Source organism: Oryza sativa, chromosome 4, assembly GCF_034140825.1.
Source record: "Oryza sativa Japonica Group chromosome 4, ASM3414082v1".
Classification (NCBI taxonomy): domain Eukaryota; kingdom Viridiplantae; phylum Streptophyta; class Magnoliopsida; order Poales; family Poaceae; genus Oryza; species Oryza sativa.
In genome coordinates this window covers 10,044,287-10,188,465 of record NC_089038.1, presented here as the reverse complement: position 1 = coordinate 10,188,465, position 144,179 = coordinate 10,044,287, and the positions used below count along the sequence as shown (strand labels likewise).

General features: G+C 41.8%; 6 protein-coding genes and 2 long non-coding RNA genes across 18 annotated transcripts in view; 6 read left to right on the top strand and 2 right to left on the bottom strand.

The window, feature by feature from the left end:
* LOC4335314 (histone H1) overlaps window positions 1-214 on the bottom strand; it is a 998-nt gene extending 784 nt beyond the window's left edge. Inside the window, exon 1 of the mRNA XM_015781730.3 lies at window positions 17-214. Coding sequence (XP_015637216.1) covers window positions 17-133 — 117 coding nt within the window. The 5' untranslated portion in view covers window positions 134-214. The remainder of the gene's footprint in view (window positions 1-16) is intronic.
* A 4,235-nt stretch (window positions 215-4,449) lies between these two features.
* On the top strand, window positions 4,450-15,800 carry LOC136356328 (uncharacterized). 2 transcript variants are annotated; one of them, XR_010741050.1, is made up of 4 exons: window positions 4,516-4,968; window positions 5,046-5,156; window positions 13,875-13,930; window positions 15,371-15,800. It is a non-coding gene; the product is annotated as an uncharacterized lncRNA (long non-coding RNA). The 2 variants fall into 2 exon arrangements; XR_010741051.1 differs by lacking the exon at window positions 13,875-13,930 and having other exon boundaries at window positions 4,450-4,968; window positions 15,371-15,794.
* An 18,938-nt stretch (window positions 15,801-34,738) lies between these two features.
* Window positions 34,739-37,138, top strand: LOC136356164 (uncharacterized). Its single transcript, XM_066309745.1, has 2 exons — window positions 34,739-35,216; window positions 37,110-37,138. Exons 1-2 carry the CDS (start codon window positions 34,739-34,741, stop codon window positions 37,136-37,138), a joined length of 507 nt encoding a protein of 168 aa, XP_066165842.1.
* A 214-nt stretch (window positions 37,139-37,352) lies between these two features.
* Window positions 37,353-54,100, top strand: LOC4335313 (probable protein transport Sec1a). 6 transcript variants are annotated; one of them, NM_001419175.1, is made up of 21 exons: window positions 37,353-37,842; window positions 39,544-39,599; window positions 39,714-39,795; window positions 40,898-40,976; window positions 41,304-41,354; window positions 41,901-41,997; window positions 42,094-42,126; window positions 42,284-42,412; window positions 43,336-43,527; window positions 43,665-43,748; window positions 43,837-43,935; window positions 44,008-44,081; window positions 45,558-45,654; window positions 45,870-45,995; window positions 46,075-46,170; window positions 47,875-47,991; window positions 48,086-48,163; window positions 52,458-52,657; window positions 53,405-53,495; window positions 53,632-53,721; window positions 53,797-54,100. In NM_001419175.1, exons 1-21 carry the CDS (start codon window positions 37,770-37,772, stop codon window positions 53,848-53,850), a joined length of 1,998 nt encoding a protein of 665 aa, NP_001406104.1. In that variant the 5' UTR covers window positions 37,353-37,769; the 3' UTR covers window positions 53,851-54,100. The 6 variants fall into 6 exon arrangements, 2 of the variants coding, with proteins under 2 accessions (NP_001406104.1, XP_066165247.1); XR_010740481.1 differs by having other exon boundaries at window positions 37,442-37,842; window positions 47,875-47,986; window positions 53,797-54,085; XR_010740482.1 differs by having other exon boundaries at window positions 37,442-37,842; window positions 48,091-48,163; window positions 53,797-54,085.
* Window positions 54,101-65,856: 11,756 nt separating this feature from the next.
* On the bottom strand, window positions 65,857-66,522 carry LOC136356163 (uncharacterized). Its single transcript, XM_066309744.1, has one exon. The coding sequence runs from the start codon at window positions 66,520-66,522 to the stop codon at window positions 65,857-65,859; it is 666 nt and encodes a 221-aa protein (XP_066165841.1).
* Window positions 66,523-67,266: 744 nt separating this feature from the next.
* LOC136355961 (uncharacterized) lies at window positions 67,267-73,865 on the top strand. Its single transcript, XR_010740564.1, has 3 exons — window positions 67,267-67,497; window positions 72,257-72,313; window positions 73,642-73,865. It is a non-coding gene; the product is annotated as an uncharacterized lncRNA (long non-coding RNA).
* Window positions 73,866-77,429: 3,564 nt separating this feature from the next.
* LOC9266269 (probable cleavage and polyadenylation specificity factor subunit 1) lies at window positions 77,430-104,826 on the top strand. 5 transcript variants are annotated; one of them, XM_015780254.3, is made up of 26 exons: window positions 77,430-77,920; window positions 78,034-78,171; window positions 79,150-79,303; window positions 79,559-79,694; window positions 80,627-80,772; window positions 81,277-81,372; window positions 81,468-81,520; window positions 82,298-82,429; window positions 82,518-82,569; window positions 82,656-82,772; window positions 84,809-84,949; window positions 85,452-85,574; window positions 86,926-87,003; window positions 87,735-87,854; window positions 89,371-89,465; window positions 90,534-90,727; window positions 91,268-92,040; window positions 92,173-92,253; window positions 92,333-92,398; window positions 93,456-93,533; window positions 94,177-94,407; window positions 94,774-94,902; window positions 94,995-95,168; window positions 99,591-99,776; window positions 102,819-103,186; window positions 104,155-104,826. In XM_015780254.3, exons 1-26 carry the CDS (start codon window positions 77,574-77,576, stop codon window positions 104,267-104,269), a joined length of 4,323 nt encoding a protein of 1,440 aa, XP_015635740.1. In that variant the 5' UTR covers window positions 77,430-77,573; the 3' UTR covers window positions 104,270-104,826. The 5 variants fall into 5 exon arrangements, with proteins under 5 accessions (XP_015635740.1, XP_015635739.1, XP_066165674.1 ...); XM_015780253.3 differs by having other exon boundaries at window positions 85,449-85,574; XM_066309577.1 differs by lacking the exon at window positions 93,456-93,533 and having other exon boundaries at window positions 85,449-85,574.
* Window positions 104,827-136,800: 31,974 nt separating this feature from the next.
* Window positions 136,801-137,929, top strand: LOC136356162 (uncharacterized). Its single transcript, XM_066309743.1, has 3 exons — window positions 136,801-137,103; window positions 137,214-137,422; window positions 137,524-137,929. Exons 1-3 carry the CDS (start codon window positions 136,801-136,803, stop codon window positions 137,927-137,929), a joined length of 918 nt encoding a protein of 305 aa, XP_066165840.1.
* The last annotated feature ends 6,250 nt before the right edge of the window (window positions 137,930-144,179 follow it).

Here is a 144,179-nt window from a genome sequence, read left to right as displayed (position 1 = left end):
AAGATTGATTGTTCACCTCGAAATAAGGCGGGTGGGAGGAGCCACCGGCGGCGGCGGAGGGCTTTGCCTTCTGCTTCTTCGGCGCCGACGCGGGCTTGGCAGCGCGGGAGGCGGGCTTGGCCATGGCAGGCATCGCAACTTCGCAAGCAGACCGCTCTGGAACTACCACTACTCTCTCTTGGGTGTGCTTTTGATTTCGAGACGAGAGCTGGATGGGTCCGTGGGGACTGTGTCGAGGCTTATTTATAGCCTGGAGGAGGACCGATCCGGTGGGATGGAAATGGCGCGCTATGATTGGCCGAGACGGGAGCGTCGCGGATCGTGATCCGTGGGAGGAGGGGTGGGAGAATAATGGCCGTCGGATGGGGATGCGCGCGGATTCGCGAGGTCCCCCGGTGTGCGCCGCCCAGAGCGGGAAATGTGATTTCTATCTGTCAACAAAAACGCAGGGGCACGGGTCGGTGGAACGCGTGCACGGTGGGCCGGTTGCACGGGGGTCTCGGCCGAGGTTGCCAAGAGCGCACCGCTGTTCCGTGGAACTGGTGCAGGAGAGACGGTGTGAGGCTGTAGGTGTTCGCGTGGTTTCTGGCCTTCGGTTTTCGGATCAGGATATGGGTGCAGTAGAATTTTTGGGTTTTTCAAATTGGAAAAAAGCGCGCGGGGTTCCACGTGGCCAGCGCCCCATCTCCTTCCAAATTCCGAGTTTGAGCTGGTTTTAAACTACTCCTCGTACAGTATGTAAGTTTCTAGTCAAATATACTTTATACTACATGGTTTTATCGATAATCATGGTTACCTATCAATTATTATCGGAAACCGATGAAATTTGAATAGATTATGCTATCGTTTTGATATTTTGATTTGACTAGCAAAAGTGCCTTTGTGTTGCAATAGGAAGTGTAAACACTAGAAAATTGAGGAAAAGTTGAGAAAGATTTACACTATATAATTAATTGAAATAAAAATTTCTTGAAAATATTTGGGTATTTTTTAAGTAGGCAGGTGTATAATTAAATTAGTTTACAAGTAAAGTGTGAAAAATAAAATAATATGGTTGGATCTAATTTTATCAAATTCTCCATGATTAATTACGCTCTTTGGAATTTTATTGGAATTTTCATATCTTAATTGTTAATTTTGATAATACAAACATCATTTCAGCATTTGTTTAACTAAAAATTTAAATAAAAATAATCCTTTCTCTGTGGGCCAATTTCAGCCCATTTTATTCTTCAGCCTGCAACCGAGCCAGCCCGCTTTCCTTCCTTCTCCTCTCCTCTGCCTCAGCCCGCGAGAAAGAGTTCGGCCCAATAGGAAGTCCAATTAGGCTCCCCCTACTCCTCTCGCTACCGTATGGGCCCCAACCAAAAGTCTAACGAAGTGTTTTGTTGGACCGGCCGGCCCACGTGCGGCCCAGCAATTATGCGGCCCGACGAGGAGGATGGCTCGACGTAGGATTGATCTGAGCCATTCGTTTTGATGGACGGCTCAGATCGGTTCCGAATCGATCAAAATCATCGGAGCCAAAAAAAAAAAACCTAACCCTTGTTCATTTTTCAACTCCCCTCACCTCACCTCAGATCGCCTCTCTCTCCCTACCACTGGCGCCCCTCCTCTCTCCCCCACCGACGGTGCTTCTCCGAGCCCCTTCCCACCGGCGCAGCCTCTCCACGCCCTTCTCCACGGTGGCGCCCCTCCCCTCTCCTTCCTCCCCCACCATCGGCTCCTTTCCTCCTTGTCAGGGTGCCACCGCCACCTACTTGCCGCCTCGTTCCACGCTAGGTCCGGCAAGTCGGCGGCTCCCCGGCGGCGCAGCAGTTTGGGATTGGCTCCTCCCTCTCCCTTCAGGCATCTCCCCGACACAGTGGCGGGTCAGCGACTTCCCGGCGCAACAGCGCCACGGCTGCTCCCCGGCGCAGCAGCGGCTCGGCTGATCCCAGTGCAATGGCGGGTCGAGAAGGTCCGTTGAGGAGAAGTGGCAGCCTCCTGTTCGCCCCTCCATCTCCTCTTATCATTTCTTGATATTTTGGATGATTTTGTGATGATTCCGATTTGGATTTGGATTGTGATTTTGTTTTTGGGTTGAATTGTGATTGTGATGATGTGGGATTTGGAGAGGAGGTGCGTGGGATGTTATGATCGGATGAAAAATCGGTGTGACAATTGGAAAGTTAAATTTTTTTTAAGTAGTTAAGATAAGATATAGAAAAAATGTTTGTGCATTGCAACGGCAGAGAGGGAGATGGAAGGAGAGGACCCTGGTAAGACGTGGATGCACCGGTAGGTAGGGATGGGATCTGTGGTTTCGTTCGGTAGCATTAGTCTGTATTTTTTTTTGTCGCACTTTGAATATATGATGACGAGCATATGAATATATGATGAAAGTAGACAGACCATCAAGCCAATCGTGACCATTGGATTGGACATGGACAAAATAAAGTAAGGATAAGCGGGTAAAAACCTTGCATGTTTTTTTTAATAATGGAATATAGCATCCCAGCCTTTGCTCAAAACAAGCTACAGCCAATTATTATAAAGTAGCACTCAAAGAAAAAGTGTAGTTCAAATTAAAAAGAACACACCAAACAAAAGCAAAGAAAACGTAGCCAAAATAAGGAGAACATATTTATTCAAGTCTATTTGTGAACCTCCATCCATAATTGGCAAAAAGTTACATAACCATCGACTCCAACTTGCGACATGCAACCTTTAGAGTCTCCCTATCATCATCACACCTTTGTTGCTGTGCCCAAAACCGGAGCCAGCGTGTTGCCCTGGAAATTACCAGCATATAGGAAATAGATAATGATTTGTGAAAAACTATATCATTTCTCCTCAACCATAGAGCCCAGCAAATGGCAGAAGCTCCAACAAGTATCAGTTTACTCTTTTTCTTGTCAAACCCCAAAGCCACTCATCAAAAATATGAGATATACTAGTTGGAAAGTTAAAACCAAAAGAAAACTGAACTGCTCTCCATATGAACTTTGCGTAATGACAATCCATAAAGAGATGTTGAATAGACTCATTTTTCATACAAAAGCAGCACCTCAAACTGCCATTCCAATTCCGTCTCGCCAAATTATCCTTGGTTAATACAACCCCCTTAAGCAATTATCACATAAAGATGTTAATCTTAAGCGGCATCTTAAGCTTCCAAATTGTAACATACCCAAATTCTAGACCTTAAGAATTTATTGTTAAAAAAAATAGTTGGAAGCTAACTTTTCTATTTTTTGAGAGCCAAAAATTTCCATTTTTTTTAACTTAGGTGTGGTCAACCCAACTTGTACTGAAATAAAATTTGAGAACAAATTAAAACCTTTTCATCTTTAACCTATAACGTAGATGCAAGCACAAGTGTAAGCATGCATGCTTGCATAAGACATGTTTTGACTTGAGTCTTCTTTGTGCATTTGGATCTTTGGTTGGCATTGCATATTAGGACTCATGAGCATAAATAGAAGATAAAGTTTCACTAAGCAAACCTATAACCACACTTGAGCAATATTTGTAAAGATATGAGAATGAGGTTAAATAGTATCACCATAGGTCAAGAGTAGTCAAAATAAATTTCTTACAACTATTTAGATGCATCTAAGATTTGGAAATATTCATATAAAGAAAAGACCTTGCTAATTATCTAAAATAATTCGTGCAAGATAAAATTATGGGAAAATTCATGTAGGCTCTACTTAATACATGCAACTCACTGTAATTTTGGTATAATTTAATAACTAAATTTGACACCTAAAACAAATTAGTCAAACCAGTCAAACCAGTCAAACAGTAGGTTAATACATGTAACTCACTGTAATTTTGGTATAATTTAATAACTAAATTTGATACCTAAAACAAATCAGTCAAACCAGTCAAACAGTAGGTTAATTATAATCCTTAATCGGCTAAAAACCTACCCTCAATAAATGTGCATTAAACTGCATGGAAGTGTATAGGGAAAATAATTTATTCAAATATTAGGTTAATTATTATGAATAAATATAAGTTTTCCAGAATTTATCTTTCCTGTTTAGGTCTCCTGAAAATTCAAACTAGTTTCCAAAGAACCCATATTCCTCTAATTTCTGTGAACAATATATCTATAATTTTTTAGTGCAACCAAAGAAAATGGAATCTAGGTATCTTCATCTATCTTCAGAAAAATCCACACTAAATTATTCTACCTACAAATTAAATAATTGAATTACTAAAGTGGGAGAGAGAAATAATCCTGAAAATCATCCAAACCTTCTGTTCACCCACGTTTCTGCCCAACCCTCTCACCCTAGCCTAGTTTGCCACGACCTGGACCCACTTGGCCCAACCCTCTCATCCTAGCCTAGTTTGCCACGACCTGGACCCACTTGGCAGCCACTCTGGCTCGTCCTCACCCTGTGCAAATCCTCCAACTGACCAGAGACAGCCGAGAGAGAGATCGGCGCCGGCTGTGTACGACGCGTGGCCTAGACGTGGCAACGCCGAGCCGAGCCTCCTTCTCTTCCCAGCCACATCGCCCATCCTCACACCTCACTCCAGTGTCGACCAAACCGAGAGAACAAGCTCTAGCTGCTTTCCTCGCCTTCGATCTCACCGCCGGCCGTGATGAAGACGACGCTCGTCCTCGCCGACGAGTCTTCGCCAACCCTATCTCTTCCACGTTCCATACTCACCTCACCATACCGAAGATTTCTCCTTTAGATTTCATCCTCTCTCATGCAGCGGATCGACGGGAACGCCGACGTGCCCACAAGAGCTTCAGAGCGCGCTCCAAGCGTCGCTGTGGTGGCATCGTCGCCGTCGCCATCGATCTGGACCAAGCCGGGCCAGGCCATCGTGCCATCGTCTTCGCCTCGTACTCCTCTCCATTTCCCCTCAAGAAACACGAAGAATGGTGTTACGAGTGTGGAGATCGGCCACCGTCTTCTCCACCTCCGGTTGCCGTCGCCATTGTCGTTTCCGCCTCCTCCGGTGAGCCATTGTTCGATTACTCGCGCACACACCATCTCTCTGGCCTCACTAACCTCATGGACACATTTGCACGATAGTTCTTGGTGCCGATTGAGCCGTCGCCGTTCACCCGGGAGGTTCTTGCCGTCGCCAAGCCGTTCTGCAAGCCACCGCTGCCGCCAAGACCACGACAACCTTCTCTAGACTCTGTTGGAATTAATGAATGGGCCTTAGCCCACTCGAAGATTAATTCTTTGGAAAATCACAAAAGCCCACCTCATGGGATGGCATGCATGTGGAGTTTAGTACCACCTTGCTTATTCTAGGAGAGGGGGACCTCCTTAAAAGGGAGGATGCCCTCCTAGTCACTTGAAGCATGTGTGGTGGAGAGAAGAGGGGAAACACACGCGCGCGCTCGCTCGCCTCGCCGGGCCGGGCCGGGCCGGGCCGGGCCGGCGGCGCGCGTGCACGACGTACGCGTCGAATGGTCCGAAAAATTGGCTCCTCACCCTTGCGCAGATGTAGCCTCCTTTTGCAGTTTTGTTTTGCTGCAAATTCGGATTTGTTTTTGTTTTGGAAACGTTCCGAAAAATCCGGTGCGTGCAAACGGCATGGAGTCCGGATAAGTTACGCGCGACTTATCCGGTTCGGTTACGCGCAGTAGAGATCGTGCGGGCGCCCTGATCAAGCGACCCTTCTCTATATAAACCGACCCGCCGTCTTCACGCAGTACATGCGAAATCAATCTAGGGTTTGCCTCCTACTCTGTACTGCGCCGTCGCTCTTAGACTACTCCATCCCGCTCGCCGGCGTGCACCAGCGATCGGGAGAGCAGGTCTCCGGAACCTCTGCCTTTGACGTCCTGCACCGGGAGAAGGTGGCAATAAGGTTTTTGGGAAGCGCTTCGCGCGACTGCTCCCTGTTCGTTCGCGACGGCTCGCCTTCCTCTTCGCTCGCGTGTTTCGTGCCTTCGTAGACACCTGCGAAAAGTTTCGACCAAGCAGCCGGTCTTTTCGTCACCTCGGTACGTGTTCAATATGTTGCGCATATTTGATCTGTTCATGTTATACTGTGTAGTTTACATGTGTAGATCTAATGATGCGTTCATGCTAGTTTTCATCTGTAATGTCATGATTTATTTATGGAATAAATTAAATCATTATATGCCCATAATCTCAACAATCCAAAAACCTTATTATAGGCACTGTGATTTTACTATGGCTGGTTTTGCCGATGCACTGAGGCCGGATAAATTCACCGGTGTGCATTTTAAGAGATGGCAGATCAGGGTCACTCTGTGGCTGACAGCTATGAAATGCTTCTGGGTGAGTACTGGCAAACCTGAAGGAGTTCTTACTGCTGAACAGCAGAAGCAATTCGAGGAAGCCACTACTCTCTTTGTGGGATGCATTCTTAGCGTTCTTGGCGATCGTCTGGTCGAGGTGTATATGCATATGACCGACGCTAAGGAGTTGTGGGATGCACTGAATACTAAATTCGGTGCTACTGATGCTAGCAATGATCTGTATATCATGGAGCAGTTTCATGACTACAAGATGGCTGACAACCGTTCTGTAGTCGAACAGGCTCATGAGATACAAACCATGGCTAAGGAACTCGAACTCCTTAAGTGTGTCTTACCCGACAAATTTGTGGCTGGGTGCATTATTGCGAAACTACCTCCATCTTGGAGAAGTTTCGGTACTGCACTCAAACACAAGAGACAGGAATACTCCGTTGAGGGGTTGATAGCGTCTCTTGATGTTGAGGAGAAAGCTCGGGAAAAAGATGCCGCGTCTAAGGGCGATGGTGGGCAGTCCAGCGCCAATGTTGTGCACAAGGCCCAGAACAAGAGCAAGGGGAAATACAAAGCTCAGCAGACCACCAACTTCAAGAAGCAGAAGAAGAACAACAACAATCCTAATCAGGATGAGAGGACTTGCTTTGTGTGTGGCCAAATTGGTCATCTGGCTAGGAAGTGTCCACAGCGCAAGGGGATGAAGGCACCTGCAGGGCAGACTTCTAAGTCTGCTAATGTGACCATTGGCAACACTGGAGATGGAAGCGGGTATGGTAATTTACCTACTGTTTTTTCAGTTAATCAATCTACTAATTGGTGGGTTGATACTGGGGCCAATGTACATGTTTGTGCTGACATCTCATTGTTTTCTTCTTATCAGGTCGCACGGGGTTCCACCGTCCTAATGGGAAATGGGTCACATGCTTCTGTTCATGGTGTTGGCACGGTAGATCTGAAGTTTACTTCGGGAAAGATCGTGCAGCTGAAGAACGTGCAGCATGTCCCTTCTATCGACAGGAATCTTGTTAGTGGCTCCCGTCTGACTAGAGACGGATTTAAGTTGGTTTTTGAGTCTAATAAAGTAGTCGTGTCTAAACATGGATATTTTATTGGTAAAGGTTATGAGTGCGGAGGCCTGTTCCGCTTTTCCCTTTCTGATTTCTGCAATAAGTCTGTGAACCATATTTGTGGCAGTGTGGATGATGAGGCTAATGTTTGGCATTCACGTTTATGTCATATTAATTTTGGCTTGATGTCTCGGCTTTCCAGCATGTGTTTAATTCCTAAGTTTTCCATTGTCAAAGGTTCTAAGTGCCATAGTTGTGTGCAATCGAAGCAACCTCGCAAGCCTCACAAGGCTGCCGAGGAGAGAAACTTGGCACCACTAGAACTCCTACATTCAGATCTTTGTGAAATGAATGGGGTGTTGACGAAGGGTGGAAAACGATATTTCATGACATTCATTGATGATGCTACTAGATTTTGCTATGTGTACTTGTTGAAAACGAAAGACGAGGCTCTAGACTATTTTAAAATTTATAAGGCAGAAGTTGAAAATCAACTTGACAGAAAGATAAAAAGGCTTAGGTCTGATCGTGGTGGAGAGTTTTTCTCGAACGAGTTTGACTTATTCTGTGAGGAACATGGCATCATACATGAGAGGACGCCTCCCTATTCTCCCGAGTCTAATGGGATTGCTGAAAGGAAGAACCGCACACTGACTGACTTGGTGAATGCCATGTTGGACACCGCGGGACTGCCTAAGGCATGGTGGGGGGAGGCATTGTTGACCTCAAATCATGTGTTAAACAGAGTTCCTAACAGAAATAAGGACAAAACACCATATGAGATATGGATTGGTAGAAAACCATCACTTTCTTATTTGCGCATATGGGGGTGCTTGGCGAAAGTCAATGTACCAATAACGAAGAAACGCAAACTTGGACCTAAGACTGTGGACTGTGTCTTTCTGGGATATGCTCATCATAGCATTGCCTATAGATTTTTAATAGTTAAATCCGAGGTACTGGACATGCATGTTGGTACAATTATAGAGTCTCGTGATGCTACCTTCTTTGAGAGCTTTTTCCCAATGAAGGATACACATAGTGGTTCGAACCAACCCTCTGAAATAATTCCCAGTTCAATCACACCACCAGAACAAACTGAACATACACATGAACTTGTCTCTGAGGAGGATGTCAGTGAAGCTCCTCGAAGGAGTAAGAGACAAAGGACGGCTAAGTCTTTTGGTGATGATTTCACTGTGTACCTCGTGGATGACACTCCTAAGTCAATTTCAGAAGCATATGCATCTCCTGATGCAGACTACTGGAAGGAGGCTGTCCGTAGTGAAATGGATTCCATTATCGCTAACGGGACTTGGGAGGTGACAGAGCGACCCTATGGGTGTAAACCTGTGGGGTGCAAGTGGGTGTTCAAGAAGAAGCTTAGGCCTGACGGTACTATTGAAAAGTACAAGGCTCGGCTTGTTGCTAAGGGCTATACTCAGAAAGAAGGCGAAGATTTCTTTGACACTTACTCACCTGTTGCTAGATTGACCACAATTCGTGTGCTACTTTCCCTAGCAGCCTCACATGGTCTTCTCGTTCATCAAATGGACGTTAAGACAGCTTTTCTTAATGGAGAGCTGGATGAGGAGATCTATATGGATCAACCTGATGGGTTTGTAGTTGAAGGTCAAGAAGGCAAAGTGTGCAAATTGTTGAAGTCTTTGTATGGTCTGAAACAAGCTCCTAAGCAATGGCATGAGAAATTTGACAAAACATTGATATCTGCAGGCTTTGCAGTTAATGAGGCAGATAAATGTGTGTACTATCGCCATGGTGGGGGTGAGGGAGTTATTTTGTGCTTGTATGTTGACGACATACTGATATTTGGAACAAACCTTGAGGTGATAAATGAGGTTAAATCATTCTTGTCTAAAAATTTTGATATGAAGGATTTGGGAGTAGCTGATGTTATCTTAAACATTAAGCTAATTAGAGGTGAGAATGAGATTACACTCTTGCAGTCCCATTATGTGGAAAAGATCTTGAATCGCTTTGGCTACATTGATAGTAAGCCTTCTCCAACACCTTATGATCCTAGCTTGTTGCTTCGCAAGAACAAGAGAATTGCTAGGAATCAACTGGAATACTCCCAAATCATTGGCTCGTTGATGTACCTGGCTAGTGCAACTAGGCCTGATATCTCCTTTGCTGTGAGCAAGTTGAGCCGATTTACCTCTAATCCGGGAGATGATCACTGGCGTGCGCTTGAGCGAGTAATGCGCTATCTGAAAGGTACTGTGGAATTGGGGCTTCACTATACTGGGTATCCTGCGGTACTGGAGGGTTATAGTGATTCTAACTGGATCTCTGATGTGGATGAGATCAAAGCCACTAGTGGATATGTTTTCACACTGGGTGGTGGTGCTGTTTCATGGAGGTCTTGCAAACAGACCATTTTGACGAGGTCAACCATGGAAGCAGAGCTAACGGCACTGGATACTGCTACAGTTGAGGCAGAATGGCTGCGTGATCTATTAATGGATCTGCCTGTTGTTGAAAAACCGGTGCCGGCTATCCTTATGAACTGTGACAATCAAACGGTAATTGTCAAAGTGAATAGTTCTAAGGACAATATGAAATCGTCTAGACATGTGAAAAGACGATTGAAGTCTGTCAGGAAATTAAGAAACTCCGGAGTTATAACGTTGGATTACATCCAAACAGCGAGAAACCTGGCAGATCCCTTCACGAAGGGACTATCACGAAATGTGATAGACAATGCATCGAAGGAGATGGGTTTGAGACCCATGTGAGTTATACTATGGTGGTAACCCAGTCTATGTGATCGGAGATCCCGTGAATTAGATCCTGGGAAGAACAAACCATTAATAAACTAGAGGAGAGTACCAATATATATACCCTCTCCAAGTGAAGATGCATATACTCTCGTGAGCTGCAAGGCAGGTTGGCTATGCCTTAATGAGTTCTGTTGGCTTTAATTAGCAAAGATGTTGTCCTGCAGAGCATTCTTGAAAGAACTCACCTTTGTGAGCTTGACTGTTGGTCGCAGTCTATGAAGATTTTGGGTGAATCTTCTAGGAAGCTTACTAAAGACCTAGGAGTATGACTTATACGCTCCACCCGAGGGGTAGTCTACAGACGGTCTAGTACCAGATAAGACTTTGAGTGAAACTTGCTTGCACAAGACTTGCAATTCAAGGCGTAGTCCATTGTTCAAGTTGTGAGTAAGTGTAGCTTGGAGTTCTAGGTGGATGTTCAACCTTAATTGGTCTCCATCAAACTGCTGGTATATAAACAGTACATTGGAAAAGGCAAATCTCAGTGGGATTTTGAGATTTGGTGGGGGATTGTTGGAATTAATGAATGGGCCTTAGCCCACTCGAAGATTAATTCTTTGGAAAATCACAAAAGCCCACCTCATGGGATGGCATGCATGTGGAGTTTAGTACCACCTTGCTTATTCTAGGAGAGGGGGACCTCCTTAAAAGGGAGGATGCCCTCCTAGTCACTTGAAGCATGTGTGGTGGAGAGAAGAGGGGAAACACACGCGCGCGCTCGCTCGCCTCGCCTGGCCGGGCCGGGCCCGGGCCGGGCCGGGCAGGCGGCGCGCGTGCACGACGTACGCGTCGAATGGTCCGAAAAATTGGCTCCTCACCCTTGCGCAGATGCAGCCTCCTTTTGCAGTTTTGTTTTGCTGCAAATTCGGATTCGTTTTTGTTTTGGAAACGTTCTGAAAAATCCGGTGCGTGCAAACGGCATGGAGTCCGGATAAGTTACGCGCGACTTATCCGGTTCGGTTACGCGCAGTAGAGATCGTGCGGGCGCCCTGATCAAGCGACCCTTCTCTATATAAACCGACCCGCCGTCTTCACGCAGTACATGCAAAATCAATCAGGGTTTGCCTCCTACTCTGTACTGCGCCGTCGCTCGTAGACTACTCCATCCCGCTCGCCGGCGTGCACCAGCGATCGGGAGAGCAGGTCTCCGGAACCTCTGCCTTTGACGTCCTGCACCGGGAGAAGGCGGCAATAAGGTTTTTGGGAAGCGCTTCGCGCGACTGCTCCCTGTTCGTTCGCGACGGCTCGCCTTCCTCTTCGCTCGCGTGTTTCGTGCCTTCGTAGACACCTGCGAAAAGTTTCGACCAAGCAGCCGGTCTTTTCGTCACCTCGGTACGTGTTCAATATGTTGCGCATATTTGATCTGTTCATGTTATACTGTGTAGTTTACATGTGTAGATCTAATGATGCGTTCATGCTAGTTTTCATCTGTAATGTCATGATTTATTTATGGAATAAATTAAATCATTATATGCCCATAATCTCAACAGACTCATGGTGAGCATTCTTGAGGCTTTAGTGTCGCATGCATGCACTATGTTCATCTAGATCCGCCCCCTAAAGTCACATGCACCACCACCCGAAACCATCTTTCGCTCGGACCCGCCGCCGGCGCTACTCCGATGACCACTAATGGAATCATGAGATAGTTCTCTTCATTTTATCTTTTTACCTCAACCCCAAACGAGCCACCAATCGCCTCCGGTGAACCCGAGATTGAGCTCAGCCATGGCTGCTCTGCCTCTGTAGAAGACGAGGACCTTATTTCGAGAATTTAAACAACTATAAGGTTTATTGTGCAATATTTCCACTCAATGACATATGGGCCTAGGACTGCGGGTTGATTCTTAAAAACTGTAAGGGTCTTTCTGCATATTCGCAAATCACTGGCAGTGGACCCCCTGGAGATAAAATCTGAGACTATACAAGAGAGATACCTAGAATTTGTAAAATCCATATAAAATCAAATATAGCTTATTTTGAGATGATTCAAATTTCTGTGAACTCACTAGATTATGAACTTTAAAGTTATGAAATAAAAACTTGCACTCACAGTACAAATTTAGCCTCTAAAATTCATCTAAGATAAATCATACATAAAGCATATACAAAATTATAAAATGCATAAAAAATTCATTTCAACTCATTTTAGAGCAAACTTAGTTTCTACAGATCCATCAATATGTTCTCTAAAAACAAAGTGAAATAAAACATATACACACTTTACATCAAATACCTCTAAAACTATTACCTTTAAAATGACTAGTTTTAGATTAGCTGAACTTTAGAAGTTTATATAAAATTCATCTTAGATCCTTTTTGAGTAAACTCAGGTTCTATAGGATCATAGAGTTATGCACTTCAATGTTATAAAATAAAAAGACATACTTACAGTATAACAAAAACCCCTAAACATTTGTGTAAGGAATAAGCAACATAGAGCATACCTTAATTTGTAAAATTTGTAGAAAATTCATCTTTAGCCCAAATGGAGTGAACCTAGTTTCTATAGAACCAGAAAATAGTGGGCTTCAACATAGTAAAATAAAATGTGGCACCTTTTGTACAGATTATAGATCTAATCTTTAAATAGATAACCTAGAAGTTAATCACCTAGTAATGGTTAAGCAAAATATATGTGTAGAGGTATTTAAAATGCACTCTAGCTATGAATAAACCAACACAAAACTTGTTGGACCGGAGAAAACATAATGTCGAAACATGAATTCGGCAATAATAAAACGGGGTAGCGCACGAGACCTAAAAGTGGATGGATGTGGAGACAAAGGATTTAGACAGGTTCAGGCCCTCTCAATGAGAGGTAATACCCTACTCCTGTTTGGGGATTTGAATCCGCCGAGTATGTATTGATCTGACGATCAGGTTGTCTCATGCCCCTAGAGGGGGCTCCCTGCCCGCCTTATATAGGTTGGGGGGCAGGGTTACAAGATAGAAACCTTAACCAATACGGTATCGGTTTCCTAAATCTAGTTTACAATCTTATCAAACCAGGACTTTAGGCCGTTTCATAATATACAGGGAAACGTAATACCCAAGTCATGATCTGTTACATATTTTATATATATAAGTTATCCTCTATAACTAGTCGGATAACCATGCCATGTGGGTATGGGGTACCCATAATCTCCACACATAAGTTCCATCCCTAACCACTAAAAATTGGCACACTTAGCTCATATATCAATTTCTAGGTTGATATGTTAAGTCACTAACATAGAACACTCCCTAGTTTATAAAATATGTAGTAGAGTAATATAAACTCTAAAATTTTGAACTAAGATTAAATTGGTTAGCTAAATTATTCATTTTTTATGCATCTCTAGCAAATAGAACATGTTCTGGACATAGAACTTCTAAAGCCAATTATTCGTAGAGACTATATGCCTAGAACACGTTATAACTTGTAAAATACATAAAGAATTTATATTAACTCCAAAAATTGTGAAACCAAATGTGTTAGTCTTAGAAAACACTCCCCTACACCTCTGTGAAGTCGAACTTAATAAACATCACTTTATAAAAATATTTTATAACACTACTTAGGTGATACTACTTTATTCCGAGCAAACTTTTAAAATTCATAACTCCAAAATAAAAAGAGATAAAATAGAAATTCTTTCACCTAAATTCATATTAAACCAGTACCTATTCACTGTGCACAAATCATGCATTTTAGAGCATTTTGGATTTTTCGCAAATTTCGGTGTTTAATTGCATAACGTGTACTTTGTATAGATGATTGCTTAAACGGTGAAGAAGTGAATTAGGTGCTGACATTTTCCAGTTGCAAGGCAAGTCCCACCTCCCTCTCTTTGATCACTTTGAACCTATGTTTTGGAGGTTATTGAACATGTTTACAAATCTTGCATGTCGATTGTACACTAATAAATTAAAATTTTGTTAAACTTGTTAGACATACTCCTATTACTTGCATTATCACCCTAACCCCACATATATCCATATCCCACATTCCTAACCTTAGGAACAATATGACTATGCCACTTTATATATGAGTTTAGATGTCACTAGATTGCTATAATGCTTAGCCATGCTTAGAAATGGTCTTCCTTGTCATTATAGGCTCATTACAAACATGAAAATTGATTTTGAAATAATCTGGACAAAACTTTAATACTTGTGATTTTGATAAATAAAATGATGGAAAACATGGATTTTAGGTTTGGGCCTCAATTGGTGCACATATGGTGATTAGTTGTGTACCGATAGGGGGAGAGTGCGCCCAAATCGACCTAAGGACTTCACTCAATGTCTGTTCATTATGTCTACCGTACATCCACATGTGTCTTTATAGGGGGATCTTGGCCAATTAAGTTAAGCACTTGTCTAACTTTGCATTCAGGAGGCCGTTGTAGTATAGGTAGGGGCTACGAATGTACTGTAGGCTATCTAGAGGAACTACCCATGTGTGTGTTGAACCTTAGGACGATTGTACTATTCCTAAGTGTGTGATTTCCGTGAGGGGACGAGTGTATGTTCCGCCTCACGGCATGGGCGTCTAAGTGTGTCCAATACAACGATATTGTGCCACGTGGTGGGTTCCCGTTGTGTCCGCTACCACGGCGTTAAGTTTAAGGCGTGGGTCCGCCACTTAACGGTTCTAGGTCATATATCGAGTATGATCTAGGATGGAGAAACACGTATCGTGCTCATGCAAGGTTAGACAATACTTAATGTAAAAGCCTCGTTGTGACCTCTAGACCGTACTCAATGTGTAGAGTATGGTGGTATTGACGGGTACCGGACAAACTAGAGTGATTCACATCATGTGGGTAAAGCTGTACAAACTCTGCAGAGTTATAAAAACTAATCGATTAGCCGTGCTCGCGGTTATGAGCGGCATGTGGATATGTGTTGAGTATAGACTTGTGTTTATTCTTCTAAATGCTGAATTTACTTTTAAATTATATTGAGATTTGAGAATGATCTCCTTGCTGCCATGGAGGGCAATGAGGTGTATATTTATACATGATTAATGACTACTTTGATGTCCAATATGTCAAGTACTAGCTTGCTGAAATTTATTTGAAAACAAATCTGATTTGGAAATGTTTTATGCAAACAAAACTTGCTTTATGCTAAAAAGAACCATATTATGCCTTCCTTGATTATATGCCTTGCAAGTAGGGTGTTAGGCTTGTCTTGGTGCTTGCCAGTACATTATTTCTAATAATGTACAGACTCTTACTGTTGAATTAATCTTTTGCTTGCAGGTTTTAGATTCAGTCTTTGAGTGATGCGGGTAATCGTCTGCTTCTTCTAGGACTTGAACTTAATGGGGTAAACCCCTAGTCGGTGTGCTTGTGGATTGGGTAGACAAGCTTTCCGCTGTTCTATATAGTTATTTGGCCAGTGGGCCTATGTATCTCTAAAGTAGTTGTAAATTTTAATCGCTTTCATCTTATTTGTATTTGCTATGTATGTCCATGCTTAAGATGAAAGTGTGAATCTAGTGCACATCCTAGGAACTAGATTCACATGAGTATGAGTTAAGAATAGTTGAGATGTTGTAGATATTTAGCTATTTTTGTCAAGTCTCCTGAATGTGTAACACATCTGGTCGCCGCCTTCGAGTGGTTTGACGGGCACATCTCAGGCTGAAGTTGACTGGCAGGCTAAAGGCCCAGCAATATCTCCAATATTCTTCTCTCGAGGTGTCGGATATTTCATTATGTTTGTTTGATGACTTAAATTATTCACTTCATATCTCAAATATAATGGGAGGTCCGGAGAGCCTATGACACAAATACACTTATTCCTCTCAACATAACCATTGTTAATTAAAGCTAGATACATTAACCTTACTGAGAACCTATCATTCTGATAATAATTCCATCTAAAACAATCAGAAGAAATATTTAATTAAATATGTACAATAGAAGCACACAATTCATGCCAATATACAAGATTCTGACCAACTAAAGTTCTTCTAAAAGAAACATTAAGCGGAACAGATCCCATAACAGTGGCAATAGAGGCTCATTCCCTTCTGACTATAGCATATAAAGATAGATATTTATCTTTGAAAGCTAAGTTACCTAGCCATTTATCTTCCCAAAATCTTATTTGTTCCCCATCATTCACGATCGAAGACCCCATATCTAAGAAAGTACTTTTTACTTTCATGAGCCCTGACCAAAAATGGGAATCACCTTGTTTCTGGTTAACTTGGGTTATAGACTTATTATAAAGATACTTCCTCTTCAATAAGTCCTGCCAAACCCCTTCCTCATTTATTAGCTTATACAACCACTTACTCAAAAGACATTTATTTTGTACTTCCAGATTATGAATCCCAAGGCCCCCCTGATCCTTAGGTTGGCAAATAATATCCCATTTAGTGAGTCTGTACTTTTTCTTATGATCATCCCCTTGCCAAAAAACTGTGATCTATAATAATCAATTTTTTGAAGACCCCTTTCGGTATCTCAAAGAAAGATATCATAAACATAGCTAAACTTGAAAGTACAGAATTAATCAAGACCAACCTTCCCCCAACAGATAAATGTTTCCCTTTCCATTTACTAAGCTTTTTCTCAATTCTTTCTTCGATCAGTTTCCAATCTTTATTAGAAAGTTTCCTAAAATGCATTGGAATTCCTAAATATTTAACAGGAAAAGAACCTATCTTACAACCAAAGATATTAGAATATTGATCATAACACTCCTTTGCCTGACCGAAACAAAATAATCCACTTTTATGAAAATTTATTTTTAAGCCAGAAAGCTTTTCGAAAACTAATAAAATCAATTTCAGATTCTTTGCCTGTTGTAAATCATGTTCCAAAAAAATAATGGTATCATCTGCATATTGCAATATAGACAAACCATCATCCACAAGTGAGGAAAAACCTTGCATGTATAGTACATTTGGTAAAAACCTTGCATGGAGGGTTGCCTATTGACTCGTGTGCTATGTTGCGGTGACCACTATTTTTATTTCAATATATAGAAATATTGAAAGTGCATCTAGGACCCCTCATTTATTTTGGTGTTAATGACAACACAATTAGAGGGTCACTAATACTCTTTGTTGAGATGGATGCAAGGATAAAAAGGAGTGGAACTTGAGTTTAAAAGTTTTGCGGCATCTTTTGTGGTAATTGTCTTCTAATCCATGTATATCTTGTGCTCTTGAGTATTAGGATGCCGTACTATTAAGAGGGATACCACATGCATATAATTGGTAGAACACTAGTGCTCAAAATCCTGTATTTGAAGTGTTCCTGTTTTTCTCCAGTCGGACTATCCGATCTTGATCAGACTATCCGATGCTTAGACTATCCGAAATTTCACAGAACTTTGCTCTCTGTCCTTGGTCTGAGTGTTGGCAAAAATATCGGACTATCCGATATGAGGTCGGATTGTCCGATACATTGGACTGTCTGAAATTTCTCAGAACGTCACTCTGTCTTGAATTGCTTTTTATCTCTCTTAAGTGTTTTTCAGATCAGACTATCCGATGTGATCAGAGTATCCGATGATACAGAGACTCCGAAATTTAATGGAACTTGAGTCTATGTGAGGATGAAGTTCTTGCCTCAAAAATTATCGGACTGTCCGACATGACTTCGGACTTTCCGACATGTCAGACAGTCCGAAATTCTTCAGAAATTTGTCCTCTGTCTCTAGGTTGTTTGGGACTAAAAAAACATTGGACTATTCGATGTCATCTCGGACTTTCCGAGGTGGGATGAAAAGATTCCCTTCCCAACGGCCTCATTTTGGGGGCTTCAATAAATAACCCCCACCTAACCCTTTTATAGGGTCACCCAACTCATTCATTCTCATTCACTTTGAGTTGAGCTTGGTGTTAAGGTGCTTTGAATCTTTGAGTTCTTTCTTCCTCTCTCAAATCCCTCCTTGTTCTTTGTGTGGTGGATCTTGGTGGTTGTGGATTTGGTGTTTGAGGGCCTAGTGTGTGTTTCACTCGATCTTGAGCACTAGGGTTTGACCAAGAGTTGTGTGGTGTTTGTTATTCTTGGAGGTTGAGGATTCCTAGACGGCTAGGTGTTACTCCTGAGCCACTGATCTACGTGTGGTTGGCCGGGAGAAGTTTGTGAAGGCTGGATCTCGCCTCCACAAGAAAAGAGATACCCCTTAGTGGAAGGAGGAGTGCTTAGTGCAACCTCTTGAGGAAAGGGTTAGCAAAGACCCGGCTCCTAGTGAGCTCCTCAACGGAGAGTAGAATCCCCTCAAGGATTTGAACTCTGGGAACAACTCGGTAAACTTCATCGTTGGTGATATCTCTTCATCCTCTCTTTAGCTTTGCTTAATTGTGCCGCTATAGATCTAGTCGCTGTTTGCGCTATACTCTTGTTTGTGCACTAGATCTGCTTGTTGTGATTCTTTAGTGGATCAGACAGTCTGATCCAACATCAGACAGTCTGATATTTTCGGATAGTCTGACTGTGGATCAGACTTTCCGACCCTAACTCAGTTTTAGCTTCCGCGTAAAGTTTTAAATTAGCCTATTCACCCCCCTCTAAACCTAATTGACCCTTTCAAATACTAATAAATATATTGTTTTATTTGTCTCCATATTTTTAAGACAAATATTTTAGATGTTACTAGCAAAGTACCCATGCGTTGCAACAGGAAGAAAAGTGAGGGATCCGACTATCTGAGTGAAATTTAATAGAAAAAAGTGAGGACTGAGGAAGCTGAGTTAAAAAAAAAAAGAGTGTGGGTGATCTGACATAGCCGCTAAGATGAGAGGGTGGTCATAGGACAAATCATATTACCATTTATCCGAAAATGACAAAAACAAATATGATTTTTACAGGTGATCGAGGGAGAAGGTACCGGAACCCCACCTAAGAGGAGATGTCGGTGACGGTGAAGATGGTGGCCGCGGCAACGCCATTGGTCAGCATGGGCCACGCCTCGATTGGTCGATCGATGTTAGCCACTGCATGTTCATAATTTTTCGCTTTTATGACTTTAAAAACCAAAGTTCAGACTTTTAGAGTTACCTTTTGTCGATGAATCCAAAGTCCAGACTTTCAGGATCTTAGCCATGGTAACTTATAACTTGAACTGTCTTATTATGTGCTTCCATGTATGCCTATTTAAATTCTGAAATTTTAACTTAGCTACATACATATTCTGAAATATGTACCATGTGCTGAATCTGAAATAACATATGTTTTCTGGAAGTATTCATTAAAAAAATTATGCAGCAATATTGTATAGCGTACCAGACTACCTAAGCAAAATTAAATGATTTTCCTCGTCAATTTGACTATATCACAAATATACTCCATACATTCATTTTCAGAGCATAGATATGATCGCTTCAAAAAGTAAGCCATAGATAAACACTGTACAGAACCCAAAGCACAAATTAATTCCATCACACATCAAAAGAAAGAATTATATTTTCTCTAAATAGAAAATAGAGGGGAAGGAGGATGACACCTGTACCTTCCAGTGAATCAGGTCGAGGCAGGAGACATTGTGGAAGAGGTCGAGACCAGTGGGCGCGCGGAGGAAAAATAAAGCGAAGAACTTCCTAAACAATTTTTTTTAAAAAATGTAATCAACTGCCTTTCGTTCAATGGGAGGAAAAACCCAACCTCTTCAGATTCCCAGTTGCTGAAACTTAAATATTTCTTAACTTAAATATCTATATCAACACTGGCTACCCCAATCCCATGTAAACACATGAATAACAGGCAACAGGATAATGTAGTTGCAGCTTCAATCCTGTATAAATGTTTACTTGACAGCCTGATGTAAGATTTGCAGTTGCAGTTGGAAAATTCACCTTATCTTGTTGAGGAACAAGGCACAAAGCCCCCTTGAATTGGAGATTTACCTGCTGTTGGAATTAATGGATGGGCCTTAGCCCACTCGAAGATTAATTCTTTGGAAAATCACAAAAGCCCACCTCATGGGATGGCATGCATGTGGAGTTTAATACCACCTTAGTTTACAAGTGTAGATCTAATGATGCTTAGTTTACAAGTGTAGATCTAATGATGCGTTCATACTAGTTTACATCTGCAATGTCATGATTTATTTATGGAATAAATTAAATCATTATGTGCTTATAATTTCAACACTTGCCATGTCAGAAGAAATTCTCATTGATCTTCTTCTATAGAAACAAAAGCCTATATGGGTGTCATAACACATACTAAAGAAAATATAGGTAGTGCAGCTGTAAATTCAATCAAAACAAACAATTAAAATCGCACGGAATGGCCATCGTTTGCAGCTGCTTGTGTAATATTGTATAAAAGTAAATGATCTAACATTGAGGATGAATAAATCATACCCAAACGGAACAAATAGAAACAGAAACTTCACTGAACAGATCTTATAAAATATTCAGAAGCTTGAAAGGATACATGAGATGAATCATGAATATGCATGAGATCAAAAGAGTTGTCACAGTAGACGTGAGTCCTCTCATGCAACATTGTATAAAATGGTTCATTGGGACTTGTTCTCGAATGTTCAATGGAATCAAATACATGAACTGCGGTAAAGAAAGAATGAGCCAGAGTTTTTTTTTTTGGAAGTACAGTTTGCAACAAAACTCAATGGCCTCTGCATATGGCTTTTACCAATTGGTTATCTGTACGGGTTTGGTGTTTCCATTCAGAAGGAAGTAAACCACAAGATAAATTCTAACAAGTCTAGAAGAGAATCCAAAATAAAGGGAATAACAGCAAGTGAGCATATGAATTTGAAAAAAAAATGCATCTGAAAAACGTATCCCAGGTGTACATGTGTAAATGAACAATGTAAATATGGAAGCAAGCATGCATCTTTTGTTTGAGTCGTCTAGTAACTACAATGAACATAGAACCAGGCAAGGTGCAAAACTCCTGCCACAACAATTCTCAAAAGGGTCCAAATCTCATCAGCGGCGACCTGGCGACGGAAGGACCTCGTGTGGCGGGGATCGGTGGAGCAAAATGGCCGCGGCGACCTGGCGACGGGAGGACCTCGTGCGGCGGGGAGGCGGAGGACAAGCGATGGGGATCATGGAGGGCGAGCCGGCGGCGGGGATCGGTGGCAGATCGGCGATGCAGAGGGAGAGTTGCCGGGGGGAAGGGCGTCCGGTGGCGCGGTGATTTGCCGGAGGGAGGGCGCGGTGATCTGGTCCGGCGACACGATGCGAAGGAGGCGCGGCGAGACGGCGAGGTCGAGAGAGTCGCGCGTCGCCCGGATGCGGAGGAGGCGCAGTGCGGGAGAGGATGCGGAGGGAGGGGTGGGCACGCGCGCTAATCTGGGACGTTGGATACAAATTATTCAGATGACTTTTGACCGTTGGATGTGTCACATGATGAATGATGATGATGAATGAGTAAAACAACATGTTGAACTATTGGGTAGATGAGCTTCCTATGATAGATGGTTGTTCACAAGTGAGAAGTGTTAGCAAAGAACAAATAGTATAGATGATTAATCATAGGAAAATTTTATTTGTTGAGAGTTAATGTTTTTAAGTTTCATTTGGAGTCAAAATAAATTCTATTCGAATTTTCCATGCATGTTTGACTCACAAACATGGGAGGATAAGAGAGGAGACGCGCAAACCTGACCACACGGTGAAAGGGTGACAGAGCCGGGCCAGGCAAGGGTCGGGCGAACACTTGGTTCGGCCAACCCAGCCAGGACTTGTTTCTGGCTGCTGAATTTTGTGCACGGCCATGGGCTGGTGTTCATCATATTGATGTGTCAAGTTGATGCTGTTGCATGTCGGGAGTTCCGGAAAGACTCCCCCATACTTGTTTTGTACCTTGCCTTTATTCAACAAAAAACATAAAAATCAAATAGGCTTCCACCGGGGTGTAATACCGGTGAGCCAAATTGTATTCAAATAACTTTAGGCGCATGAAGTGCCTAAATTTATTTTATTTTATTTTTATCTAATTTTTTAAATAGCAACAAGGAGCATGGTGGGTATCTTAGCAGGGCGGATATATGAGGCGACGATACACGGGGTGCTTGGGTTTCTTACCAAATAGATCTTACCAAGCTTAGAACCGAATCGAATGTAACAAAGTGTTGCATTTGCTCTACTTGGTTCCCTGTGCATCTCTCTCATAAACCAAGGAGCGTGGTATGGGTGTTGCAGTTTTTGTACACTGCTCCTTAGTTGTCTTTTTATTTCCTGCAAAAGGTTAGTGGACAACAAATACTCGAGGAACTACAAATATTTGAGAAGATTTTATCGTAGCCTCAAGATTAGTTGTTCACATCCATGCTAAAAAGGAATTGGATTCAAAACTTAAGAAGCGTGGATCCCACAAGTTTGCCAATTATTATTATCATTTTTTCGAGAGACATTTCTTTTATTCTTGAAATCTTTCATTTTTCAAAAAATTTACTGTTCACCAAATTTTCATTAAGCAAAAACTTATACAGAGCTTAAGATAAAATTGCACGATCATAACAAAGAAGCAATTGACAGTATACTTACCGTGCACCTTGAAAGCTGATGTGTTATCCTTTGCATGTTTGCAATTGATTTGTTCCTGGCCCTGACCTACCTCCATTGTGAATTGAACTTGAGGACTTACCCGTCAATTTGAAAACTTTCCTATAGGGGTTAGTCCAAAGAAGATATATATATCCAATGTCCACGAACATATTAACTCTGAGAGTTCATTAATCAAACTCGACTCCATGTCTAATTTGATTAAAGAAGACTACCTTAACCTAAGTACCATGCTTAATTTCAAAAGCCTATAGATGTCTTGCACAAACACCCAAACTAGAGCATACGCAAATAGACACAAGAAACATAACCATGTATGCTCAAGTCTTATTCAAATAAAGATAAGTATGAGTAAAAGATGAGGTGAATCTTTTGTTGCCTTTTGTATACCTAAGTGTACTTACCACCAGCATGATGTATATGTTGAAATCTCTGGAGTGGTGGTATGGTCACATGTGATTATCAATCTTTCCTCTGTCTTGATGCGGATTGTAGCGGAGGAAGACACTTTACAATGCCAACTCATGTAAGTGGTTTGGTTATGCACACACCTCACGTGCAGGAACATTGTGCCTTGAAGGCGTGATCTGTTGGCACAATGCTGCAGAGACGTAGGATGCATATCTTTTTACGCAAATATACAAGTGCCAACTAGAGTGGAGTAGCAAACACCGAGAAAAGAAGAGGGCATCTCCTCTTGCTTGTATGCGTGTAGGTGCTGCGGGAGCGAGAGGTTGTGCACAACTAGGAGTGGATGAAGGCTAAACTAATGCGACACATGAGCTCAAGAGAGGGGTTGAGTGTATCCAGGCAGCATGATCGCTACTAGTTCTCTTCCTCTTCTCCCATCTTTTTCTTCTTTTCCTTCTGTCTCTCTTTTCCCTTTTTTTTTCTTTTTTTAGCAAGGTAGGACTAACACCAACTGCAAACCAGGATGGAATTGGTTGATGGAACTCGTCATGACAAGCTCGTTGACCTCCCCCACACTTGGACTTTTGTGTCGCAAGACATCAAAAACCAAATGTGTGATGTTGGAGTCTCTATAAAGTGTGTTCCAAGTCACACCCAGAAATTTCACTAGTAATTTCTGAACTAATTTGTGCATAAAATCCTTGTCCAGGAATCAGCCGAGGTACACAAACTGACAATTTAATATACAAATCCATCATCATAATAAAGCTACATATTTATAAAAGAAAAGAAAACAACAGCAACGGATTAACGGTCTAGCGATGGCTTCATCTCCACTCACATAGGCAGCTCAACTAGGGTATAAGCCGAACGTTTTCTCCTTCGCATCTTTTCTTCAACTAAGTTTTGATTGATTATTGCAAGGTGATTACATAGAATACTCCGCAAGCCACATAGCAAGTACGCAAGTGCACAAGGATGCCAAAGAATGGCACAATATAGGACTCATGTATAAAAGCAGCATTTAGCAAACATTTGAGAATTGTAAAACAGTAAAGTAATTAATCATCAATATTAATCAACACTGAACAGTACACCAATGCTGCATAGGCCTAACTAAACCTGAACAACCAACCCCGGTCGTACAGATCAAACCTCCAAACCAGGAATTTGCCCTTACAAACCAGGAGTTAAACTAGTATCATCATTAATCATGTTATTAATTGTTGGTATTTCTTACGACCACAGATAAATCCGCAAGCGCACGGAATACCGCTGTAGCACTTCACCTTCGGGTGACCCCTAAAGTATATCGAACTCAGGGAACGTGTGTAATCTACCTAAGGCTAAGACGATCCAAGGACAACAACTAATGATAGGCAGGCTAGGCTAGAGAGGACTTTCTATGTGTTTTTAATTATCTATGCTAAACAAAGGTAATTTCCTATTTGTTGCTTCGGGCATCGACCCCTGCTGGTCTGCCAGCGTGGTTCTGGCTATAGCTCTATGATGTATCTGAACATGGAGGATTACTAGGACGGGACTCAGGGCTAACACCATCTGCCACCTACCTCTAACTCCGTGGGATACACAACAAACAAAGGTAATCTCTAACCTAGACACCACGTCTAAGTTATTAATTACTACTCTAATACTTGCGCAGGAACTTCCTTCTCTATCTAGAGTCCTAGTACTAGAGCACTTAGTATAAATATGATGAACCCTGAGTTCCACTCGAGACACTCAAGGCTGTTGTTGGCCCGATCTTTCGATGAGTTGAAGATAACTACAATTAGGGAGCAACGTTGACGACCCGACTACAACCGTACTAGACGTTGTTGTGTTGTGCCTTAGCGATCGATACACCTCTCCATGGGTTATTGATCTTGCCGGTGCAGATCAACCTTATTCCTGCAAGCAAATCGAAGAAACAAGAAAGAACAAGATAAAAGCAATCTGAATTGCAGATAGGAATTGAATACAAATGATAGGTTTGGGGTTCCGTAACGAGCAAACCAGCGATCTAACCGATCACGGGATTACACGGAAAAGTAGCGAAGCTAAACTTTTATCTAAACAAAACCCAAAAAATCCTGAAGGAGTACCTAACTATTTATAGAGGTGGGAGGACCCTAGGGTCATGCTCCACCTGGTTGGGGCGCACCCCACATGGGCCCCACTTGGGCCGGGGTTCCAAACAAAGTTACAAGTCCAAAGGCCCAAGACAGGTGATGCAGCACCTTGTTTATGTGATTGCGGCCAAACGACACAGAATTTGGTGATGAGGCTGGATCCATTGGAAAGAGGGCTCCGAGAGCTTTCCATCAAGTACTCACGGGCTGAAAACGGAGGTCTCATGCAGATTCGGCGGCCGTTTGAAGTCAGCAATGTAGTAGGTGGCCGAATCGAATTCCAGCACTTGGAGGACTTGATCTTCATATCTGCTTGTTCATCCATGATGTGAGTAATGGTTGTATCCGTAGTAGCCATGGTCACATCATCCTCCCCATCTTTATGGAAAACCGTCCCCGGTTTTTCCATATGGTGCTTTTCACGTAGTCCATTTAAAACAACCTGTTTCTTCCAATCAAAACAAGCCAAACTCGAGATAATTTTGTTAGCAGTAACATTTCTCTCTAGTTTGCTTGTTTTATCCACATGTACAGAAGGTTCTAAATACGAACATATGTAAACTCTATGCCCCAAATATATTCCTCTATCATTATATTCGCCAAAGATATGAGAAATAGCATTAGTTGGACATGGCAAATCAGATTTAGCAAATAATTTCTCCTTCAAATTTTCGAGCTCACAAAAATCATCAAACCAAACATAGCCCAAAGTATTTAATGAAGATAGCAATTCATGTTCCTCTACTTCATTTGCAATGTGAACAACATGCTTAAAATCAGCACACAAATAAACACTAGAAATAGCATGTTCATTCACTAGTTGTGGCATGGATATAAGTGAAGCATTATCACACAACTCTTCTTTATCACAAGGAACAGCAAGTTAATCAACTTGTGACAAAGGCATCTCAGCAATTGGTTCCACTAATGGTTGCTCTACTATAGCATGAAAAGTGGACATGTGTAGCTCAGCTTGAGAATACTCACATTCATTTATCTCAGTACCATTTAATTTACCTTGCAAACTTTCTTCTGAAACCGCAGGTGCTTCATCCCCTTTCTTCTCAAGTACACCATTCTCCTCCTTTTGTTGAATGTTCTGAACTCCCTGCAAAACGTTAGTAACAGGAGAGACAAAATATTGCTCCTCCAATTTTTGCACATCATCATTGCATAAGGATATAGGAGATTCAGAAATGGGAGATAAATCACATTGTTCATGCTTCCTCGCATTTGATATGATCTGACTCTCAATGCTACGAGCAAGCATGAATAGGTACGCAATATGATTATATGTCACATTATCAAGCAAAACCTGAATTTCAGAATTAAGCCCATTGAAAAATCTACGCGTTGTATTTTCATTGCACTCTTTGAGACCCTAGATGATACAGACCTTAAATTCATGAATGTACTCTCTAACAGTTCTATCACCTTGTTTCAGATGTTCTAATTTCTCCCGAAGAGTACATTTGTAATAAGATGTCACAAAGCGTTTTCTCATCATGGTTTTGAATTCATCCCAAGTTTCAGGTTGATTACTAACATAACTCCACCAAAATAATGCAAAAGAGGTAAACTTATTACTAGCAGCCTTAATCATTTGAGCTTCAGAAAAATCATATTTGTCAAATTCATTATCTACTGCTAGTTCCCAATCAATATATGCAACAGAATCATACTTACCATCCTAAAATGGTAACTTAGGTTCAACTCGCGCAAAATTATAGTCATGTACCTCATATGCATCACATGGAGACGTTGTCATATCTTGTAGACGGTGAAGAAGCCAATGTTCTCGTATTCCCTTGCTCAATCCTGCCATGGTTAGTAGCAAACAAGAAACACACACAAGAATATGCACGCTCCTATCAACTACTAGGTAGTGGCAGCTCAAACATCACACACACTCAAGATTTTGACCAAGCTCTTACAAGTTCTTACCAAAGCAAGCGGAACAGTGACATACACTGACTCAACCAAGCACTCCAATGGAGGTTGGATGTATTGATGCCTTGGCAAACACTTGTCGTACGGCTGCAATCAAATCTGTGGAGCTCTGGATAGGCTCAAATATGTAGCAAAGGAATAGCAAATGCTCAAATCAGAGAATGCAAAGTTGAATAATTGTTCAAAGTCAAGTACCGTGTTGGTCCTTGGCTAGTACGTACTAGAGACGCGAGCCTAGACACAAACGATACCACAAGATAACACTAGAAATAACTTAGGCACACTCTGATATATGAAGCAAACTCAAAGATACAACTGATTTTTCTCTTTTCTTTCTTTTTTTCTATCTTTTTTTACTTTCTTTCCTTTTCTTTTGTTTTCTTTTTTTTAGGGTGCGGCTTTTCTTTTCTTTTTTTATGCACTTTTCTGCCTTTTTCTTTCTTTCTTTTTTTGATTTTTTTTTACAAAAACAGATTCAAGGACCTCAATGTAACGTTACAAGGACTTAAACTTAAATAAAAAAAATTACATGGACTCAACTGTAAAAGTCAAAACCCAAATTACAAATTATACAAAAATGGAATGCTGAATTTATACTGGTTCCATTTTTACGAACAGATCTCCAATTCGACACTCCAAAATTTTTTACCAAGGTGTCTAGCCACTCACGGTATGCATTGGAACCGAGACGAGAGGGAGTCGGAGTCAGGGAACAACGCCAACTTCTGTGCGGTGGAAAACTAACTATGCCAAGATGGTAAGTTCGGTCTTAGATGGAAACAAACCGACCCAATCTAATCTAATCCGCAAAACTTCCTCCAATAACCGATCCGTTATCCTTTCTTTCTCCTTCCTCGCGCAACAGATCTTCTTCCTCGCGCACAATAGAACAGCATGCACGGCACAACCTCGGGAGCGAGACAACCACACGGCAGAAACCCTAGATGCAACTCAACAACACCAAAACCGACCGACAGAAACTTCTGAAAACTAGAAAAATGGAACCGTAGCAGCGAGCCGATTCCGTTTTCATAGGTCCCGACGACAACAGAGACACGGTGGCGGCGACGACTGTGGTACAAAACGTGACCAGAACTCGAAACTCTAAACGAACTAGACGCTAAGACCAGCAACACGACGTGACAATGCAACAAAAATTCAACAAAGCAAAAACTGAATAGAACAATGCAATGGCACAAATGTGGCTAGGTAATGTATGAAATTTTTTTTGGCTATTTTCTGGTTATAGGTAAATGAAAACTCACCGAGCAACGAAAGCTCTGATACCACCTGATGAACCCTGAGTTCCACTTGAGACACTCAAGGCTGTTGTTGGCCCGATCTTTCGGTGAGTTGAAGATAACTACGATTTGGGAGAAACGTTGACGACCCGACTACAACCGTACTAGACGTTGTTGTGTTGCGCCTTAGCGATTGATACACCTCTTTGTGGGTTGTTGATCTTGTCGGTGCAGATCAACCTTGTTCCTGCAAGCAAATCGAAGAAACAAGCAAGAACAAGATAAAAGCAATCTGAATTGCAGATAGGAATTGAATACAAATGATAGGTTTGGGGTTCCGTAACGAGTAAACCGGCGATCTAACCGATCACGGGATTACACGGAAAAGTAGCGAAGCTAAACTTTTATCTAAACAAAACCCAAAAAATCCTGAAGGGGTACCTAACTATTTATAGAGGTGGGAGGACCCTAGGGTCGTGCTCCACCTGGTTGGGGCGCACCCCACATGGGCTCCAATTGGTCCGGGGTCCCAAACAAAGTTACAAGCTCAGAGGCCCAAGACAGGTGATGCAGCACCTTGTTTATGTGATTGCTTCCAAACGACATGGAATTTGGTGATGAGGCTAGCTCCGTAAGAAAGAGGGCTCTGAGAGCTTTCCATCAAGTACTCACGGGCCAAAAACGGAGGTCGTATGCAGATTCGGCGGCCGTTTGAAGTCAGCAATGCAGCAGGTGGCCGAATCAGATTCCAGCACTTGGAGGACTTGATCTTCATATCTGCTTGTTCATCCATGATGTGAGTAATGGTTGTATCGGTAGTAGTCATGGTCACATCAAAATACTAAACAATGAACCTGCAAAGATGGAAATCTATCTTACTCAGACAAAGTAATTAAATAACATAAGAAAAGAACACGAATGCTTACTTTATAGAAGAAGTTCTCCGAACCCGAAGCAGAGTGTACCGACAGCTCCGGTACTCCTCCCGAATTCCTCCTAGTAAACTACACTCGTCGAGGTAGAAGTTGGATGAGCGCCAAACTTCCGGGCACTCCTCTAGAGCTTCCCCTCACTCTCTACATTATTCTAATGTACAAAAGATACAATAGAGCCTCTTGTAATTCAGCTCAAGGTTGTGTATGCTTGAAGTGAGATGAATACCTTCTTATATAGGCTCCAAATGACGGTTAGGGGTATAGGAAATGACCAAAACACCCTGCAACCGCCATAGGGGAGGAATCCACGCCGTCCACCTGGAAGCAGATGGCGGGAAGCGACAGGAAGGGTTTGGCCGAATTGGTGGGTTCGGCCGAACCCAAAAACACTCATCCCGGCCTCTCCTTCAGCTGGGAGATTGCTTAATGGGCCCCAACAACCTGGGCTATGTTTTGGTCCAATTCTAAATGGGTTTTATTGACTTATTGGGCCTCCAATCCGTGTAAATGCGTCCCGAATGCGCGGAGGTGCATTTTGTTGCATGACGGATGTGTTTGCTTCTCAAATTACCTGCATACACATATTTCACCAACACTAGTAGAAATGATTACACTAAGTTGGATACCATGTTTTATTTCATTATATGCAAGTATTGACGGTCAGATATTATGATTTAAGGGCCGTCCACAACACCCCCACACTTAACCTTTGCTCGTCCCGAGTGAAGGCTATGGACTCTATAACAGGGTCATGACTTCCTTACTAATAATCATTCAAACAAATTATTCAAAGTAATACCTATACTTTGGATCTTCGTAGTGTCTACCATGCGATCCTGAGCAATTGAGAAATGGAACAATCTTGACTCAAGTCACCCTAACTTTTCATGAAGAACAACTTGGGGTTCTTTTTATGTAACACAAAATTATAACTTTGCTTTGCTCCTCAATTGATTCTCTTAATCACTCAAGGTGTATGATTCCTCACAAAGGCATACGATTGTGCCTTTTCTTTTCCTATCATCTAATAAGGCTTATGTGGAGCTCAAGGTATGGAAAAGAGTAGAGCATTACTTGCATAACACATATTGCAAAGTCAAATAAAGGATATATGGAAATACAAGACATACTTTCTGGTCAAGAATGTGCATGTGTATGTGTATGGTTAATTTGTGGGTGGAAAAAGGAAAAATATGACCAACTCCTTTTGTATACCTCCTCCTCCATTTATTTTTTTTCTTTTGAAAATTTGGGAGAGTGCATGGCTTTCTTTTTTTCTTTTTTTTTTCATCATCATGCTCCATACTTGTATGAGCACTTTTTTTATTTCTTTTTGCATAGCCATGCCTCTCTCTTCCTTTTTTTTGAAAGAGCTTTGGAGGAAGAGGCATAAATGACATGGAGTATTATTTTGTGGATGATGGATGAAATGTTTGACAAATGAAGAATGCTAACTTCCAGTGTAGAAGTCAAGCATATGTTAGTGTATGTGGAGTGCATGTGATCATGACCATGAAAGTATGAAAAGCATTTCACTATGGTCACAAAACTTGACAACGCTCAATGTAATGACAAGCAGCAAGCTAATCATGAATGATCAACCTATGGCTCTAGTGGGAATAAAAGTATCAATGAGGAGTTTAGCATCATTATATTATTTTTTATAAAATTCCCAAGCGTGCAACATGAAGAGCAGAATTTCTATCATCAGACCATATCTCATTCATCAATTACCTAGATAGCATGGGGTCCCTATTGGATATGTCACCACAAGCAACGAGTAATGAGCTAAGAATAATAGGCATGCATGTTATTTTCAGGGAGACCATGAACTCTGGTTGTACCATCCCTAGCTTGGGTTCAATTATCTTCGATATTTTAGAATTGATGATCAAATCGAACTCAAGATACTATCACTTTGTCGGATGAAGAAATGACCAAAATAAAAGTTATAGATATTGATGAGTTATACAACTTTTAATGTATTTTTCTATAAATGCATTATATAAATCTATGACGTTTTCTTTGTGCCCCTTATGACAAATTAATATTCATCACGATGTCCCATCGAAATACTTTATGACGATTTTTAGTTGGTATTAACGATGAACACCTTTTTTCGTCAATAAGCCACCCCACCTCATACTAATCGTTATAAAATGGAATGTGCTAATGACGAATAGCTCCGATGTCATGAGGAATTCGTCACAGAAGGTCATATTTCTTGAAGTAGAACAAATCCTCTCTTTCCTTACTTCAAGGTGAATTTGACACTCAAAACTAGAAATGAATATCTATTCCTTTTCCAATTAAATAACTCATGCATATTATGTCCTTTTCTTCCCTTTTTGCTGCAGAATTACATAGGGGTTATTGATGGCACCCACATTCCTATAAAACTATAGATGGAGAGAAGGTGTCACGCCCGGAATTTCTATTCAAAATTCCAAACGCTTACATGTGTGTGACCCTCGTCCAGGAATCAGCCGAGGCACACAATAACAAATTGATAATAGAGTACAATTATCACTCTAATTAATAAGCGAATAAAATGTCATTACAGAGGTAGATAGTTCCTCTCAATCAATAAAGATCTAAGCAGCGGAAAAAATAAGATAAACGGCGCAGACGACTCCACTCCACAGGCAGCTTGACCAGGGCTACACCTAATCCTCCACACCATCAGCATCACTGTAGAACTCCTCCTCTGATGAATGATTGCAAGGTGAGTATATGACATACTCAGCAAGCCACGCAGCAAATATGCAAGTGCACAGGATAACAAAGGATGGCATAGTAGGGTTTCATTTGCATAAACAGCATTTAATAAACATTTCAGAATTTAATAAAACAGTTAAGTAATAATTAAACAATATTAATCTAACGCTATACAACATACCCTGTTGCATAGGCCCAACCATTCTGAACAACCATCCCGGCTGCATAGTTCTATCTCCAAACCAGGAATATACCATTCCAAACCAGGAGCTAATCAAATTATTACCAGTTATAGCATCTTTTATTATGATGAGAAGTGTGAGACTAATCATGAAAGACATTGTTAGACCCGCCCATAACCGCGGGCACGGCTATTCGAATAGTTTTACTCTGGCCAGAGGTGTACCACTGTACCCACAAGACACAGCCCCACAACATGTCACCATGTGCCTTAATACCACCACGGTACCTCGGAAAGGAGCTGTGACAGTACCCCTTGCACAACACAATCCACTACAGCGCACCTTTCCTGGATCATAATCACCCCCTTATAAACAAGGCATGGACTCCCCAGCGACCCCCGTGGGCTTATCTCCGCCACTTCTCAGTCTGGTGCTCCGCAATGAACCATGCTATACAAAAGGTAAAGCCGTTGCCCACGCTGGCTTGTGGTTGGCACGGTTAATGTTTCACAACCGAAACTCGTGAATCGGTCCTTAATTGTCATGAGCACGACTCTCAAAACCATGTGCTCACAACCCACCATTATCAAGTTTTAGTTGGCAAGTAATTAATTAACCAATCACGATTGACCATCGTGAACTATCATTAAGCCATCATTAAATAATAGTGAGTCATAAGTTATCCCAATAGTGTGCTAATGTTTCTAAGCATGGCTAAGCAATCATATCTAATATCTAGCCGAACCAATATATAAAGCTCAACTAGTCAAGTTATAATAACCCAAGGTATCAAGGAATAAAGTAATCAATGCAAACAGGCCATAACAAAGGAATAGATTCACACCACCCAGTGACATTCGAAAATAAATGCACAGTTGAAATAAATAGAGAATTTAAATATAGGATCAACATGCTCAAAGGATTGTGTTTAGGATCTGTGTGACTTGCCTTGCTGGCCTTGGAACTCCTCAAATTCTTCTCCTGCGAAAACGGACTCTCCGGAAACGTCGGAATCTAAACAGAAAAGAGCAAAAACACCAAAACAGCACATAAACAAGCATGAACAGTACATGTGGATATTTTTAACATGTAGATCTCAATTTTAGAAAAATTTAGAGACTTGAACCAACTAAATCCGAGCTGAGATGAATTAGTTATGAATTTTTAAAGATTAAATCGGATTAAATCACTTATATGGATTTTAATTGAATTATGACGCAATAATGAATTATTTTTGAAAAGGAAAAGAGAATTATTGCGTCAGCGGCTAGGGTTCGCGGTGAACCGGGTGCACGGCGGCGGCTCACGGAAACGAACGGCCGAGATCGATCCTATCCCCAACGAACGGCCAAGATCTAACGGTCTACAACCGGTCTACGACGGACGACAACGATGACGTCGGCGATGACGTCATCACCGGCGGCGGCTCGGGCGGCAAGCTCGCCGGCGAACGACGGCGCGACGACGCGAACGGAGGACACTAACACGTAGAGGGCGAAGCGGCGAACTCACCGGTGACCAAAACAACGGCGGAAGATCAACCGACGGCGACGACGTCGAGGAAGAAGCGGCGGCAACCTTCGGCTTGACGACGACGGCGGTGCTCCGGCGACTTACGGCGTCGGCGAAGGGGTGGACGAGATCGGCGACGGCTTGGTGACCACGACGGCGACCTCCCCGAGCAGCGACAACAACCGGAGCGACGGCGGCGCACGGCTAGAGCTGTGGCGGCGACGGCGGCGCTAGGCTACACGATGCTAGGGCTCTACCGGCGACGAGAGGTGACGACGAGGGTGGCGGCGGTTAGCGGCGGGCTTGGGGGTCCTTTTATAGGAGCAAGGAGGCGGCGGCGAAGGCCCACGGTGACCGGCGACACGAAGGAAAGTCTAGGGTTCGGAGGAGAGAGATCGATCCGAATCGAACTCGAATCCACGGATTTCCAAACGATTTTAGCCGACGATTCCAAAAGAGAAAAGGTAGAGGAGATCCCGAAGATCATTTCCCCTCTATTGATTTCACCGGAGAAGGAAAGGCGCGAGCGAATTTGGAAGGAGACGGCGGCGCGGCTCAGCTAGGGTTCCGGCCGGGCGACGACGCGAGGAGGACGACGAGTCCGACAGGTGGGACCCACCTGTCAGCGGCCGAGCGCGCGCGCGGGCGACTACGGGCGGACTGGGCCGACTTGGGCCAGGGAGAGGGAGAGAGAAGGTTTTGGGCCGACTTTCGGCCCAAAGCCAAAAGAGGATTTTTAAAACCTTTTCCAATTTAAATTATTCATTAAATGTAATTCCATTTATTAAAAATACTTCCTTAGCTCAAATAAATCCCAGAAAAATCTAGGAATTATAGAATTAAGCAAAGTATTTAATGAAATTTTATCTGGCCCCATTTTATATTGGAATTTATTAATTAAAATTAGATCTTCTCTTCTAGGCTTTTTAAAATAAATTCTAATAATTCCAATTAAACAACAATTTATATATTTAGGATTTTTTAGGGTGTGACAGAAGGCAGCTCCTTATAGGAACAAAAAGGGGACTTTGAGCCAAAATGTGATGGTTGCTTGTGATTTTGACCTAAATTTCACTTTTATCTCATGTGGTTGGGAGGGATCTGCAACAGATGCTAGGGTCCTTACATCAGCAATGAATAGTGGCTTTCAAGTCCTAGATGGTAAATTTTCTCTAGTTGGTAGTTATGCCAACACACCACAGTTCATTGCTCCTTATCGTGGTGTTCGGTACCATCTAAAGGAGTTTGGATGTGGTCATCGTCGACCTAGAGACTACAAGGAGTTATTCAATCATCGACATTCCATTCTAAGAAACCATGTAGAGAGAGCTCTAGGGGTTTTAAAGAAGCGATTTCCCATCTTGAAAGTAGGTACTTTCCATCGGATAAAGAACCAAGTGTGGATTCCAGCAGCTGCTGCGGTATTCCACAACATGATCCGATTTCTTAATGGTGATGAGGGCTGGTTGGACAACCCACCTGATAATATAAAGCCTACTAATTTTGTTGATCTACCGGAAGGTGACAGTGAATACCAAAATGATGTGGCATCTCTTAGCAATCAAATGATCAGTGGGAATAGTATTAGATGTGGGAAGATTATGTTTGTAGCTAGCAAGAATAGTATAGATAATATTTTGGTTTTTTATGATTTGTATTTATTTATGTAATCAACATTTATGATATGGGCAATTAATAGTAAGTAATGTAGTTTGTATTTCCTCATTCAATAAAATATTGCAATACAGTTATGATGTTTGGAAGACTATCTCCGAAAGCAAGCCTATTGCAGCAACAACAAAGGCATCTACAAAAGAAGGTATCGCCAAAGAGCTGTAGCACACAGAAGAAGAAGGTTTCTCCCAAAGGTAGTATCTAACTTGGTTTTGTGGAGTATTTTCCTTTCATGTTAATTATTACAAAATTTACTTACTATCATCTAATTTTGTCTAATAGCTCAACAATTAAGAGCTTCATGGAACCCGGGACTAGAAAAGGCTTTAGTTGATTTACTTCATGAGCACAATAACCGACATTACCGGTGCCAAAACGGGTGGACAAGTGAAGCATGGAACAAGGTCGTCAAAGAATTTCGTAACAGACATCCCTATGTCACCATGAATAAGCAACAGATCCAAGATAAGGAGAAGCAGTTAAAACGAGATTATAGGTTGCTTAAGGAGGCAAGGAAACAGAGTGGAGCTTCTTGGGATAATCAACGGTGCAGATTATTGCTGATGATGCTGCTTGGGCAAACATAATTAGGGTATGATATTTTGAGCATAATTGTTTTGTCCTCATTCAAATCACTATTATTTGTATTCATTCCATAATTATCTGTTTTTTATCTTCTGTAGTCAAATATATTCCGCGCACGCTTTTCAAAGTGCTAAACGGTGCGTTTTTCGTAAAAAGTTTCTATATAAAAGTTGCTTAAAAATTTATATTAATCTATTTTTTAAAAAATTAGCTAATGTTTAATTAATCATGTGTTAATGGACCGCTCCATTTTCTGTGCGTACTGTGCATGTTGGGAACCAGATTGCAAACACAGCCTAAGGGCATCACCAATGCGTATCCCCGAGCGTGTCCCTGCTCACGGCCGTCTCCGCTCCGTCGCTTTGCCATCCCAAGTAGAGGGGCGCGTCCCCCAGCTGAGGGACGCGGCTCAACGAGCGCCTCGGCTGGGAGGGCGAGCGAGGAGGTGCTCTGGGCGTGGCGTGGCTAGGGAGTAGCCCAAGGACACCATTGCCTCCTCCTGTTTTTCCCCTTCTACCCTCGCCGGCCGCCGAAGAAAGAGAGAGGCCGACCGCGCGCCACGACGACGGATCCACGACGGGGCCACCGCACGCCGTGGCACCCGTCGGCCGGCCTCACCTTAGCTGTCGGCAGAGGTCTCGAGCTGCGGCCGGAAATAGCAGCGACGAGAGAGAGAGGGAGAGAGCGGCGAGCGGCGGCAGCGACGGATCCGCGGCGGAGGCGGCGGATCCGAGGCGGAGGCGGCAGATCCGCGGCTCTCCTCGTCGCCCTTGCCGACGAAGCTCCGGTGACCGCGGTGGTCCTCCTCGTCGCCCTCGCGGCCGCCGCCGGAGAGAGAGTGCTGGGGTGGATGGCGACGATGGCGTGACGGAGGAGGCCGAGGTAGATGGCGACGATGGCGACGGGAGAGAGAGGGAGAAAGAGGGGTGGCGGTGAACGCCGGCGACGGGAGAGGCGGCCCTCCTCGTCGTCCTCACGGCCGCCGGCGACGGAAGAGGCGAGCGGCAGCGGCGGCGAGAGGGAGAGGCGCCTGTGCGCAGTGAAAAAAAGAGAAGAGGGGGGGGGGCGAGAGAGAGATTAGGGGTAGGGTTGGAAAAATAAATATGGGGCTTTGTGTACTGGGATACCTATTGTGGGTTTGAGTGTCTCTGTTAGTTGCTTCAGATTTTAAGGAGCCCATCTAGAGATGTTCTCCATTGCGAGCTGAGTTTTCCTACGAGGAGAACACTCTAGTAGGAGTAGCTTGCATTGTGGATGCCCTAATGAAGGCCTTACGCATCCTGCTTTCTAGAAAGTGTAATACCAGCCACCTCCATTGACGCGTGGGCCCCAGGAGACTCCTCCCTTCTGGCCCCACCCGCCATAGACCCCTCCAAAACCCATCGGCCAAGTCCCAACGGCTCCATCGGCCGCCCGCCTCGCACGCTTCCTGTAATCCCGTTGGAGGAGGAAGCCAGTTACCACCTCCCGTCTCCCTCTCTTGCGGTGGTGGATTTCTTGCCGACGTTTCCGTCCCCCTCTCTCGCTCTCCCTCTCCGCAGTCCAGAATCCTCTGCTCCGCCCGAATCGCCGCCGCTTCTTCCGAACCGGTGGCGCGGCCGCGGAGCCCTAACCCCTAACGCGTGCTGTGACATCTCCGGCTGTGACAAGGCAGTGGGGGCCTCCGGGGACCTCATTTTCCGCAAGTGGAATCCGCTGCTCCACCCGAATCGCCTCCGCGTCTTCCGAGTCGGTGGCGCGGCCGCGAGCCCTAAACCTACGGCGTGCTGCGACGTCACCGGCGGTCTCGAGGCAGTCGGGGTTCTCCGGGCGGCCATGTCGATGGACTCGGTCATCTCCTCGCGCAGCGGCGCCGACTACAGGAGCTTCCGCCAGATCACCCGGGATCGTGAGTGCCTTCCTGCCCTGCCCCCACGCTTGCCTTCCATTGTCGTTCATCGGATAAAGCTGTATTTGATTTTGGGGGAGATGGACGGGAATGGGGATTGGTTGGCACCTGCTGTATAATGCCGATTTATATATCTTGAATGTGAGATTGAATGATTAACGGGGAGCACGAGGTACTTCATCTGTACTGGGATTTGTGTTGGGCCAATTTAGTTAACGGGGAGTTCATTTATCCAATTTAGATCACAAAGCTGTAGAAACAAGAACAACGTTCTGTTGAGCAATGCTAATAATACAGCCGACCTGCTGGCTATAAGGTTCTTTATAGCCTTCTCTCAGCCTACCTATACAATAGTTAGCTCTTCACAATTAATACAGTGCCCACTTGTCTCTCTCACGGAGTTTCTTGGTTCTTTTGTCCAAGCCGGCTGTAAGTTTACAGCCCGCTTCTCCTCTCTCCTCTCTTCTTTCCTCCAACTCAGCATTTAGCCAGCTTATAGCCTACTATTATACTTGCTAGCAGTTAGCTTCTTCTCTGGTTTATTTACCCTCTGAACTTCAATATAATATTGTTTAGTTTCAGCTCTGAACTATTAAAACTGGCACTAGTTTCATAGATTAATTTGTCCTTTCTGTATTAATTTTTCTGGTAACATGTTTTGAGTTAAAATTATAAAATCAGCGTGTTTTTTTTGGCACGCTTGTGTTATAGCACATGCAAATTGTTTCCATGTGTTACTAAGAAGTATAATTTTTGTAATTTTTTATAGAATTAGTTTAATTTCCTTTAGTTTTAAAAATCCTTAATTATCTTTTCTTGGGTATTATTTAGTGTTCATGTGTTGTGTATAGTTATAATTGGATCGTCTATCAAATGATAAAATAGGTGATGATATTTTTAAAGGTGTATTGGGTTTTGTTTATAAATTTATGCTCGATGAGTGGAATTCATGCCATAAAACCTATGCCCATGACGGAATAAAATCTATGATTGATAGGTACTATGGGATAACCAACTTGCATGTGGGCTTCGTTGATCTATGCTAGATATTTGCTCCTTTGTTCAAAATATTTTTAGAGCCTTCTGGTTTCTTCTAGATTAATTCCTAGTCATTCCTTCTGTGATTTATTTGGAAAGTAAGGGGCACCACATGGCCCAATCAAAACTGGCAGACACTGCTATCATGAGAATATTAGATCTGTATCATCGTGCATATATCATTTTTTTTTCTTTTTACACATGGCATCCACATCATCTCGTTAGTAAAAATCTAACATAGTTTTCTTTTTGTGAATCATTATTGACATCAGTGCACGCATGACATAGGATGCTACATCACCCCAAACAACCTGCAACACCATCATATAATAGATATTTTTTCCTTTAAAAGATTCTCTTTGCATAGGATGGTCTCCAGCATTGAAACAATTTGACTTTTCTTGTTTTTTGTGCATGAAATAGCCTGAATTTCAAGCATAACAAAAAAACTCATTGTATGGAATGGCTATTGAGTTTGACTGGGTAATTAGAAATAACAAAAGCAAGGCACTTGAAAGTCATAGTGCAAGTGAACTGAGGAACATACATACAACATGCTACAGATTAAACATGTTCTTTACTGTGTTCTTTGGTTCTTGTTGACATCCCTGCCGTTTTACTATCTGACTGTTTTATTTGTTTATGATTGTGGCACCTATATAGGTTTATTATTTGAAATGTTGAGATCAACGAAGAAGAGCTCAAAATCGGCATGGAAGGTGTTCTTTGAGATATGGCGTTCAAGTTTTTTATATTGCCAGAAAATAATTTTATAGCACCTTGCAGCAAAAGGGGAGAATGTGATACGCATAAAATTGTTTTGTAACTCCTAGGTTCTTATCATGGACAAACTTACGGTGAAGATTATGTCATTTTCTTGCAAGATGGCAGATGTGATGGAAGAAGGTGTTTCATGTAAGTATGTTTTTTACCTTATTAAGAAGCCATCAGTGTTTTACTGTTTCGTTCCTTACGAAATATTTGATGTGTCCATACTCCATTTGTTCAGTTTCAGTGCATTTGAATTTATGCGGCAATATATGAAGTATGGCTAAGACCCTACAATAGTGGTACACGGTGAAGATTGTACTGCGAAGTTTGTCATACAGCCTAAATCATTTTAGCTTATCAGTCTAGGGACTCTTAAGTGGTCCTGGTGAAGCCACGTGAATATCTATTGGTAGTTTCTTGTCCCGAGATGTCATGAAAATAGCTTATGCCATCCTTAAATAAGCTTTATATTATGCTAGTTGCCTAGTTCTACAACTCTGATTTGAAAGCTCTGTAGCAATGTTTGTAACCCTTGGCACTAGCCAGATTTCTGTTGTAAGTTCAAGTTGGTCATAGCATTTATTTTTCAAAGCTCCTGGGGCCTTTGAATTCCTTAAAATGGAGGCCTTATAGTTTCGAATGTTCTGGTTAGTCTTTGAAAAGAAATGATAATATAGAAGTTTAAAATTGTCAATTACGTACAGAATTAGAGTAAGTTCACAAAACTATAGATACTTCTCCCAAATCATCAAAAACTACAGATTTAAAAAATTCTATCGGAGAACTACAGTTTGCCCTCATGTTATTATTGCATAACTACTTGTTTTAGGCTTCACCGTCACAGTTATCTGACAAATGGGTCCAACCTGCATTCCTGCAATCACACAAAGATTCAAGCACTGGTATTGGTTGTCACTTCGAATCCCAGGTCTGCTGGCATGGTGAGCTAATTTTCATGACCAGGTCACTGCTTGCCTTTGCAGTACCATTATGGGTTACCGTGCCAGATTGAGGGAAGGAATGAAAAGGGTAAAGCAAAGGCAAGCAGCGACTCTGGTCATGGAATTGGAGCCATGACATGGCACTGCATAAGGAATATTTAACTTTATGCCACTCCGGAGGGGCAAATATTTAAATTCCCCTGTATCGTTATGATAATTTATCTTTAGTTTTTTGAAATTTTCCTCGCAGAAATATTGTCTATCTATATACATTTGAGAATTTGCTTCTTTTTTTTTTTTTGCAGTGGTTGAGGACTTATACATGCGGAGGCAACCATTACCATTGATGGATGCAATTTATTTCATTCAACCAACTAAGGAAAAGTAAGTGTGACTAGTTACCACATCCTATTACCATTGTTACTGATTGATCACAGAAATAATTTACTGATTGATAGTAGGCACAAAACCGAATTTTTCCATTTGTTAGTGAATAATTATATATGATGTGTTAAATTTGTTTTTATCCTTTAATTTGTGCTGGAGCTTTCATTTAATTCCACTGAAAAACATATGTGGAAATATAGATAGACAATGGTTTCCTGCTGATATTGATAACTGCCAGTCATATATGTCAATGGTTTGCTGCTGATATTGAAAGTTGTATTGTCCATCAAACTCTCTAACCAATTTATTATGGTGTTGATGCAGCATTCGCATATTCATGTCCGACATGTCAGGGAAAATACCACTGTATAAGAAGTATGTGTCCTGTGCATTTACTTGTTTATGCATGTTGTATCACTTCCAAGTTTAGTTCATGGTTGTTAAGGCAGTAAGGCAACCTAAGGCGACCCTAGACTGCCTTAGCGGCAAGGCATAAGGCGAGGCGACGGCTTAGACACTAGTACACAACTGGATGTAAGTGTGGGAAGGAACAGATGGTGCCTGGGGAGGAAGAGCATAGAAGAGTACAACAGCAGGGGATGTAAGCGTTGGGAAGGAACATAGGGGAAGACAATTAGTACAGGAAGCAATAGATCCGCAAATACAGGAAGGGGAGAGTACACGAGAGAATCAATTGGATCGTGGTAGGATTGTCGCCATAGTTATTAGAACCGGACTGGACTGCCGGTCCGACCAGAATAAACCGGAACCAATGCTCTTACTGGTCTGGTTCGATTAAAAGACCGCTGTGCAATCAAACCGGTAAACAACCGGTTAAACCGGTTTGTCTGATTCCTGGTAACACTGGAGACACCTTAACAACCATGGTTTAGTTTTGACACGATACTCTACCTGTTTCAGAGCCTATGTGTTTTTCAGTTCACCCGTACAAAGAGAGTTGGTGGCCCAAATAAAAAAAGATTCAAATGTTAGAGCACGCATAGGTGCACTCAGTGAGGTCAGTTTAACTATTATCTGTTCCTTGCATGTTCTCATTTTTCAACATTGCAATTACACTTGTTCCTCTTAATTCATTTGTGCTTTATGCTTGCAGATGAATCTGGAATATTTTGCTATCGATAGCCAGGTATATTAGCATAGCCTTTTGATACTGCTGGCTTTAGATTAAAAAAAATTAATGACTTAATTTAAACCATAAAGAAATCAATCCTTTCTCCTTATTGATTTAGTTCATCATAAAATTTTGTATTTGGCTTCAGTGAATCTATTGTTGTTATATACAGGGCTTTACAACTGACCATGACAAGGCCCTAGAAGAGCTATTTAGTGAAAATGCAGAAGGTTCACTCAAGTATAACTCTTGCCTTAACATGATGGCCACTCGTATTGCTACAGTATTCGCATCAATGAGGGTACTGTTTTCCCATTTTATGCTACTTGACATGTCTATATACCTAAATGTTTATTTTCCTGTTCTTATGGTTTAAACATGAAAAGAACAGTTGGTGATAAGTAAGAAATTAATATACTGTTAAAGAATGAGAAAGGAAAAACATATGGTAATTGTAACGCATGTCTTCTGCAAGCCTGGAACTATAAAAAATTAAGCATGCACACTGCAGATGTGGTGGGTTGTTGTTTTTCTGCCAATGGAGGAAACAAACTTAAAGAAATATCAAACAAATAGGTTGTTCCATCCAATTATCCACTGATACACATATGGAAGAATTATTCCTCAAAACAGGATCCAATTTGAGAGTTTTTAAATATATTTTACTATTATTTGTTAAAAGGAGAATTGCTAAAATAGTATAGGGTTTCAAACAAATTTACCAAAATAGCACTGCATGGGTACACATTCATTCACTGTGTTGAAAGGCTAGCAGCTGCCTCGCTATCTGTTGGCATGGGAGGAGGCCAACGGCCTGCTGGTAACCAGGTAGCCCTATCGGCAAATGGTTTGCGGATATGACCTGTCAGCATGTGTTTTTGCCAAGAGGACCTGTCTCGGTGACGGCCACTCCGGACACATGTCCACCTTTTCAGCACGCCACGTGTCGACAGGGCTAGTCGGCATTCTGCTTGGGTATATGGCGTGCTGAGTGAGTGCTATTTTAGCAAAAGAATTTGAAACCCGATACTTACAATTTTCCATTAAAAATATTACTAAAAAAGTAAAAGAACTATTTGACGACTTATCGAGTCATTCAAATTTTATTTTGTTGTGTTTTGCTAATATTTGTTTGGGTGTCTATTTTCTTAAGAAACTTTTGGCTTAAAAAAACTTCTTTGTGCCATACATTTTACTTAAGTTGTTTGCTTTCAATTATTTTAGGAATTTCCTCGTGTGCACTATCGTGTTGCCAGGACGATTGATGCTTCTACTTTGACAACACTACGAGATTTGGCACCCACAAAGCTTGCTGCTGGTGTGTGGAATTGCCTTGCAAGATTTAAGGCTATGATACCTGAATTCCCTCAGACTGAAACATGTGAATTACTTATCGTAGACCGATCAATAGATCAGGTATGAGGTGGAATGTCAAACTTCAAGTCATTTCTGGGGTGATTTTTGCAATTTTCCCTTTTTTAGTGTTTTAGTTTGACTGACTACCACATTGAATGAAGCAATGATTTGTTCTCATGTTTCCTTAATGTTTTCAGATCGCACCAATTATTCACGAATGGACCTATGATGCCATGTGTCATGATCTACTCTGCATGGATGGCAACAAGTATGTACAACAGGTGAGCATGTCAAAATCTTCATTTGTAGTAGCTTGTTTACCAATTTTCAGTTCTGTTGTGCTCTTGAATGCTGACCATGAAACAACAGGTCCCAAGCAAGTCTGGTTCAGGCACTGAGAACAAGGAGGTTTTGTTGGAGGATCATGATCCAATATGGCTTGAGCTTCGGCATGTACATATAGCCAATGTGAGACTGTCACCATTGTCTCCAAACATTATCTATATGCTTCATTAATGCATCATGGAGTCAATATTGCAGGCTAGTGAAAGATTGCATGAGAAGATGACCAATTTTGTATCAAAAAACAAAGCTGCTCAACTACATCAAGCAAGGTTTGTTCAATAAATGTAATTGTCACAAATTAGGGGGATGAATGGAATACTAACTGACCGTGGTCTGCAACTATTACAACAACATATGTTGGAATTTATATTAAATGCATTATTGCATTTATTATTATGCTTACTTTTTTGTGCAAATGATTGCAAAACCTAGGCTCAGGAGCAAACCCAGAACAAAAATAACCGGGTGCCCCATATGTATCACTAATTGTGCGCTATTTTTCGCTTATGGCTTGTGTCTGGTATGCGGCATGTTTCCTAAGTCCCTAAAACAATGTGTTCCCTATAACTTATACATCAATATTGCTTAGGCAATTTTTTGTAGTAGTCATATGGCCCTGTTGGAAACAGATTTTTGTGTGGATTATTTACATGGATTATACCCAAAGGGTTAGTCCTTTTTTTTTCTTTTTTGAGAAGCTTTATTTTTAGAAGGGTGGAGCAAATAATCTGCGACAATAATCCAGACAAAAAGCTAAAAATGAACAGGACCTGACAGTATAGTTTTGCTTTTTTCGATTAACGTGATCATTTATAGGCTTTGAGAGCAAACATAGCTCATTTTAATCTTATTTCTAATAATATGCAGACAGATATTTAGTTATAGAAGTGTTTATCATAAATAAATATTGGTTGTGTAGGACAGATAATTGAACATGGGATAATTCAAAGAAACCAGGAATGCAAAAACGATAGCACCTGGTAGGCTTAAGACACTCCAGACGACAGCATAGCTACGCAGTCTCAGCCTCTCAGTGAGTTGATCCTTGCCCAGGCCTATCTTGCTGAACAGCGATATCTGCTGAACGGAGACATTCCTAGGCTGCGCTCTCAGCTGGTTGGCTTGGACGGGTGTTCCTATGCTTGGCCCATGGGGTGTCCCTCTCTTAGGGCATGCAACGATACTACTGGAAACTGATTAACACTGGGTGTCCCGTGCACCTGGGTAAGTTAATGTAGCTTCGCTCCTGCCTAGGCTGTTTGCCAGAGTGTGTTAGCTTTTGTTGATGACTTGATGTATTATTATCTATTCATTGAAATGATGAGCCATGAATATTCTGGTGGTTATTTAGAAACATTTATAGTGGTCAACAGATGATTACTAAGGTGAATAGCGGGTAAATTTGATATAGCTCAGATTCAGATTGAACCATGGACTACTGCACTGATTCCCAAAGGGTTAGTCCATTTGTGTCAATAAGATTATTTTAAGTTCCTACTATTTGTCATTGAGACACGGTGTTTGCTTGATTGTTCCATTTATTTTGGTTTTTCAATTAGTGAGAATTTAATACTTTCTGCAACGTACAATGACAGCCTAAATATCTGATGCATCTAGTTTCTTGGTATACTTGCCATACTGAATAGTTAATGGTATTCAAAGATTTGTTTTATGTTGAATTAATTATTTCTGTTGATAGGATCCTTTTCTTTTTGTAATGTAAATGCTTGTGTTATATTTGTCAGAAATGGTGGAGATTTATCAACCAAAGAGTTGCAAAAAATGGTTCAAGCTCTTCCGCAGTACAGTGATCAAATTGACAAGCTTGCGCTTCATGTTGAGGTTAGTAGTTACATTCCCTGCCTTGTCCGCCTGTCAATATGCAATGATCACTGCCAATATGTGATCTACCAATGCCTGCTTATTCTTCATTTTAGTTTGGTAGCAAGTAGTGACCATCCATATGTACTGTACCGGCTATTTTTAAGTACATTTTAATCATGGCAAAGCCTATAATAACTAGATTTTTAAGTTTCCATTACTCTTTTTTACTACAGATTGCTGGAAAGCTCAATAGCACAATTAAAGAGCAACAATTGAAAGATGTTGGGCAGCTTGAGCAAGATCTTGTGTTTGGTGATGCTGGGACAAAAGAACTCATAAATTTCTTCAGGACACATTTGGTAATGGCTATTTGGACAAATTATTGGAATATTTTACCTGTATGTATATAATATTAATATTTTCATGGATCTAATGCAGGATATCAGTCGTGAAAATAAGCTGCGTTTGCTTATGGTTTATGCTGCCATCAATCCAGATAAAACTCGAAGTGATAAGGGTGCAAAGTTGATGCAGGTAACTTTACTTTTCTATCATGAAATCTGCTCAGTTATTTTTAAAATAAAACTTTACCAACTTGAATGGTGCCTTGTCACTGAACAAGCACCTCAAGATTCATGCATGCCTGATTGCTAGATGATGCTTATGCGTTGCTGCAGAAAATACTATCATGCGTAAGAAATTTAGGAAAACATCAGTGTTATCTCAACATGACAAATGGGGTTGATTAAAAGGCAACGTAATATTTATGGTACTTGGTCTGTGTATGTACAGTGAACAAAAATTAGGTCTCATGTAATGGTGGACTCTCTGTGTAGAGCAACATTGACCTTGTCCCTAACAGAACATAATTTAAGCATGAAAAATAGGAAGTTGAAGCCCGGCAATTTGACACCATATTCATAGGAAGCTCTGCCTGTGCTTTCATAAGCATAAAAAAAAAAAATTCAATCTGGAGATCTACACATTGGGGACTTCAAAAAACCAAAGTACAATGTAAGCTGTAGAAACAATTAAAAATTGAAAAGATGAACTACCTGTAGCAGCTAGTTCTTTTATTATTTATTTTGATTACATGTTTTCAGTTGGTCCATTCTGCAAAATATCAAATCTTCAGTTGAAGCCCAGGTTGAAGTAGTCACATAAGTATATAGGATAGGCATATATTTATTAATCACATGGATGTATGTCTTTCAGTGTAAACTGCTGTACCGATATAAATTTGATGTAATTATGTGCTATTGATTGGTAATACTCCCTCCGTACTCATAAAGGAAGTCGTTTAGGACAATGTTTAAGTCAAACCTTGAAAATATAAATCATGAATAACTCTCAAGTTGTTGAGTTTGAAAATGCAAAAATTATATGTATAGATTTGTCTTGAAAATACTTTCATAAAAGTATACATATATCACTTTTCAATAAATATTTTTATAGAAACAACAAGTCAAAATTGTGTTTTGGAGACCGTGTCGCTGTCCTAAACGACTTCCTTTACGAGTATGGAGGGAGTACATCAGTATTTCCTACTACCTCCGTCCCATGATAATTATATTTCTAGAATTTAAATTTGTCCAAAAATATTTGTCACGATACAGTATTAATTGTCCCATCAATCACTTCTCATTCAAAATTTTTCCTATTGTACCTCAACTACCCTCCCACTCTTACCTATACACAATTTAATAAGGGGCACCATAGTCTTTCTTCTCAAACCTTAATATATGCTAAACAATCTAAAATTACAATTATTTTGAAACGGAGGTAGTACTAAATAAGTTGAGGTATAAGTATGCTATCAATTGACATGAATTTCATTTGAAGCCAAAATGGCTATACACACCTGCCACACTTTTTTCTCTTCCATTCAGCGCATGCAGCACCAAAAGTAAGGAAATTTTCCTTGAAGTCCAAACATCATGCTAGAAGTCTTCAAAAATTCCCGTTGATTGAACTTAAGAATTTCATAGGATTTCATGGGACCATTCCTTCGATCCAAAGGGGTTCAAAGGGAAAAAAATTAGGATTCTAAACTTGCATTTTTCCTATGTTCTGATGGGGGGCTTGATTTATGTTTTTTTCCCCAAAGGTCTATGTTTCATTCATTTTTTCCACAGTAGATAAATTAGAAATAGTTATTGCAAAAGCTTATAGGTTCAGTTGCTACACTATATACTGACTAATACCACAAGATTCAGCAAGAACCCATTTTCTTTGCAGCTCGCAGGATTATCTGCTGATGACATGATTGCAGTGAGTAATATGCGTTGCCTTTGTGGGCATGATTCTAAAAAGTCTTCGGCAGGTGGCTTTACTCTGAAATTTGATCTACGTAAGGTATCTTGTGTTATTTCATTAGGCTTTTAGTTTTGTTGTCATGTACCTTTTCAACCATAGTAATTTTAATTGTACTTAACTCTACAAATTTTAGAAAAGGCATGGTATCAGAAAGGAGCGGATAGGAGAAGAATCAAAATGGATGTTGTCCCGGTTTTATCCCATCCTGGAGGTACAAGCTTTTCCATGTACTAGCTGAAAACTTTTTGATGTTCATGGATTTAACATTTTGCATATAATACTTTTCCCTTGGGATGTGTTGATAATTTGACATAATCTACATACTTTCCTTGTTTGTGCTCAAATTTCCCTTTCTATTTACGCATTCTTTTCTGTTTATCTAAATTTTTCTGTTTTGTTGCACTTCATTTTTATTGGCTGCTGGTTTGTCTAGAGACCTCAAGTCCTCAACACTAGTTTTTTTTGTCAGTTTTATCTTCATTCTTTGGTGCTATAGTAATTTGCATGATGAGTAACAGGAAGTTCCCAGACTCTTAATTTGTTGATTCAGCCAGTGCATTAATTATGCTACCGCTTTAACACAAACCTTTATTATCATTACATATATACAACTGCAAACTTGTGCTTTTCTGTTTATTATCATCTGATATGTTTGAGTGGTTCTATGCTCGCAGTCTCCAACTAGAATTGTATGCATCTTAAAGCACCTGAAGGGGTAAGTAATACCCATCCACCCTTGAATCATGCCTTAGATTTGGCAAATTTGTTCCAGCCACTAGTCTTCTCTATAGGACAATGCTATTTTGTGACTATTTGCTGCAAGACAAATTTCAGTATTCCCTCTGTTCTGTAATGTAAGATATTTTGGTTTTGTCCTGAGTTAAACTTATTCAAGTTTGACCAAATTTATAGAAAAATGTAGCTACATCTACAACACCAAATTCAAATTTGACCATAACTAAATATATTTTTATAATATATTTGTTTGGTGTTGGAAATATTGCTATGTTTCTTTATAAACTTTGGTCAAGCTTAAATAAATTTGACTTCGGACAAAACCAAAACATCTTACAATATGAAATGGAGGGTGTACATATGATATATCATTTGTTGTCACTAGAGGAGAGTTAATTAGGGTGGAGTGACCAGTGTGCCCTTTGGTGCATTTCAAAAATATTGCTGGACATGAATTTGAAATATCAATCTTAATTCACAATCATGCTAAATGGTGCGCAGAGTAGCAAGCATCCGAGTGCCTCCTTCCCTCTGTTTCCTCGTTTTTCCTTTCTTCCCGTCCTTTACTCATTACATCCGCTTTTCTAGTTTTTTCTGTTCCTCACCTCCTCCCCACATTTCACATTACACTCCAGAGTAAAGGATTTACTCATCCACTCATCTCCTGTCCTTTCAACCATCCACTCATCTCCTGTCCTTTCATCTTTGTCCTAAGTAAAGGATTTACTCATTGACTATCTACTAATCTCATTGTCCAGCTTCATAACTAATTAATCCTGTGTAAAGAATTTACTTATCGATCATCTGGTTCATAAGTAATTCATCTTTGCTAAAGATTTACTTTTATTTACTCATTGACCAATAATACAGCTAGGTTCATCTCCCATTCATCTTAGAGTTCTTTGCTCATGGACTGCTTTCCGGTTCTCTTCATAGAGTAAAAATATTACTACCGCTCATATTAGTCTCTTCCATAATGTTTAACAGTCAATCTACTCCCACATATTTGTTTTTTCCCGTTTTGCCCTACTTTTGGTTTTGTCCTGCTTTTGTGAGTGGAAATGATATCAGTAGAAAACTTATAAAATTGTATGAACATAAAACAATTACACAACTCACACACAAAGAATTACACATTAGTCTTGAACAACGAAAAAAAAGAAAAAAATTCAGTTGATGACTGACGATGAGACGAGAGCACCACGGCGGATGGAAGGGCTCCCTAGAGCTGATGCAGATGATGCATGATGGAGGGGCTGAAGAGGATGGGCATCTCCTTCAATGTCGGTGTGGGCGCCCCTCCCAGCAAAGAAGCACTAAGGCGGATCCACATCCGCCATGACCGTGAGAGGTAGGAATGACAACAACCGAGATTCGGTCGCAACACCAGTAGACAGATGGCGCCAAATCTAGCCGCTTCCATCCTTGAGGCCACCGGATTTGATCAGCTGCTTCCTAGTTCCCATTGTCCACCGTGAGTGGCAGGCATGGAGCATGCTTTGAGCTAACGACCTCACTTTGTTGCTTGTCCGCCGCCTCGTTGGCTAGTCCAACCTACTAGTTGCCAGGTTAAGTTTCGTTGGGGAGGACGATGACCGGAGCTCATCGGTGCGTCGTTGGAGAATAGAAGAGGTCGTGGCTATCGTCGCCACCGCCGCAGCCGCGAGCTTGGGAGGCGCCAGATCCAATGTTCACCAGCAAGGGTTCTAGACATGCCTTTGCTTCCTCCAGCTTCCTCTTCCTGGCTGCCATGTCGCATTGGCACCTCCACTTCCCAATCTGCTTTGCCTCAATCTGCCTAGACTCCACCGCGTCGCCTGCTCTCCGACACCGAGGTACAGACCCTTCCTCACAACACTACCTGTGGCCCCCGCCTTCTGCAACCCCAGGACCAATCTGGACAAGTGCTCCAGCACCGATCCAAGCCACCGATGACGCTCACTACACATTCCCATCTCTCAACTGCCGTGTAGTTAGCAGATCCTTAAAAATAGAATAAGAGATGATAAGAGGGTATAAAGAGTTAGGCTAAATCACGCAGTAAAATAATTACCACGGGATTGGGAATGGGAGAGCGCACAGGGTAACACGGTGGGAGTGCTGTGGGGTTTGATGTGAGGCCTGCTATTTAGTTAAACAACGTGCTACACATTCTATGGTACTTCTTAATTCAAGCCATACATTTCGACATTTAAATTCTCTATTCAGTATTTTAAATATCCAAAATTTAAGATTCTTTTAAAAAAGGAACTTCGAATTTTCATATTCATAAACTTGAAATTTTAATGCCGATATACTATTTAATTCAATGAAAATTTCGTTGAAAACTGAATTTTAATCATTTGTTGATGCTCTGAATTATAGCTTTTCATAATCCTGATAAATTCATTTTAGAGAGAACAGCAAATTGGTCCTGTGAGTTTCCCCCCTGGGGGTCACTTTGTTTTTTAGCATTCAAATTGGCATAAAGCGCCAAATGGGCAAAGCCAACGAAGAAAATGGCTACTATTGGTGAAAAAATACAACACAATGAAAGAAAAAGGGAAGAGAATTGATTGGATCATCCCATTATGCCCTTGTATCTTTGTGGGCCATTGCAGTGGGCGCCCGATATGATATTATATTAGTGTCATAAGGTTTGCCATCTGTTGAGTTGGTTTTACACGCATGGTGTTTTACCTCTCAAGGATCATTTTGAACTAATGGACAAATGGGCAAACTTTGAGGGCTCTGATGAAATCAATTATCAAAGGCTAGTTATTCTGGAGTCATACTTGAGGGACCAAATTGGATATTATGTTTCCTTTAGGGAGAAAGAAGTTAGATTGGCAAAATGATCATTTCTGTTCTTTCAAACACAAAAAAAGAAAAGATATTCATGAACACTTCAATCTTCCTCTCAGTAGGAACTGATTTTTTATTTTCTTAAGGTCACATGGCAAATGGTTACAGAATGGCAACCTTCTATGCCAAAAGTTGGCATTGGTAGTGTGAAAGAGGATGAAATTTTTGCCTTTTAAATTATTGCAAATCATTGAGGGTGGAACACTGAGGCAGCCTCTTATTAAGTATTTGAGCTAACTCATTCTGTGGATATGGCTTTTATTAGTTTATATAAAACTTACAGTAAGACATGTACTAGTAGAGAATCAGTATGACGCATATCTGTTGTTCCTTTTTTCTTTAGATAGTCCTTCACTTTCAGTTATTGAGAAAAGCAAAGCTAGTTCTGTTATGATTTGACAGTTTGTGCTGGCAAAATTAATAAGTGGCCCTGATGTTAGTTAGTAGTATTGAAGCTTTCATTTGTTTTGCTATTATGTTAGCAGATATTAATACCGGCAAGGTGCAACTGTAAAGTTATCATACAATGGAAATATATTTTTGTCCTTCCATTGCTGCAGCTATCATTTCTTTAGGATTAAATTTCAGAAAACTGCAATTATTTGGTCGAGACTATCACTTTGCTACAACTTTAACCGGCTATTTTATAAATTGCAACTTTAGCAGTGGATTTTATCAAATAACTGCAATTTTCCCATATGTGTATGACATGTGGGCCCAACTTATTACTACATGAATATTTCATTTGTGTATGGAAGACATATAAAGTTGTAGCTTTCTGATAAAATTATACACTATTGTTGCAATTCTCTGAAATGCGCAGTTAAAGTTGTAGCAAATGATATGTGCTTTGCTGTAATTTACTTTCTTTTAGGAAGTTTTGTTTTTGCATTTACATGAATATGTTTCTTGCCTTTTTATTGCAGGAGTTGATTGAGAAACTTAGCAAGGGTGAGCTACCAAAAGATGAGTATCACTATTTGAATGACCCTAGTCCTAGTTTCCGGGGAATTCCAAGTGCATCTACCCAAACAAGCCCAGCTCACCAGCCAGCTCAATCCATGAGATCTAGAAGGACAGGTGGCACATGGGCCAGGCCTCGAGACTCTGATGATGGGTATTCAAGGTTTGTGACCTCATACCCCCATTTCTACTATTATAAAAATTGAAGATGTTTTTGTCGGTATTTTGGTACGTCATCCGTGTATGAGTCTGTTTTTAAATTCGTTTGCTTTTGGAAATACATATCCGTATTTGAGTCGGTTTTTAAGATCGTTCACTTTTGCTAATACAGAAGGAATCATATAAGAAATCTGTTTAAAAAAACTCACATGCTAACTTGAGACGATCGGACTCCTAACTGCCGCTCATAATTTTCTAAAAAAATATATATCCAAGCGAACTCCCACAGTAAATTTCATCTTAACCATATAACAGTAATAAGATTAAAATAGATTTCACCCGTTGCAACGCACGGACATTTTTCTAGTCTATTTAAAAATTTGAGTTCATAAAATATTGCCCAAGCTGCCGCACAATTACCACTGGTCACTATCAATTTCGGATTTAGTTTTATATGTCAAATATCAATGCAATTAATGCAATTACTGCTTAGTTGTCTTATTGAGTAGTTCTTTACCTTTAAGAAAGCTGTATTTTGGCCATGAAACTGTCACATTTGCTGCAAATTCCTTTCGCTTTTGTATGAACTTTTTATGAACCTTTTGTGTGGATCGTGAAAGCTCCTCCATTTAGACCACGTGCATTTTACAATAAGCTATCGCATATTATAGTCATGGAAGTGCATTTGCAATAATGGGTTATGATAATAATGATAATACCACTTTTCTCATGACTAATAAGCCTTTTGCAGTGACTCGGTACTGAAGCACACATCAAGTAATAGCAGAAAGTTGGGTCAGCGATTATTTGTTTTTGTTATTGGTGGTGCTACTCGATCTGAGGTATCTTCTCAAGCATCTGAATTTCCTTTCTTCTTTCACCTGTAATGCTTTCTGATTCGAATATGGTGTAAAACTAAGAAAGGATCTAATTCTCACATTCTCAATCTGTACCATTATATGCCAATGGCTATTACAGTTATGTGCTGCTCACAAGCTATCATCAAAACTGAAGAGAGAAATTATCCTTGGCTCCTCTAGTCTTGATGATCCACCCCAGTTCATCACTGTAAGTTTCTTGTTCATGTCTCCTCTCCAATATGCTTGTTGTACCAAGAACTTGTTAACATGTTATTATTTGCAGAAATTAAAAATGTTATCAACCGATGATTTGACACTTGACGATCTACAGATATAACAATATACAAAGGCCTCTTTCTTGACTTTCTCTTTTATAATCATTTGCTGATCTTTTTTCTATTATAGAACTCTATGAGTGCGCATATAACGTTGTGTCGAAAAGTTTACACAGGTTCCCATTAAACTACAGGCTTACAGCCTAGTGTGCCTATAATATAGCAGTGTGCCAGAAACTGTATTATGAGATTGGTGGACAATATGTTCGTTATCGTGTACTTCACTAATTTCTTTCTTCTTTTGGACGCGAATAATTATTCTGAATTGGTTTTACTAGTAAAAGTTGTGATGAAGTGGTGAGCAAAGGTTGCTACTTCCTTTGTTTCACATGGATCTATGTATTTGTTCCATACATATGTCCAAATTTATATTGATGTTAGTGAATCTGGATGAGTAATGAAGGGGCTAGGAGTCTATGGAAAAGACGAGCGAGGAAGAGCTCGTAGTCCCCGACTCCATGGACGCGGCCGGTGAGGAAGTGCTCGTGGTCACCAACTCCATGGATGATGAGGTCCGCGAGGAGGTGCACGTGACCGTTGACTATATAGACGATGAGGCCAGCGAGGAAGGGCATGTGGTTGTCGTGGCCGGCGAGGTGGCCGGCGAGGAAGTGCACGTGGTTGCCGACTCTATGGACGTCGCGGCCGGCAAGGAAGTGCACGGGGTTGCTGACCCCATGGACGACGAGGCCGGAGAGGAAGTGCTCGTGGTCGCCGGCTCCATGGACGAAGATGAGGAGTGTCCTGGCACCGGCGACACCAACATTGAGGTGGTTGAAGTTGAACAAAAAAAGTTGCATTCTGATCACTAATATGATGAGATTAAAACAGAAGAGATTCTACCTTTTTTATTTTGCAAAAGAGGAGTGTGTCGCCGCTGGTGCTGGTGACAACAACGATGAGGAGATTGAAGAACAGGACTTGCATAAGCAAAAGGTGCATTGTTGAAGCTTCTTCTACCTACTTATTTTCCAAAAGAAAAGAAATGAATCGACTTACATATTCATGCATGTCATAGATTCTAATTGCTCTATTGTTCTGAATTTTTGAAAAACTAATTTTACAAATAGATCCCTAGAAAAACTTATCCTAGAAATAGTCCTTTTTGGGGCGTCAGAGTCTCTGGCGCCGTCCCCTGCATCATAGAGTATATTGCATCTTGAGCCACCTTTTCTTACCAATGTTGCAACTTAGACAGGGTAAATTAATCTTTTCACTTTGGGCCGGGTATATTTACAAAATGTTTCAATTTGAGCTCTCTTCTTCCTCCAGCTCCATTTCTCCCATCTCTGCTGCGTACGGCTCAAAATCTCTTCTCAATCAGGAGCAGCGCACGCAGAAGATTAGTGCAAGCCATCCCAGCGCAGCCGCCCATCAAAGCTGAGCTCAAGCTCAAGTGTAGGCAGCGCGCGCGGAGGTGGAGCTTGAGTGCAGGCAGCGTATGCAGAGGCAATGCTAGCACGAGTCATCCGGCACTAGCGTCGAGCTTGAGCTTCTCACCAATGTGCTAGTCGAAAATTAGAAATGCAAACTATCCTTCAAGTTCTTTGGAAGGTTGAGTTGCTTGATCAATAATGTGGAGAAATTTCAAAGATGAGTTCTGCACTTATGATCAGCCTCAATTACATATGAACCAAGCTTTTCCTCTTTGTGTGTTGCTCCTGCTCGAGCTACACTACCGTGCTTTGAGCTATACACAGAGAGGGGAGAGAGAGACTTGGAGGAAGAAAGAAGAGGGTCCAAATTAAATTAACATGTAAAGAAACAAGACCCAAAGTGAAAAGTTTGGTTTACACCTAGTCAAGTTGTAACTACGGTAATAAAGACAGGCCCAAGATGCAATTTACTCTAATATCTCTGTATTCCTATAAACCCTTTAGTTTTTTAAACTAGTACTGCTTAGTTAGGGTTTGTTGAGTTTTTTTTTTTTGGTTACATTCGAGTGTCATTCCTTAATATAGGCAGAACTTTCTTATACGGACTTGGAATCAGGTAAATTATATATCCATGGACATCTACAGAAAAAGCTACATCCAATTCTCCCCATCTTCGCTTGGTTCAGTGAATTTAGAATCTCCAAATTCCGTTTGCAAGATTATGTTTTAGAGACAAGAAGCTTTTCAATATAGCTTTGAAAAATTCTACGTCACATATTTTGTCCGTTTGAGCTTAAATTTTATATTGTTGGTTCTTGTGTGCTCTTTAAGTGTGAAAAAATATAAAAAAACAAAAATAAAAAAGTTACACATCTCTCCTCTATACTAGAGAGGAAGGAAGAAAGTGGTGTGTGGGAAGAGGGGCTGGCACCAACATCATTGGCATGCTCCCTTTGCCACGTCAGCGTTGGCCCGCCATGATGGCAAGGGGATGGTGCCAGAGATGCTGGCGCCGTCCCATTAGACCACGGCGCCAGCGACTTTGGCGTCTCAAAAAAGACCATTTCTGAAATAAGTTTACCTCTTGCTTGTGAATCATATTCCATAGGACCAAATAAAATAACTTTACATGCTCCTCACTGATGTTCCTTTCCTATCAAAGCCATATGTCGAGCTTAAAGATAAAACCTTATACATATGCTCCTTGCTATCATTTTGAGTTTTCTCAAATGGTTGTGACCCTTGTTAGATTCTTTTCATATTCTCATTATCCAAATCTTGTGCACTTAAATACCAAATATATTGCTCTCCCTCTGCACTAGAGGATTAGTAAAATATTCCACCCACCCACCATATGGTATGCTTCTATGCTGGAAGTCAGCATCCACCCTATCCATCCACCAAATAAAGACTCCATACATATAGTCTCTGATGAACCCTGAGTTCCACTCAAGAAACTCAAGGCTAGGATTGGTCTGATCTTTCGATGAGTTGTAGATATTTTATTACGCCTACAAAGATGTTTCCAATCAGAAAAATCATTTTTAATTAGAACTCTAGTAGCACACATAACCATATGTTTCTCAGACAAGTCATGCTTTTGAAATTCTCTATCAACCGCTAGCTCCCAAATAATGTAAGCATGAGGATCATAATTTCCCTCGAAATAAGGCAGTGCGGATTTGATCTTACCTAGAACATCGCCACTTACCTCATAATGGTCATGTTGATCACTCCTCATGTCTCGACGAAGATGTCGATGTTGAGCACAGTTATCCCCAATTATCTTGCGTATCTCTGCCATTGTTAGTAGAAAACAAGAAACATACACAAAATATGCATGTTCCTATTAACTACTAGGTAGTGGAGGCTCCAATGTGACACGCACTCAAGCCTTTAACCAAGCTCTTACAAGTTCTTACCAATGCAAGCTGGATGGTGACGTACACCGACTCAACCAAACACCCCAATTGAGGTTGGATATATCGATGCCTTGGCAAACACTTGCTGTACGGCTGCAATCAAATCCGTGGAGTTTTGGGTAGGCTTAAATATTTAGCATAGGGATAGCAAATGCTTAAATCAGAGAATGCAAAGTTGAATGATCGTTCAAAGTCAAGTACCGTGCTGGTCCTAGGCTAGAACGTACTAGAGACGCGAGCCTAGATACAAATGATACCACAAGATAGCACCAGAAACAACTCAAACACACTCTAATATATGGAAGCAAACTCAAAGATACAACTGATTTTGCTCTTTTCCTTCTTTCTTTTCTTTTTCTTTTCTTTTTTTTGGGTGCGGCTTTTCTTTTCTTCTGTTTTATGCACCTTTTTGCCTTTCTTTCTCTCTTTTTTTTGATTTTTTTACCAAAAACAAACTCAAGGACCTCAATATAAAGTTACAGGGACTCAAATATAAATATAAAAAATACATGGACTCAACTGTCAAAGTCCAAACCAAAATTAAAATTATACAAAAATGGAATGTTGAATTTATGCCGGTTCCGTTTTTCCAAACAGATCTTCAAACCGACACCAAACAAAAATTCACCAAGGTGTTTTACACGCTCAAACGTTAGGATGTACTACGTGGATTGGAGGGGGATAGAGTCGGACTCGCTCGGCCTGGACGGCACACAGCCGAGGAATACAAGGAAACAACATATCTAATCGACCCAATCTACTATTTCTTTCCAAAACCAAATTTCACTACTTCCAAAACAAAACAGATCAACAGATCTTCTTCCTCGAGCGCAACAGAAACAAGAGCAACCACACAACCGCCCTGATGCAACTCCACAACTCCAAAACTAACCGACATAAACTTCTGGAAACTAGAAAAATGGAACCCTGGCAGAAAGACGATTCTGTTTTCGTAAGTTCCGATGACGACAAAGACACGGCGGCGACGATGACATGGTAGTAGACGTCACAAGAACTCAAAACTCTAAACGGACTAAACGCTAAGACCAGCAACACGACTCAACAATGCAACAGAATACTCAACAACAAAAATTGAAAAGAACAATACAATGGCACAAATATGGCTAGGTGATGGGTGCAACTTTTTTATGCCTTTTTTTGTGGATATAGGTAGATAAAAACTCACCGAGCAACGAAACCTCTGATACCACTTGAAAAACGCTGAGTTCCACTCGACACTCAAGGCTGTTATTGGCCCGATGTTTCGGTGAGTTGAAATAGCTACGATTCGGGAGAAACGTTGACGATCAGACTACAATCACACAAGATGTTGCGTTGCGCCTTAGCGATCGACACACCTCTCAGTAGGTTGTTGATCTTGCCGATGCAAATCAACCTTATTCCTACAAGCAAATCAAAGAAACAAGCAAGAACAAGATAAAAGCAATCAGAATTGCAAATAGGAATTGAATATAATTGATAAGTTTGGGTTCCGAAGAACAAGCAGACTGGCGGTCTAGCCGACATGCGCGCTGTAAGGAAGTAGCAATAGCTAAACTTTAATCTAACAAAACTCAAGAAACCCTGAAGGGGTACCTAGCTATTTATAGGAGTGCAAGGATGACCAAGGGTGCTCTAGGGTCGTTCTCCACCAGGTTGGGGCGCACCCCACATGGGCCCCACTTGGGCCGGGGTGCCAAACGAAGTTCTAAGCCCAAAGGCCCACGATAGGTGACGCTGCACCTTGTTTCTTCATCTGCGGATGACTGGGATGGAATTTGGCGATGAGGCTAGATCCATTGGAAAGAGGACTCCGAGAGCTTTCATCAGTACTCATGGGTCAATAACGGAGGTTGTATGCAGATTCGGCGGCCGTTAGAAGTCAACTGTGTAGAGATGGCCGAATAGGATTCCAGCACTTGGAGGACTTGATCTTGAATCTTGTTCATCCATGATGTGATTAACGGTTGTATCCGTAGTAGCCGTGGTCACATCAGTCTCTCCTCCAATGGTTCATAACAAATGACACATGAGCTTAAAAAAGATTGAGAAAAATGAAAACAATGCTCAAAAGGGAATGAGATAAAGCATTCTTGAGCATGAAAAAAATGAGAAAAATATATAGAAAAAAGGCCACGCTCTCTAAAATAAAGTTAAAGGAGGAGGATCATACAAAAATGAGTCACCATCCCATTTTTATTTTTCCACTTTTCCACTCCATCCACATATAGGTGCACAAGCTTGATCATGGTTATATGGTTTGTTATCTTCTTCGATCCCCTATTTGACTTTACAATATATCTAATGCAGGTGTGTCATTTCGTATTCTATACCCTGAGCTTCACATAAGCCTTAGTAGAAAGGTAGGAAAAGAAAAGGCAATATCAATGCCATGGTGAGGAAGGAAACACTTTGAGTGATTCGAGAGAATCAATTGTGGAGTATAGTAAAAGTTATGTTTTTATGAGCATCATTGAAAACACCAAGGTAATTCATCAGAAGGAGTAAAGAGGACCGCTCCATTCTTCAATAGCCCAAGATGACATGGTAGACACATTAAGATTCACAAACACAGGTATGCCTTGTGTCGACGTTTGATGTCGCGATTCCGGTATTTGCATAGTATGGGGATCGTTGGTACTAGGATATATGCGAGACTGAGGTGAAAGAGACAGAGACAAGAATTTTTATACAGGTTCGGGCCCCTGAATTGTCAGGTAATAACCCTACATCCTGTTGGCCGAAGCCGGTATTGCTCTTATTCACCATAATCACACCAGTACAATATTTGGGGTAGCCTATCTAACTGTTTTCGATATGGCGGTCTGAAGGTCTGACTCATAGTCGACAACAGGGTAGTCTTCCTCCTCGAGTTTGTGCCCGGCGAGATCAGAGATAGCGCTTTCTCTCTCCTGACAGTATCCGGAGACACCGTAGGGGACTAGCCGTGCTTATCCTATCCCTGAAGTCGATATCCGATGTCTTGTCTTGGCGTATGTTGGCTTGTATGTTGTAGCTTCTGTTGTTCCGTGTCTTCTATGGTGGGTGTGTATTGTCCCCTCCCCTCCTAGGGGGCCTTGTATTTATACTCATAGGTGTCCCCTTGTCCAAGTAGAACTAGGGAAACCAATATGGATACAATCCGAGTAGTCCTTGTCGTTTCCATGTAGAACTCTGGTTGTCTTTCCTTATCCGGAACTCCTCCTAAATCCGCAGGTTGTTTTCGTACAAGACATGGTACGTGGTGGGTCCTTCCGAGATTTAGTCAACTACCATTAGGTATGTGGTATCCATAACCCTGAAACCTTGGAATATTTTGTGTGTCATATCATTGGGCAGAAAATCAAAATTCTAGTAGATCCCTAAGCTTTACTGAAGGACGGGTAAAGGATAAGTGTGGGGGCAGGGTTGAAACTGGTACGGATAGTTTCCGTCTGTCCGGACAATTTTTCGGATTTCGATAGGTTTGGTTGGAACTATGCGGAAATTCTCGGATTCGGAAACGAATTCGGATTTTTTTTCTCGGAAACGAAAACGAATACAGTAAGGGTACTACCCGTCGGAATCGAAAAATGGTCGGAAACTATCCGGGAATTTTGTTCGAATATCCGCAGACATGGATGAAATTTTAGAAAAAGAACATGTATATATACATAACTTTTTCATACGGAGTCAGATCAAGACAAACTTTGTATCAAAATTATAGAGCTCGATGAGATCTACAACTTTCTTGTTGACTATTTTTTATATGAGATCATTTAAGGGTCTAAATATTCATTATAAAAAACCATATCTATTTTTACAAAATCTTATATCTACAATTCAAACGACATCTGATGGAGATGTGTTCCATATCAAAGTTGTAGAGCTCAATGAGATCTACCATTTTGTAGTTTATAACAGTTGTATTTGAAAATGTTTAAAGTATAAAACAGACACTACGAGTTTTGAAGATGTGAAATAAAATAAATAACATGTCCAATTTATACAGCAAGAACTTGATAAGTGACATGGTAAGTAAGCTCTACATGTAGTAAAAGGTCTTAGGATTAGAAAATGAATAATCATATTTACATGTGGGTCCCTTAGGGGAACGGCCATGAAAATCGATTTTCACATACGGTTGTGGGACCGCCTATAAAATTGACGATATAAATGTTGGAGACGTTGACCTAAATTAACAAGCGATATCTCTTCCTTGATTAAGGAAACTCAATTTGAGGGGATTTTTATATACCAGCAAATCTTCATTGCCATATTCGTTCAGTTTCGTATTCCTTCTGTATCTGTATTCGATAATATTCGATTTCATTTCCGTATCCGGGTTTTCGATTCCAATTCTGATTCCGAAAAAAACAATGAAAACGAATATGATAAAGCTCATTTCCGCCGTTTTCATCCCTATGTGGGGGTGTTGTTGGTGGTCGTTAAGTACAAATTTTAACTGTTAACTCCTGCATAAGAAATACAAAATATGGTATCAAACCTTAGTGGTAGGAGTTTACAACTAACCATTTCCACTAGTTTTGGTAAATCTATGTATTCAGGTCAATTAAGGAGAAAATACACCTGCCATGCGACGAAAACACAACTCCGGATAATCGGACACATTTACACGTATTAGAGGGCCCACGTGTCAATCAAAACCACCTAGAATTTGTCAGGAAACCCCTTATCAATCAGCTTGTGAACACTGGATGAACTCACACGAAAGTGGAAGAACACAAGAACACGTAGAACACAATACTGTAGACGAACAGACAACAGAAACAGAGTTTTTGGTGCTGCCTGAATTGCTTGCAGCTTTTTGGGGTTTTTCTCTCCTTTTATTGTGCAGAACTGAAACATGCAAAGCGACGCCAAAAACTCGGATCGCTACCCACGACTCACGGCTTGATCGCGTCCATCCCCGCGTCCGCTCATCGCGCGCATACGCCCGAAGGCTTAGGCACACCGCGAGCTATTCTCGCTTGACTCCTACACGCACGGCTTCCACACGTTGGGGCTCATGCGCTGACAATACACAAAACAGAATCCAAAGCTTAACTAACTAGCTAAAAACAAGCATGCAAGATTTATCCTCTAACAATTCTCCCCCTAAACCTTGCATGGCTGTAAAACCTCAACAAGGCCGATCTTGGACCGAAGTTCCATGAATCGATCTCGCCCAAGGGCCTTTGTTAAAATGTCTGCAAGCTGCTCCTCAGTATTGATGTATTCGATCTTCGCCCTACCTTCCTCGACACACTCCCGAATGAAATGATACCTAGTGTCAATATGTTTGCTACGATTGTGAAACACAAGTTCTTGCTAAGCAAAATTGCAGACTGGTTGTCAACCTTCAGTGTGATGGCGCTCCCTTCTTCTCCCCTGAGCTCAGCAAGGAGAAGCGCCAGCCACACACCTTGGCACGCAACAGTCGTCGCCGCAATGTACTCCGCTTCATAGGACGATAGAGCGACGACCTTTTGCTTCTGAGACTGCCAGGTGATCAAATTATCCCCGAGAAAGAAGAGAACTCCTGTTGTGCTCTTACGGCTATCAACATCGCCTGCAAGATCACTGTCGCTGTAGCCAACGAGGCACACGGCATCCTTCTTCCTTCGGTATTGACAGCCATAGTTGGTAGTGCCAGCAATGTACCTCAACACACGCTTCACAGCTGCCATGTGCTCGGTGGTGGGCTTCTCCATAAACCGGCTGACATATCCCACCAAGAACGCCAAATCTGACCGCGAATTTACCAAGTATCGCAGTGATCCCACGATCCGCCTATAATCAGTTGCATCAACAGCTGGTGCGGCACTCGACTTACTGAGCTTGAGGCGTGATTCCATGGGGGTGAGGCTGGGATTGGTGCTGCTCATCCCAGCCATCTCCAATATCTTCTCAGCGTATGCCCGTTGGCACACAGTGATGCCATCTTCAGTCTGATTCACCTCCAATCCGAGGTAATATTTCAACAACCCGAGATCGCTCATCTGGAACGTGCCCTTCATCTCGTCCTTGAACTGCTCGAGCTCGGCGGAGTCACCACCGGTGATGACGAGATCATCGACGTACACGCCGACGACCAGCCGGCGTGCGCCCGTGGCTCGGAAGTACACGGCGTGCTCTGACGAGCTTTGATGGAAGCCTAGAGCCAGCAGGGACGCGTCGAGCTTAGCATACCACGCGCGCGGGGCCTGACGAAGACCGTACAACACTTTGTTGAGTCGCAACACCATGTGCTCCTTGCCGGCGACCACGAACCCGGCCGGCTATGTGACATAGACTTCCTCCTGGAGCTGGCCGTTGAGGAAGGCGGACTTGACGTCCATATGATGAACGGCCCAGCTCTCACTCACCGCGTGTGCCAACAGCAGTCGAACAGACTCGAGCCGCGCCACCAGCGCGAACACCTCGTCGAAGTCAATCCCCTGCCGCTGCACGTAGCCTTTCGCCACGAGATACGCCTTGTACCTGGTGATGTTGCCAGCAACGTCTTTCTTCGTCTTGAAGACCCATTTGAGTCCAATCGGGCACTGACGCGACGGCCCGTCGGCGAGACGCCAAGTGTTGTTGGCTTCAATGGACTTGATCTCCTCGATCATTGCATGTCGCCAGCACTGATGTTGCTCTGCTTCATCGAATGACGCCGGCTCTTCCGCAGAGACCATCAGGAGATCCTCATCGAACTCCCGTACCGCCTGTCCTTGTGGTGTTGCTGGGCCAAGCACGTTGTCGATGGTGCGGAACCTGAGTGGCGCATCGTCGTGGTCGACGTCGAGGTTGTCCTCTAGACCTGATGGTAGAGACACGAACTCCACCGCCGGTGTTCCAGCGTGCAGAGGAGTGCTTGGCGACGCCTAGCTTGGTGACGACACGAACGGCGAGCCTGGCGATGGTGGTGCCGCAGCTGGGGAAGGTGGCGCCGCATCTGACTGCTGCACGGTGGTGTACTCGATGACGAAGTCGGTGTCGACGCCCGTTTCAGCCTGGCCGTCCCACCTCCACTGAGCCTCCTCGTCGAACACGATATTGCGGGAGATGTGCACCTGTCGCGTCACGGGGTTGTAGGCGCAGTACGCCTTTGATCCTGGCTCGTAGCCCACGAAAATCATGGGTTTACTCCTGTCATCGAGTTCTTCACATGGCCCACACACCCAAATGTACGAAGATGATGAACCGCCGGCGAACCGCCGTTCCATAGCTCGTATGGAGTTTTTCCGCCGATTCTCTTCGATGATGACCTGTTCAGCAAATAGACGGCTGTATTTACTGCCTCTCCCCAGAACATACCTGGGAGCCCTTTCGCCTTTAACATGCTCCTCGCCGTGCCCACCACCGATTGGTTCCGGCGCTCGACGACGCCGTTCTGCTGTGGCGAATACAGCGCTGTGAGTTCTCGACGCAGTCCGAGCTCGGCCCAATACTCGTTGAAGTGTCCGGCGGTGTACTCGCCTCCTCGGTGCATGCGTAGTGCACGAAGCCGCTTCCCCGACTTCCTCTCGGCAGCCGCTTGTATCTGCTTGATGGTGGCCGGTTCGGCGTCCTTCGAGGGAAGGAGCTTGATCCACATGAAGCGGCTGTAGTCATCGATGAGGAGAAGGAAGTAGCGGTTCCCACTCGGCGTCACTGGTGAGATCGGGCCGCAGAGATCGCCGTGGAGGAGTTGCAGGGGCTTGCTAGAGCGAGACAGCGCCCGTCGTGGGAACGGCGCCCGTCGATGCTTCCCGGCGAGACACGCCTCGCAAACCTGATCGACCTGCGTCAACAATGGCAATCCACGTACCAGGGTCTCCCTACTCATTTTCTTCAGCACAGTAAAGTTGATGTGCCCGAACCGAGCGTGCCAATGCCACGCGTCTTCGCCGGCGCGCGCTGTCAGGCAAACTGGCCGCGCAAGGATGATGTCGAGCACGTACAAGCGCCCTGGGCTCCGAGGGATTCGGGCGAGTAGGCGCCGCTGCTTGTCGCGGACGCGCATGATGCCATCCTCAACCAATACTTGGAAGCTGGTTTCGTCGAGTTGGCCGATGCTGACAATGTTGGCGGCGAGCCGCGGCAGAAAGTACGTGTTGGCGAGGGTGCGGTGTTCTCCATTCTTGCAGGCGAACAACACCATGCCGCACCCCTCGATAGGGATGATCGAGCCATCCCCAAGCCAAACGTTGCCGGTGATGCCAGTGTCGAGGTCGGAGAAGGCCGCTCGGCAACCCGCCATATGGTTTGACACACCGGAGTCCATGATCCAGCTGCGCTGGTCGCGGTCTGCTTCATGATCTAACCCAGCGAACACCTTCTTCTCGACGAGCTCAACGCAGACGCGCTGAGGCGCCGGCGTCGCGCGTGGCGGTGGTGGCGGCAACATGGAGCCTGCGGTTTCGACGTAGCCCCCAGTCAGGAGCATGAGCGTGGGCTTGTCGTCTTGGGCCACATGGGCCTGGTCTTCGTGCTTAGGCTTGCTCCGGCACTCCTTAGCCCAATGGCTGAGCTTGCCGCAGTTACGACATTTGTCATCCCTGCGTGCCGGCGAGGAGGTGGACCCATCCGAGCCACCGCCGATGCACCCCTTTCCGCCGCGGCGCTTGTTACGTCCGCTGGAACCGGCGCCAGAGCGTTTCGCCTCCTGCTCCTTTTTGTGGTGCTCCAGCCATTCTTCTTCGGTTAGGTAGAGCTTGCCATCGGTGTTTTGGGAGGATGGCGGGGTCTGGTAATCCTCGGCCGCCTAGAGTCTCCCGGTGATTTCCTCCAACGACAAGGTAGATATATCGAGAAGAGTTTCAATTGAAAGAACCAGTTGGCTAAACCTCGGTCGGGCGACGTGCAGATACTTCTCGACAACCTTGTCATCGGGCTCGGGATCACCGTGGGTGGCGAGTTGGTTGACGACACTAGTAAGCCACATGGCGAACTCCTCCACCGACTCGCCGTCCCGGAATGCGATCCTCTCGTACTCCGTACGCACCCGTTGTGCGCTGGCCTTGCGGATGCGGTTGTCACCGACGCGCATTGTCTTGATGCAGTCCCATGCCTCCTTCGCCGATGCCTTCGTCGCCAAGATCGAGATCATCTCGGGTGGAACCGCACTATAGATCGCATCAAGCGCCATCTGATCCTCGTGCAGCTCAACGGCAGCGCGGCCACGTTCGACAGCGTCCCACAGGCAACGTGCCTGCAACTTGATCTTCATGAGCAATGCCCAGTCATTGTAATTCGTCTTCGTGAGAACCGGATAGTTCGCAGACGATCCTGACTCCTTGACCACGCGGTGTATAACCAGCCCGCTGTCCTTCCCGCCGCTGCCCGAAGCGCGGCCGCCGGAACCTCCAGGAGTGCGCTCGCTCGGCGACACCGACCAACAGCGCGGGGAGCTCGTGCGACGCCTTGGCATAAGTGCTTCTTCTAGTGCACGATCACGTGTCCAAGCCCTAAACCTTGCTCTGATACCAATTGTCAGGAAACCCTTGATCAATCAGCTTGTGAACACTGGATGAACTCACGCGAAAGTGGAAGAACACAAGAACATGTAGAACACAATACTGTAGACGAACGGACAACAGAAATAGAGTTTTTGGTGCTGCCTGAATTGCTTGCAGCTTTTCGGGGTTTTTCTCTCCTTTTATTGTGCAGAACTGAAACATGCAAAGCGACGCCAAAAACTCGGATCGCTACCCACGACTCGCGGCTTGATCGCGTCCATCCCCGCGTCCGCTCATCGTGCGCATACGCCCGCAGGCTTAGGCACGCCGCGAGCTATTCTCGCTTGACTCCTACACGCACGGCTTCCACATGTTGGGGCTCATGCGCTGACAATGCACAAAACAAAATCCAAAGCTTAACTAACTAGCTAAAAACAAGCATGCAAGATTTATCCTCTAACAAAATTAAGCCCAGCCATAGTATAAGATGTTAGGGGGGGCATCAAGCAGCCTCCCAATCGAAGGAGTGGTTGGGAGGTGGGCTAAAGGGGTCGGCCGAACCACCATTGTGTCCTCTCGCCATCTGCTGACACGTGTAGGTCCCTAATGAAGTCCCGATGGTGGTTGTGCGGGGTTCACGGCTTGGATAAATGTCAAAACCGCCATAGGATGGCTATATAAGGAGGTGCTCATCTCACACTCAAGACACACAACTCAAGTGGAGTACAACTCACTTTGATATCTAGGCTACTCTCTCGTAGAGTTAGAATATGGGAAGAGGGTGAGGGAAAGCTCCAAAAGGAGTGCCCCAAAGTTCGGAGTTCTTTATAAGGAGTTCCGGAGGAGTGTTGGAGTTGTGAGCACTCTTTCCATGGCAGTCCCAGAGGAATGCCAGAGTGTCGGCGCTCTCTCCGATCTTGTACCTTGGTGGATGCTTCTTTTATAAAGTAAGTATTTGAGATTTCTTTATGTTATTTAATTGGTTTACTTAAGTGATATATATTCTCATTTGCGGGTTTGTCGCTTAGGGGCTGTTCAGATTGATGCCAAAATGAACCTTACCAAAATTTAGCAATGTCAAAATTTTGGCAAATTGACAACATTGCCAAAATTTTGATAGGATTGGCTTAATAATGTTGCTAAAATTATATACGCATTGCCAATATTTGGTAACAAACTAAACGTAGCCATATAATTGTCAATTTTACCAAATAATGGTATGGTTGAAAATGTCATCAATCTGAACAGGCCCTTTGTGTGCAATTGAGTGCTCTAGTACAAAGACTCTGGATAAAGAAGGAAGTTCTTGGCCGAGGCTATAATAGTAATCGATAACGTAGACGTAGTGTCTACGTTAGAGGTTACCTTCGTTTGTTGTGTGCTCCAAGGAAAGTGAGGTAGGCGGCAGGTGGTGACAACCTTGTCCATCCTTTGCATTCCTCCACGTTCGGGTACATCATAGAGCTCAAGGTTAGACTCAGTCTGGATGACCAAAGGAGGGCCGGTGTACGAAACATTTGATAGAGTTTTACCTTTAACTTAAGTTAGCTAGTTGAATCCATAGAAATCCTCTCTATCCTAAGCCTACCATTTAGTTGTTGTCTTTGGTTGAATCCTGTTCTTAGACTAGGTGATACCCCACGCTTTCCTACGGGATTCATGGATGAGTATATGTTAAATATTGTCAAAATGATGAAAGTTGATATGTTGAGAAAATAATGAGAGGAAGATGATTTGACACATACTTGTTGATCTCTATAATATAATATTGTAGATGATATGTCATGCTTGCACGGGATTTAAAATAGGCTAGAATAGTAATTGCTAGTGAGTGAAGATGTGGCATGCTTGCATGGGATTTTAAATGAGCTAGAATAGTAATTGCTAGTGGGTGATGATGTATCATGCTTGCATGTTGAGTTTTAGCATCTAATAATTTTTAGTGGGTACCAACTATATAGAAAGTATAAATATACACACACGTTCCTTATGTTCGATACCCTTGGAATACTCTAAGGGGAAGTGCTACAGCGGTATCCGTACACTTGCAGATTTATTTGTGTGCGTAACAAATACCAACATCGGGGATTTCTTCCACCTTTAGTCGGCCCCTCTCTCTCTCCGGTCGGGAAGCCCTTGCGGCTTGCTGCCTCCACTCGCCCACTTGCCATCTTCCCAAATTGATTGACAGGAATCAATCCCCACCTCATCCTCTCCTATTCCCCCATAATTTCCCACTCAATCCCATTTTATTCATGTTGGATTTTGATAGCACCCATCAATGTTGAGCTCCACCATGGCGCGGTCGATCTCTCTCCTAGGTGACCCTCTCTCCCCTCTTCGGCCTATAAAAGGGAGCCCTTGGCCTCCTCCCTTCTCCCCAACTACCGCCCGCACCTCTCTCCCTCCCCGGCCACCACGCCGCTCTCCTTTTGCGCTGCCACCATCACACAGCTCCAGTTGCCCCTCGCTGGCGGTCGAGACCCCCTCGGACACTGGTAACACCACCGACGACTTCGCCTCCTCCACCTCTCCCCCGTCCACCCCTCCGTCGAGCATGAGGACCACAAGAATAACAATGATGCCGATGACCCGAAGCTCCCCGTCGCTTCTCCCTCACCGCCGGCCAACACCAAGGACATCTCGCCCCATGCATTCGCACGGTTAGAACTGTCGTTTCCTTCTCTCTCTCTCTCTGTTTCTCCCATTTGCGCATTCGTCGCATCGCCGCCGCGGCATCAACTACCGCCGGCGAGCCACTTGGCTCGAGCGCTAGTGAGGAAATGCATGGCTAGTCTCCATACTTCCCACTGGCCACTGTGCACATCATTTCACACAAGCATTGGAAATTAAAAAAAAAAACACTATAGTGCAGAAAATCTCCGAAGCAAATGAGCAATGAGAATCAACACCTGGTGTCAATCGATGTCTTGATTAATTATCACGGGATGTGGTTCTGGAAGGGAGGGTGTTGATGCGAAAAACACACACTGGCCTGCGATATCTGCTTAGCTCTAGTGCAGGACCAAGGGTTGGTGAGATGCGGGCATGCTAGTCAGTTTGACCCTGCAACTGACAAGATATGCAAACAAAAGATCAAATAGCCGATCAGCTGACAAGCCGATGGAGTAGTTCCAGCCGATGCCGATACCAGCCGATAGCGATAGGGTTTTGAGCTATCGGCCATATGTCCAATGTAGATAATGATATAAAGACAATCGGCTGATGATAATCAATATAATTAAACAATATAATCCAGTGGAAACCAGTCGGCTAGCAATGATATGATATAATATGCACTGATCCGAAGGTTAAAGCATACATCGGCTGGAGGTCAGATGTTATAAAATCCACAAGATTAGATTAAACAGTAAAATCTTTATTGCGATCGGCTAAATCCAACTTATATATGCAATCCTTATAAGCCGATGCCATGTCCAGATAAGTCATCGGCTGAAACCCTGATGAAACCCTTATTGGCAATCAAAAAACAGGCTAGAGATTATGATTCTAAGTATGACTTAGTAGATCAAACTTAACTGATGTAGCAGTAAGTACGAAAAGAAACACAATATGTAGACAATGAAGCTGTTGACTGATTTTTTGTAACACCCTGAAAATTCGACCGACAAAATCAAAACTCTAAAAATACGGATTTTCAAAAACCTTTTTAAATTAATTGCATCATGCCGATCTTATTCGCCTATTTTATCTGGATTTGATCTCGAAGATTATTAATCGTGAGTAAAGAATAGTTAATCAGGAATAAACCTTAAAAACAAATTGGTAAAATAAATATAAATTAAAAATAAAGATTAGGTGTGGATAATAATAAATAAAATATTATCACGACCATATTTGGATCAATTAAATTTAAATACGATGGAATAAGAATTAACCCTAATAAAAACTCAAATAAATTATATAAAAATAAAATATGAGTAATATTAATCTAGGGTGAATTCATTAGTTAAGATACCACAAATATTGAGTAAAATGCATATATGTAAAATTAGGAATTGTGGAATCAAATTTATATGGAAAATACACTAAAATCGGGATAAATAGGAAAAGTCACTGTTTATTGCCTCATAGGTGTTCGATTTTGGTCCCTAGCCCTAGACCCTTCTCTGCCACGCGCCCGGCCATGCCCGGAGCCCCGCGCCGCCCCTACCGCGCCGTCGCCGTCACCGTCCCGTCGCGCCGTCGCCTGCCGCCGCGCCGACGTCGCCATCGCCGCCTGTCGCCGTCGCCATCGCTGCCGCGCCGCCCTAGCCGGCCTTGCGCCCCGCGCCGCGAGCCGCCCCGTCGCCCCGCGATGCGCCCCGTGCCGCGCTGCCTCGCGCCCCGAGCCGCCCGCCCGTCCCATCGCCGCTCGCCAGTCGTCTCACCCCGTCGCCGTCACGCCGCGCTATCGTCGCATCGCCGCCCGTCGCGTCCCGCCCCGAGCCGCGCGCCGCCACTGTCGCCGCCGCCGTCGACGTCTCGTCACCGCGCGTCCCATCGCCGCCTCGCGCCCCGCGCCGCCGTCGCGTCGCCCCTTCCCTTCTCTTCCTTTCCCCCTCCTCTCCCCTATAAAACTCCACCCCCTCCCCATTTTCCCCACTCCATCTCCCCCTTCCTCTCCCTCTTCCCCTTCTCCATGCGCCGCCGTTGTCGTGCCGCCGTGCCGCCACCTTCGAAGCCGCCGCGTCGTCGCCCTGGAGCCGCCGCGCCGTGCGTCGCCGCCTTGCGCCGCCGTCGCCGTCGCGCCGCTCTCGCGCCGCCACACCGCCGCCTTCGTGCCACCATGTCGTGCGCTGTGCGCCGTCGTCGCGCCGCCGTCGCCGCCACCGCCGTCGGTAAGCCGCCGCCTCCTCCCCTTGCTCGGTCGCCGTCGCCGCCCCGGGTAGCAGGGAGCCGAGAGAGAGAGAAAGGGAGAAGCCAAGGAAGAGAGAAAGAAGCCGGGAGGGAGGAGAGAAAGAAAAGAAAAGGAAAAGAGAGAGAAGGAAGAAGAAAAGAAAGGAGAGAGAGAAAGAAAAAAAAGGAAAAGAAAAAGAAAGGAAGGAAAAAGAAAAAGAAGGGAAGAAAAAGAAAAGGGAAATAAATAGGAAATTAGAGGGAGATTAGGGAAGTTTAGAAAATTTAAAATAATTAGAACTTAGTTATAGATTAGTTATAGTCGTAGAATTGCGAAATTTAATATAAATTATGGATTATTCTTGGTAATTTCTACAAGAAATCAATTTGCGGTAGTAGTTTAAATGTAATTAAGAACTAAACGATTAGATGAATTCTTATAGACTATTATAGATTATTTTGGGTAATCTCTATAAGTAATTGATTCACGGTAGAAATTCGGACTTAATCACTAGGAATTTTAGACGTATATTATATTTAGTCGTTTAGTCCTAGACTAAAATTAAATCCTATAATATTATAAGATAATTTTTGGATTCCGTCCGATATTTAGCTTGCGATAGAAATTTCCAACCTATTATATGGATATAACGCTCGGGTAGATTAAATTAAAAACTTATGATAACAAAATATTTATACCCACAAAATAGTTTAGGATATATAAATCGAAATTGGGTTTGCCCTAGTACGCGAATAGTAAAGTTAATATAAAAGAATCGACTTTCACGTTCGACTTTCATTTGGATTTATTTGGATTTTTATTTGAATTCTAATCGAATCCAAATCAATTTTCGCACGTAACTATAGAGCCCGAGGGAGTTGCGGATCCAAGTGAAGGCCAAGACCCCCAAGACCTTGAGCAAGGCAAGTCATCACTATTCCTTGAACATGTTGATCCCAATTGCGAAATTATTTTGTTTATAAATAAAATTGCATGCAATGATGAACATCCTACTTGTGATTATGCCATGCCTTGATTATTGTTTATCCCTTATTCCTTCGTAACCATGTTTACGTATGAGTCCCTAGTCAATTATGACAATTGCTTAGAAATGCTATTCTAGGATCATGCATACTCATATTTATCAAATGCTAAATGCTTGGGCAATTACCTTTGGGAAGGTAATTGAGATGCGGCATGTGGAGACATGAGCGCCACATTGCCATGAAATTGATAACATGATTTGTGAAAGGAAAATAAAGCGAAAACAACTGTTTTCGACTGGGGCGGACGGATGATTTGGGTGGTATCTGGAAAAGGCTAGTACCGTCCCCAGTCAATTAAGGACTGAGCCATGAAGTTAAGCATGAAACGACCCCCGTACAACCGTACTTCTCGAATGGGTATAGACCTAGCGGATTAGATAGCCGAGCGGAGGCAGTATCCCTGCATAGATGGTTCACCCCTGAGTGAGGCAGGTGCGCTACGATGGGACAGCCGTTGAGGTAGGGCCGAGAAGCGTGCCCTACATCGGTGTCGCCATTGGTAGGACTGCCATGAGTGTGTGAGAGAGAGAACTTAACTTGAACCATAATTTAATATGTGTGTGAGACTTCTCTTTCCCTGGAGCGCCAGAACTCCTCTCACTGCTAGAAACATGGACGCCTAGAGTGCATGAGGATTTAAGTTCATGGAGCGGGTATTGCCAATGCGAGGTTATCGAAAAGCTTTGCCGTGACGCGTCTCATGTGTTGGGACGAGGCTCATGTGTTGGGCAGTCGCGGAGTGCGGGTAAAGTGTACATCCACTATAGTGTGAGTAAACCAAATCTATTCGAATAGCCGTGCTCGCGGTTATTGAGTACCGGGACATGTATTACACTTGGCTAGTCTCTAAATTCTTAACTTGTGTGGGATGGGTTGTTGCATGACTAATTTTTATGCTGTTGGAGCCACTTCCTGAGGAGGGGGAAGGTGGGCGTCCTCAGAAAACTATAACGACTCAATGGCGGGAAGCTATCCTTAGGATCACAATGGATGGTGGACAGAACCGTCGTTGTTTAAATACAAACACTGGTACTAAAATTTGATCAGTCAATGCTAGGTCTTAGGTTTGTGAAAAGAATTACAAAACTGGCTTAGCGCAAAAGAGCCATAGCCATCCTTTGAAATACCCCTTTCATATGCATTGTTGCTGTGGTGACTTGCTGAGTACGGTTGGTACTCACCCTTGCAAATATAAAATTAATCAGAAGCGGGAGATGAAGCTTCGGAGGATCCCTATGCCTACTACCAGGAGGGAGATGAAGACGATGGCGCTCAGTAGGTCTTAGTACGGTCGTTGCCTGTGGCAATGGCGTGCCGCTGCCTTAACTCCGCTGCCTTACCTACTTCTGTTTTTGGAATGTATTCCGGACCGCTCGGTCCGATGATTTAAGACTGTGCCTGCGGGCTTATGATGTAATAATTCATACTAGACTCTCGTGTATGTGCACTTGATATTTTAGCTATGAGTTCGTGTGTACCAGACTCCTTGATCCAGGGAAATGGTACTGTTTACACGATTGATTCCTGTTATAAAAACGGGGGTCCACATTTTTAGGGTGGTAGATGCCTTAGCTAATCTAGTCTAATAAAACAATTTAGCCGATACTGGCAGAAACCGTAAAGCGAGAGACAACCGATAGAGCTAAATTGAGATACTAAGACTAGATTAACTAAGACATATGATAAATAGGCAGGCAAAAATATCATCCAAACCAGAGCAATCCAAGAGGTCGAATGTACTGATGCAGCCTTGAACGACGCTGACGTAGACGAAACAATTGCCTGGGCCAGCGGAACATAGGACTTACCCCTTCGCCGGAGATCGAACTAAACCGATGCAACCCCGCGTCAGGTGCCAAATTCCGCCGGTTGATAAGTAAAAACCTCTGGAAAGAGGGTGGCGATGCGCCGAGAGTAGTTGTATTGATTGAGATATTGTACAATGACCCCGGGTGTACATATTTATACCTGGAGAGATACTAGTCCTTCTAGGACAAGAAAGAAACTTTCCTAAAGATAAAAGGAAAACATAAAGTCCTTATAGGACACTAAACACACTTTCCTAAAGATAAAAAGAAAATAAGAAACTATTCCTAATGAATAGATAACTTGCCATGCTGCATCCTCCTTAAACTCGGTCACTTCTGGATAAGCTTTCTTTAATAGATCAATTTCCTTAACCGAATATAGAAGGAATCTGACTACTGGCGACGTGATAATTCTCTTAGAGGCTTACCAAATTTCACTATTAACAGAGGGATCTATACTTGTGTCACTGGATCGACTCATCGCTGGCAAGCGAAAGGGGATCGATTCTGAATTTTGACTTAGGGTTTAGGGCTTCCAAACTGTCACCACCACTGGGGCTCCCTTGCGGCGGGATCCCATCCCATATTGCTTGGATTGGATTGCTGCCTCCCTAATCTCCATCCCATCCCATTCCATCTACCAGGTAAGACGGCCTTCTTGAACACAAGGCGAGTGCTAGGGGGAGCGGTGGGGCTAGTGTGGCAGACGACAAGGGCTTAGTGTTGGAGGAGGAAGCCGGAGCGGATGGCATGGAGGCATCCTTGCAGACGGAAGGATGGAGGCGACTGAGGCAGGATTTGTGCGGCAGTGGGAAGCGCCAGCGACAGCGTGAGGACGGAGGCGATGAGGACAAGGTCTTACTATGATTGGTGCGATGTGAGGACATGGATTTGCGTGGTAGTGGGGAGCGTGCGACGGCAGCATGAGGATGTGGTGGGTGGAGATAGGGACGGGTGTAATGCGAATATGCGATGGACGAATGAACGGATGAGATTAGTGCGATGTGGATGGACGTGGATGGGTTCGTGGATGATGATTTGACCTAAAGGATCAAATCGGTAAGTCTCTACTATTATAAAAATTGTAGATGATTTTGCTAGAATTTTGATACGTCATCCATGTTTGAAACGGTTTTAATTTTATGTTTTGGTTTTAATCTATATCTCTACTAAAAACAAGAAATTCCTGTCCTCTGCAAAAACGAAAGAAAAAAATCCGACTCAAAAAAGTAAAAAAAGAAAGAAAGAAAAGTCTGACTTAACGAGCGATAAAAAAAAGCTTCCGTCGTCAGTAAAAAAAAGAAAAAAAAACATCTCTTGTCCGATTCCCATAGAAAAAGGAAAAAAAATCTTCCAGTAAAAAAACAAAAAAGTCCGTTTGGTTTTCTTAGCATCAGTATTTTTTTTCCGTTTTTTCTTTGCACGCAAAAGAGTTTTTTATTCGCACACGCTAAGACTTTTGGTTTTTTTGTCCCCTTTTTTTAATCCGACCTGTTCACTGCGCTCCTGGGTGTTTTTAGTTTTTTTTGTTCAATCTTTTTGTCGCCGGTTTTTTCTCTCGTGCGCTTTTTGTTTTTCTCATAGTTTTTTTGGTCAATCTTTTTTGTCGCCGGTTTTTTCTCTCGTGCGCTTTTTGTTTTTCTCATCTAGTTTTATAATCCCATCTGTTCACCGCACGCCTCCCGAGGTGAACCCTAGCGCCGCGCCGCCGCCATATCGATCGTGTATTTTTGTCCTCCAATTTGATTGCAAAAATCGATTCCCCAATCCTCTCTTATCATTTTCTCCATGATTTTCCCTTCGATTCGGCTTTAATTGCCGGATTTAATCTCTGGTTTACAATTACCGATGATGACAGCGATCTTCCCCGGTCATTTTTATCCCGATCGTGTGTTTTCTCCTCCTATTTGATTGCAAAAATCATTTCCCCAATCCTCTCTCATCATTTTCTCCATGATTTTTCCTTCGATTCGGCTTTAATTGCGGGATTTAATCTCTGTTTTACAGTTGCCGATGATGATAGCGATCTTTCCCGGTCATTTTTATCCCGAGTTTTACGCTCTGATTTTAGGGAAAACGGAAAGAGTAGATCGAGTGGATAAAAAACCCTTGACCAATTTTGGCTGATCTAGAAAGATTCGGCCGGATTTGATGGGGAGATTTGCTCCGATAAACGTACGGGTACGGGCACAGGATTATCTTTGGGAGGTTGAAGATGGTAGTCATATTTGGAAAGTTGAAGATGGTAGGTTTGAAGAGAGCAGACCAAATGGAGGAAGGTAGCCTCTCTCTCTTTCTCCCTCTATATTCGTTTAGATCAGAGAAATACATTACCTCTATCCTCCCTCCTGTTTTTACACAAATGAAAAGCACATCACAATGTCTGACCTCCATGTTCCCTCCTTTATCTACAGAAATCAAAGCACACATCATGCTCGCCAACGGAAAACTACCCAATAAAAGCAGTAATCCAAAATTCTAAACTGTATGATGCTTACATCAGAGACTAACAAAAAGAAATGCACACCCAGCGGAACTTTGCTCAGACACCTCCTTGCTAACCAGTGGTCTACATGCTTCCAGGCTTCAGGCGCTGCTGCAATATAATCCACACCCAGCCGCCTAGCCTACTGAGGGCTCCGCTTGGGTACAAAACACAGTCCCGACTCACAGCAAAACAAATCCACAATAAATCCCGCCGGTGAGGAGGCGGGGAGCTGCCAGATCTGGGGGCCTCTGAGCTCGGGACAGCCGATCTAGCGACTCCCCACCTCCTCACCTGGGGGCCTCTGAGCTGTCCCGCCGTCGATCCCAGCCTCGCCGTGGCCTCAGGCACCCTCCACATGGCAGCACCTTACGCCGTCGTCCCCTCCCTCCCTCTCTCTTCTCAGCGCGTAGAGGAGAAGATTGGGAGTGGCCAGTGGCTTAGTGCCTTCAGACTTCAGTGGACATAACCACATAACCACACGACCTTGCATTCGGGTTGAGAAAACAAAACCGGTTTAACCCGATTGTTGGGACGAGCCCAATAACATAACACAAATCTTGGAACGATCTGGCGGCCACGAATTCGGCTGAAAGGAACAAATAAAACAGCAGGCAGCTATATAGTAATTCCCTAAATAAAACGGACCGATTTGTAAAAGAAAACGGCTATATCATTGCGGAAGGTTTTAGGGTTATGTAATAAACACCCTTTGATAACGAAGCCTCCCTCCCTGCACTTCGTCCTCCTTCCCCCTTTTGCCTGTGGCGTTTCTGCTTGAAAAATTTCAGATCGCACCGCGTCCCAAACCCTAGCCCCGCCGGACTGCCGGAGCCGCACGAAGATGAGCTACGCGGCTTACAAGATGATGCACTGGCCCACCGGCGTCGACCACTGCGCCGCCGGCTTCGTCACCCACTCCCCCTCGGACGCCGCCGCCTTCTTCACCGCCGCGACGGTGGGCCCCGGGCCCGAAGGCGACATCGACTCGGCGGCGGCGGCGTCGCGTCCAAGGCGCTTAGGCCCCTCGCCCAACCTGGTCGTGGCGGCCGCGAACGTGCTCGAGGTGTACGCCGTGAGGGCTGAGACGGCGGCCGAGGATGGAGGCGGTGGCACCCAACCGTCCTCTTCGTCCGGTGCCGTGTTGGACGGTATCTCCGGGGCGCGCCTGGAGCTGGTGTGCTATTACAGGTGCGGTGGGCGGTCTCTTGCTTCTTACAATTTACCACTGGTTTTAGATTTCAGAAACGAAAGGATTTGGTCCTAGTTTATTGTGTACTAATTTGTTGATGAATGGCATGTAGGCTCCATGGGAACATTGAGTCCATGACCGTGTTGTCAGATGGAGCGGAGAATAGGCGAGCCACTATTGCACTTGCATTTAAGGATGCAAAAATAACTTGTTTGGAGTTTGATGATGCTATCCATGGCCTGCGTACTAGGTATGCATACTGTTTCCTCATTCTCCTTTTATAATCGTTAAATTATTGATTCTTGATTACTGTGAATATAGTCCCCATTTGCAAAATTGTAGATTTTGTAACAGATGTATGTGGTAACAATGCAACTAATGTATGTCAAACTTTACCACTGGGACATTGGGATGACCTTTGAATCACACGAGCAGCAAGCAAATTGATAGCAACTTAGCAAGTTATTAGGATAAGAGTATCCCCTTGGGACCAGCTTACATGTCAAGTAACGAACCAATGAAGTAAGCTGTAAGGATCTAGGAGTCTTTTCAAAGACCCCTAGCCTTTGGAGTGGAGCTAGTGTGACGAACTAGAGTACATTTAGAATTTTGGCACCAAGGAAACTGCCCTTTAAACTGTTGCTCAGGCTGCATTTATAGGTCTGACCGTCTGAGCAGGATACATAAGAAATTACATGTGGGTGGCCTTAATAAAGGTGTCTATGGCCTGGGTGTACATTAGACATTTTCTTATATTCGGTGCATGGATCGTTCCCACGGGGAGCCATGGACTGTGTCTATAGCGAGGTCGTCCCTGGCTATTGAGCCAGGAATGAAGAACGGACCACTGTGTCTCTTAACTGGACTCAGTGTTTGGTAGTCAAAGGAGTCTTCTCTGTCCTTAATGAATTGCATGTGGGTGAATCCTTCTTCTCTTGGTAGCTTGTCGGATGGCCTTTGATGGTCAATGTGTCTTCAATATCCAAAGGGCTTGGTCATTCATCGATCGTTGAGGGTGCCAGTTGGGACCATCCCGCAAAACCTGCTAATCGGAAAATTTTGAATGATACAGAGGCTGTTTCTAACTAGCGTTATTCACTTTTTCTGCCTTTTTTCTAATGTAGATAAAATTGAAAACTCCATCTCTTTAGTGCAACTATTTTGCTATCTTTTCCTTGCTACAGGCTGATGCGCTATCAGTATTTCATTATCATTCTTGATGTTTCAGTTCAATGCACTGCTTTGAGGGCCCAGAATGGCAGCATCTGAAGAGAGGCAGGGAATCATTTGCTTGGGGTCCTGTTATAAAGGCTGATCCTCTTGGAAGATGTGGTGCTGCACTTGCTTATGGACTTCAGATGATTATTCTAAAAGCTGCCCAGGTGATATTTCCGTGATGTATCACATATTTTTGTCTTGAAATATATATATTTTGTCCCATCTCTATCTCTTATTACATTTCTCATTACCATCAGGTTTTCATTATGCCAACACTTGCTCTAAGAATATGGGCCCATTTAGAAATGCTAGTGCTATGGATAGTGATTACTTGTCTGGATCAGTAGATTACAAATATTTTACTCTCCTCCAACGTTGTGTGTTTGATTGATAATCTTTGGTATTTTTGTACATATTAGGTTGGCCACAGCTTAGTTGGAGAAGATGAACCCACCTGTGCATTGAGTTCTACTGCTGTTTGTATTGAGTCGTCATATTTGATTGACTTACGAGCTTTAGATATGAACCATGTCAAAGATTTTGCTTTTGTACATGGTGAGATAAGATCTGTTTTGCACATACTATATCGCAGACTACACACATTTGTTTTTTCATGTTTTTCTATAATCATGTTGAACTTTTTATGTATGCTGTTGTGTCATGATACTTGTATGCTTATTTTCTATCATCCTTTTAGAGCTTGTCTCTGATTATTTTCATGTCGATTCTGCTGACCTTATGCTTTATGTCTATTACATATTTGCCTCTTTTAAAATATTCTGATATCTTTTATCTTTTTGTTTAATCATTATATATGATTGTTGCTGATGCATTGTACAGCTTACACTTGTATAATTTTGTGTTCCACATCTTACAAGTGGTGTCGCATGTCAACAACAAATAAGAATTAGGTAGCTTGAATTTTCATTTTTGCTCCCTACACATTTTGTTTTTATTTGTATCGAAAATTACACCTTTTGTTTTGCATTCTATATTGAATCTTTTAAATATTTAGCTTGTTAAATACTCCCTCCGTCCCAAAATATGTTGATTCTAGCCCATAATATTTGTTCAACTAAGTTGATTTCTATCCCTTTATCTACCCTCCGTCCACAAATCATGGAGTTTTGTGGCCACTGGCATATATATATTAACTTGGTTGGAATCTATAAGAAGGCAAACTTTGCAATGTAATTTCATATTCCTCGTTAAATCATTGAAATGTTTCGCTTGTGAAGTACTGATGTCTTGTAAGCTGTAAGTTTAGTATTTAATTTACAGTTTGACACATGATTTTGTTGTAGGAGATATTTCCTTCCTGTGACAAAATAAAGTCTCAGACATAGTGGAAATTGATACTGGTGCTGGATCTGCATATCATGAGGAGTCTCCTTTTGCATTCCATTTATATATTCATCACTAGTGCTACAACTATCCAAATGTGAAACCTTGCTATTCATGCTGTTTTCCATTTATGATTTCTTTAGGTTATATTGAGCCTGTGTTGGTCATACTTCATGAGCAAGAGCCTACATGGGCTGGGCGTATCTTATCAAAGCACCATACATGCATGATATCTGCATTTAGCATCAGCATGACTCTAAAGCAACATCCAGTGATATGGTCTGCAGCTGTAAGTGTACAAGATTGCTCCTAAGCATTGTCTTTTCTGTCTTTGGTAGCTTATTCCTATGTTCTTTCGGCAATAAATTTTGGCGTTCAGAGTACTAGAATGTACTAAGGTGGCTTGTGGTATTCACTAAATAATTACTTATTTCTTTTGCATAGAACACGGTAGGTTTATCTGTGATTGGTAAATGTTCCGAATTTAGATAAGTTATCAAATTTTGCTCTATTTCAGGACTAATCCTAGTATTCAAGTCCCTCATTTTAGGTCAGCAATACCGCATTGAGGTGAATGGTATTGATTTTAGTGGTGCTATCATTTCTGTCCATAGATCAAAGTTGACATACTATGATCGCGAATCCTTTTTTTTTTTCTTGTTGATTGCTCAATTGTATTACATATTTTAGGGATTCCATTGCGTTTAAGCACTGGATTTATTTGACTCTATATATAACTTCTTGCCATTACAAAATAATATACTTACCATTACAAAGTGTTTGTTCCTTTCAGAATCTGCCCCACGATGCATACCAACTTCTTGCAGTGCCTCCCCCTATTAGTGGTGTTCTTGTGATCTGTGCAAATTCCATCCATTACCATAGTCAGGTTTGATCCCTTTAAATACTCGTGGTGAAGGCACATACTTTATTTTGATTTGCTGAACGTGGATCATTGATTTGAAGTTCTCTTTGTTATTGTAGTCCACATCGTGTTCTCTTGACCTGAACAATTTCTCATCACACCCTGATGGCAGGTACTGTTTGTATATGTTAAATGCAAAGTACTAATTGGATTACGATAGTTTGTTCTTTTTCTCGGATCACATACAAATGGGCCCTGTTTCTGCTTAACTACTACACGGCTACACACATATCAGTGGTGCAGTACCATCACAATCACATACCAAGATCACCAATGTGGATACCTGATTTAAAAGTGATAAGCTCAAGACGTGTAGTGTGGTCTCTTCTTATATGGTTGTCCATAGAAAATAAGATTAAAATAACCATCTTGAACTTCCCCTAGGTCCTAGCAACCTAATTATTTAATTTTTTTGGAAGATTATGTTTGAAGCTACATACTTTTAAATCCATTATTACTAAAGGTGTTAACTGAGACATTAGCACAGCATTTGAGCCCATCTTGATGTACTGGTAAACATGTGAACTGAGTAATTCGTAAGGTGAAATTACTAGAAGGTGCTTGCTGTTGATTATGGGTGATTGGGTGTGCATAACACACCTCATTGTACTTATTTGGTTGTAAAAAGGTAGTCAAATCTACTGTACTGGCATGCTTTTCTTGCTGAGAGCAAATCTTACATGAAAATAGTGGGTTGATCCAAAAAGATATAGAAAACCTGCGAAATATGGCACATATACTACTCCGGCAGCAGTGTTATACCTATCAATATTGAATAGTTGATTATTCTTAAGTTCTGTAGTCTATACCGTATTGATATTGCTTAGCTTCTTTCTTTTTCAGTAGATTTGTATGCTGGTAACCTTCTGTTCTTTTGCTGGCTTTGCAGCCCAGAAATTTCTAAGTCAAATTTCCAAGTTGAGCTTGATGCAGCTAAAGCAACTTGGTTGTCCAATGACATTGTAATGTTCTCGACAAAGGCTGGAGAGATGCTGTTACTTACAGTGGTTTATGATGGGCGGTATGATAATTCTATGGTTCATTGTCCTATTGTCTGTGCTACTGTTGTTCAGAGTTGATCATTACATGTTCTTTTATTCTTTTTACAGAGTTGTGCAGAGATTAGATCTTATGAAATCAAAAGCATCTGTCCTCAGTTCGGTTGGTTACCTATGTACTTCTGTGCTTATATGCTTCCTTTTTTAGATATTGCTCTTTTTTAAGTTTACTAACCTATTTATGGACAGGCTGTGACATCTATTGGAAACTCATTCTTCTTCCTTGGTAGTCGTCTGGGGGATAGCCTTCTTGTGCAATTTTCCTACTGTGCATCAAAATCTGTTTTGCAAGATTTAACAAATGAGGTGTGTACTGAGATATCTGTGTTGATTTACTTTTTATCTTTGAAGTAAAACATTTCACTACATGTCGGATACCTATATTTTTGGAACAACACCTGAAATGAGTTCTTTTTTACTGTCATTATAGAAAACATGTAACTAGAGATGCAATATTTCTGTACTTGTGGTTTTGAAAATTTGAACCCAATAATTCACCATTGGGCTTGAATGCAATGATTTTTTTGAACTGAGCTTGAATGCAATATTAGTTCTAATTCTTCTCATGGTGTTGAAGCATGACCATGGCAGCATAACCATATGGGTGCTGCTACTTTGTGCCGGTGCCCGGTGATCCATCTGCTAGTGTCCGATTGTTTACACCATTGTTTGCAGCTTGCATTATTGATCCTCCTGTCAAACAGATGATGCCACATCTATGGCACTCACTGTCAAGTCATTCTATTGGCACCTCAATTTTATGTTCCAAATGCCTCTTATCATAGTTATTAAAACCGGACCGGACTGAGGTGTGATCTGATTTGATTAAAAGACTGGGGATGCACATGAATCGGTAGAAACTGGTTATACTGCCCAGTTTTGTATAAAACTGGCTAAAAACCTGGAGCAGTCTCTGGCCGGCTATACTTTTTTCAAGAAAAATCAAACTCCATGCGTGGGAGGAGGGATCGATCCCGTGATCACTGGCTTGCCCATGTACCTAGTAAACCAACTGAGCAAGCCACATTGTTGATTTCACAAGGAGAAGCACTCGATTTTTTTCCTTGGAGTCAACCAAAACAACAAAAAGTAAAAAAATGTTATTTAACCAACGGTCCTGCCAATGAACTGTGAACTGATGGGCTCACTGGTTTGATGGCCGGTCCAGGTTTAACAACTATGCCTCTTATGTTTCTCAACTTGCCATATAGTTTTTCTGTTGGCAGATCAGTAGAAATGGTTATTGGGTTGGTTTTTAGGATTTTTTAGACCAACGTGATACTTGAGAACTGGCAACCAGGGTCATTTTACTGCCTTGTGGTGGCTTGTTTTTGTGGTGGCGTGAGTTCTTGTACTTTTTTCTGTTTTTTTTGCGTGTTTGGACACCTTTCTTCTTCTATTTATGCAATGATACACAGCTCTTGCGTATTTGAGAAAAAAAAAGAACTGGCCACTCGTTAGAGATCATTAAAGGTTATTTCCTCCATTCCCAAATGATCATCATATTAGTAGTATTTATTCCAAGGTCTATTTGTTATGTGTGCATAGGAGTAAATGTACATTGATGCATGCGTCCATGCACACAACCCTTTACAACCAACATGCAATGTCTTGGTTTGTTATTGGCTAGGAAATAGTGGGGATGGTGCATGCATCAGAGTTTGTTACTAGATTAAATGTAGTACATGATAGTTATTAGCTTTTATTGGTTTGGGTGCACTCCTGTAATATGATGATCAATTGGGAACGGAAGGAGTACAAGCCTTGGCAAATTCATCTTCCATCCACTGCCTTTTCTTCTCTTCCTCTGCTACTACCACCTCTCTATGCTTGTTCGATGGTATCATCATTTAGGGCATTCAATGAATATAAGGTTCATTTTCAAGGCTAGACTTTTGACAGAAGTCCAGAAATCAACCCTGAACCTTCGAGTTAAGACATTTTACGATCTTAAACTCTCAAATACATCTGCTTTACCCCCTGGTTCGAAACATTACGTCTTTATGCTGACCTGACACCGTGTGTATATTAGTGGCACATAAGATTTGTTATGAGATGCCCCCCTTCCCCCCTACACACCTCACACCATTGTATATTTTTGTTAAAGCATCTAAAGATACATTTAGTTAATTAACCATAAAATGTACTTCTACACAATATTAAATTATACTTTTAATTAATACTAGTATCGCTATAGAATAATAGTAAAATATGTACATAACATGGATGGTTATTTTTGTTGCATGTAGCGTTGAGCCTTTGAAAAATACCACGTATAAGGTGAGCTATGGCTGTCCCTTGAAAGCATTGGTGACTAATGATATAGCAATCTACTTTTGTAGCGCTCTGCTGATATTGAAGGTGATCTGCCTTTCTCCAAGCGCCTAAAGAGGATTCCTTCTGATGTTCTACAAGATGTGACCAGTGTTGAGGAACTTTCCTTTCAGAATATCATTGCACCAAACAGTTTAGAATCAGCACAGGTCTGAGTATTACTTTCAGGGTTTCAACTGTATGCTAGCTACCTGTGGTTCCAGAATCATATGTTCTAATTATCTGTACTCCTTTAAAAAGAGCAAGTGGTGGTGGTGAATCTGCCACCACCTCATCACCAGTGTCCCCAATTTTGATATGTGGGACCTACTAGCGGAGAAAAGGTTGTGCCAAACATAATCCTTCAAACTTGGTTAGTCAATATTTGCTAATATAAGAAAGTTGAGATAAAAGAAGAAAAGCGCACAATCTTACTCATTTATTGGTTATGTGGATTGATTATACAGTGACGTTTATCCTTCCTGTACAATGCACAATTCCATTATCTTTTTCAATTAACAAAGGGTCTTCATCTTGTATATAGTTGTTTACTATTTCTTTTTGGCTACCATTTCCAATCACGAACTATATTACTTATTCTCTTAAAAAATATCACAGTTGCTTCTCATTATATTCTGACTATATAATTCACTGGCTTTTTCTTTGCAGAAGATATCATACATTGTGAGAGATGCATTGATCAATGTTGGTCCACTGAAAGATTTTTCATATGGTTTAAGAGCCAATGCAGATCCCAATGCAATGGGAAATGCGAAGCAAAGCAATTACGAGTTGGTCAGTGGCATGGCAATCTTTACTTTTGATCTTTTATTACTGTTGGGTCTTTGTCAATCAGTTCTATGGTTGATTTAGCTACTATTGTTGGATGTGCATATGTGGTTTGTTTTTTTTATCTTTAGTATGGCAAACCAAGGTTTCAAATCCTACCTGTAAGCAGCAGGTTACAGCTGGTTGTTGAAAATTCCAAAAGTTTCTGATATTAGTACTAGCTAGGTTTTGAAGATTAGTTGTTCTCAAGTCAAGGAATTAAATACAAGATAATGAAAAGATTAAGACAATAAACTGAATGTTTACCAGAATGGGTAAATTGCTAACTGGAACTCTGATGAGTTTATATTTATACATAGTACATGACTGAATAAACATAATTAGGAACAATGTGCCATCTGTAATCAATTGAGGTGTTAACATCAATGGTCCATAATGTATGCTATTGAATAATCTGCATGAATATGTGCTAATTATTATGTTGACGATATTCGATCTTAACATTTTACTTTTTTTATCACCTTTCACATATCTGTCAATTCAGTGCAACAATTAAAGGAATGCAATAATCTATTTATCCTGATTTAATAAAGGATAGTATATATATATTCCACTTCAAAGCATGCAGTTTACAAAAATGTTGCTGAGAATTGTGGATTGGGAATATGCCATTGCAATATGGAGGCAAATGGACTGATTTAACCCCATTATTCTTTCGTCCTTTCCCATCTCCACCCACTCCATGGCTGCCATTGACCAACTAGTGGTGTTCCAGAGAAGGCGGGTGCCAACTGAATGAGTAACGAGCAGTCATGGCGTCCTTGGCTGCTGATAAGCTCTAGAAAAATCCGTGGAGTTATCTCTTTTGATACCAGGTCCAGCCAGCATCATTGTCCTTCCACTGACCTACTTTTCTTAGTTTCTCCAACGCAGGCCTCCTAGGCACTAGCGCAACCCAACAGCACACTTGACATTGACATAGCCTCCGCAAGGTTCACCAGTGCTAGTGTCAGCATTGTAAACATTGATGAGCATTGGCACTGCCTTCTCACATCTGAACGTTGCAATCCACAATGCACCACCCCATCATTTGTCTTTTCATTGCTTTCCGCAGCAATGTTGGAACCCATTGGTAGCAGCAGTGCACCATCAAGATAGCATCTGTTGGATCTGTGGAGATCATGGGAGTAAGGTGCAGCAGTAGGGAAGGATGAGGCATGCGAATGGCATATTTCTAAACTGTAAACCTTGATTGTGGCATATTATTACCATTTTTTCCTTTAATTAAGTACTGCTGTATGTAATTTATCCTTGATTTGGGCTACTCATTTTTCTAAACAATATAAGCTTATTTCAGGTGTGCTGTTCTGGTCATGGTAAAAATGGTTCACTTTCTGTCCTTCAACAATCTATCCGTCCTGATTTAATTACTGAGGTAAATATTTTTTCATTTACCATTGGTATTTTGAGTACTTGCAATCTTTTTGGGAAGTTGCAAATTCTTTATCAGTTTGTTTTATTATTAGCTTGCTCGTTCATCCGAGATCTTTGATTTTGTTGGCTTTACAATAGCTGATGAGCACACATTAGTTCCATGATGCATGCAGATCATTTGGGTCATAATTACCGTTTCTACTTTAAGCATGGGATGGATCAGATTGGGCCATTCAGTATATTAGTAAGGCTGGGGCAATAAATGTTTCACTTAACATATTAATGCTGGTGGTGAAACATGATTTAGTATGGAACACATGGTGGTTTTTGCTGTGAAAGATTTGCTGTTGTATGCTGAGTCTCGTGTTGTCAGCAATATTGCTGTGAAACCAGTTATCCTGAGTCTAATATGAAAGATTTGCTGTTGTATTTTACATTTTGTTTGTTTATATGGTGCTAGTTTTGCGTGGGCTGTTCATAATTAAGTAAACTTTATGGCCCATGTAAAATAGTAACCACACATGAAATAGAAGGTTGTTGTCACTGGATCATATCTTGATGGCTCAACCAAACTGAAAATGCCATTGATGCCTTTTGAAAATCTCCAACAAAGCAGTCCATCTTTTGCATCTATTGGTCAACACCAAGTATGCATTTATTTTGTCATTACTTTTAGGTACTTCGTGGAATACTTTTATTTTTACTCAGTTACATTGTTCTTAACTTCTGTAGGTGGAATTACCAAGTTGCAGAGGTATTTGGACAGTTTACTATAAGAGTTACCGTGGACAAATGGCAGAAGATAATGAATATCATGCATATCTGATAATAAGTCTGGAGAATCGGACAATGGTAAAACCTTTTTTTTTTTTGTTTTACTGTTTGATGTATGCTCCTTCCCATGGGTATGGTGATGCGTACTCTCATTGGTTGTGGTGAACTGATATGCTTATAATGTTGTCCCAGGAAACCTGCATTGGTTCCTTTTTAGGTATGGTATATGACAATTAAACAATAATAAGATGATCCAAGAAATCCTAAACAATTTAATGAATACTAGCATATTGCCCATGCGTTGCAACTGGATTTTAATTAATTAAAGGAAATTATCATTAACCTGTTATTACCATCTCTTAATTGCTGTATATATTTGTTATTGACATGTGGACCCTTTAGTCCCACACTATCCTTTTTCCTTCCTATAAAAAGTAGAGAGTTGGTGGAAGTGGTTGACATGTGGGTCCTCTAGCCCCACATGCCATTTTTCCTCTAAAAGAAAATTGGGAGTTGGTGGTGGGGTTGGTGGCAGAAGAACATCACCACTACTACCTTTTATAAGGAGTATAGATTGCTATATGTGGGAGGACATAAAAAGGATAAATGGGACCAAAATATATGCTTTCAGCCTCCTATTTCTATCTCATGTCCTAAATGGCTAAATGTCATTCCATACGATTGCAAGTTTTCTGGAAGTACATGTGACTTAACGTGTTCCACACAGAGTTATTTTAGAAACTTTGGAAATTTCTAATGCCCCAACTGTTATAATAATTGAGGATACTGTTATGGGCAGGGATCAAAAGGATTGCCAGGCAGTCTGTCTACTGGCTGCTAGAGATGAGAAATAGGTTGGGGTGTAGGGAAGGTGATGTCAAATAGTAGTGAGGATAATCAGGCAAAGAGTAGTGAACGGCCAAATATATTTTTTCTTGGTACTATTTTTGCCTGTTTATCTCCCCTACATAGTTTGTGGAGTGGTTCTCATGATTTTACTAAATTGATGCTTTTCAGCTAATATTTCCCACAACATTCCCCCATAAAATAATGGTTCAGATTTGTACTGTATATGTTTTCGCTTTATGTGGAGTTGGTTTTGGAACAAAATCATGACACAGGAATAGTTGATTAAGTGCTGAGTGGTTAACTATGGTCCGGTTTGTTGTCTCTTCTAGGAAACTTATTTCTCAGCTTCTTGAAACACAATTGTTGCTTCATGTGAACATTACCTTCCAAATGGATCGGAAAATGGGTGTATACCTGTATGCAAGGTTTTTTTAATAATTTTACACCAAAATGGTTGCATGCAATGTGAATATCAGTATTAAAAGCAAACCTATTTATTCCCTGTCCCAAGCAATATCTGTACTGGTTTGACCTGCATTATGTGTATGTTGTTTCTTTCACTTCTTTTTATTTGTTTGTGCGAGTGTTCCTAAACCATGTCATGCCATGTGGTGTGTTTTTCAATGTTCTGAATATTTTATTCAGCTGACACATGGTTTTGCTATTTAACTTATGATTGGAATCGATCCTCCCCTTTACTTTTGATGGAATGATGGCTAACCATTTGATAATTGTGTTGTGAAAGGTACTTGAGACAGGTGATGACTTAGGAGAGGTTACAGAAACTGTTGATTACTTTGTTCAAGCAAGCACCATTGCTGCTGGCAACTTGTTTGGGAGGTATACAACTGCTAATATTTCTGTAATTTATATCAATTATGTAAATAGTAGTTTGGCATTATCTGCTGTGGAACAGATAGATTTTGCATATGTCTTATAGTTATGACAACTATCTCATGTGGATTGAGCAACCTGGGTTTCAGGGTATGTCTAATTTGTCATGACATTACTCCAACTATCTCTTCTCATGTGTGCGTCTAATGAATGTGTATGTTTAGTGCTCTTCCATAATTTGTTTTCCTACATTTCACATCATCTGACGGCTTTCATAAAACATGAATGAAGATTTGAAGATGTTAAAAATCTAAAGGTTCACTGGTACGCCAGCCAACTGCCTTACCTGTATGTGATACATACATAATGATGCAGCAAGCCAGCAATACAGTGTATTGCCAAAGTGTTGGTTAAATTTCGAAAATAATGAGAACAATTAGTGGTAATTCACTAATACATTGTGTGATACGTTTTTCAATACACATTCCTGTCCTGCTTCTTCCATAGCAAGGGAATCCTCTCCTCGCTGCTTTTCGCGATGTCTTTGCGTCATGCCTGTGAACAGCAGGGGATGAAGCTGATTCTGGGCAGTAATGAGGGGATGTCACACTGGATGGACAGTTGAAGCTGGAGTTTGATGAGTATCCTAAAGTGAAAATCAAGAGGAAGAAGAGAGGTGGTCGTGGTGCTTCATGCACATGAAAGAGGGGTTAGGTCAAGCAGCCTCTATTGCTGTGCTGGTGGGTTGATTGGGCTGCAAGGGCATAACATGCCTGTTGGTCGATACAATGGGCAAAAGTGCCCTATCTCTTTCCTCCTTTACCTTTTCCTTTTCTTATGATGGCATAATGGATCTTCTGCGCCTTCTTGTATGCGGCATAACATATATCATGCTGCAATTATATTTTAACATATATGTACTCAAATCTTGCCCCTCCTTTTATTTTGAAAATTGTGTATCACTGTCTTATGTATCTATATAACTGATATGTGATACTCAGGTTATAATGCAGGAAATTTAGCAATTTCTATTATTTCATTATTGTTGAGTCTTTTTTCTGTTTTTTTTTGCAGGCGGCGTGTCATACAGGTATATGGTAAGGGTGCTCGTGTGCTTGATGGTTCTTTCATGACACAGGAGCTAAACTTTACTACGCATGCTTCAGAATCATCTAGTTCAGAGGCTCTCGGTGTGGCATGCGCTTCCATTGCAGATCCATATGTTCTTTTGAAGATGGTTGATGGATCTGTTCAACTTCTTATAGGAGGTAATGCATATCCATTAGTCAAACACGAATTGCTTTCGTTGTTATTTGTTTTTTATTTGTCCAAACTTCGGTCAAACTTCAAAATTCTAGTCCACCAGTATATACTTATCGCATGCAATTTGTCATATTGTCAAGTAGTTTGGAGGAAGTAATGCTAGAAAAAAAAAGAATCCTTTTGAGGAAGTAGAGATCAAATAAGCATATGATGGTGAAGTGCAATACCTATTTTGCTTTCATATGGCTTTAGAGGACACAGACATGTGATGATTTCCTGATAGATGAAGATAGAAGTTAGCAATCTGGTGCTTTGTATGTTTAGGACTAAGCTGGTGCATAGAACTGTGTTTTAACTATTGGGACTGATTCTTATTTCAGTTCTAGCCTATGAACTTGTGTGAGATTTGGATGGATTAGGTTTAGGAAAGGCTTTTGGAAGTAAATTTGATATGGCCAGCTAGACGAGTTGTATATGTCATCTTAATTGCACATCACCAATTACTGAAATAATTAAATACATGTCTTTTTTGTTTCGTCGTGCAGATTATTGTACTTGTACTCTTTCTGTGAATGCTCCCAGTATATTTATTAGCTCAAGTGAGCGAATCGCTGCCTGTACACTTTATCGTGACAGAGGTCCTGAACCATGGCTGACAAAGACACGTAGTGATGCATGGTTATCTACTGGTATTGCGGAGGCAATTGATGGCAATGGTACTTCATCTCATGATCAATCTGATATATATTGTATCATTTGCTATGAAAGCGGTAAACTGGAAATTTTTGAAGTGCCTAGTTTCCGATGTGTTTTCTCTGTGGAAAATTTTATTTCTGGCGAGGCTCTTTTGGTTGATAAATTTTCTCAGCTCATATATGAGGATAGCACGAAAGAAAGATATGATTGCACTAAAGCTTCCCTAAAGAAAGAAGCAGGAGATAGCATTCGGATAGTTGAGCTTGCAATGCATAGATGGTCTGGTCAATTCAGTAGACCCTTCCTTTTTGGACTATTGAATGATGGCACATTGTTGTGTTACCATGCCTTCTCTTATGAAGCCTCGGAGAGCAATGTGAAAAGGGTTCCATTGTCACCTCAAGGTTCTGCTGATCATCACAATGCCAGTGATTCCAGGCTCAGAAATCTCAGATTTCACCGGGTTTCTATAGATATAACATCACGAGAAGACATACCAACTCTTGGACGACCAAGAATAACAACCTTTAACAATGTTGGTGGCTATGAGGGATTATTTCTTAGTGGCACGAGGCCAGCTTGGGTTATGGTTTGTCGACAACGATTGCGGGTGCACCCACAGGTATGTAAATGCAATGCTCAAGTTCTCAATGTTCTTGCATTTGACCACTTTTGCTCCTTGTCTTGATTTTTTGATTTTTATTCCAGTTTGACATTTTAAAATGACCAAACTGAAGCATTTACTATTTTGCAGTTATGTGACGGTCCCATTGAAGCCTTTACTGTTCTGCATAATGTAAATTGTTCTCATGGCTTTATATATGTTACATCACAGGTTAGTTGTTTGTGCATTGTTGTCAGATAGTTTTACTAAAAGTTTGAGATTCAGGGATACACTTCTTTTTTGGTTGTAGGGTTTTCTGAAGATATGCCAATTGCCCTCAGCATATAACTATGACAGCTACTGGCCTGTTCAAAAGGTACCTCACTGTAACTCCTGAACAAAAAATGGGTCAGTCAGCATTCTACCCTAGATTCCAAACTTGTAGCAAACAATCCCTCAAGATGTGCACCCAATGTGCCCACTACCTTGCTTCTTACAAGCCTATCACATGCACATTCATATAAGCCAAAACAACTAGTTCTGGAGCTAACAAGTTCTTTCTTATTTGAACACCTTGCAATCCTTCAAATGGTGCTGCTGCAGAATCAACATCTGCTGCACTGATGCCACTATAATTGAGTGACTGTTTGCAATTCATAATGTGGAGGTTGGAGTAGGCGGACCATGTGTGCGGGGTATTAGAATTATGCATTTTAACAACTCAATTTTGTGAGAATCACAAAATCATGTGGGATATGGTTGAGGTTCGGATGGTTGCTCCTCAACCTATCATTATTGATGCTTGGTTCCCCACTCATGCTTGCTACCCCTTGTTGTTGAAAATAGGAGTGTTGCAACCCAGTCATCCTTGTGTGTCCTTGTTGACTATTACAACCTTTGGCTATAGATATTGTTGTGGTTTGTCAGGAGGAGACATCGAGATTTAGTATGCTATTTGTATCTTCGGAAACGTATCCTGTTCCACAACTCTGACTTGGTTTAATTAACTAGATAAATCTCCTTAAAGACATGGTAAAACTTGTCCCTTTGCCCCTGTTCAACAATAGTTTTGACATTGACATTTCTTTCTTTCTTTATTTGTTTGTTCAGTTCAAATTAAAAACCATTCAGGTCCATGCCATCATGTTGAAGTGAATCTGAGCAACACCAATATGCCATTGCCATGGGGGAAAAATCGCCTCAGGAATTACCTCAGTCCTTGCTTAGATGGGACTCAATCCCAATCCATTCACGTGTATAGGGAGGGAATTTGAAACTAAAATCTTGGGCCATCCAAACTGCTCTTATTCCGCAAGTTTAGGGGGTTAGGAACCTGGTTATGTAGTTCAGGATGAGCCAGAGTTCAGGGAATAAACTGAATTACTCTGAAGCCTTCTCATCCTTGAAAACCTGACCATGTTGCATCTTTGCAGGTCCCTTTGCATGGCACCCCACATCAGGTCACGTATTATGCAGAGCAATCTCTTTATCCCCTAATAGTGTCTGTTCCTGTAAGTATTAGTATATGTTATTACTGCAATTCTAACATAATTTATCATTGGCATCTAATTATGTTTTTGAGGCATTTTCGAATATGTTCAACACATAAAGTCCAAATAACACCCTCCGCCACCTAAACTTTGATTGAGAGTCCATCTAGCATATTGAACTTTAAAACCGGACGTTCAAACCCCCAAACTAAACAATACAGTTTATACAACCCCCTAAGGTGATTTTGCAAAGTGGTTTTTCATCTAATTTGCATGTATGTTGGATGAGTTTGATCACATGACATACGTATTAGACATATATATGTTAAAAATCTCCATGCAAAACTTTTTTTTCACTCCCTTATTCGCTGCAACAACATTGTGAAAGTGTCACATCACTATGTAAGAAGAAATTTATGACCTACTATTAATGATATGTAAATATGTTGTATCAGTTATTCAAAGCTGCTCATTTAAGCTTCCAAATGTGCAAACTACCCTAGGGGGTAATACGAATGGTATTGCAAAGTTTTTTTTTTTTTTTTTTTTTTTTGGGGACGGGGGGGGGGGGGGGGGGGTGGATGTCCAGTTATAAAGTTCAGGGTATTTGGACTTCTTCCTATGTACAACTATCTAGTACAATATTCTCATTTTGGTCCTGCAGGTAGTTCGTCCCCTAAATCAAGTTCTTTCTTCTATGGCTGATCAAGAATCAGTTCATCACATGGATAACGATGTTACAAGCACTGATGCCCTTCATAAGACATATACTGTTGATGAATTTGAGGTCCGCATTTTGGAGCTGGAGAAACCTGGTGGACATTGGGAGACGAAGTCCACAATTCCAATGCAATTGTTTGAAAATGCTCTAACCGTGCGCATTGTTACATTACATGTATGCGTCTTTTCTCATTCCCACTTGAAACCAAACTATATGAACTTCTGTGACAAACCAAGTGAACCTGTCTGGTTGAAGACACCATATTTTAGCAACCCACAAGCACATTTTTGCAAACTAAATGCCCTCTATACTCTATATTTGACCCTTTATAATTCAATTATGGAGCTGTTAGCATAAACTGTCAGCTATAATAAAGTCATCATTACTTCCTTTTTCTATCTTCTTTTCTTCCAAATGCATGGTTGCCATGTCATTTCTATGCTTGAGATTTATCTTGTTTGAAAATTTAATGATCAAAGGTACACATGTCTGTAGGTTTAATTATATTATTCACTGAACAGTTATGCATTTTTACTTCAGAATACAACCACCAAGGAAAATGAGACCCTGTTGGCCATTGGGACTGCTTATGTTCTTGGGGAGGATGTAGCTGCTAGAGGACGTGTGCTTCTGTTCTCTTTCACGAAAAGTGAAAATTCTCAAAATCTGGTACTGTGAGGGAGCATTATTGCAATTGGGAAAAAGGTTATTACTTCCGTTACGTATCGATTGATTTGATAACATGTAAACACTAATTGCAGGTCACTGAAGTCTACTCAAAAGAGAGTAAAGGTGCTGTATCAGCTGTTGCGTCTCTTCAAGGTCATCTGCTGATAGCTTCTGGTCCTAAGATCACATTAAACAAGTGGACTGGTGCTGAATTGACTGCTGTTGCATTCTATGATGCCCCTTTGCATGTTGTGAGCCTGAACATTGTGAGTATTGAATAGCTTTTGGTTCAATTAATATGCTTTTAGGTTTTGAGCACGTAACTTTTGGTTTAGTTCCTGTTTTCTGTTCTCTAGGCATCATTTTTCCTCGAAAGTCCATGCATAATGCTGATAGGAACAATTAAATAGAAAGAAATAATGCATTAATTGTTTCTTCATACACAAGGCTATGTAAATAGTGGTTCCCTGAATCTGGCCTTACCTGATGTTTTAGCTTTGGAGTTTTGAGCCAACCCTGACTTCTATTGTGGAGGTTAGTATAATTGGAGCTTAATGCCTATGAGCCAGCTGGGACTTTGGATTTTCCAGTGTTCATGCATTGTACTGACTACAACTTCTTTTCTCATAACAAAGATGTACGACACAGCCACTAACTGTTCTTATTGCATGTTACAAACATAACATTAATTATATAGTGTTCCATCAGGTCATGAAAAGTTGTTTTGGATGTACGTCATGTCATCATCAATATCTTCTATAATATCTAGTTGGGGAACATAAAATTCATGTGTGTATTTGTCTTGAAAATTAGTTTCATAATATTAAAATTTATTGGGGTTATACATTAGTGGTTAAAGTTACATTTTTCTGACTGGATTTTTAAAATGACATGTTTTCCTGACCAGAAAATATTTCCCCAGCCAGAACAGTAAAACAACCAAAAAAATGTGGAGAAAATGATTAAAGTAATATTTTGATATTTTAACAATTGATATTACAGATGAATTTTTTTTTTGTGTATTTAGCTAAATGTTTTTTGCATAGTAAAAACATAGTGTGGAGTTAAAAATAAAGTAGTTACCATACTTTTGAGTTGAAGTGATATCCCTCTTACTGTTTTTTAAAAGGAGTAGGAACTGCATACTCGACCACAGGAATGACATCATCAATAGTACTACACCAAACCAAAATATCCGTCAAATGTGTGCACCATTTGGTTTCTCTCAAACTCAAGTTCTGGGAACCTGAAAACTGTTCCCTTTGATCATAACAAGAAACCTGTGCTAGCCAGTGTTAATATAGACTATAATGTATTTTTTTTATTACTAGCTAATCTGCTCATATGTTGCCATGGAATCTTAAAAAGAGAACCTTTGTCATACTACCTCAGTCCAAACTCTAAAAGTTTAGCTAAATTTAGCTATTATTATCTGGAGGGAGTACATTTTAAAGCATAAAATTGTTTAACTGTTTTAGTCAATTTTTGCCATCAGTTTCTAAATACATGCTGAGCTAGGCAGGGGCACAGAGCACTGTTGCTTCATGATGAAAAACTGACGCAAGTCTTTTTTTCATTCACTTTCTGGATGCCTGCTGAATTAATCATCTTCTCTATTTAATGTGAATTCATGTTATTTAGGTGCAATACAGGTCAGTACAATTCTGCTTGTGAGGGCAAAAAGACACAAACATATGCACATTGCATAATAAGTTATGACAATTCAGTCCTTAATAAATTGATTTCTATCAATACAGCACTGCTGTGATATCAGGCAGGCCGGCTACACTCTCGTACACCAGCAGGAAAGGCCTGGCCCATTTACAACTTGCTAACCTTAACTCCCATTTACACCTGCCAGCGGCCTGCAGCTTGCACCATTCGTTGCGTCCTCTCCTCCCTCTATGAGCTGGACCACGCCATGCTTCCTCCCTTCTCCAACGTTGCCACTCCTATCTCCTCCATTCTCAAGCGCCATCGGCGCCAGCCCCTGGCCCTCTCCAGCACCACCTGCCTCCAGTCCCTTCTTTGGCGAGTCTATCTAGCAGGGTCACGTCTGCAATTCTGTCCCCTTCCCCTAGTACGATTTATTCCCGTCCCCTTCCTCTCCCTCTAGCAAGTGAACCGGCAGCGCCGAGCCCGGGACCACCAGATCCGCTCAACCTGAGCGCTATGGTGCTCTTTGAGCAGCAGCAGCAACAAAACAGCCAACAAGCGGTGCGTTGTGGTGGAATTGACCATGGCGGAAGGATTCAAGCATTGGCGAAGCACGCTCAGCTACCGTGCTGCCCCGCCAAATTGACAAACAGTGGTGAGTCTCTGCACTGCTGTACAAATACAGTGGCATCAGAAGCTGGCGCCCTGCCAGATCCAAGCATGGGCGGCACAATTCCTGTTGCGAGTTCCATGGGCAATGTCCAAGGCAAGGAGGTGAACGGGGGAGTAGGCGAGGATTCCCGTTCCCCTCCTATGGATCTGTGGTCCCCACATGTCAGAAGGTTGGTGGCAGAACCACCACCACCACCACTAACATTTAAAGTAGTATAGATTTCTTGTACTTGGTGGGTGCATTTCCAATGCTACCTTTTGCATATTTAAATTAAGAGAAAATCTATTCTATGCCATTGAGTTTGTCCTGGTTCAACAATTTGCCATTGACTACCTCTTTCTATAACATACCACTGAGCATATCAATTGTTCTACAATATTTCTTAGAAAAATGCCTTTATAGACATAAGATTAACAATCGATTTATCCCATCCGAAATTTCAAAAAATAATGATGTTGTTTTGTGTAGCCTCGTTACGCAGCATAATAGTTTGTTTATAAGTTTCAAATTTTTGCATTACTATTATTTTATAAGATATAATTTATGTGTTATATGCTACTTCCTCCGTTTCACAATGTAAGACTTTCTAGCATTGCTCACATTCATTTAGATGTTAATGAATCTAGACATATGTATGTGTTTAGATTCATTAACATCTACATATATGTGGGCAATGCTAGAAAGTCTTACATTGTGAAACGGAGGGAGTACATAGAATACTTTTTTGCTGCTGTTTTTGATGTAAATCATCTACCATGTGTTACACAAAATATTTTTATAGTATTATCTTTTGTTTAAGCAATTACTCATGTACCACACAAAAGTAACTTTTTAAAAGGACGCGACTACAGGGAGCGCATGCACTCGTTAGTGCTAACCAGCGACCATCTTTTTTACCAAAATAGTACAGTGGGTATCAACTCGTTACCCTTCTTAATAGCACCTGCCACTTGCATCCTCATTGCCCATCTAAATTCCAAATAAAATTTTTCTCTTAAATTATTTGTCGGATCTACGATCCGATTACACCATTGTGCTCGTTGCAATTAAATCTGTACAACAAGATCTTACATGATTATATTATGATGAAAAAATTATTTATGTTTGTAAACTACTTTTATTATATACTAAGTTACTTTTATCATATATATAAATTACTTTTAGATTTGATTAAATTACTTCCTATACATTCATAATGCTATGAGGTGATTACTTTTATTATTATTTTAGTCAATTCCATAATTTGTGCTGATTAATTTAGTTTCTAGATAGAGTTATGTTTTTATCACTACAACGGATTTACTTCTAATGTCATGACAAAATTACTTTCTTTTTGTCTCAAGTTACTTCTATAATATATGTAAATTACTTTTAGACTTTATTGAATTTACTTTTATATGTCTAAGAAGTAATTTAGTGAAATCTAAAAGTAATTTAGATATATTATAAAAGTAATTTGTAAATTTTCATCGTAATATAATCATGTGAGATCTTATTGTAAAGATTTAATTGCAAGTTGCAACGAACACAATGGTGTAATTGGATTGTAGATCAGATAAGTAATTTGAGAGAATTTTATAAGAAGGGAAAAAAGACATGGATGCCTAACACTCCGATGCTTCTCTCAAATTGTAAACTCTGATGCTTCTCGACTAAATCGGATGGCCGCGCCAGTCGTCGCTGTGTAAGACCAGATCGAGAGGCCTCTCGTTATAGATTTTACGTTTTTAAAAATATTAAAAAAGAAAAAAGTCTTAAAACATTTACCCAAACTTCTTTGTCATGCAAGGAGACCAAACGGAAAATTTCATAATTTTTTGGAACTGCTATTGGTGTCAATCAATTGCCAACCCTTGTATGTATATAAGGGCAGTTTGGTTATTCTTTCAAAAATAGCTGGGCACACTGTAGAAACAATTGACGAACTCGGTGGCATATTGTAGAAAGGGATAAAGTCGATGGCAAATTGTTGGACCTAGGAAGTTGATAAACTCAGTGACGTAGAGTAGAGACTCTTAAATTAACTGATAGCCATGAGCCTACGGACAGAAATATTTAGTAAGTTTTTGACCCAATGAATGGTGCAATAAGCTGCAAAGGTTACAGAAAATTTGTATAATTAATTTTTAAATTTGAATTCAATGTCTGCTTGTACATTGTCTTGATTTCATGTGCTTGCAATGTTATGTATTATTTGTACATTTCAATCCATATTTAGGCTATCCTAGATTACAGGAACTCAATTTGTAATACTATTTTGCATTTCAACATGCATAAGCTGGCAATTTGCAATAATGTGCACTGCTTTCTTTAATGGTTGTGGTGTCTGAATAATCCTCTGAGATTGTTTCTGTAACAGGTCAAAAACTTCGTTTTGTTTGGTGATATTCATAAAAGCATTTATTTTCTGAGCTGGAAAGAGCAAGGTTCTCAATTGAGTCTCCTGGCAAAAGATTTTGGATCACTCGATTGCTTTGCAACTGAGTTCTTAATTGATGGAAGCACGCTGAGCCTTGTAGCTTCAGATTCTGATAAGAATGTGCAGGTCATTTTCTTTCTCATAATTCTTTTCATGCATCAGCTCTTTTTATTCGAGTTTCATACTACCTCCATCCCAAAAAGGCTTCATTTTTGCCTATCCCATACAAACCAATACAAAGTGAAAATACTAGAATGTCTCCCACTTAGGTCTCGCTTGAATCTGCTGAAAAAGGGGATAAAAATTTGGATACTCGTGGAACGCTTTTCAAACTGCTAAACGGTGCATTTCATGCGAAAACTTTCTATATGAAAGTTGCTCTAACTTATCAGATTAATCTATTTTTCAAGTTTGTAATTAATCATACTTTAATACCACCTCATTTTACGTGAAACACTTAATCTTCATTTTCATCTTCATCTTCATCTTTACGTGAAACACTTAAACTCCATGCGTTGATTGCTTCAAAGATAGTCTTTTTGGGACACATGGAAGGCGGCAAAAATGAAGTCTTTGTGGGACGGAGGGAGTACATTATTGGCTTACATTTACGATTTAATCCATCTGGCTAGCTCTCTAGCAATGAGATTTTGTGTTGTCACTTGTGTGTGTTTCATGGGATATTATTATGTTCGTCAGGGTCCAAGATAGCATCCAGTAATTGCTTCTTTTAGAAGTAAACAAAACAACTGGACAAACATTTTCTCCTAGAACTCCTAGTGATAATAATCTGGCCTATATAGTCTGCCATAGACTTGCTATTGAAAAATAAACTGGTGATCCGGAATCTTGGTTTGGATCGTTCCGGTGCATAAAAGTTAAGCTTCCCTGCAGCAAAGATGAGCAATAGATCAGATAGATCTGTTCTCTGGAGCTGCAATCCAAAATAAGTGTTTTGAGTCAATTGGTGAATATTTGCAGCTTTATGCCAGGAGCAGCAGCCAGTGGTGGAGCTAGGATAAAATTATAGTGGGGGCTAAACCAAAGTGACCAATAAAAGTTGAAACATGTCTCATGTAAATTGGCTATATGTCTAATACAAAGTATAAATATATGTCATTAACGAAAAATAACATCATCCATACCAAAGCAATATTTAAATGTCCAATAGATGATGACATGATTTGCGACACTAGTACACCCTATCGCCAATTATTCTTCATCAGGGGTAATCTATACAAAAGAAATGTCAAATTAATGAATAATGACAATTGACAAACAATAGCTTCAAATAATTTAAAGACTTAGGTAGGGAATGGAGGCATGGAGCATATCACTAAATTATTTGTAGGCAGTAACATCCGACGTTTTTTCATATCTTCAAACCTTCGGATGATTTTTTCATTACTAATACTTCTAAAAATATGCTTCTCAGTATAGCATATCATCAAGTCATTCAGCCATTCATCCCCCATTTTGTTTCTCAAATCTGTCTTTATAAGAGACATGGCTGAAAAAATCCTCTCAACTGAAGCCGTTGCCACCGGAAGTATCAATACTAACTCAATGAGCCTATACACTAATGGAAAAGTTCTTTTCTTCCTGTTTGAACATTAATTCTACCCTAGGCCTCTTTGACTGACTTGCAATCTCATTATTGAGTGGAGGATCGCTGGTATTTGTGTTACTTGAACTAGAATAATATGTGAGCAGTGTTCTTTTTGGCATCTTCACAATCTAGCAATATAGCAGAGTAGCAAACTAGGAATCACAAACAAAATTTTCAATTCAATATCTCTATGATTTCTTGAAGACTTGAACTATTAATAACAACTAGACTTGACAATTGAAATTGATTTTAAATAACAAATCAGAAATTTTCTATACCTCAAATCCTCAAGTACTTGGCCTGCTGCTGGCACTGCTTGCCTGCTTGCTGCTGCCACCCTCGGCGGCTTGGCCCTTCGCTGCTTGCCTGCTAGTTGCTGCTGCACGCCTGCCAGTGGCCAGCAACCGGCGTGCCCGCGCGCCGCGTGTTTCTGCAGTGCTATCGCGCCGCGTCCCCCCGCGGCCCCGTCGCCACTCTGCGTCTCTGCCTGGAGGCGCTCGTCTGCCGGCTGCCGCCGCGCCCGCCGCCTGCGGTGCCGTCCCTGCCCCCTTGCGCGTCTCCGCCTCTCTCTACGCGAGCAGCACGACGGCGCCTCTGCAGCAAGAGCCAAGAGCGACCGAGGGAGATGAGATTTACGGTTGGGTAAGGTTTTTTTTGGGTCTTCTCAGCCTTTTGGGCCTTCTAACAATCTCAGACAAAGTCTATCTTAGCTCCCCTTCCTATAGATATATGGATTAGAATTTTAGGGGAGTATTATGGGGGCTCTAAGACCCATTAGTGGGTGGGATTAGAGACAAGTATTTATTGTTCATTTGGTTCTTGCCATGTAATTTTATCTGTCGTGTGATCATGTCCTTTGGGCTCAAATTGATGGATGCTTCTTTGATCCCTCTAGTTTAATAATTGTTCTTCACTCACTTTTGCAAATACAAGTAGCTTGCTGTTATCCTCCCACTAAAAAATATTTAATATACTAATGAGGCCTGATGTGCATAAAACCAACTAGCGAGTTTGGTTTTTTTGAATTTATGTATTTTTCTTTTATCCCTGATAAAATCAGAAAATGGCTATTACCTGGACTAGATGGTTTGGAATTTTGATGTCTCGCTCTTTCTTAACCCAACGTTATCTTCTGTCAATATTGCTTACTGGTTGGTACTTTGGTATCCTTGTTTCTTAAGCAAAGTCGTAGAGATATGTCCAGTAGCAAAACAATGTGAAGAATTGTTATGATCATACTATGCCAAAAAGAAAAAGAAAGAGCAGAGCTTGTGTGCATTGTTGCTAACTTACATTTGTTTCCTTTGTCTTGTTTTTTAATAATTGACAGCATTGAGTCCTATTCGTACTATCCATTTGTTAGATTTATTTTCAATAGTACTATTATAATAGTATAGAGTTCAAATATTCTTAAATTTATTATTATTATTGAAGTAGTGGTTAAAGCTTATATAGCTCAGTCAACGATGTTTAATTATTGAAAAACGAACCCCACTGTCTAGTTAATAATTACAGTATCTGGCACCATTTCATCAACTGAAACAAGTTGTGACATGCAGATCTTCTATTACGCTCCAAAAATGGTTGAGAGCTGGAAGGGGCAGAAGCTCCTCTCCAGAGCAGAATTTCATGTCGGAGCCCATATAACGAAGTTTTTGAGGCTGCAAATGCTTCCTACTCAGGGCTTATCGTCTGAAAAGACAAATCGTTTCGCTCTTCTTTTTGGCAATCTGGATGGTGGCATTGGATGCATTGCGCCTATTGATGAGCTAACATTCCGACGGCTGCAAAGCTTACAGAGGAAGCTTGTAGATGCTGTCCCACATGTGTGTGGCTTGAATCCAAGGTCATTCAGGCAGTTTCATTCTAATGGGAAGGGACATCGTCCTGGACCAGATAACATCATTGACTTCGAACTTCTTGCACAGTAAGTTTACCTTCATATGAGCTTGATTATTTTCCCATTTGCTTTTGGGTTCTTATGTTCGCTGCACAAAATGTTTTGCTAACCATTGCTTTTTATGATTAGTTGCTAATGCAATAATATTTTGGTTATTTTCAAGTAATAAAAGTTCAGGGTACTAAAGTCTCAATGGATAGATATGGTGTGAAGTCTCAGGGTACTAAAGTTCAGGCTGCATATGCTATATTGTAGGAGTTGCCCATGGGAAGACAGTTGTCTCTTGTGTATGGGTTCTGTGATTGGGAGGTACTCCGTAGATGGGTAGTTGATGTGTCTCAGGTTTCTCTCCATGAGAGGTGATAACTTGAACATTAGCTGAGCCTATTTAACTACCACTTCCATGCCTTTGATGAGTCTTCGTCTCTGAATAAAGGGGGAAAACAAATTATCCACTTTATATTCCGTCAATTGCTAAACTAGTCTATGCCATAGACCAGCTGGCGCCCTTGGTTGAGTTGTGCCTTCAGACAAGTTTTAACCCTGTTTTAGAACATAAGAGATTCAGATAAATAATATAAAAGTTACCTTTATGAAACAGATAATTTTGAAGAAGCATGTAATTTAGACCTTTGCAATTGTTAAGTGGTGTAAAATGGATATATTCCTCGGTAATAATGTTTAGTCCCCACAACATGATACACAACTGATGTCTATAAGTAATGGTTTAATCATAATGGTAGCTTAATACCTTGTACGAACTCATACTATTTCTCCGAAAGGACTACACAAACAAGTAGTAATCTGATAGGCTTCTTTGACTGGGGATATTGCTTGAACGGAAATTCTACTGTTGGCCGCGAAGTGAGCAGGCAACTGGTTTTCTGAGGCATTGATGCAAATTGTACTGTGTTGTAGGAAGTTCTTATGGTGGGTTATTTAATCATTGTACGTCATAACATGCCTAGCTAATTGACCGGTTTTTTCTCTTGTAGCTATGAGATGTTGTCATTAGATGAGCAGCTTGATGTTGCACAGCAGATTGGAACTACCCGCTCGCAGATACTGTCCAACTTCAGTGATATTTCACTGGGCACTAGTTTCTTGTAGATTACATTGGAAATAATAGCGTCAATCAGATTTAGAAGCTGGCAGTTAGCCAACTCTGAAGCCACATGAAGTTTCTTCCTAATTTCTGTGATCTCATGGCAATTGGCACCAGCTTTGGTGTAACCTTGCTAGTCCTCAAGGGTTAATAGTTGATGTATGCCATTAAGGGAATTATCTCAGCAAACTGTGACAACCATGCTAGTCTACGATTTTTATTTAAAACCACATGATGCTGGAGAAGCTGGATATTCTTCCAAAATTCAGTGACCTGACCATTTGACACCTTGTGAAGATAGCAGCCACAATGTAAAAGAGATCATTGACACTTGACAGTTGGAAGTGATCAAGATTAATTAGAAAGGCACTGTGTTTGCCATAGTGGTTTATAAGGACGAGACTAATCTACTGCTAATTAGGTCTGCGCCCTCTTTTCAGCAGAAGTCTAGTTGAGCTTACTGGATTTCCTTTTTTTTATAGTAGTGCGACATGGTTGAAGCTGTAAGTTCGTTTTCAAGATCATTGAACTTCTATACTATACGGGCCATGTTTTATGCACATTTTAGCAGAACTCTGTAAGTGCGGTTACTGCATTTGCTCTGAACTTCTTTCCGATCGTCACAAAAAATTTGGAAGAATATATAAATCGAGAGCCCGATTTATCCCAAAAAAAAAAAAAATTGCGCGATCAAAGGTTTTTTCTGTTTCATCATATACAACCTTCGTTGTTTCGGTTGAGCGTTGCAACTGAAATTTAAAAATTTTGTGAAACAATGAGAACGTGTGTTGCAACATGTTGCTGTCACATATAAAACAATGAGCTTTAATGTCCTGAAATGTACATTTTTCTTTTGTCGGAATATAATCATGCGATATCTTGTTCTAAAGATTTAATTACAACAAATACAAATGGTACGATATTGGATCATAGATTTGATAAATAGTTTAGAAGAAAAATCATTGTAAAGCTCACTAAATCCATGCATTGATGGATAGAATGGAGAGAAGCAGGAGAAAGAGAAGAGGGAGGTAGTTGTGTGAATTTTTGGAACACAATGGGAAACATATCTATATGACATAGGAAATATTGAATTATAATGGTTGAACACACATCTTTTTTTTCATTACAATATAACCATGCAATATCTTTGTTGTAAAGATTTAATTACGACAAATACAATGGTGTGATCGGATCGTAGATCTGTTAACGACCAAATTTGGTAATGCCATGGGCCAGATTCAAAGCTAGAATCAAAGTCGATTTGGAGGAATTCTGTTTAAGAAGAGTAGGGTGCATATCGGCCACGAGCGGCATCGGCTGCCATATATAGGTTGGCGCCAAATCCAACGGAGTCAAGCCGATGCAATCAGTCTTGAAAAAGACGGTCCCACATCTATCATCGGGATCTATCAAAGCACTTCATAGCCATTACCACACAAGGATTGGAGTCTTGAAAATGAGTAATTGTATCTATTAATTATGATATTTTTAGTTTTCTTAGAGATATTTTTGGTAATAGTCCGCCTAGGGGACTTGTTCGTGTTTTAAATTGTATTAGACATAAGAGCCGTGTCCAACAAGGATATATTATGTACTTTGGGTATAAATAGGACCCGACACCTTGTGATCAAAGGACGACAGTTCAATAATACTTCGGTGTATCGCCACCCTTTTTTAATTTCATTGTTTCAACGAGTTTTTGCTTTCGAGTTGGGCTGCATCGGGTTCGATCTCTGACGAATAGGTAAAGCTTGTTATGGCGGATTGTATTCTCGGAATTAGTACTTACATCTTTATGATACTCTAATCCTTTCTATGTGTGTTGGTATTTCTTACGACCACAAATAAATCCGCAAGCGCACGGAATACCGCTGTAGCACTTCACCTTCAGATGACCCCAAAAGGATATTGAACTCAGGGAACATATGTAATCTACCTAAGGCTAAGACTATCCAAGGATAACAACTGATGGTAAGCAGGCTAGGCTAGAGAGGACTTTCTATGTGTTTTAATTATCTAAGCTAAGTAAAGGTCATTCCCTATCTGTTGCTTCGGGCACCGACCCCTGCTGGTCTGCCAGCGTGGTTCCGGCTATAGCTCTATGATATGCCTGAATGTGGAGGATTACTAGGACGGGATTCAGGGCTGTCACCACCTGCCACCTACCTCTGACAAATCCGTGGGATACACAACAAACAAAGGTAATCTCTAACCTATACACCACGTCTAAGTTATTAATTACTACTCTAATACTTGCGTAGGAACTTCCTTCTTTATCCGGAGTCCTAGTACTAGAGCACTTAGTATGAATACTAAACAATGAACCCGCAAAGATAGAAATATATCTTACTCAGACTAAATAATTAAATAACATAAGAAAGGAGCACGAATGCTTACTTTATAGAAGAAGTTCTTCGAACCCGGAGCAGAGTGTACCGACAGCTCCAGTACTCCTTCGGAATTCCTCCTAGAAAGCTACACTCGTCGAGGTAGAAGTCGGATGAGCGCCAACTTCCGAGCACTCCTCCAGAGCTTCCCCTCACTCTCTACCTAATTCTAATGTACAAAAGTTACTATAGAGCCTCTTGTAATTCAGCTTAAAGTTGTGTGTTGTGAATGAGTGAGAGGAGCTCTATTTATAGCCTCCATATGACGGTTACAGCTATGGGAAATGACCAAAACACCCTCAACCGTCATTGGGAATGCATCAGAAGCATACACGTGGAAGGCCGGGATGAAAGGAGCTTGTGGTGGTTCGACCGAACCCTGGGCCCCACCTCCTGGATTCTTCTTTGGCAAGGTCACTGACTGGTGGGCCCTGTTGGCGGTTATGGCAATTATGACCCGTTCCATGACGGTTGCACCTGTCTTGTGGGCCCTCCAATCCATGTGCTCGCGTCTAATTGGTCGGAAGTGTGTTTCCTCGCATGATTGTTGTGTTTTCTCCTTAAAATACCTACATACGCATATTTCACCAACATTAGTAGAAATGATTAATAATAATCCCTTCCACTAAGTTGGATACCATGTTTTATTTCATTATATGCAAGTATTGACGGTCAAATATTATGATTTAAGGACCGTCAACAACACCCCCACACTTAACCTTTGCTTGTCCCGAGTGAAGGCTATGGACTCTACAATATGGTTATGACTTCCTTACTAATAATCATGCAAGCAAATTATTCAAAACCATACTTCTACTTGTGGATCTTTGTAGTGTTTACCATGCGATCTTGGGCAATTGAGAAATGGAACAATCTTGACTCAAGTCACCCTAACTTTTTATGAAGAACAACTTGGGAGGTTTTTTTTTCAAGTAACACAAAATTATAACTTTGCTTTGCTCCTCAATTGATTCTCTTGATCACTCAAGGTGTATGATTCCTCACAAAGGTATAAGATTGTGCCCTTTTCTTTTCCTACCATCTAGTAAGGCTTATGTGGAGTTCAGGGTATCAAAAAGAGTAGAGCATTACTTGCATCACATATATTGCAAAGTCAAATAATGGATCCACGGAAATACAAGACATACTTTCTGGTCAAGAATGTGCATGTGTATGTGTAATTTGTGGGTGGAAAATGGAAAATAAGAATAACTCCTTTTGTATACCTCCTCCTCCATTTATTTTCTCTTTTGAAATTTGGGAGAGTGCATGGCTATCTCTTTTTTTTCACTTTTTTTCTTCTTTTTTTTTCCTCATCATCATGCTCCATACTTGTATGAGCTTTTTTTTCTTTCTTTTTCATAGACATGCCTCTCTCTCTCTGTTTTTTTTTTTGAAGAACTTTGGAGGAAGACGTATAAATGATATGGAGTATTTATTTTGTGGAAAATGAATGGAATGAATGGTAAATGAGGAATGCTCACTTCCAGTGTAGAAGTCAAGCATAGGTGGGTGTATGTGGAGTATATGTGATCTCGACCATGAAAGTATGAAAAGCATTTCACTAGGGTCACAAAACTTGACAATGCTCAATGTAATGACAAGCAACGTATGTAGCAAGCTAATCATGAATGATCAACCTATGGCTCTAGTGGGAATAAAAATATCAATGAGGAATTTAGCATTGTTATATTTTTTTTCTTTTTTTTATAAAATTCCCAAGTGCACAACATGAAGAGCAGAATTTCTATCATCAGACCGTATCTCATTCATTAATTACCTAGATAGCATAGGGTCCCTATTGGATATGTCACCACAAGTAACAAGTAATGAGCAAAGAATAATAGGCATGCATATTATTTTCAGGTAGACTATGAACTCTAATTTTACTATCCCTAGCTTGAGTTTAATTATCTTTGATATTTTAGAATTGATAATCAAATTAAACTCAAGATAGAATGGATGTCCAAAGGAAAAATTGTGCAAACCTGCGCTTTGTATAAAACAGAGGATGATTCATGGTAGAGGTGGTTCAGCCGAACTGGAGGTTTGGCTGACCCCTCATTGGTTCTGACTGCATCAATTTTCCTTATGTGGTTCGTCATGGCTCATCACTTCTGGGGTGATCTTGTTTTGGTTATGGCATTGATGTGCAAGATCACCTCCACACTTGTCTTTGTACATGGGACTCTTTATTAGACACAAAAAGAAAAACAAAGACAAAAGTGAAGCAAAAAGGACTCACTTGGTTGGAAGACCAAGGAGCCAACTTTATTTTATTTTATTTTTATCATGATAGGTACATTATAAGGATGGAATGAAATGAAATAAATAAGCTAAACAACCTAGACCTAAGCGTGCCTATCAGGCCTAAGGACTTGGGGCATTAAAAACTAACGGATCAAGGGGGACCTAAAGACTCCGGGTAGAAGCTAAAAGAGACTAGATTCACAACATCTAAGTCACGATCAACTTCTAACGGAGCAAGGAAAACTTTTAAATGATGGCCATTTACCTTGAAAATGTTACCTTCATTGTGGCTCAGCGTGACGGCTCCATGTGATGAAGCGTCAACGACGGTATATGGACCCATCAATTTGCTTTGAAGTTTTCCATGTCCGAAAAGCTTCACCCGTGAGTTGAACAGCAACACCTTCTCCCTTGCTTTGAACTCCTTGTGCTTGATTCGTTTATCATGCCATCTTTTGGTTTTGTCCTTATATATCTTGGCATTGTGGTAGGCCTTGTCCCTCCATTCCTCCAGCTCAGAGAGCTGCATCTTCCTGTGCTGTCCGAATCCCTTTATGTCCATGTTCCAAGTCCGGATAGCCTAGTGCGCCCTGTGTTCCAACTCTACTGAAAGGTGGACAAGTCTTCCCGTAGACAAGTTGGTACGGTGACATGCCGATGGGCGTCTTATAAGCAGTCCTATATGCCCAAAGTGCATCAGGTAGTTTGTTCTTCCATGCCTTCCCCATCTCATTGACAGTTTTCTGCAGAATATTCTTGATTTGTTTATTGCTTGTTTCTGCCTGTCCACTTGTCTGAGGATGATACGGAGTGGCAATGTTGTGCTGATCCCCAAGTTCTTGCAAAAAGTTTCGGAAGGTCTTATCGATGAAATGAGACCCTCCGTCACTTATCACCATTCGCGGAGTTCCAAAACGAGGGAAGATAATCTCGGGGAACATCCGGTGGGCTTGCTTGGCATTGCCTCAACCCACTTGGACACATAGTCAACGGCCACCAGGATATACTTGCAGTCATAGGACTCTGGGAAAGGTCCCATGAAGTCGATGCCCCATACATCAAATAGCTCGACTTGAAGGTTGTATGTCAGTGGCATCGCATCTCGAGCAGTGATCCCTCCATGCTTCTGGCAACTTGTGCATCTCCGAACAAATTCCTTTGTGTCATCATACATTGATGGCCAAAAGAATCCACTCTACTAGATCTTTGCGTGTGTCCTGAATGCTCCATAGTGACCTCCATATGGGGCAGGATGACACTTCTCAATGATCTTCATGCCTTCATCTACCGGAACACATCTTCGTAGTAGACCGTCTGAACAGACTCTGTATAGGTAAGGTGCATCCCACAAGTGCCTGCGGCTCTCGTAGATCAACCTCTTCTTATTTTCTCCCATTGGCACATGCCCCGCAACCATGAAGTTGACAATGGTTGCATGCTACGGGTCAGAGCTATGACTTTCAGCAGCATGTCGTCACGCAGATAATCATTTATTGGTAGCTCCTTCATGTTAGTGATTTGCATATACGACAAATGATCTGCAATAGAATTCTCTACTCCCTTTTATCTTTAATTTCTATGTCAAATTCTTGGAGTAGAAGAATCCACCTAATTAGTCGAGGTTTTGCATCTTTTTTAGTGAGCAGGTATTTTAGTGCAGCATGATCAGTATAAACTATTACCTTAGCTCCCACTAAATAAGACTTGAATTTATCAATGGCAAACACCACGGCCAGGAGCTCTTTTTCAGTTGTGGCATAATTAAGCTGAGCTCCAGTCAAAGTTTTACTAGCATATGCGATAGCTTGGTGTTTTCTATCCTTAGTTTGCCCAAGGACAGCTCCCATAGCAAAATCACTAGCATCGCACATGATTTCAATTGGCAGCGATCAATCAGGGGGTTGAATAATTGGTGCTGAGATGAGCGATTCCTTAAGGATTTTAAAGGACTTTAAACACTCATCATCAAAGTCAAATGGAACATCCTTATCTAGCAAGGCAATTAGGGATCTAGCGATTTTTGAGAAATCCTTTACGAAGCGCCTGTAGAACCCCGCATGACCCACGAAGCTTTGGACTCCCTTGATATATTGACAGGAGGTGGAAGCTGTCGAATTACTTCGATTTTTGCTCTGTCCACCTCAACTCCCCGTTCGGAGATTTGATGTCCCAGACATTTTTCTTCACTATTCCTTCACGAACCATGAATGTGGCATTTTTCCCAATTAAGTATCAGTCCTTTTCTTGACATCTTTCTAAGACCCTATCAAAGTTCTCCAAACAATGATCGAAAGATTTACCATAGACTGAAAAATCGTCCATGAAGACTTCCATGATATCCTCGATCGTGTCAGAGAAAATAGATGTAATGCATCTTTGAAATGACGCGGGTGCATTACACAGCCCAAACGACATTCTTCGGTATGCATACGTTCCGCATGGGCACGTGAACGTGGTCTTACTTTGATTTGGTGATAACCAGAATACCCATCAAGGAAACAAAAGAAGGAATGGTTTGCTAGCCGCTCAAGCATTTCATCAATGAAAGGCAGCGGAAAGTGATCCTTCATTGTAGCCTTGTTGAGTTTCCTATAGTCAATGCACATTCTCCATCCCGTGACGGTTCATTATGGGATCAACTCGTTGTTCGAGTTTTCAACAACCGTCATGCCTCCCTTCTTAGGCACTACTTGAACAGGGCTAACCCACTCACTATATGGCATGGGATAGATAATCCCGACATGTAGGAGTTTCAAGACTTCCTTTTTGACGACCTCCTTCATCACATTATTTAACCTCCTCTGAGGTTCCCTAGATGGTGTGCAAGAAGGTTCTAAGGGAATGTGATGAGTGCAAAGGGTCGGACTGATGCCTTTTAAGTCTTGGAGAGAATAGCCAAAAGCAGCACGATGCTTTTCTAAAACGGCGATAAGTCGGGCTGTCTCCCTCTCAGAGAGTTTGTCACTTATAATGACTGGAGACTCCACATCACCGTTTAGAAAGGCATAGCTTAGGCTTGAAGGTAAGGGCTTTAGGTCAATTGGGGCTCGTGACGGCTGATCCGTTTTTGGCAGATCAATTGTTTCTCCAGATTCATCCTCCCCTTCATTGAATTCTTTGATGGATTCTTCAAAAATAGACTCTGGGGCCTCGAATGGAGAAACGACCATCACTATCTCAATTGGCTCAGGAACAGGAAGAGGCTCTGTCAAAGATTTGGTTGATTGCAACACAGGGACGGAGGTGGCGGTTCTTCCTATTTTCAGGATGAGGACACCGGTTTCAGGCACATCTTAGAGTTTTTCTATGGGATGGCATATGAGTATGTCAAAATCAGAGATGTCGAAAACATGGAAATATAAGATGACCTCAACGTTGTTGTGCCGTGTGGGCACTCCAGAGATAATCCCTAAATATTCGGTAGTAGAGTTTGTGGAAATTCAGAAGGTTTTGACTGTTGGTTCCAACGGTCTGTCCCCTAAGCAATCGAATGCAAAGGTTGTAGACATAATATTGGCACCAACAGAGGGATTATACAGAGCACGGACTAAATTACCTCCAATGAGACAAGTAATGGTTGAGGCAGGGCATCGGATCTGAATCGATTCAGATGAGAGCTCTCCTTCCCTTAACCATTCGTTACTCATGATGATGGTCAACTTCTTCACCGTCTCTTTAAGCATAGCTTTATCGAGAGGATCATTAGAGTTGACCTTGGTCGGTGGTCTCTTCTCACAGGAATAATTCGAGGTGTTCCCATAATCTTCGAAAAGATCTTCCTCAAATTGGAATGGAATTTCCAGAGAATGAATTTCTTCTTCCTCCGACTCCACATGCAGAGATTCCTCATGGATAATCTTGACCTCTGGGACAGCTTCACTTCGGCCGAAGAAATCGTTCACTAAGATTAGATCTAAGAGTTCTCTTCCTTCGGCGGTTGTCTTGTGTGCGAACGATCCTCTAGTGGAAATATCGAGATTTTCGGCAGACTCCTTGTCTAACCCATACCGAAAATTTTGCAACAACACATAATCAATGTTGCAACAACACATAATCAGGTAAAGACAAGTCCCGGAAAACTCATGATTTTGCGGAACGAACGCACCCAATCCACTTTAATATGTTGAAAACTCATGTTTTAGTGCTATTTGAACTTTTTCGTTCCGACGAAAACATCGCACCCACGTGTGCCAATATTGACATTATATGACAAAATGTCGCTGAGCGGGTCACAGAGATATTTTTCAAAAAGAATGCGCCCAATCCATTCTAATATGTCAAAAACTCATGTTTTTATGCTTTTTGAACTTTTTCATTCTGTTAACAGTGAAATTTGATAAGCCCCGAAGTCATCATCGGCTTAGAGTTAGTATTGGTTTCAGAGTCCTGGAATCGGCCGATGGGCATTATCAGTCGCCATTTGTCAGATTCTTGATGGGTTCAGTTAAGGAAATTAATCTATTCAAAGAAGCTTATCTAGAAGAGACCAAGTTTAAGAAGGATGCGGCATGGCTAGTTATCTATTAATTAGCAATAGTCTCTTAGTTTCCTTTTATCTTTAGGAAAGTTTGTTTAGTGTCCAATAAGGACTTTATGTTTCCGTTTTATCTATAGGAAAGTTTCTTTCGTATCCTACAAGGACTAGTATCTACCCATGGGTATAAATATGTACACCCGGGGTCATTGTAAACTATCTCCACGATCAATACAAATTCGACGCATCGTCACCCTTTTTAATTTTCTACTTTTTCGACGAGTTTATACTTGTCATGGCTGTTTGCATTGGCGGGGCTTAGGGCTTCCACACTCTGATCTTGTCAATGTAAACACCTATCTATGATATATCTTAGTTAATCTACTTTGGTAGTTCAATTTACTTGTATCGGCTGAGATTCATTTTAGGGTTTTTGTCGGTATCTACTACATTGCTTTACCAGATTAGATTAGCTATGGTATCCACCATCCTGAAAATCAGTTAAAGGCTTCATTGTCTACATATTATGTTTCTTTTCATACTTTACGCTGCATCAGCCCTAGTCATGCTTAGAACCATAACCTCTAGCCTACTTTTTGATTGCCAATAAGGGTTTCATCGGGGTTTCGGCCGATGAGTTATCTAGACGTTACATCGGCTTATAAGGATTATATACAAGTTGGATTTAGCCTATCACAACAAAGGTTTCACTGTTTATCAAATATTGTGGATTTAATGACATCGGACCTCCAGCCGATGTATGCTTTAACCTTCAGATAAGTGCTAACTCTATCATATAGTTAGCCGATTGGTTTCTACTTGATTATATTGTTGTTTTGTTACATTACCATCAACCAACGTTATTTACATCAAGTATCAGAATCTACATTGGACATATAGCTGATAGGTCAAAACCCTATCGACATCGGCTGGAACTACTCCATCGGTTTGTCAACCGATCGGCTCTTTGATCTGCTATTTGTATATCTTGTCAGTAGCAGGATCAAACTGACTTGCACGCCCGCATCTCATCAAGATTTGGACGTGCCCTGGAGCTAAGCAGATCTCCCAGGCTGTTGTGTTCGTCGACTTAGTTCGCGCCAACACAGTTCCGTCACCATCGGTCAAGCGCTGATTTTTCGTCAACATATTCTGAGGAAAAACATCGCACCCACGCGTATCAATATCGACCAATATTGGAATTAAATGACAAAAGTTCACCACGCGAGTCACGGAGAGATTTTTTGAAACGAACACACTCAATCCACTCGAATATGTCCAAAACTCATGCTTTGGTGCTGTTTAAATCTTTTTGTTCCGGTGAAAAACATTGCACCTGCGTGTGCCAATATTAGGCAATTTAGAATTAAATGACAAAAGTTCGTCGGTGGAGTCACGGAGAAATTTTACAAAACGAACACACCCAATCCACTAAAATATGTTCAAAACTCATGTTTTGGTGTTGTTTAGAGTTTTTTGTTCCGGTGAAAAACATCGCACTCACGTGTGCCAACATTGGAATTAAATGACAATAGTTCGTCGCGCAAGTCACGGAGAGATTTTTTCGAAACGAACGCACCCAATTACCTCCAATATGTCCAAAACTCATGTTTTGGTGTTGTTTGAACTTTTTCGTTCCGGTGAAAAACATCGCACCCACGTGTGCCAATATCAGCTCATATTTTTGGAATTAAATGACAAAAGTTCGTCGTGCGAGTCATGGAGAGATTTTCTGAAACAAGCGCATCCAATCTAGTCAAATATGTCCAAATGTCATGTTTTGGTGCTGTTCAATTTTTTTCGTTCTGATGAAAAACATTGCACCTGCGTGTGCCAATATAAGCAATATTGGAATTAAATGTCAAAAGTTCGCTGCGCGAGTCACAGAGAGATTTTTCGAAAAGAACGCACCCAATTTACTCCAAGATGTCCAAAACTACTGTTTTGGTCCTTTTTGAACTTTTTTGTTCCGGTGAGAAACATTGCACCCACGTACGCCAATATTGGCATTAAATGACAAAAGTTCGTCGTGCGAATCACGGAGAGATTTTTTTTTAATGATCGCACCTAATCCACTCCAATATGTCCAAAACTAATGTTTTGGTACTTTTTGTTCCGTTAAAAACATCCCTCCCACGTGTGCAAATAACGGCCAACATTAGAATTAAATGACAAAAGTTCGCCAGTATGTCACGGAGAGATTTTTTCGTAACGAACGCAGCCAATATATTTACTCCAAGATGTCAAAAAGTGTTGTTCCGGTGAAAAACATCGCATCCACGTGTGGGAATATCGGTCTATATTCGCATTAATTGACAAAAGTTCGCCGCGCGAGTCACAGAGTGATTTTTAGCCACGGACTCATCCAATAAACTCCAATATGTCCAAATAGCATGTTTAGGTGCTTTTTGAACTTTTTCATTCCGGTGTAAAACAACGCACCCACGTGTGCCAATATCGGCATTTATAGACAAGTTCGTCGAGCGAGTTACGAAGTGATATTTTGCCACGGATGCACAAAATACACTCTAATATGTCCAAATAGCATGTTTTGGTGCTTCTTGAACTTTTTCACTCCGATGAAAAAAATCGCACCCACGTGTGCCAATATAGGCATTAATTGACAAAAGTTCGTTGTGCGAGTCACGGAGTGATTTTTCGTCACGGACGAATCCAATACACACCAATATGTCCAAAAATCATGTTTTGGTGCCTTTTGAACTTTTTCATTACAGTGAAAACATCGCACCCACGTATGCCAATATCGACATTAATTGACAAAAGTTCGCTGCGAGTCACGGAGTGAGTTTCAGCCACGGACGGATCCAATACACTCGAATATGTGCAAATAGCATGTTTTGGTACCTTTTTAACTTTTTCATTCGCGTGTAACAGCGCACCCATGTGTGCCAATATCGACATTAACTGACAAAAGTTTGCTGCACGAGTCACTGAGTTATTTTTGGCCACAGACGCACACAATACACTTTAATATGTCCAAAAATCTTATTTTGCTGCTTTTTGAACTTTTTTATTCCGGTGAAAAACATGGCACCCACGTGTGCCAATATATGCCAATATTGGTATTAACTGACAAGTTCGCCGCGCGAATCACGAAGTTATTTTTTTCCACGAACGCACCCAATACACTCCAATATGTCCAAAAATCATGATTTGTTGTTTTTTTTGAACTTTTTCTTTGAAGTGAAAAACATCGCACCCACGTGTTCCAATGTATGCCAATATGGTCATTAATTGACAAAAGTTCGCCGCGCGAATCAGGGATTAATTTTTTGCCATGAACGCACCCAATACACTCCAATATGTCCAAAAATCATGTTTTGGTGCTTTCCGAACTTTTTCATACCGGTGAAAAACATCTCACCCATGCGAGTCACGGAGTGATTTTTTGACACGGACGTACCCAATACACTCCAGTATATCCAAATAGCATGTCTTGATGCTTTTTGAATTTTGAACCTTTTTCATTAATCTCCAATATGTCCAAATATGATGTTTTAGTTGTTTTTGAACTTTTTCATTCTGGTCAAAAACATAGCACCCACGTGTGCCAACAATATTGGCATTAATTAACAAAAGTTCGCCGCCCAAGTCACGAAGTGAATTCTTGCAACGAACGCACCCAATACACTACAATATGTCAAACAATCTTGTTTTCGTGCTTTTTGAACTTTTTCATTCCGGTTAAAAACATTGCACCCACGTGTGCCAATATTGACATTAATTGACAAAAGTTCGCCGCGCGAATCACGAAGTGATTTTTTTGCCACGAACGCACCCAATAATCTCCAATATGTCCAAAAATCATGTTTTGGTGCTTTTTGAACTTTTTCATTCCGGTCAAAAAAAATGCACCCACGTATGCCATTATTGGCATTAATTGACAAAAGTTTGCCGCGCGAGTCACGAAGTGATTTTTTTTCCAGGAACGCACCCAATACACTGCAATATGTCCAAAAATCATGATTTGGTGTTTTTTTTGAACTTTTTCTTTGAAGTGAAAAACATCGCACCCACGTGTTCCAATGTATGCCAATATGGTCATTAATTGACAAAAGTTCGCCGCGCGAATCAGGGAGTAATTTTTTGCCATGAACGCACCCAATATACTCCAATATGTCCAAAAATCATGTTTTGGTGCTTTCTAAACTTTTTCATACCGGTGAAAAACATCTCACCCATGCGAGTCACGGAGTGATTTTTTGACACGGACATACCCAATACACTCCAGTATATCCAAATAGCATGTCTTGATGCTTTTTGAACCTTTTTAATTAATCTCCAATATGTCCAAATATGATGTTTTAGTTGTTTTTGAACTTTTTCATTCCGGTCAAAAACATAGCACCCACGTGTGCTAATATTGGCATTAATTAACAAAAGTTCGCCGCCCAAGTCACGAAGTGAATTCTTGCAACGAACGCACCCAATACACTCCAATATGTCAAACAATCTTGTTTTCGTGCTTTTTGAACTTTTTCATTCCGGTTAAAAACATTGCACCCACGTGTGCCAATATTGACATTAATTGACAAAAGTTCGCCGCGCGAATCACGAAGTGATTTTTTTGCCACGAACGCACCCAATAATCTCCAATATGTCCAAAAATCATGTTTTGGTGCTTTTTGAACTTTTTCATTCCAGTCAAAAACATCGCACCCACGTGTGCCATTATTGGCATTAATTGACAAAAGTTCGCCGCGCGAGTCACGAAGTGATTTTTTTCCACGAACGCACCCAATACACTGCAATATGTCCAAAAATCATGTTTTGGTGTTTTTTGAACTTTTGCATTTTGGTGAAAAACATCGCACCCACGTGTGCCAATATATGCCAATATTGGCATTAATTGACAACAGTTCGCCGCGCGAATCACGACATGATTTTTTTCCACAAACGCACCCAATACACTCCAATATGTCCAAAACAATGTTTTGGTGCTTCTTGAACTTTTTCATTCCGGTGAAAAACATCGCACCCACGTGTGCCAATATTGGCATTAATTGACAAAGGTTCGCCGCACGAATCACGAAGTGATTTTTTGCCACGAACGCACCCAATATACTTTAATATGTCAAAAAATCATGTTTTTCTGCTTTTTAAACTTTTGCATTCCGGTGAAAAACATCACACCCACCTGTGCCAATATTGGCATTAATTGACAAAAGTTCGCCGCGCGAATCACGGGGTGATTTTTTGTCACGAACGCACCCAATACACTCCAATATATCCAAAAATCATGTTTTGGTGCTTTTTGAACTTTTTCATTCCGGTCAAAAACATCACACCCACGTGTGCCATTATTGGCATTAATTGACAAAAGTTCGCCGTGTGAATCACAAAGTGATTTTTTGCTACGAACGCACCCGATAATCGCCAATACGTCCAAAAAATCATGTTTTGGTGCTTATTGAACTTTTTCATTCCAGTGAAAATCTTCGCACCCACGTGTGCCAATATTGGCATTAATTGTCAAAAGTTCGCCGCGCGAGTCACGAAGTGATTTTTTTTCCACGAACGCACCCAATACACTCCAATATGTCCAAAAATCATGTTTTGGTGTTTTTTGAACTTTTGCATTCTGGTGAAAAACATCACACACACGTGTGCCAATATATGCCAATATTGGCATTAATTGACAATAGTTCACCGCGCGAATCACAAAATGATTTTTTTGCCACAAACACACCCAATACACTCCAATATGTCCAAAAACAATGTTTTTGGTGCTTCTTGAACTTTTTCATTCCGGTGAAAAACATCGCACCCACGTGTGCCAATATTGGCATTAATTGACAAAAGTTCGCCGTGCGAATCACGTGGTGATTTTTTGCCATGAACGCACCCAATACACTCCAATATGTCCAAAAATCATGTTTTGGTGCTTTTTGAACTTTTTCATTCCGGTCAAAAACATCGTATCCACGTGTGCTAATGTTGGCATTAATTGACAAAAGTTCGTCGCGCGAATCACGAAGTGATTTTTTGCCACGAATACACCTAACACACTCCAATATTGATGTGACCATGGCTACTACGGATACAACCATTGCTCACATCATGGATGAACAAGGATATATCAGGATCAATTCCTCCGAGTGCTGGAATCCGATTCGGCCACCTGCTACACTGCTGACTTCAAATGGCCGCCGAATCTGCATACGACCTCCGTTTTCGGCCCGTGAGTACTTGGTGGAAAGCTCTCGGAGCCCTCTTTCTAACAGATGCAGCCTCATCGCCAATTTCCATGTAGTTTGGCCGCAATCACATAAACAAGATGCTACGTCACCTGTCTTGGGCCTATGGGCTTGTAACTTTTGTTTGGGACCCCGGCCCAAATGGGGCCCATGTGGGGTGTGCCCCAACCAGGTGGAGGACGACCTAGGGTCCTCCCATCTCCATAAATAGCTTGGTACCCTTTCAGGGTTTCTTGGGTTTTGTTTAGATGAAAGTTTAGCCATTGCTACTTCCTTGCAGCGCGCGTGTCGGCTAGACCATCCGTCTGCTTGTATTCGAAACCCCAACTTATCGTGTGTATTCATTCCTACACCGGTAAGATCAACAACTCACAGAGAGGTGTATCGATCGCTAAGGCGCAACGCAACGTGTTGTACGGTTGTAGTCGGATCGTCAACGTTTCTCCCAAATCGTAGTTACCTACAACTCACCGAAAGATCGGGCCAACAACAACCTTGAGTGTCGAGAGGAACTCAGGGTTCATCAGGTGGTATCAGAGCTTTCGTTGCTCGGTGAGTTTTTATCTACCTATAACCACAAAAAGCAAAAAAAAAAAAAGCATCCATGACCTGCCATATTTGTGCCATTGCATTGTTCTTTTTAGTTTTTGCGTTGTTGAATTTTGTGTTGCATCGTCACGTCGTGTTGTTGGTCTTAGCGTCTAGTTCGTTTAGAGTTTCGAGTTCTGGTCTCGTTTGTACAACAGTCGTCGCCACCCCCGTGTCTCAGTTGTCGTCGAGACCTACGAAAACAGAATCAGCTCGCTGCCACGGTTCTATTTTCGTACTTTGAAGAAGTTTCTATCGGTTAGTTTTTGAGTTCTTGAGTTGTATAGCTTCTGTTTGGTGGCTGTGCCGTGATGGAGTGTGCCATGATGGTGGGCCTGTGATGTTGCGCGTGAGGAAGAAGAGTGAAAGGGGATAGTAGATCGGTTTTTGGATGAAGTGCTACAATTTGTAGATTGGTTTCTATTTGGAGGGCCACGCAGAACTACTAAAAAGTTACTGCCGAGTCTGTTTCAGTTTATTACGTGGTGCCTTTCCAAACCGAGGCCGAGTGGGATCTCTTCCCTTCCAATCTCGTGACCGGGACTTGTGAGTCCGACTCCCTCCCTTCCCTCACGACTCCGTTTCTGTCTAGGTGTGTCAAACACTGGTAAAATTTTCTTTTGGTGTCGGATTCAATGTCCATTTGCAAAAAAAGGGAACCTGTAGGACGAGAGCATTCCATTTTTGTACAATTTTAATTTTGAGTTTGCACTTTTGCATTTGTGTCCCTGTAATTTTTATATTTACATTTGAGTCCCTGTAACCTTACATTGAGGTCCTTGAGTCTGTTTTTGCTAAAAAAATATAAAAAAAAGAAAAGAAAAAAAGCCGCACCAAAAAATAAAGAAAAGAAAAGGAGGGAAAAAAAAGAGAAGAAAGAAGAAGGAAAGAAAAGAGAAATACTGTTGTGTTTGAGCTGAACTTCATATATCAGAGTTGTGCATGAGTTGTTCCTAGTGCTATCTTGTGGTATCGTTTGTGTCTAGGCTCATGTCTCTAGTACTTTCTAGCCTAGGACCAGCACGGTACTGGACTTTGAACGATCATTCAACTTTGCATTATCTGATTTGAGCATTTGCTATCCCTTTGCTACATATTTAAGCCTGCCAAGAGCTCCACAGATCTGATTGCAACCGTACAGCAAGCGTTTGGCCAAGGCATCGATACATCCAACCTCCATTGGGGTGCTTGATTGAGTCAGTGTATGTCACCATTCCGCTTGCTTTGGTAAGAACTTGTAAGAGCTTGGTTAAAAGCTTGAGTGTGTGTGATATTTGAGCTGCCACTACCTAGTAGTTGATAGGAGCGTGCATATTCCTGTGTGTGTTTCTTGTTTGCTACTATCCATGGCAGGATTGTGCAAGGGAATACGAGAACATCGGCTTCTTCACTGTCTACAAGATATGACAACTTCTCCACATGATGCATTCGAGGTACATGACTATAATTTTGCGCGAGTTGAATCTAAGTTACCATTCTATAATGGTAAGTATGATTCTGTTGCATATATTGATTGGGAACTAGCAGTAGACAATGAATTTGACAAATATGATTTTTCTGATGCTCAAATGATTAAGGCTGCTGGTAATAAGTTTACCTCTTCTGCATTGTTTTGGTGGACTTATATTAGTAACAAACCTAAAACTTGGGATGAATACAAAAACATGATGAGAAATCGTTTTGTGAGTTCTTATTACAAATGTACTCTTCATGAGAAATTCGAACATCTGAATCAAGGTGACAGAACTGTTAGGGAGTACATCCATGAATTTAAAGTTTGTGTCATCTACAGTGATCTAAAAGAGTGCAATGAAAACACAATGCGCAAATTTTTCAAGGGGCTTATTTCTAAAATTCAGGTTTTGCTTGCTAATGTGACATATAATCATATTGGACACCTATTCATGCTTGCTCATAGCATTGAGAGTCAGAACATATCAAATGCGAGGAAGCATGAACAATGTGATTTATCTCTTGCTTCTGAATCTCTTATATCCTTATGCAATGATGGTGTGCAAACATGCCAGGAGCAATCTTTTGTGTCTCCTGTTACTAACGTTTTGCAGGGAGTTCAGAACATTCAACAAAAGTAGGAGAATGATGTCACTGAAAAGAAAGAGGAGAAGCATGAAGAACCTGCGATCTCTGAAGATAGTTTGTAAGGTAAATTAAATGGTGCTAAGTTAAATGAAGGTGAGTATACTCAAGGTGAGCTACACATGTCCACTTTTCATGCTATAGTAGAGCAACCATTAGGGGAACCAACTGCTGAGATTCCTTTGTCACAAGTTGATTTACTTGCTGTTCCTTGTGATAAAGAAGAGTTGTGTGATAATGCTTCACTTATATCTATGCCACAACTGGTGAATGAACATGCTATTTCTAGTGTTTCTTTGTGTGCTGATTTTAAGCATGTTGTTCACATTGCTAATGAAGTAGAGGAACATGAATTGCTATCTTCTTTAAATACTTTGGGCTATGTTTAGTTCGATGATTTTTGTGAGCTCGATAATTTGGAGGAGAAATTATTTGCTAAGTCTGGTTTGCCATGTCCAACTAATGCTATTTTTCATATCTTTGGCGAATATGATGATAGAGGAATATGTTTGGTGCGTAGAGTTTATATATGTTCGGATTTAGAACCTCCTGTACATGTGGATAAAACCTGCAAGCTAGAGAGGCATGTTATTTCTAATCATATTACTTCTAGTTTGTCTTGTTATGAAACAAGTTGTTTTAAATCGACCATGTGATGAGCACCATATGGAAAAGCCGAGGACGGTTTTTTTGTGAAGAAGGGGAGGATGATGTGACAATGGCTACTACGGATACAACCATTGCTGACATCATGCATGAACAAGGAGATATCGAGATCAAGTTCTCCAAGTGCTAGAATCCGATTCAGCCACCTGCTACACTGCTGACTTCAAACAGCCGCCGAATCTGTATACGACCTCCGTTTTCGGCTCGTGAGTACTTGATGGAAAGCTCTCGGAGCCCTCTTTCCAACTGATCCAGCCTCATCGCCAATTTCCATGTCGTTTGGCCACAATCACATAAAAAAGGTGTTGCGTCACATGTCTTGGGCCTATGGGCTTGTAACTTTGTTTGGGACCCCGGCCCAAGTTGGGCCCATGTGGCGTGCGCCCCAACTAGGTGGAGAACGACCATTGGCACTCCTTGGTCGTCCTCCCACCCCTATAATTAGGTAGGTACCCTTTCAGGGTTATTCGGGTTTTGTTAGATTAAAGTTTAGCCATTGCTACTTGCTTGCAACGTGCGTGTCGTCTAGACCGTCCGTCTACTTCTTCTTCAGAACCCCAACTTATCATTTGTATTCAATTCCTATTTGCAACATCAGATTGCTTTTATCTTGTTCTTGCTTATTCCTTAGATTTTCTTGCAGGAATAGGGTTGATTTGTACCGACAAGATCAACAACCCACGGAGAGGTGTATCGATCGCTAAGGCACAACGCAATGTCTTGTACGGTTGTAGTCGGATCGTCAACGTTTCTCCCAAATCGTTGTGTTTTGGTGCTTTTTGAACTTTTTCATTCCGGTGAAAAACATCGCACCCACGTGTGCCAATATTGGCATTAACTGACAAGAGTTCGCCGCGCGAATCACAAAGTGATTTTTTGCCACGGACGCACCCAACACACTCCAATATGTCCAAAAATCATGTTTTGGTGCCTTTTGAACGTTTTCATTCCGGTCAAAAACTTCGCCCCCACGTGCGCCAATATATGCCAATATTGGCATTAATTGACAAAAGTTTGTCGCGCGAATCAAGAAGTGATTTTTTTGCCACGAATGCACCCAATACACTCCAATATGTGTTTTGGTGATTTTTGAACTTTTGCATTCCGGTCAAAAACATTGCACCCACGTGTGCCAATATTTGCATTAATTGACAAAAGTTCGCCGCGCGTATCACGAAGTGATTTTTTGCCACGAACGCACCCAATACACTCCAATAAGTCCAAAAATCATGTTTTGGTGTCTTTTGAACTTTTTCATTCCGGTCAAAAACATCGCACCCACGTGTGCCAATATATACCAATATTGACATTAATTGACAAAAGTTCGCCGCGCGAATCACGAAGTGATTTTTTGCTACGAATGCTCCCAACACAGTCCAATATGTCGAAATATCATGTTTTGGTGCTTTTTGAACTTTTTCATTCCGGTCAAATACATCGTACCCACATGTGCCAATATTGGCATTAATTGACAAAAGTTCGTCGCGCGAATATACTCTGATATGTCCAAAAATCATGTTTTGGTGCTTTTTGAACTTTTTCATTCCGGTGAAAAACATCGCACCCACGTGTGCCAATATCGGCATTAATTGACAAAAGTTCACCGCACGGGTCACAGAGTGATTTTCTGCCACGGACACACCCAATATACAAGAATATGTCCAAATAGCATGTTTTGGTGAATTTTAAAGTTCTTCATTCCGGTGAAAAACAACCCACCTACTTGTGCAATTAGCATTAATTGACAAAAGTCCGCTGCTCGAGTCACGGGGGGATTTTCTGCCACGGACGCACCCAATACACTCCAATATGTCCAAATAGCATGTTTTGGTGCTTTTTGAACTTTTTCATTTCAAACATCGCACCCACGTGTGCCAATATTGGCATTAATTGACAAAAGTTTGCAGCGAGAGTCACGAAGTGATTTTTTGTAACGAACGCACCCAATACACTGCAATATGTCCAAAAATCATGATTTGGTGCTTTCTGAACTCTTTCATTCCGGTGAAAAATAACGCACCCACGTGTGCCAATATATGCCAATATCGGCATTAATTGAGAAAAGTTCGCCGTGCGAATCACGGGGTGATTTTTTGTCACAAACGCACCCAATAAACTCGAATATGTCCAAAAATCTTGTTTTGGTGCTTTTTGAACTTTTTCATTCCGGTCAAAAACATCACACCCACGTGTGTATACCAATATTGGCATTAATTGACAAAAGATCGCCGCGCGAATCACGAAGTAACTTTTTGCAACAATTGTACCCAATACACTCCAATATGTGCAAAAATCTTGTTTTGGTGCTTTTTGAACTTTTCCATTCCGGTCAAAGAGATCGCACCCACGTGTGTATCCAAATACTGCCATTAATTGACAAAAGATCGCCGCGCGAATCACGAAGTGACTTTTTGCCACGAACGCACCCAATAAACTCCAATATGTCCAAAAATCATATTTTGGTGGTTTATGAACTTTTGCATTCCGGTGAAAAACTTCGCACCCACGTGTGCCAATATATGCCAATATTGGCATCAATTGACCAAAGTTCGTCGCGCGAATCACGAAGTGATTTTTTGGTAGGAACGCACCCAATACACTCCAATATGTCTAAAAATCATGTTTTGGTGCTTTCTAAACTTTTTCGTTCCGGTCAAAAACATCGCACCCACGTGTGCCAATATTGGCATTAATTGACAAAATATCGCCGCGCGAATCACGAAGTGACTTTTTGCCACGAACGCACCCAATACACTTAGAATATGTCGAAAAATCTTGTTTTGGTGCTTCTTGAACTTTTTCATTCCGGTCAAAAACATCACACCCACGTGTGTATCCCAATATTGGCATTAATTGACAAACGGTCGCCGCGCGAATCACGAAGTGACTTTTTGCAACGATTGCACCCAATACACTCCAATATGTGCTAAAATCTTGTTTTGGTGCTTTTTGAACTTTGCCATTCCAGTCAAAACGATCGCACCCACGTGTGTATCCCAATACTGGCATTAATTGACAAAAGATCGCCGCGCGAATCACGAAGTGACTTTTTGCCACAAATGCACCCAATACACCCGAGTATGTCCAAAAATCATATTTTGGTGGTTTATGAACTTTTGCATTCCGGTGAAAAACTTCGCACCCATGTGTGCCAATATATGCTAATATTGGCATTAATTGACCAAAGTTCGTCGCGCGAATCACGAAGTGATTTTTTGGTAGGAACGAACCCACTACACTCCAATATGTCCAAAAATCATGTTTTGGTGCTTTCTAAACTTTTACAATCCGGTCAAAAACATCGTACCCACGTGTGCCAATATTGGCATTAATTGACAAAAGATCGCCGCGTGATGAGGACATCCCTTCCAACGATACAACCACGCCTATTGCACAGCAAGGACCAATGACTAGAGCTCGAGCTCGTGAACTTAATTATCAGGTAAAGTCATTCCTAGCTAATCATACAAGTTCTTCTCAGAATTGGGTGCTACTAAATGGTTGTTGTGATCTACTTGTTGTTAGGAATATGGGAGAGGAACCAAATCGCAAGCAGCACTAGCAGCGCTGATTTGATGAAGTCAATGCTCTTCACCGAGAAATTCAGGACATTCTAGCCTACAAAGAATATAATTCAATTAATCGTTTGTTTCATCTTGCTTGTAAAGCTGAAAGGGAAGTACAGGGACGAAGAGCTAGCTTCAGGACTAACATTTCTGCAGGTTGTGCTAGCTCTTGGACATCTTCCAACGCTGCTGCACCGTCAACTCGAGCAGCAGCACCATCGTCCTCAAGCAACAAGCTGCGTCCCTCTACAACAAACTCTACACCACGCCCGAGTGAACCAACAAGAGGGGTTGCTGCTACACCTTCCAAGAGCTCATCATCAGTAGCTTCATCAGGAAGGACAAGAGATATTCAGTGCCTACGCTGCAAGGGCTATGGTCACGTGCGCAAGGACTGCCCAAGCACTCGTGTAATGATCGTGAGAGCTGATGGTGGGTACTCCTCCGCTAGTGATTTAGATGAAGAAACCTATGCTTTGCTTGCAACTAACAATGCAGGGGAAGGTGACGCGCCCCACCAAGATGAGGAACACATTAGGGCTGAAGCTGCAGAGCACTATGAGAGCCTCGTGGTGCAGCGAGTGCTAAGCGCACAAATGGAAAGGGCTGAACAGAATCAGCGCCACACCTTGTTTCAAACCAAGTGTGTGATCAAGGAACGCTCTTGCCGCGTGATCATAGATAGAGGAAGCTGCAATAATTTGGCTAGTGCTAAAATGGTGGAGAAACTTGCATTGAGCACACAGCCACATCCGCAGCCCTACTATATTCAATGGCTTAATAGCAGCGGCAAGGTAAAGGTAACACGATTGGTAAGAGTACATTTTGCCATTGGTTCTTATCATGATTCAATCAACTGTGATGTTGTGCCTATGCAAGCATGTTCTATGTTATTAGGTAGGCCATGGCAGTTTGATAAAGATTCTTTACACTTTGGCAAATCCAATCAATACTCCTTTGTGCATAATGGAAAAAAACTTGTGTTACATCCTATGTCTCCTGAAGTTATTTTAAAGGATGAACTTGCTAGAGCTAGCAAACAAAAAAATCAGGAGCATACTAGGAGTGAGCATCTTATTGCGGCTAATGAACTTGAGAAGCATAAGAAGAAACCCACCAACTCTGTTCAAAATAATAAAAATGAGATTAAGCTGAAGGGATCTTGTTTCATTGCAACAAAATCAGATTTGGATGAAGTTGACACTGACACTGTTGTTTGCTATGCTTTGGTTTGCAAAGAAACCTTATTTCCAATTGAGGATACTCCTATTTCTTTGCCTCCTCCGGTCACTAACCTTTTGCAGGAGTATGCTGATATTTTCCCAAAGGAGGTTCCACCGGGGCTGCCACCAATTCGAGGGATTGAGCACCAAATTGACCTCATTCCTGGGGCCTCTCTGCCAAACCGTGCGCCATACAGGACCAACCCGGAGGAAACAAAGGAGATTCAGCGTCAAATGCAAGAGTTACTCGACAAGGGGTATGTACGTGAGTCTCTTAGTCCTTGTTCTGTCCCCGTGCTTTTAGTTCCTAAGAAAGATGGCTCATGGCGCATGTGTGTGGATTGTAGAGCAATTAACAACATCACAATCAGATATCGTCATCCTATCCCTAGGCTAGATGATATGCTTGATGAATTGAGTGGTTCACTTGTGTTCTATAAAATTGATTTGCGTAGTGGTTACCACCAGATTCGCATGAAGTTAGGAGATGAATGGAAAACAGCTTTTAAAACTAAATTCGGCCTATATGAGTGGTTAGTCATGCCCTTTGGTCTCACTAATGCACCCAGTACTTTCATGAGATTAATGAATGAAGTTTTACGTGCTTTCATTGGCAGATTTGTGGTGGTATATTTTGATGACATTCTCATATATAGCAGATCAATAGAGGATCATCATGGTCATTTGCGTGCTGTTTTTGATGCTCTACGAGATGCACGTTTATTTGGTAACCTTGAGAAGTGCACATTTTGCACAGATCGAGTCTCTTTTCTTGGCTATGTTGTGACTCCGCAGGGAATTGAAGTAGATCAAGCCAAGGTTGAAGCCATACATAGCTGGCCGGTTCCAACAACGATCACACAAGTGAGAAGCTTTCTAGGACTTGCTGGGTTCTACCGCCGCTTTGTGAAGGATTTTAGCACCATTGCAGCCCCATTACATGAGCTTACCAAGAGAAATGTCACATTCACTTGGGCTGCAGCACAAAGGAATGCATTCGACACTTTGAAAGATAAGTTAACACACGCTCCTTTACTCCAACTTCCTGATTTCAACAAAACTTTAGAGCTTGAATGTGATGCTAGTGGGATTGGATTGGGTGGTGTGTTGTTACAAGAAGGCAAACCTGTAGCATATTTCAGCGAGAAATTGAGTGGGCCTAGTTTGAATTATTCTACTTATGATAAGGAATTGTTTGCTCTAGTGCGAACATTGGAAACATGGCAGCATTATTTATGGCCCAAAGAATTTGTAATACACTCTGATCATGAATCTTTGAAACACATTCGAAGTCAAGCAAAACTTAACCGTAGGCATGCTAAATGGGTTGAATTTATTGAATCTTTTCCATATGTCATCAAACATAAGAAGGGAAAAGAAAATGTCATTGCTGATGCTTTGTCTAGACGTTACGCAATGCTATCCCAACTTGACTTCAAAATTTTTGGCTTAGAAACAATAAAAGAGCAATATGCGCACGATGATGATTTTAAAGATGTGTTGTTGAATTGCAAGGAGGGAAGGACTTGGAACAAATTCGTTCTCACCAATGGGTTTGTGTTTAGAGCTAATAAGTTATGCATTCCAGCTAGCTCCGTGCGTATGCTATTATTGCAGGAAGCGCATGGTGGAGGGCTGATGGGACACTTTGGTGTGAAGAAGACGGAGGATATCCTTGCTGATCATTTCTTTTGGCCTAAGATGAGGAGAGACGTGGAGAGGTTCGTTGCTCGCTGCACAACATGCCAACAAGCTAAGTCACGCCTTAACCCTCATGGTTTGTATATGCCTTTGCCTGTTCCTAGTGTGCCTTGGGAGGATATTTCTATGGACTTTGTTTTAGGGCTGCCTAGAACAAAGAAGGGGAGGGACAGTATCTTTGTTGTTGTAGATAGATTTTCTAAGATGGCGCATTTCATACCTTGTCATAAGAGTGATGATGCTACACATGTTGCTGATTTGTTCTTTCGTGAGATTGTTCGCTTGCATGGAGTGCCAAACACCATAGTTTCTGATCGCGATACAAAATTCCTTAGTCATTTTTGGAGAACCTTGTGGGCTAAGTTGGGGACTAAACTTTTATTTTCTACTACATGTCACCCCTAAACTGATGGACAAACTGAGGTGGTGAATAGAACATTATCTACAATGCTTAGGGCTGTTTTGAAAAAGAATATTAAAATGTGGGAAGAATGTTTGCCTCATGTTGAGTTTGCTTATAATCGTTCACAACATTCTACTACTAAGAAGTGCCCTTTTGAGATTGTTTATGGCCTTCTACCCCGTGCTCCAATTGATCTTTTGCCCCTCCCAACTTCAGAGAGAGTGAACTTTGATGCAAAATATCGTGCTGAATTGATGTTAAAACTGCATGAGACCACTAAGGAGAACATAGAGCGCATGAATATTAAGTATAAACTTGCTGGGAGCAAAGGAAAGAAACATGTTGCTTTTGAACCTGGTGATTTGGTTTGGTTGCATTTGAGAAAGGATAGGTTCCCTAATTTGAGAAAATCTAAGTTGCTACCTAGAGCTGATGGTCCTTTCAAAGTGCTACAAAAGATTAATGACAATGCATACAAGCTTGAGCTACCTGCCGATTTTGGGGTTAGCCCCACGTTTAACATTGCAGATTTAAAGCCATATTTGGGAGAAGAAGATGAGTTAGAGTCGAGGACGACTCAAATGCAAGAAGGGGAGGATGATGAGGACATCCCTTCCAACGATACAACCACGCCTATTGCACAGCAAGGACCAATGACTAGAGCTCGAGCTCGTGAACTTAATTATCAGGTAAAGTCATTCCTAGCTAATCATACAAGTTCTTCTCAGAATTGGGTGCTACTAAATGGTTGTTGTGATCTACTTGTTGTTAGGAATATGGGAGAGGAACCAAATCGCAAGCAGCACTAGCAGCGCTGATTTGATGAAGTCAATGCTCTTCACTTTGGAGGGCAAACGGGGCAAATGAGTACTTGTTGGAAAGATCTCGTTGTCTACTTTCAGCTATATGTGGCCTCACCATCAAGTTTGACCCAGGCTGCTCAGAATGACGAAAATAGTTCTTTACATCAGAAACTTGGGCTTGGGCCTTGTATCATTACAGCCCATTAGGGGTCCACAAAACCTAGGGTTTGCTCCCACCTCCTCTCCTGGTCATTCCTCCAACTATATAAACTCCTAGCAGCCACCATTTTGCACTTTGGGTTTTGTTTTGATGTAAGTTTAGCTGCAGCTACTTCCTTGTACTCGCGTGTGTCGGCTAGACCACCCGGATACTTGTATTCAGAACCCCATTTTGGTTTGTTTAAGTTTCATCATTTGACAAGTGCCGTGAGCTGTTTCCTTGTCAACTTGTTCTTGCTTGTTCTTCGATTGCTTGCAGGTTCAAGGTTGTTCTTGGCACGGCAAGAACAGCAACAACGTGGAGTCGGTGTACCGGTTGCTAAGGCGCAGCACCCCTGTGGTAGTTGTAGTCGGACCGCCAACGTCGTATCCTTCCCCAAATCGTAGTTTATCCTCCTCTCATCGAAAGATCGGGAACCCCCGTTGCTGCATCACCGCGCGAATCACGAAGTGACTTTTTGCCACGAACGCACCCAATACACTTATAATATGTCCAAAAAATTGTTTTGGTGCTTCTTGAAGTGACAAAAGATCGCCGCGCGAATCACGAAGTGACTTTTTGCAACGATTGCACCCAATACACTCCAATATGTCCAAGAATCATGTTTTGGTGGTTTCTAAACTTTTTCATTCCGGTCAAAAACATCGCACCCACGTGTGCCAATATTGGCATTAATTGACAAAAGATCGCCGCGCGAATCACGAAGTGACTTTTTGCAACCAACGCACCCAATACACTCCAATATGTCCAAAAATCATGTTTTGGTGCTTTTTGAACTTTTTCATTCCGGTCAAAAACATCACACCCACGTGTGTATCCCACCAATATTGGCATTAATTGACAAAAGTTCGCCACGCGAATCACGGAGTGATTTTTTGGAAGGAACGCAACCAATACACTCCAATATGTCCAAAAATCATGTTTTGGTGCTTTTTGAACTTTTTCATTCCGGTTAAAATCTTCGCACCGACGTGTGCAAACATATGCCAATATTGGCATTAATTGACAAAAGTTCGCCGCGCGAATCACGGAGTGATTTTTTGCCACGAACGCACCCAATAGACTCCAATATGTGCAAAAATCATGTTTTGGTGCTTTTTGAGCTTTTTCATTCCGGTCAAAAACACCGCACCCATGTGTGCCAATATTGGCATTAACTGACAAAAGATCGCCGCGCGAATCACGAAGTGACTTTTTGCAACGAACGCACCCAATACACTCCAATATGTCCAAAAATCTTGTTTTGGTGCTTTTTGAACTTTTTCTTTCTGGTTAAAATCTTCGCACCCAGGTCCGCCAATATATACCAATATCGGCATTAATTGACAAAAGTTCGCCATGCGAATCACGGGGTGATTATTTGCCACGAACGCACCCAATACACTGGAATATGTCCAAAAATCTTGTTTTGGTGCTTTTTGATCTTTTTCATTCCGGTCAAAAACATCACACCCACATGTGTATCCTAATATTGGCATTAATTGACAAAAGATGGCTGCGCGAATCAGGAAGTGACTTTGTTCAATGATTGCACCCAATACACTATAATATGTGCGAAAATATTGTTTTAGTGCTTTTTGAACTTTTTCATTCCGGTCAAAAAGATCGCACCCACGTGTGTATCCTAATACTGGCATTAATTGACAAAAGATCGCCGCGCGAATCACGAAGTGACTTTTTGCCACGAACGCATCCAATACACTCCAATATGTCCAAAAATCATACTTCGGTAGTTTTTGAAATTTTTCATTCCGGTCAAAAACATCGCACCCACGTGTGCCAATATTGGCTTTAATTGACAAAAGTTCGCCGCGCGAATCACGAAGTGAGTTGGTCCTCAGTCTGAATCCTCCACTAGCATTAGACCAACAGTCAGTCTAGCTCTCGCTCTTATCCAATTTCCTTATCCTTTTAGGGCAAGGTCGGAGTAGTAGGCAAATACAATTTCTTTTGTTGCATGCGGACCCGCTTGTGAGACTGAAGAAATTGAAGCTAAATGACAATCTGAACCTACTTGCTTACAGGATCTCATTATAGTCCTCCTAGAATCCAAGGCATTTCGAATTGGATTTTTAAATCAGAGGTAGCTTTTGGTACTAATCTGATTTCAAACAATCTAGGAACTTCCATAACATTGGCGTGATTCAGTTTGAGCAACAGATCCTGATGTAATACATCTTCGTAATGAAAATGGCTTTTCCGCTTTTTTTTCAGAACGAGCACTGTGAACTATCCGCTTCAAAAAGGATCCAATACACTCCAATATGTCCGAAAATCATGTTTTGGTGCTTTTTGAACTTTTTTGTTCCGGTCGAAAACATCGCACCCACGTGTGCCAATATTGGCGTTAATTGACAAAAGTTCACCGCGCGAATCACGAAGTGATTTTTTGCCACGAACACACCCAATACACTCCAGTTTCTCCAAGAATCAAGTTTTGGTGCTTTTTGAACTTTTTCATTCCGGTCAAAAACATCGCACCCACGTGTGCCAGTATTGGCATTAATTGACAAATGCTCGCTGCGCGAAACACGAGGCGATTTTTTGCCACGAACGTACCCAATACACTCCAGTATGTGGAAAAATCATGTTTTGGTGCTTTTTTAACTTTTTCATTCCGGTCAAAAATATTGCACCCACGTTTGGTGCTTTTTTAACTTTTTCATTCCGGTCGAAAACATTGCACCCACGTGTGCCAATATTGGCATAAATTGACAAAAGTTCGCCGCGCGAATGACGAAGTGAGTTTTTCCTACGAACGCACCCAACACAGTCCAATATATCCAAAAATTTTGTTTTGGTGGTTTTGAACTATTTCATTCCGGTGAAAAACATCGCACCCACGTGTGCCAATATTAGCAATAATTGACAAAAGTTCGTCGCGCGAATCACGAAGTGAGTTTTTGCTACGAACGCATGCCATACACTGCAATATGTCCAAAAATCATGTTTTGGTGCTTTTTGAACTTTTTCAATCCGGTAAAAACATCGCACCCACGTGTGCCAATATATGCCAATATTTGCATTAATTGACAAAAGTTCGCCGCGCGAATGACGAAGTGAGTTTTTGCTACGAACAAACCCAATACACTCCAATATATCCAAAAATCATGTTTTGGTGCTTTTTGAACTTTTGCATTCCGTTGAAAAACTTCGCACCCACGTGTGCCAATATTGGCATTAATTGACAAAAGTTCACCGCGCGAATCACAAAGTGATTTTTTGCCAGGAACGCTCCCAATACACTCCGATATGTCCAAAAATCATGTTTTGATGCTTTTTGAACTTTTTCATTCCGGTCAAAAACAACGCACCCACATGTGCCAATATTGGCATTAATTGACATAAGTTCGCCGCGGGAATGACGAAGTGATTTTTTGCCACGAACGTAACCAATACACTCCAGTCTGTCCAAAAATCATGTTTTGGTGGTTTTTAACTTTTTCATTCCAGTCAAAAACATCGCACCCACATGTACCACTATTGGCATTAATTGACAAAAGTTCGCCGCACGAATCACAAAGTGATTTTTTGCCACGAACGTACCAAATACACTCCAGTATGTCTAGAAATCATGTGTCGGTGGTTTTTGAAATTTTTCATTCCGGTCAAAAACATCACACCCACGTGTGCCAATGTTGGCTTTAATTGACAAAAGTTCGTCGCGCGAAGGGCGAAGTGAGTTTTTGCTACGAACGTACCGAATACACTCCAATTTGTCCGAAAATCATGTTTTGGTGCTTTTTGAACTTTTTCATTCCGGTCGAAAACATCGGACCAACGTATGCCAATATTGGCATTAATTGACACAAGTTCGCCGCGCGAATCACGAAGTAATTTTTTGCCACAAACATACCCAAGACACTCTAGTATGTCCAAAAATCATGTTTTGGTGCTTTTTTAACTTTTTCATTACGGTCAAAAACATCGCACCCATGTGTGCCAATATTGGCATTAATTGACACAAGTTCGCCGCACGAATCACGAAGTGATTTTGTGCCACAAACGCACCCAATACACTCCAATATGTCCAAAAATCAGGTTTTGGTGCTTTTTGAACTTTTTCATTTCGGTCAAAAACATCGCACCCACATGTGCCACTATTGGCATTAATTGACAAAAGTTCGCCGCGCGAATGACGAAGTTATTTTTTGCCACGAACGTACCCAATACACTCCAGTATGTCCCAAAATCATGTTTTGGTGCTTTTTTAACTTTTTCATTCTGGTAAAAACATCGTACCCACGTGTGCCAATATTGGCATTAATTGACACAAGTTCGCCGCGTGAATCACGAAGTAATTTTTTGCCACAAACGTACCCAAGACACTCCAGTATGTCCAAAAATCTTGTTTTGGTGCTTTTTTAACTTTTTCATTACGGTCAAAAACATCGCACCCACGTGTGCCAATATTGGCATTAATTGACACAAGTTCGCCGCGCGAATCACGAAGTGATTTTGTGCCACAAACGAACCCAACATACTCTAGTATGTCCAAAAATCATGTTTTGGTATTTTTGAACTTTTTCATTCCGGTAAAAACATCGTACCCACGTGTGCCAATATTGGCATAAATTGACAAAAGTTCGCCGCGCGAATGACGAAGTTATTTTTTGCCACGAACGTACCCAACACACTCCAGTATGTCCAAAAATCATGTTTTGGTGCTTTTTTAACTTTTTCATTCCGGTCAAAAACATCGCACCCAGATGTGCCACTATTGGCATTAATTGACAAAAGATCGCCGTGCGAATCACGATGTGATTTTTTGCCACGAACGCACCTAATACACTCCAATATGTCCAAAAATCATGTTTTGGTGCTTTTTGAACTTTTTCGTTCCGGTCAAAAACATCGGACCCACGTGTGCCAATATTGGCATTAATTGACACAAGTTCGCCGCGCGAATCACGAAGTAATTTTTTGCCACAAACCTACCCAAGACACTCCAGTATATCCAAAAATCATGTTTTGGTGCTTTTTTAACTTTTTCATTACGGTAAAAAACATCGCACCCACGGGTGCCAATATTGGCAATTATTGACACAAGTTCGCCGCACGAATCACGAATTGATTTTGTGCCACAAACGCACCCAATACACTCCAATATGTCCAAAAATCAGGTTTTGGTGCTTTTTGAACTTTTTCATTTCGGTCAAAAACATCGCACCCACACGTGCCACTATTGGCATTAATTGACAAAAGTTCGCCGCGCGAATGACGAAGTTATTTTTTGCCACGAACGTACCCAATACACTCCAGTATGTCCCAAAATCATGTTTTGGTGCTTTTTTAATTTTTTCATTCCGGTCAAAAACATCGCACCCACATGTGCCACTATTGGCATTAATTGACAAAAGATCGCCACGCGAATCACGATGTGATTTTTTTCCAAGAACGTACCCAATACACTCCAATATGTCCAAAAATCATGTTTCAGTGGTTTTTGAAATTTTTCATTCCGGTCAAAAACATCACATCCACGTGTTCCAATATTGGCTTTAATTGACAAAAGTTGGCCGCGCGAAGGACGAAGTGAGTTTTTGCTACGAACGTACCGAATACACTCCAATATGTCCGAAAATCATGTTTTGGTGCTTTTTGAACTTTTTCATTCTGGTCGAAAACATCGCACCCATGTGTGCACAGCGAAGGGTAATCCAAGTGATTACAAGGGCTGACCCGCCAAGCCAATTGTCCAAACGGCAGAAGAAGATGCAGATCCGAACGGTCCACAGCATCACTTCGGCGGGTGAAGGGGCACCGCAATATCTTAACCAGCTAATTTCTTTTGGGCCGGAAGACGCTGTAGGATTTATGTTCCCGCATCAAGATCCTCTGGTGATCTCAGCCGAGATAGCTGGCTTCGAAGTCCCTCGAATCCTGGATGACGGAGGGAGTTCGGCCGATGTTATCTTCGCCGAAGCATATACCAAGATGGGGTTGCTCACCCAAGCCCTCACCCCGGCACCAGCATCGCTCCGCGGTTTCGGCGGAGAAGCAGTTCAAGTTCTTGGCCAAGCACTTTTGCTGGTAGCTTTTGGCTCTGGAGAGAACAGACACGAAGAGCAAGTACTGTTCGACGTCGTCGACATCCCGTACAACTACAACGCCATCTTCGGCCGTGCAACCCTGAACAAATTCGACGCCATTTCCCATCACAACTATCTCAAGCTCAAGATGCCTGGCCCAACAGGGGTGATACTAGTCAAGGGGCTCAGACTTCGGCCGCTTCAAAAGGTGATCTAGCCATAATCAACAGAGCAGTGCATAGTGTTGAGGCCGAACCGCATGACTGGCCGAAGCACACGCCAAAGCCCACCCCTTATGGCAAGATAATAAAGGTGCAGATTGATGATGCCGACCCCGCAAAGCTCGTATCACTGGGGGGCGACATGGGCGAAGAAGAAGCTGAGAGCATCCTAGAGGTGCTCAAGAGGAACATTGATATCTTCGCCTGGAGCCCCGATGAGGTGGGAGGTGTTTCGACATATCTCATCATGCATCACCTGGCAGTTAAACCGAATACCAAGCCAAAAAAACAGAAGTTGCGCAAGATGTCCGCCGATCGCCAAGAAGCAGCAAAAGTCGAAGTCCAGAAACTTCTCAGAGCCGGGGTCATTCAAGAGATTGACCATCTGGAGTGGCTGGCGAATCTAGTGCTGGTGCGGAAGTCAAACGGGAATTGCGCATGTTTGTCGACTTCACGGACCTGAACAAGGCATGTCCGAAAGACGATTTCCCTTTGCCGTGGATCGACCAGCTCGTGGATTCAATAGCTGGCTGCGAACTCATGAGTTTCCTGGATGAATATTCCGGCTACCACCAGATCCACATGAACCCACTCGACATCCCCAAAACATCCTTCATCACTCCGTTCGGCACATTTTGTCACCTCAGGATGCCTTCCGGCCTGAGGAATGCAGGAGCAACCTTCGCCAGGCTAGTGTATAAGGTCCTTTGCAAGCAGTTGGGGCGAAACGTGGAAGCCTATGTCGATGACATCGTCGTAAAAAGCCGCAAGGCTTTCGACCATGTGTGCAGCGGGCATAAAACTCAATCCTGACAAGTGCGTTTTCGGCGTTCACGCAGGTAATCTGTTAGGCTTCCTTGTTTCTGAAAGAGGCATCGAGGCGAATCCCGAGAAAATCGATGCCATTCAGCAAATGAATCATCCATCGAGCATACATGAAGTACAAAAGCTCGCGGGCCGAATTGCGGCACTCAGTCAATTCCTCTCAAAAGCAGCCGAAAGAGGTTTGCCCTTCTTCAAGACCCTCCGGGGCACGGGAAAGTTTAATTGGACACCAGACTGCCAAGCAGCGTTCGACGAGCTAAAGTAATACCTGCAAAGCCCGCCAGCTCTGATAAGCCCAACACCAGGAAGCGAACTGCTACTATACTTAGAAGCTTCGCCGGTGGAAGTCAGCGCTACCCTTGTCCAGGAAACAGAGTTCGGCCAAAAACCGGTCTATTTCGTCTCCGAAGCATTGCAAGGAGCGAGGACAAGATACATTGAAATGGAAAAGCTCACTTACGCCCTGGTGATGGCTTCGCGCAAGCTTAAGCACTACTTCCAGGCCCACAAAGTCATAGTGCCATCATAGTACCCTTTGGGCGAAATACTCCGAGGCAAGGAAGTCACCGGCCGGCTCAGCAAGTGGGCGGCAGAGCTATCCCTGTTAGACTTGCATTTTGTTGCACGCACTGCTATCAAGTCTCAAGTGCTAGCTGACTTCGTAGCTGAATGGACACCGGTATTTGCCCCTGAGCCCGAGCTCATCGAATAATTCTGGGTGATGTGCTCCGACGGTTCGTGGTCGCACAAGGCATTGCGTCAGTGCTCATTTCACCGAATGGTGTGCCGATTCGGTACGCTGCAAGGCTGCAGTTCAACACAACCAACAACGCAGCGGAATACGAAGATATTCTCCTGGGTCTAAGAAAGGCGAAAGCACTGGGGTTCCGGCGCTTGCTAATCCGAACCGACTCCAAGTTGGTGGAAGGCTGATGAACCCTGAGTTCCTCTCGACACTCAAGGCTGTTGTTGGCCCGATCTTTCAGTGAGTTGTGATAACTACGATTTGGGAGAAACGTTGACGATCCGACTACAACCGTACGAGACGTTGTGTTGCGCCTTAGCGATCGATACACCTCTCCGTGGGTTGCTGATCTTGCCGGTGCAGATCAACCCTATTCCTGCAAGCAAATCGAAGAAACAAGCAAGAACAAGATAAAAACAATCTGATATTGCAAATAGGAATTTAATACAAATGATAAGTTGGGGTTCCGAAGAACAAGCAGACGGACGGTCTAGCCGACACGCGCGCTGCAAGCAAGTAGCAATGGCTAAACTTTAATCTAACAAAACCCCAGAAACCCTGAAGGGGTAACTAGCTATATATAGGGGTGGGAGGACGACCTAGGGGTGCCTAGGGTCGTGCTCCACCAGCTTGGGGCGCACCCCACATGGGCCCCACCTGGGCCGGGGTCCCAAATGAGGTTACAAGCCCATAGGCCCATTACAGGTGTCACAGCACCTTGTTTCTTCAGTTGCTGCCGACTGAGATGGAATTTGGCAATGAGGCTTGATGCATTGGAAAGAGGACTCCGAGAGCTTTCCATCAAGTACTCACGGGCTGAAAACGGAGGTCGTATGGAGCTTCGGCGGCCGTTTGAAGTCAGCAGTGTAGCAGGTGGCCGAATTGGATTTTGGCACTTGGAGGACTCGAACTTGATATCTTGTTGTTCATCCATGATGTGAGCAACGGATGTATTCGTAGTAGCCATGGTCACATCATCCTCCCCTTCTTCACGGAAAACCGTCCTCGGTTTTTCCATATGGTGTTCTTCATATAGTCCATTCAAAATAACCTGTTTCATCCAATCAAAACTAGAGAAACTCGAAATAGTGTGATTAGCAATAACATGTTTCTCTAAATCCAAACAAATGAAAACTCTATGCACCAAATATATTCCTCTATCAGTATATTTGCCAAAGATATGAAAAATAGCATTAGTTAGACATGGCAAATCAGACTTAGCAAATAATTTCTCCTTCAAATTATCGAGCTCACCAAAATCATCAAACTGAACATAGCCCAAAGTATTTAAAGAAGATAGCAATTTACGTTCCTCAACTTCATTAACAATATGAACAGCATGCTTAAAATCAGCACACAAAGAAACACTAGGAATAGCATGTTCATTCACTAGTTGTGGCATGGATATAATTGAAGCATTATCACACAACTCTTCTTTATCACAAGGAACAGCGAGTAAATCAACTTGTGACAAAGGAATTCCAGCATTTGGTTCCACTAACGGTTGCTCTACTTTTGCATGAAAAGTGGACAAATTTACTTCGTTAACAATGCACTCACCTTGATTAATTTCAGTACCATTTACTTTACCTTGGATGTCCTCTTTAGATGATGGAGGTGTCTCGAACTTGAGTGTGAACAATGGAATTGGTGGCTCTTTCATGTCTCTCTCCTCCTTTTCGTGATTACGCACTTCCTGCAAATAGTTAGTAATTGGAGGCAAAGACATAGCGTGTTTCTTTTTCATATCCTCCTCTATTTTACTTTCAGCATTGCAAGCAAGTTGTAACAAATGAGAAAGAGATGTATATCTTTGACAATCAAGCATGTCCTGAATTTCTTTGTTAAGCCCACATAAAAACCTCAATTCTTTAGCTTCTTCGCATTCATCTAAACCACAACGTAATAAACAAGCTTGCATATCATGATAGTATGAAGTAACAGTTCTGGTATCTTGTTTTAAACATTGTAGTTTGTTGAACAAAATGTCAGCATAATACATGGGAACATAAACATCTCTGAAATATCGTTTCAGGTCTTTCCAAGATTGTGGTATTTTGTTATGCCTACAAAGACGTTTCCAATCATTAGAAGCATGTTTAATTAAAACACTAGAGGCACACATAACCTTTTGTTTCTCTGACAAGACATGCTTTTGAAATTCACTATCAACCGCTAGCTCCCAATTAATGTAAGCACGAGGATCATAGTTTCCCTCGAAATAAGGCAGTGCAGATTTGATCTTACCTAGAACATCATCACTTACCTCATAATGGTCATGTTGATCCCTCCTCATGTCTCGACGAAGATGTCGATGTTGAGCACAGCTATCCCCAATTATCTTGCATATCCCTGCCATTGTTAGTAGAAAACAAGAAACATACACAAAAATATGCGCGTTCCTATTAACTACTAGGTAGTGGCAGCTCAAAAATCGCACACACTCAAGCTTTTAACCAAGCTCTTACAAGATCTTACCAATGCAAGTGGAATGGTGACATACACCGACTCAACCAAGCACCCCAATGAAGGTTGGATGTATCGATGCCTTGGCAAACACTTGCGGTACGGCTGTAATCAAATATGTGGAGCTCTGGGTAGGCTTAAATATGTAGCAAAGGAATAGCAAATGCTCAAATCAGATAATGCAAAGTTGAATAATTGTTCAAAGTCAAGTACCGTGCTGGTCCTAGGCTAGAACGTACTAGAGACGCGAGCCTAGACACAAACGATACCACAAGATAGCACTAGGAACAACTCATGCCCAACTCTGATATATGAAGTTTAGCTCAAACATAACAGTATTTTCTCTTTTCTTTCTTTCTTCTTTCTTCTTTTCTTTTTTTTTTCCTTTTCTTTTCTGATTTTTTTTGGTGCGGCTTTTTTTTTCTTTTTTTTTTTTGCACCTTTCTGCCTTTTTTTTCTCACTTTTTTTCTTATTTTTTTAACAAAAACTGACTCAAGGACCTTAATGTAAGATTACAGGGACTCAAACATAAATATAAAATTTATAGGGACTCAAATGTAAAAGTCTAAACCCAAAATTAACATTATACAAAAAATGGAATGCTGAATTTATGCCGGTTCCGTTTTTCCAAACAGATCTCGAAACCGACACCAAACAAAAATTCGCCAAGGTGTTTGACACAACTCGGAACGGTGGAAGAGAGGGAGGGAGTCGGACTCGGCCAATGGGGCGAGTGGGACTCGGCCAGGAGGTGGAGTGGATGGCAGCCGAATTTTGTGTATGGGATAAAAAGGAAACTGATTTTTAACCAATCCAATCTACTATATCTTTCCAAAACAAACTTGACTACTTCCAAAATCAGATATGGTAATTCACCTTCCTCCTCTCGTGCACGACACAGGCACGGCCAAAACAAACACACACAAGGATCGGCAAACTCTAGATGCAACTCAAGAACTCCAAAACTAACCGACAGAAACTTCTGAAAACTACAAAAATAGAACCGTGGCAGCGAGCCGATTCCGTTTTCGTAGGTCCCGACAACAACAGAGACACGGTGGCAGCGACGACTGTGGTACAAAACGTGACCAGAACTCGAAACTCTAAACGAACTAGACGCTAAGACCAGCAACACGTCGTGACAATGCAACACAAAATTCAACAAAGCAAAAACTGAAAAGAACAATGCAATGGCACAATATGGCTAGGTAAATGATACGAATTTTTTTGTATGGCTATTTTCTGGTTATAGGAAGATAAAAACTCACCGAGCAACGAAAGCTCTGATACCACCTGATGAACCCTGAGTTCCTCTCGACACTCAAGGCTGTTGTTGGCCCGATCTTTCGGTGAGTTGTGATAACTACGATTTGGGAGAAACGTTGACGATCCGACTACAACCGTACGAGACGTTGTGTTGCGCCTTAGCGATCGATACACCTCTCCGTGGGTTGCTGATCTTGCCGGTGCAGATCAACCCTATTCCTGCAAGCAAATCGAAGAAACAAGCAAGAACAAGATAAAAACAATCTGATATTGCAAATAGGAATTTAATACAAATGATAAGTTGGGGTTCCGAAGAACAAGCAGACGGACGGTCTAGCCGACACGCGCGCTGCAAGCAAGTAGCAATGGCTAAACTTTAATCTAACAAAACCCCAGAAACCCTGAAGGGGTAACTAGCTATATATAGGGGTGGGAGGACGACCTAGGGGTGCCTAGGGTCGTGCTCCACCAGCTTGGGGCGCACCCCACATGGGCCCCACCTGGGCCGGGGTCCCAAATGAGGTTACAAGCCCATAGGCCTATTACAGGTGTCACAGCACCTTGTTTCTTCAGTTGCTGCCGACTGAGATGGAATTTGGCAATGAGGCTTGATGCATTGGAAAGAGGACTCCGAGAGCTTTCCATCAAGTACTCACGGGCTGAAAACGGAGGTCGTATGGAGCTTCGGCGGCCGTTTGAAGTCAGCAGTGTAGCAGGTGGCCGAATTGGATTTTGGCACTTGGAGGACTCGAACTTGATATCTTGTTGTTCATCCATGATGTGAGCAACGGATGTATTCGTAGTAGCCATGGTCACATCAAAGGCCATGTGGACAAATCCTTCGAGGCAAAAGAAAAAGGGATGAAGAGGTATTTGGAGGCCGTTCGGTCCATGGAAAAGTGCTTCACCGGCATAACGGTTGAACACTTACCTAGAGGCCAGAACGAGGAAGCAGACGCCTTGGCGAAATCTGCTGCTTGTGGTGGCCCACATTCGCCTGGCATCTTTTTCGAAGTCCTGCATGCACCAAGTGTGCCCACGGACAGCTTGGAGATCATGGCAATCGACCAGGTGAAACTGGGCGAAGACCCATACGACTGGCGAACCCCGTTTGTAAAACACCTTGAAACTGGCTAGCTTCCGGAAGACGAAGCAGAAGCAAAGCGCTTGCAACTTAGAGCCACGAAGTATAAGATGGTCTCGGGCCAGCTCTATCGCTCCGGGGTACTTCAACCCTTACTTCGTTGCATCTCTTTCGCCGAAGGCAAGGAAATGGCAAAGGAGATACACCAGAGGCTATGTGGCGCTCACCAGGCCGCAAGAACAGTGGCCTCCAAAGTGTTTAGACACGGAGTTTATTGGCCCACTGTGTTGAAAGTCTGTGTTGAGCAAATCAAGAAGTGCGAAAGTTGCCAGCGTCATGGTCGAAGCCAAACCGCGCCCCAGTATGATTTGCAGCCCAATGCGCCAGTCTGGCCCTTCGCCAGATGGGGATTGGACATCATTGGGCCATTCCCAGTGGCGCGAAACGGGTATAAGTTCGCAATTGTGGCAGTGGAATATTTCTCTCGATGGATTGAAGCCGAACCCCTCGGGGCAATCACTTCGGCAGCAGTACAGAAGTTTGTGTGGAAAAACATTGTCTGCTGTTTCGGAGTACCAAAAGAGTTCATCACCGACAATGGCAAGCAGTTCAACTCTGACAAGTTCAGAGAAATGTGCGTAGGGCTGAACCTGGAAATCAGGTTCGCATCGGTCGT

Bases quoted from the DNA above. Each gene is read 5' to 3' on its own strand.
- LOC9266269 (XM_015780253.3), top strand. From the start codon at position 77,574: ATGAGCTACGCGGCTTACAAGATGATGCACTGGCCCACCGGCGTCGAC. The intron at 81,373-81,467 runs GTTTGATCCCTT...TTGTTATTGTAG, and splicing joins CCATCCATTACCATAGTCAG to TCCACATCGTGTTCTCTTGA. The intron at 82,570-82,655 runs GTTGGTTACCTA...ATTTATGGACAG, and splicing joins AAGCATCTGTCCTCAGTTCG to GCTGTGACATCTATTGGAAA.
- LOC136356162 (XM_066309743.1), top strand. From the start codon at position 136,801: ATGGGGTTGCTCACCCAAGCCCTCACCCCGGCACCAGCATCGCTCCGC. The intron at 137,104-137,213 runs GTGATCTAGCCA...ATAAAGGTGCAG, and splicing joins GACTTCGGCCGCTTCAAAAG to ATTGATGATGCCGACCCCGC. The intron at 137,423-137,523 runs GTCCGCCGATCG...TGGCGAATCTAG, and splicing joins AAACAGAAGTTGCGCAAGAT to TGCTGGTGCGGAAGTCAAAC.
- LOC136356163 (XM_066309744.1), bottom strand. From the start codon at position 66,522: ATGCCAAGGCGTCGCACGAGCTCCCCGCGCTGTTGGTCGGTGTCGCCG.
- LOC4335313 (NM_001419175.1), top strand. From the start codon at position 37,770: ATGTCGATGGACTCGGTCATCTCCTCGCGCAGCGGCGCCGACTACAGG. The intron at 41,998-42,093 runs GTCAGTTTAACT...TTATGCTTGCAG, and splicing joins GCATAGGTGCACTCAGTGAG to ATGAATCTGGAATATTTTGC. The intron at 47,992-48,085 runs GTATCTTGTGTT...TACAAATTTTAG, and splicing joins TGAAATTTGATCTACGTAAG to AAAAGGCATGGTATCAGAAA.
- LOC136356164 (XM_066309745.1), top strand. From the start codon at position 34,739: ATGGTTGCTTGTGATTTTGACCTAAATTTCACTTTTATCTCATGTGGT. The intron at 35,217-37,109 runs GTGACAGTGAAT...TGTCTCTGTTAG, and splicing joins TTTTGTTGATCTACCGGAAG to TTGCTTCAGATTTTAAGGAG.